Source organism: Eptesicus fuscus, chromosome 10 (genome assembly GCF_027574615.1).
Source record: "Eptesicus fuscus isolate TK198812 chromosome 10, DD_ASM_mEF_20220401, whole genome shotgun sequence".
NCBI classification, from domain to species: domain Eukaryota; kingdom Metazoa; phylum Chordata; class Mammalia; order Chiroptera; family Vespertilionidae; genus Eptesicus; species Eptesicus fuscus.
In genome coordinates, this window is record NC_072482.1 from 61,814,775 (window position 1) to 61,937,745 (window position 122,971).

At 41.9% G+C, this 122,971-nt stretch overlaps 2 protein-coding genes and 1 non-coding gene across 3 annotated transcripts; 2 read left to right on the plus strand and 1 right to left on the minus strand.

Moving 5' to 3' along the window:
- Positions 1 to 19,180: 19,180 nt before the first annotated feature.
- On the minus strand, positions 19,181 to 19,517 carry LOC129150512 (small integral membrane protein 12-like). Its single transcript, XM_054722281.1, has one exon. The coding sequence runs from the start codon at positions 19,509 to 19,511 to the stop codon at positions 19,233 to 19,235; it is 279 nt and encodes a 92-aa protein (XP_054578256.1). The 5' UTR covers positions 19,512 to 19,517; the 3' UTR covers positions 19,181 to 19,232.
- Positions 19,518 to 27,405: 7,888 nt separating this feature from the next.
- Positions 27,406 to 120,619, plus strand: SLC16A10 (solute carrier family 16 member 10). Its single transcript, XM_008158924.3, has 6 exons — positions 27,406 to 27,970; positions 82,702 to 82,846; positions 87,316 to 87,778; positions 112,758 to 112,901; positions 116,726 to 116,954; positions 119,679 to 120,619. Exons 1-6 carry the CDS (start codon positions 27,631 to 27,633, stop codon positions 119,909 to 119,911), a joined length of 1,554 nt encoding a protein of 517 aa, XP_008157146.1. The 5' UTR covers positions 27,406 to 27,630; the 3' UTR covers positions 119,912 to 120,619.
- LOC114231156 (small nucleolar RNA SNORA36 family) lies at positions 62,012 to 62,139 on the plus strand. The gene has a single exon (XR_003617134.2). It is a non-coding gene; the product is annotated as a small nucleolar RNA SNORA36 family (small nucleolar RNA).
- Positions 120,620 to 122,971: the final 2,352 nt, after the last annotated feature.

Below are 122,971 nucleotides of genomic sequence, written 5' to 3' on the forward strand. Positions count from 1 at the left end.
CAACCCTTCTCATCCCCACCCCACCCTTCACCCACACCCTGGTGTGTTCCAAACACTGGGAGAAAGGTCTGGCATTGTGCAGACCTCTGCTACTAAGCAGAGCTGGGGCAGTATGAAAGAAGACAGATAAAGAGGAAATGGCAAAGCTTCTGGTCGTTAGCAGTTAGGGCTTCTGCCAAGCAACGATCAAAGCCCCTGAGTTTTTAAGTACACTCACTGGATTGAGATGGGTATCTCCAGCTCAGAGCTCTATTTCTGAGGGCTCAGCTGGAAGCAGAGGAGCAGATGTTGGCTCTGTGAGGCATGCTCTCCCGCTCAGCTGGAACCACGGGCTGCAGAAGCACTACCGCTGGACACCAGATCAGGGGAGGGGACCTGCAACCAGAGTTAAGAGTTGAGACTGTGCTCAGCTAACTCCTCTGACTTCTCAAACACTGCAGGTGAGCTCAGAGAGGTGCCTGGAGGGCAAAGCACAACCTATTGAACGGGTGCATTTCAAATGGACTTGGAACAGTTTATTTTCCAATCCCTTAGTTCCCAGTCATGTGACAAGTAGATGGGAAGGTGACCTGACTGGGACATTGTTTTTAAAAATATATATATTTTTTTAATTGATTTCAGAGAGGAAGGGAGAGGGAGAGAGATAGAAACATCAATGATGAGAGAAATCATTGATCAGCTGCCTCTTTCAAGCCCCACACTGGGAATCGATCCCGGGACCCTTCAGTCCATAGGCCGATGCTCTAGCCACTGAGCCAAACCAGCTAGGGCAGATACTTTTTTTTTTTTACATAAGCTCTTTTATATGTTTACTTTTTAGAGGGAGAGAGAGCTAAAATATCAATTTGTAGTTCCACTTATTTACACCTTCATTGGTTGATTCTTCAATGTGCCCTGATTGGGTATCAAACCCACAACTTTGGTGTATTGAGACAGCACTCTAACCAACTGAGCTACCCGGCCAGGGCCTGAGTGAGACATGAATTTAAATGACAGCCTGCAATCTCCCTCTGGCTCAGCCTCTCGGAGGCAGCTTGGGGTTTATGGCGCTAAGGAAAGAGTATGAGAACTCATGACTGTCCCATTACTCCCTGTTTTCATTCATTGGGCTCATCCCTTAAAGCTAGCCTTATGTCATCAGTGTGTCTGAGCTTTATCCCCAGCACCTTCCTCCATACAGGGAGACCTTGGAGAAGGATTGGATTAGACAGAACCTTGAAAAGTCAATAAGCAAATAAAATTCAAGTGGCATGGGAGCTCCTCAAAGTGGCATATGAGGGAGGAAGGGACAGCAGGCAGTGCAGTGCTGGGTGTGCAAGTTGTGGCATTAAGAGAAACTGACATCTCTGATGCTCTCTTGAGAGCTCAGCTAAAATTTAAAAGGACAAGGACCCAATTAAAGACCGCAGAAAATTATGGGCAAGACCAATTAGTGGTATGTGTTACAGGTGATAATTCCCAGCATTTTCCTAGAAATTCAAAGGCAAAAAAATGAGGCTTTGTTTTGTTTTGTGCTGGTTGTAGCAGTAGTATGACAAAGAATTGTGTGTTAAAGCGTCCTGATAAGGCAGGTGGTATAACACCAGCTGGCAGATTTCTTTTTTTTTAATCCTCACTCAAGGATTGAGAATATTTTTTTCCATCAATTTTTAGAGAGAGTGGGAGGGAGAAAGGGGGAGAGGGAGGCGAGAGAAACATTGACATGACAAAGATACATTAATTGGTTGCTTTAAAATTATATGTGTGTGTGTGTGTGTGTGTGTGTGTGTGTTTTAATTCTCACCCAAGGATATTTTTTCCATTGATTTTCTTTTTGATAGTTTTGTAAACTGAATTCTTTTCTATTTCATTTTTGGGAGCTCATTGTAACTTGTGTAGAAATACAATTTATATTTTGTATATTGCTCTTGTATTTTGCAACCTTGCTGAACTTGTTTATTAGTTCTAATAGTTTTTAGTTGATTCCTTAAAATTTTCTGTATGTAAGATCAAATTATCAGCTTATAGGATAGTTTTACTTCTTCTTTTACAATCTAGATGCCTTCTATTTCTTATTCTTGCCTAGTTGTCCTGTCTAGAATGTCCTGCATAATGTTGAATAGAAATGGGAGAAAGGCCATCCTGGTCTTGTTCCTCATAAAATACCCAGTCTTTCACCATTAAGTATGATGTTTACTATGAGTTTTTTTGTAAATGCCCTGTATCAAGTTGAGGAAATTTCTTTCTATTCCTAGTTTGTTAAGTGTTCGTTTGTTTGTTTGTTTGTTTATCAAAAAGGAGTCTTGAATTTTGTCAAATGAATTTTCTGCATCTACTGAGATGATCCTGTGGAGTTGACCTTTATTCTATTGGTGTGATGTATTACATTAACTGACTTTTCTATGTTAAGCCAATCTTGCATTCCTGAGATAAATCCTACTTGATCATGGTGTTTAATCCTTTTTAAACTTGGTAAGACAAACAAATATGAGCCTCAAAAATCTGTTTTTATAAATATGGAAGAATTAGAAAGTGAACATTTTCATTAAAACATATTTATTAATATTGCAAACAAAGTTCAGTATAAGGATCCCTAAAATAGTTGGCATCTTTAGATATTAGATGATTCCATTTCCAAAAATGTTGTTTTCCCACAACCTTGCAGAAATACAATGGTCTTTTAAAATAAGGCACACCTATGGTTATAAAATGAGAAAAATGGGAATGTTAGTATTTGGGTTTCTTTTAGAGGTAAAGCCCTGAGCTGATTATTGAGGTGATTAGCCAACTCTGTTCATATTAGATTCATTTAGCAGAAACATGCAAACATAATATTTTTGCTCCCCTTAAACATGTTCAGAAGCTCCTAAACCTTTGGAACAGAAAGTATAAATACCTTTTGAAGTAGATTTTATTAATGAAACTTCAGTAACTCATTATATCCTTATTTTTCATTAACTGGTCTCTCTGTTTTTGCATAAACATAGATGTTTTGAAATAATATTGCATTGTTCAAGCAATCTGGCAGGCATAAATTTCTCAGACTAGGAGATGTTTAGGGCCAGCTGAGGCAGGGCAATCACTGCTTTGAATCTTGGTTTCATGTTAGATGTGGAGATCATAACAGATTCCTTTCACTGCTGGCTCACTTGGAGCAGATTCTAATTTCCACTTCTTAGTCTTTTGTGGAACAGTTCAGCTTTTGTGGTATGTGGTGGTTGGAATAGTCTTCCTGTCTACAAAACTTATAAAATAGTTTGGGTTTTAGGTTGTTGGGTCATTACAAAGGAAACAAATAAGTGTTTGAATACATATTTTGTTTAACAAACGAGGTAGAGTTGGAGCAGAGTTAGAAGAGAATGCACCGCAGTTGACATTCTGACCAATTTTAAGTCACACGATTCTTTCCAACCTCTACTCTTACCAAGCTGTTACTAGAACCACTAACCAACTGCTTGGAAGACCATCTTTACTCCAAGCCAATGAGGTCAGTAAAAGGCATTAAGTGGTTTAACGGAAGCTGGAGCGTGTCACTCCCTGGGCTACCCATCTCACATCCAGAAAGGCCAGGCTTGCACTTCCTCCTCTCATTCAACACGTAGTTAAATATAAATTTAACCAACAGGAAATACCAGACAGCATACATTCCATGAACTCCTCCAGAAATTATTAATTGAAAGTATAGGATGTCCTAGGCATAGAGACACAACTATGAACTAGATATGTTCCCACCCTCATGGAGGTTGATGTCTCCTACTGGAAAAGACAACATGGTGACAAAAGTAAACAAAATGATTATACCTCATAATCTTTCATAAAATCTCTAAAAGAAATACACCAAGGCCTGGGACAGAGAATATCAGTGGGCCACTTCATTCTATGGGGTGGTCAGGGAGGCATCTCTGAGGAAGTGATAGGAGTGGTGGGACAAGGAGTTGGGTATTTCAAAAGCAAGGGGGGTACAGAACTCTAGGGAGAAGGAACGATGCAGGCAAAGGCCCAGAGCCTGAAACAGGGATCACCTGTTCTGGTTACTAGAGAAGGCCAGCCTGTCTAGAAGGCAGTGAGCAAAGGAGAACGGCACCAGAGGGAGCCCACATTTAGTGGGCATCCAGATAATGCTGAGCTGTTTTAAGCAACTGTACCAGCTTGGTAGGGCTTTAGAATACGTGTTTCCCCCACACACACCACCAAACAAGTGACTCAATTCTGTCACTGTCCATCTAGAGATAGCATCAAATTCCACAGGTTATGTACTCAGCTCTGTAAGATTGCTGCCCTCACCTTCAGACGCCAATTGCTAGTCCATGTTGTCACCTGTGCTTTGACCAACCCGGCTACTTGGGTTTGATTAATTTGCTACAGTGGCTTACAGAACTCAGAGAAACATTTTACTTACTAGATCACTGGTTTAATAGAAAGGATATAACTCGGAATAGCCAGGTGGAAGAGATGCATAGGGCAATGTTGGAAGGGGCACCAAGCTTCCATGCTCTCTAGGCTCACCACGTTCCTCGGATCTCTGGGTGTTCACAATCTGGAAGCTCTCTGAACTCTGTCCTTTCGGGTTTTTATGGAGGCTTTATTCCATAGGTGTGATTGATTAAATCATAGACCATCAATGAATGAACTCAATCTCCAGCCCCTCTTCTCTGCCCAGAGATGAAGGTTGTGGGAGAAGGATTGAAATTTCCAGAGCTCTTATCATATGGTTGGTTTCCCTGACAACCATAGGTTACCTAGAGGTTTTCCAAAAGCCTTCTAAGTAACATAACAAAAGACACCTTCCTCTGTTCTCAGCATCCAAGGGTTTTAGGAGCTTTGTGCCAGGAAGGGGAAGAAGACCAAATATATATATTACTTATTATAAATCACAATATCACAAGCTATTATAACAAAATAGCACAGAATAGGTGGCTGAAATAACAGAACTTTATTTTTCCACAGTGGAGAAATGGAGGCTGGAAGACCAAAACTGAGATGTCAGCAGGTTTGCTTTCTCCTGAGGCCTCTCTTCTTGGTTTGCAGATGGCCACCTTTTCACTGATGGTTATTTCCTCTGTGTCCCTGCATCCCTGGTGTCCCTCTGTAGGTCCTCTTTACTCTTTTATTTTTAAATATATTTTATTAATTTTTTACAGAGAGGAAGGGAAAGAAGGATAGAGAGTTAGAAACATTGATGAGAGAGAAACATCAACCAGCTGCCTCCTGCACACCCCTACTGGGGATGTGCCTGCAACCAAGGTACATGCCCTTGACCGGAATCGAACCTGGGACCTTTCAGTCCACAGGCCGACGCTCTGTCCACTGAGCCAAACCGGTTATGGCGGTCCTCTTGACTCTTCTTGTAAGGGCACTAGTCAGATATGAGTAGGCATCCTTTTAACTCGATTACCTTTTCAAAGGCCCTATCTCCAAATGTAGTTATATTCTGAAGTACTGGGATGTTGAGAAACAAGACCCTAAGTGGGGTCACCAAGCCAGCACTTAGTTTCAACTCTCCCAGAAATGGAATTTTAAACCAATTAGGAATTACCTGATCAACACTAGTTAGGTAATCTGCCCTGCACTGCCTTAAAGTAAACTTCCAATAACCAACATGCATTTTTGTATAGAATAGTTTCCTTGTTCCTCCTCTCTTCTGTCCATAAAAAGTCTTTCCTGTTGTACAGCTTTTTGGAGCTTCTTTCTATCTGCTTGATTGGATGCTGCCCAGTTCAAATAAATTTTTGCCTCAGGTTATCTTCTAATGGGGTTAGGGCTCCAATATATGAATTGGATGTGGGGATGGCACAATTCAGTCCATAACAGCAACTCTAAGGATTGTAGATTTGCTTTTAGAGCAGTAGAAAACCATTGAAGGGTTTGAAGCAGGGCCTATGTTGAAGAGGATGCAGCAGTTCTTTACTAATAAAACACTGTTTTCCATTCAAGGCATCAATGTGTTGAGCCAAAAATGCAAAGTGATTGGTGCCCTTTGCACAAGGTACCGGTAGCATGTGACAATATAAGTGGCTAATGAGGTATAATTTGGAAGTCTACTGAGTGGGCTGCCAATAGTCTCAGGGAAAGCTATTGTTTAACTGATAAGAAGGTAAGTCACTTTGCCTTACACTCTTTCTTCTTTTTCCTATCTGAAAGGAGGATACAATACCTGGAGGTGCAACCATGAGGAGGAAGATTTCATGTCAAGAATATAGAATGGCAGATAGAATGAGCTTGGTTTTTAGATGACACCTTTGAGTAGTAATATAAACTCCGATCAGCCCACACCCAGATTTTTTTTTCTTTATTTCATGAGAACAGTAAATTCCTATGTTAAACTATTGAGGTAGGGATTCCTGTTAACACACTCCTGATCAATATAGAGGGCTAAAACAGAAGAAGGAATACCAGTTAGAAAGCCTTTATCAGAGTCCAGATGGGAAATGACAAGGACATGTATTAGAATGGCAGCAATGGACTTGGAGCAAAGACACACGATCCATTGCCCCCGTATGGATATTTCCCTTTACTTATCAGGGCCATTGAACCCATCTGCATTTGAGAGACTGAAGGCTGGAGAGGTTTGGGAAGGTTTCTGGGAGTATGTGGATTTGCAAGTCAGTGAATGAGAGATAGAAAGCAACCTTATTTCTGGAGCAAAGTTTACTCTTGCTCTTGTTTTCTCTGTACTTGCTGCCTCCATTTATTAACAAGAGACACTCCTACCTCCTGGGCCGCTGTGTGTACCTATTCTGTGAGCAAGAGATGGAAATCTCAGACTTCACATTCTTGGTTCACATGGGCAGACCTGGCAGGCAGGCCACTTACTTCCTATCACTTCGGCTCAAGGGAGGGCCCAGCTGCTCCTGGGAGAACCACCAAAGAAATTGCTTTACCAATAATAGAACAAGGGAGCTTTAATTTGGCAATCTGCAACAGGCTCCGAGATACACTGATAAATGAGAAAAAGAAAGTACAGTCCCTGTGTATAATATGCCACCATTAGGTGGAGAAAAAGGAACATTTATTTGCAAATGCATATTTGCATTTATGTAGACTATCTCTGGAAGAACACACAACAGATTGGAACCAGTTTCATGTTTGAGATGAATTGGGTGACTAGGAGAGACTTATTTTTCATGTACAACCTATTCAAATAAATTGATTATTTCCAATCTAAGCAATTTATTCAGCCCTTAAAAGTGATACTTATTAAATATGTATAATAGCATAGCTTGTAATATAATTTTATTTGTTTATTATTTTTTAAAAAAGAGAGCAACACCAGTATTTTTTTAAAAATATTTTTATTGATTTCAGAGAGGAAGGGAGAAGTAGAGAGAGATAGAAACATAAGTGATGAGAGAGAAACAATGATCAGCTGCCTCCTGCTTGCCCCGCACTGGGGATCGAGCCCACAACCCTGCCATGTGCCCTTGACCAGAATTGAACTGGGACCCTTCAGTCCTCAGGCCAACGCTCTATCCACTGAGCCAAACCACCTAGGGCATAATATCATTTTAAATGAACCATTATATGTAGGTATTTATAAAATAAAAGTAACAATGAGCAAAACCCCAATGTATGTAGAAAAAGACTAGAAGGAAATATACCACAAGGTGTTTTTTGAAACTATAGTTATTCTTTCTTTTTTTATTCTTTTCAAATTTACTTTTATTATATCTTTTTCATAATGGTGACAAAATAAACCTTATAACAAGGAAAATAAATCGCTTTTCCTTCCCAGGTTGCAGCAACTGAGCTGTCTAGAAAGGACTAACTTGTCCACCTGGTGTTGACTCCCCTGTGGCTTGCAGGTTTCAGTTTGGACTATAGATGAGGCTGGGAGGCAGTGGACAAGAGTCAAACACAGAAAAAGACAGGAAGGATTTCAACTGCCTTCCACCTGAGAGATTTCCTTCACCTTCCCCACAGGTGTTGGTCCAGTGTGGAAGAGTCTTGTGTTCTTGGATGGATATACCTACGCCTGACAGCTCTCTCCATCTATTATACTCCCACCTGTTGGGTCACCGACTCTTCCAAGTACTTTCTAGTGACTAAGTACTAAGTAGCTCACACTTGCATACTTAACTCCTAAACTGTCTGGTAGCGTCCATTTGATTCTCCCCCTGGGGGTGCATCTCCACCGGTAGGTTTGTATCTGTCTCTGCTGAAAGTCCCTACTCTGGCTCTACGGTGTCTATTGTCGACTGCTGCCTGGGCGTCTTTTACTGGAGAGCACCCACGTGCATTAAACAGATTTGAGATGAATGTGCGATTCCCCTGTCTAACCTGCTGCCTATGTTGTACTCCTCACCTCTGTTAATAGCACTACCACCATCGGGTTGCCCAGCCAGGGATCTCCAAGTTCACCTGGAGTCTTTCCTCTCTCTCTCTCTTCTGCCAGTTCTCTTCTCTCCATACCCTTGCCTGTCATTGTTCATCCTTAACCTCCCAGCTTTTAGTCCAATCTATCATTTAAAATTAAGAACTCATGCCCAGCCAGCGTGGCTCAGTGGTAGAGTGTTGATCTATAAATCAGGAGGTCATAGTTCGATCCCGATCAGGGCACATGTCCAAGTTGTGGGCTCAATCCCCAGTGTGGGGCATGCAGGAGGCAGCCGATCAATTATTCACTCTCCTCATTGGTGTTTCTATCTCTATCTCCCTCTCCCTTCATCTCTGAAACCAATATAAAAAAAAAAATCTCACCAAGCAGCTTTCCTACCTAAAGATTCCCAGCAGAGCCCTGGCTGGTGTTGCGCAGTGGTTAGAGTGTCGCTCACGACCCGAAGGGTTGCAGGTTCAATTCCTGGTCAAGGGTATGTACTTGGGTTGCAGGTTCAATCCCTGGATCCAGCTGGGCTCATGTCAGAGGCAACCAATCAATGTGTCTCTCTCACATCCATGTTTCTCTCTTTCTCTTCCCCATTCCCTCTCTTCCTCTCTCATTAAAATCAATGGAAAAAATATCCTCGGGTGAGGGTTAACAACAAAAGAGTGGCAGATTCGATTTCTCGTCAGGGCACATACCCAGATGAGGGTTTGATCCCAAGATGGGGCACATAGGGAGGCAACTGATTGATGTTTCTCACATCAATGTCTTTCTCTCTCTCTCTCTCCCTTCCTCTCTCTAAAATCAATTAAATAATTTTAAAAATACAAAATAAAAATTGTTTTTATAAAAGACTCCCAGCAGAGCTCCATCACATGATAAAATCCAGATGTCTAATGTGGTAGAAAAGGTTCTTCATCATATATCCCCAGCCTACCTCTCTGGCTGCATCGCCTGCCATTGCCTAAATTACACAAACCTTTGGTTTCTTAATGTGCCTTGAACAAAATACGTTCTTTACCACTCTGTACTTTAGTACATGCTGTTTCTAATACTTACCTATCTCCTACTCTCCTTGTAGAATTACCTGAAGTATCACCTCCTCCCTGAAGCCTTCCCAACTTCCCCAGGTGGTAGCTGCAGTTCCCTCCTCTGTGTGCTTGGTACCAGGCCTTAAGCCCTAACCCTTACCATTACACAAGCACAGGGAATGTATATTCTTCTTATGTACTCAAAACATGGAATAAATTAATGAGAAGCTTGCATTTCTCCTGTACTCCTATGCTGTAGTGGCCCATAAATGTGGTCAAATCACTGGGTAACAGAGCTGTGGACCTGAAGAGTCTTCAGTGAAGAAAACTTTCCTGTCACTTGTTTCTCTGGTTATTTCGCCTCCAGCTCTTTCCCTTTACCATGTCTCAATCAGCAGACCTGGGCGATGTGGGTGGTAGTATGCATAATAGAACAATTAAGTCTTTATTTGATTCTATTCTTAATTTTCATCCTACTCAACTCTGTTCTTTCCCAAGGTTTAATGAATAAGCATGAATTCTCTCTTGGCATCAAGCTGCAGATGGAGCAAGAGGATTCTATTACAGCCATCTGAGCAAACAGAGGAAAGAGGAGCATCAAAATGGAGCTGGAGGGAAGGAAAAGGGCTTGCAGGCTCTTAGAGAGCTGCCCACCCTGATCCTTGGGCTTTAATCTCCAGGGCTCCATTACAACAAGGTATTATCTTTAACCAGCTCTTTGTTTCTATGCCAAGAATGTAGACCAAGGGTTGTACTTTTATTTTTATTTATTTATTTATTTTTAAAATTTCTTTATTGATTAAAGTATCACATACTTGTCCTCATACCCCCATTAAGGGTTGTACTTTTAAACAAAAAAAGAATAACAACAACATACTATTGTCAGAGTCCGATATAATACAACATTGGGAGATGGGTCCTTTTGGATATAAAAACAGTCAGAAGGCTTTGTCTAGAAATAAATGACAAAGCTTTATTAAAGGGTCTTGTGGTCCTGCATTCTTAGCCTCTGAAGATAGCAATCTTCAGATGTCTGGTGGTCTAAACAATGGAACAGTTTCTTCTCGAGGTCATTCTGATAGTCATCTGAGGATCTGATGTATATCCAGGCATTGACTTGGACTAGAAAGTTCAGAAGATTAAGTTCCCAGGCTAGTAAGGCAAGAATAGAATAGTTTCCTCATGCCCCCACCTACTTTATTTTAATAATTCATCAGCTGACCATCGTGACTCCATTTTATTCCTTCACTCTATTCCTTGACACAGGAAGCAGGAGCAGCATTGACTGTGATCTGGAAGTAGGGGAGAAGGTAATACCTGACTGCAGTTACCCAGCGTTCCCTGGAGCCACAGTCCGTGGGGACCAGAGGAGGCCCAGGCCCAGGACTCCTGAAGGCGGCTGCTATTGCCACACAGCTAGAGGGAGGTCATCACGTGGGCAGCGTGGGAACAGAGAAGACACCAAACCTGCTGAATCTTCTCAGATGGCTGCTGCTTCTTCTCTGGGAGAATGGTAGTGCCATTCATAGAATGAGGATGTCAGGGGTAGGTGGTCTCTCATTTACTGACTGTGAAACCTTGGAGTCATTTTTGCCCCTTTTGTGCACTTTCCCTCCCTCACCAGCCCATCATCTAATGAGCTTCCAAGTCCACTTCACAGCATCTCTCCAGTATCTACCAACCCTCTTCATCCTCACTGCTGTGCCACTGCCAACTCTCCAACCATAACCTTCTTCCTGTCTATATTACTTTCCTAGGATTGTGGTGACAAATACCATAAATTGAGTGCCTTGAAGCAACAGAAATTTATTCTCTCACAGTTCTGGAGACTAGAAGTGCAAAATCACAGTGTTGGTAGGGTTGCTTCCTTTAATGGCACCTTTAGGAGAATCATTTCCATGCCTCACTCTTAGCTTCTTGTAGTTGCCAGCAATCCATGGTATTGCTTGGTTCCTAGAGGTGTCACTTCCGTCTCTGTCCCTCTCTGTTTTTCCTCTTTCTGTGTGCATTCTCTCTCTGTGTGTATCCCTTTGTCTCCATTTTCTTAAAAGGAAACCAGTCATTGGATTTAGGGCCTACCTTAATTCAGTAGGACTTCTTAACTAATTACATATGCAAAGAGCCTATTACCAAATAAGGTCACATTCTGAGGTTCTGGGTGGACTTGGGCTTTTGGAAGGCACTACTCAACCCTAGGACATAGTTTTTCCAGCTATAACAATCTCATGCCCATACTTCCTCTTTCCCCTCCAATCTCACTGGTCTCCCTACTTGTCCAAGTTTGTCTGAGTGTGTCGGTCCTCTGTTGACCTCTGACGTTTCTATCTAGTCTTTTTTTTTTTTTAATATATTTTATTGATTTTTTACAGAGAGGAAGAGAGAGGGATAGAGAGCCAGAAACATCGATGAGAGAGAAACATCGATCAGCTGCCTCTTGCACACCCCCTACTGGGGATGTGCCCGCAACCAAGGTACATGCCTTGGCCGGAATCGAACCCTGGAGTCCGCAGGCCGACGCTCTATCCACTGAGCCAAACCGGTTTCGGCTCTATCTAGTCTTGACTATACAATGGATAACATGAACCTTACCATCCCTTGCTCTGACATTGTGTTGCTCACTCCACAGTCTGCCTCCCTCCAACTAACACACAGGCTTCTGTCCATTGCTAAAGGAAACTGTACACCCGTGAGGACTACAGCCACAACAAGATCTCTGTCTCCACTAGCTCCCGGGCCCTCCATGCCAATCAGCAGTCTTCAATGAGTCTTGCAAAGTTTTTTCTCTCTTTCTGAGCCCCAACTGACCATCTTCCTTTGGTCTGAGGAATTGACTCATTACTTCATTGAAAAAATTGGGCCATAAAGCGTCAAGGACATGAACAACCTGCTCCCCCTCCATTTTACCTCCATTTACAACTAACCTCACCTGCTCTCCCTGTGACACAGGGTGAGCTGCCCACTCTGCTCAGGCCAGGCCAATCCCCTCACAGCCCCTCTGAGAGCTTGCTCTTTCAGCCCCCTCTGCTCTGTCTCTCAACCTACACCCATGCTCTAGTTCTCTGGTGTTAAAGCATGCCCTGCTCTGATCCTCTGTTTCCTTCTAGCTAATGCTCCTCCTCTATCTCTATCTCTATCTCTATCTCTATCTCTATCTCTATCTCTATCTCTATCTCTATCTCTATCTCTGTCTCTGTCTCTATCTCTATCTCTATCTCTATCTCTATCTCTATCTCTATCTCTATCTCTTCTCTCTCCCCCACTCTTCCATTTCTCCCTCTTTCTCGCTCTCATTAGCTAAACTGATTGAAAAGTGGTCTCTTTGGTGTACATATCCTCTCTTATCATGCACTCAGAGTTCACCTGTTTCATGGAGCACCCCCGGACCCCTCATTGAGATGCTGTTACTCCTCCCTCCCTCTTCCTCTAAACCCTAACCAGTATCTGTCCTGTTGGTGTCCTTGGATCTTCCAGATTCGGAGCAGGGTGACCTTGCACCTGTTTCTGGCCACAGTATTTTCCTAAGCCCAGTTAAGGTGCCCATTTTCCTTGGTGTGGCTGGATGAATGGAGTGGCCCACATGGGCTGAGAGAGACAGCAACGTAACAAAACAAAGAAACAGACCCCAGGGTCTCCTCCCTGTGGATGCTGCTGCTGCTGCTGCTTCCTTCAATGAGTAGCAGGTAGTGGCAACTGGGCAGGGAAAGGGAGGAAGGGAACTGTGTTTCACGTACTCACACCTGTAAGCCTACTTTTTCCCCGTTGATTCCATCCTACTTGACTCGGGGACAAGGGTTGGGGTTGTGTTCTATCTGTTTTCATATATCTACTGCCTTAAAATATGTGCTGAGTGAAGGAAGTCCCTTTTACTCCTGATCAAAATCTACAGCACATTTATTTGCCTTGGTGTGATAAATGTTGTAGAGGCAGACTCACTTCCTGCCTCGTTATCAGAATGTCATGTCAGCAACGCTGTTGCAATGCCCTGGCACAGGGGGGCCTCTGCAGTCTGCTGGCAAAGACTTACGGATGGTGTGGATGTAAAGTTTGCATGAAGATTTAATGTAAATACTTGGGTAAAACCTGGCACAATCTTTATTAAAAGGGAAGTGTTTAGTAAAGGATAAAACATACATAGCCATAGTTAATCTTCCCAAGCAGTATCCAAATGAATGCAGCAAAGGGGGTGGTCACTTTTGTGCCATGGAGGTGGCCATTTCACCTTAATGTGGCTCTTGGCACTGTGTGTGGCACAGATGAAAACATATCGGAGCCTGCCAACCCGCTTCTCTTAGGGCTCCCCGCTGGACTCAGAATAAAACCCACCCGCCTCCTCTACCTTCAGGCCCTTCTTCATCTGGCTCCTGCTCTATTTCGGATCTCATCTTACACCTTCTCCCTCCCTGTTCTTTTGGCCGAGGGAGCAGCCCAGAGCTTTTTGCTTTAGGAGCTCTGCATTTGCTGTGGTCCTTCAGGGCCGAGTTGCAGTGTCATCTCCTTCTCTGACCACCACCCAGCAGTGCCCTTGTCTGTCTTTTGTTTTGGTTGTCAAATGATCTTTAATTAAAGTATTTCCCTTTGTGGTTCTTAACTAGCTGAGCATTCCACTGCATATTACCATATAATGATTCCTTCACCAACACCAATTACTGTGCTAGGTGCTAGATGCCACACAGTGTCTGCCTTCAGTGAATTTAGAGAGGGAGACGGACAAGTTAAGTAATTATAGCAGTGTGAATTAACTACCTGGGCATTCATGAGGGTGGCGGCCATCAACATTGCAGTACCCAGAAAATTTGGTTCACAGCAACAAGGAATGAAAACTTTTAGGAAAGTTTATCACAAGGAAGAAAAAATAGGCTAATAATTCTGGTTTAACAATTCCTCATCAGGAAATTATATAGGTTATTTGAAAGGCAGGAAGAGTTCCAAAGAAGAGGGAATGACTTGCTCAAGGTCATACAGCTAGCTAATGGCAGTGATAGTACTAGAACCAAGGTCCCCAGAATCCTGATTCATTGCTTTTCTATCACTGTGCTCAGTAATAGCATATGTCCTACAAATGCTGGGTCAGTGGCCTCCCTCAATTTTGAATGCTTTCACATCATATTTCTAATGATGAAAAGCAAATGCTTACTGTCTTATTGTAGACAGAATAATGGCCCCCAAAGAAGTCCACATCCTAATAATCCTCAGAACATGTGAATGTGTCACCTTACATAATAACAGGGATTGAGGTGAGCACGATGAGATGAGATTATCCTGGATTACCTGGATGGACCCCAAGTAACCAGTGTCCTTATCGGAGAAGTCAGGAGTGTCAGAGTCAGAAAAGAGCCAAAGATTGGAGTGATGGAGCCAGTTCACAAAGAATGTTGGCAGCCTTTAGGAGTTGTAAGAGGCAGACAGATATTCCCTTGGAGCCTCCAGAAGGAACCAGCCCTGATTGCACATGGATTTTAGCCCAATAACTCATTTTAGACCTCTGTCCTCCAAAACGGTAAGAGAATCAGTCTGTGTTGTTTTAAGCCACTAAATTTGTGGTAATTTTTTATAGCAGTATTAGAGGCTCGGTGCATGAATTTGTGCATGGGTGGGGTCCCTTGGCCTGGCCCACGATCCCGGCCGATCGATGCCGGCCAGCCAGGGGGAGGGACCACGGGAGGTTGGCCAGCCACGGGAGGTTGGCCGTGGGAGCACACTGACCACCAGGGGGCAGCTCCTGCATCTGCCCCCTGGTGGTGAGTGTGCGTCATAGTGACTGGTCAACTGATCATTTGGTCATTTGGTCATAAGGGTCACTTAGGCTTTTATATATATAGATTAGGAAGCTAATACAATCTTCATTTTAATGTAGTTCTAATCTATTATTTTTTATTAGACTATTGAAGGTCTGGAGGGTGAATAGGTGGTAGAAGAAATCCTTTTTGTTCTGTGGATGGTCATACATTTTCCACTTTGTATTTCAAAAGCTTTGTAATGTTTTGTTTATCATATTCATCTGTTTGTTTTAAAAATATTTTTATTAATTTCAGAGTAAGTGAGAGGAGGAGAGAGAGATAGAAACATCAGTGATGAGAGAGAATCATCAACCACCGAACCATGCCAGTCAGGCAGTATTCATCTGTTTTTATCTCTCCTTTGATGAAGCTCTGTTTGCATATTCCACTCATATTTTTTCTACTCCTATTTAAGCAAACTGTTTTATAAAGAGCTTAGTAGGTCCCTACTAAGTCAGAGACAGTCAAAACTGAAGCTTCTATTTGTGCCTTTTATCACAGACCTGCCACACAGGTCTCATTCTTTCTCCCTACCTAATTCTTTTCTCTCATTCTTTCTTTTTGTCTTTCTTTTTCTCAAGATCCCCCTTTCTTCCTGCACCTTCTTTTCTGTCCCTCTGCTTCATTTAATTCCAGTTAAATTGCTTAATTATCCACTTTCTTCTTCTCTTTTTCTCTGGTGCTCTCTCTTATCCTATTATATTCTTGAGTTTCCATCTGATCTTGTTCAAAATAGTCCAGACACTTTCCTACTTCATTCACTTTCCAGAATTTCTCACCCAGTGACTGAAAACCAATTAGAGTTTGAGGATCAAAGATCCTTAATTTGAAGAATTTTCAAATATCGTCTAGTGTGGAGAGTGGCTACAGCGTTTGGACAGGTTCAAGCCTCGGACTAATGAGAGGGCACAGTCCTCTCATGGCAAAGCCATGTGCAGGTCCCATTTGGAGAGCAAAGCCCTCCCAGCACAATTATAGCCAAAGGCCATGGTTGTAAACTTGACCTTATGGTCTGAACCTGTGGTCCCAGGTGGCTGAGTGATGTGGGCTGTGGGAGGTGCAGCAAGTGCTGCCAAAACAAAGCTTGATAGAATTCTCAGGTGCACGTAATTAAGTAGATTTGAAACTTGCATGAACATTGTAAAAATCTTGACCACACCCTTGCTTTGCCTCATGGGATCTGACTATAAAATAAAGACTCAGCTTGCAGGCTATGGCACTGTCTTTCCATCTGAGAACAGTGTCCCACATTGCCTTAACTGTATTCTCTTGTCTGTCTTCTTTAATCCTTCACCGCCCCCTCTCAGGTCACCACTGACTGTGCTGGACACAGTTCAATCTAGTCCAACTGCCCACCCATTCATGTTTGAGTTCATACTTCATCCCTGATATATTTGACAAATAAGTTCCTTCCACAAGTTTTTGTTTCTTTTTAAAAAATATATTTTTATTAATTTTTAGAGAGAGAGGAAGGGTGAGGGAGAAAGAGAGATAGAAACATCAATGGGCTGCTTCCTGCACACCCCCTCCTGGGAATCAAGCCCACAAATCAGGCATGTGCCTTGACCGGGAATCAAAACTTGAACGTCCTGGTTCACTGGTTGACGCTCTACCAGTGAGCCACACCAGCCAGGCTATTTTCTTTTGTTTTAAAACCTGTGTGGCCTGACTGGTGTGGTTCAGTGGTTGAGAATCGACCTATGAATCAGGAGGTCACAGTTTGATTCCTGTCAGATCCCCAGTGTAGGGTATGCAGGAGGCAGCCAATCAATGATTCTCTCTCATCATTGATGTTTCTATCTATTTCTCCCTCTTCCTTCCTCTCTAAAATCAATAAAAATATATTTAAAATAAGTCTATATATATAAAAGCCCAGCAACCGGAACAGGGAACGACCAGAACGACCGGTGGCTATGACATGCACTGCGGCATCCAACCAGCCTGATCTGCCCCCTGCTCCCCATCAACGCCCCCCCTCACCTGGGGCAGAGCCAGACAGCCAACCACCCGTGGCCCTTCCCCCTGACCAGCTAACTGCCCTCGGCCCCTAGTCCCGGCTGGCCCCACCCCTGATTGGGGCCAGGGCTGGCCAGCCAACCACCCATGGCCCCTACCCCCTGCTGGCCTAGCCTGATGGGCCCCACCTGTGCATGAATTTGTGCACTGGGCCTCTAGTAAACAAACAAACAAACAAACAAACAAATAAAATTCCACTCCTGGGAGAGTTTAAAACTGCAATTAGGTCAGGTATTAGGTTTTGTTTGGTCACTTAATCAGGAAAAGTGACTCCATTTTGGTAGCAGCCATTTAGATTGGACACAAGTGGGAGTTGTCACGTGGGCTGGGGCAGGTGAGCAGGTGGAGGGGTGAGCAGATGGAGGGGTGAGCAGACAGCCCGCTGGGAATAAGGCTAACCTCACAGTCTCCCACTTACACATCTAGCCACCAAACAAGCTAACCCAAGCCCCTCCACCAGCAACTCGTCCTGGCAGCCCCGAGCACTGGCGTCCATTTCCGTCAGTAAGTTTCCGTGGTGAGAAGGAAAGTTTGGAGGAGCTGACGGTGTTGGGATGTGGACACAAGGCGCTGGAGTGTGGAAGCCCCACGGAGAGAGTGGGGTGGGCCTGCATCAGAAACTGGTGGTCGGGTTGCTGTGAAAGTTGGGATGAATAAAAGTAACAGCCCAGCCGGTTTGGCTCAGTGGTAGAGCATTGACTTAGGAAGCAAGAAGTCACTGGTAAAAGTACCTCAATTTTGCCCTGGCTGGTTTGGCTCAGTGGATAGGGTATTGGCCTGCGGACTGAAGGGTCCCAGGTTCGATTCCAGTCAAGGGCACATGCCTGGGTTGTGTGCTCGATCCCCAGTAGGCGCCATGCAGGAGACAGCCAATCAATGATTCTCTTTCATCATTGATGTTTCTCTCTCTCTCTCTCTCTCTCCCTTCCTTTCTGAAATCAATACAAAAATATTTTTAAAAAACGTAACTCAATTTTAAGTCTTGTTTATTTTTTACAGTGCTTTATTATTGTTGTTGTTTTTATTCACTTTTCTTACAGTGCTTTGTTTTGTGTATGACTTTGCTAGGGCTACCATAACCAAATGTCACAGACTGGGTGGCTCAAATGATAGCAACTTGTTTTCTCACATTTCCGGGGGCTAGAAATCCAAGATAAAGGTGTCAGCAGGTTTGGTATCTTCCAAGGTCCCTCTCCTTGGTTCGCAGATGGGCAGCCTTCCTCCTGTGTCCTCACATGGCATTTCCCAGGTCTCTGTCTCTTTGTATGTCCTCATCTCTTCCTATAAAGTCCACTCTAATGATCTCATCATAACTTAACTACCTTTTTATAGGCCTTATCTCCAAATACAGTCACATTGTAAAGTACTTGGGATTAAAGCAGTGGTTCCCAACATGGGGCACATGCCCTACAGGGGGGCAATTTGATTTTTATTTTTTTTGTTCTCAGATGCCATTTAATCGAGTTTTGCACTAAACAGTGATGGGGGATGAAAGATGGTGGCTATTTTCAAGCAAATTCACCTACCCCAAGTGAACAGCCTGGGCTGCCAAGAACAGCCCGTCCCCAGCGAGTCCCCCCTTTCCTGAGCTGGTAGGACAGGATGTCAGCAAGAGTGAGCACAAAAGGACTGGGGAAACGAGGGAAGGAACCAGGTAGATGTCTGAATTCTTCCCATGTAAACGGGAGTTAGACATGTGGTATCTCTCTTAAGGCAACACCCCAATTCCATGCGCTTCAGCTTGAGGTCAAACTGCCTCCCTGAAGGGACTGACAGCCAAGGTTCATTTCATAGCGCTACTCCCAGAAGTGCGCCCAGAAGCCGGGGCACTGTGGCCACCATACAGCAGATGCAGCTGTGGCCACCATACAGCAGGTGCAGCCTGCAGGCCGGAACCCTCCAGGGCCTTCCTCTTCACTGGCCCCTCAGCTTCTGGTGTGTCCGTGTGCCTGACTGTAGGAGAGCACCCAGTATGTGTGTGGCTGGGTGGTGCCCGAGGGGCCAGAATAAGCAACAATGCAAATCAGATGTGGATTCTGGAGCTGGGTCAACAGGGTGGCAGGACTAGTCACAGCCTATGGAAGGACCCATACGGCCCTGTGTCCTCTATTAATTCTTCTCCGGGCGGTTTCTGTTCAGGACAGCTTTAGGGGCAAATTCCAGCTTGTCCTTAAGGCTTACCACCTGGGTGTGGTCCTTGCCTAGCAGCTCATCCAACTTTCGATCTTCCCGACGCTCTGAGATGCTGTTCTCCTCCTCCACAGGCTGGGGATCTTTTCCCCGGATGAACCATTCCAGGTGGTAGCCCACAGCCCCGACCACAAAGGCCACAGGAAATGTGACATAGGGAGCATAGGTACGCACCACGGTCCAAAACACAGGCCACATGACATCTGAGCCACAGCATCCGGCCCCCGCCCTCTGCCTGCTCGCCCTGACTGCCGCTGCCGCCTCGACCAGCGGCCCGCGGGATGGCAATTTGATTTTTAAGGGGGGCAATTTGAGAATGAGTTATTAACAGTGATTTTTTTACATTTCTTATGGTTCTAGGGGTCTCATATACAGTATATAAATATATAGTGACATATTTATGCATTTTAGTTCCCTATGTTTTGAAACTTTATTTGCTATTTTTCATATCACTTCATATTATTATTATATTATTGTTTTAATAATTTCTTCTTCAGTACCTCAACTGTCCTTTTGTTCTTTTATTTTGCTCTTTTATGGATGCTATGTTCTTTGGAAGCTTGTTTAGACCAAGTTAATGGCCTTTTAGGCTTTCTCCATGTGAATAGGAGTTCACTTTTTGAATAATAAGAATTATATGTCACAGCGGAGGCATTAGGATTTTAGAGATGCTTAGGTGGGGCATGTTCAAGGAAAGGTTAAGGGCCACTGGATTAAAGCTTTAATGTATGACTTTTTGTGTGTGTGTGTGGGAAACACAATTCAGTCCACAACACTATGATTTGGATTTTATTTTAAAATCTACATTTTTATAAAAGACTGAAAGGAAATACAGTAGACCTGTGGCTTTGTGAGCAATCCTGAAGATTCATAACATGTGTAATTAGTAAATAACTTTGCTGTTGTATAATCTGAGTCTAAAGATGGCCTGTGGCAGTAGCCATTGGGCATCCTCATCTCATCAAGTTTCTTTATATTTCAGCTGCAATTTTTCATTAAGGATTAAAAGAGTCACATAATTTTTCTGATGATACCATTCCATATTTTATGGGGGAAATATGCTGCACAAGTATTTACAAATAACGATGCACTATCTCTCATAAATACATCTATATATATAAAAGCCAAGCGACCAGAACGACTGGTCACTATGACGAGCACTGCAGCAGCCAACCGGCCTGATTGGCCCCAATCAGCCCTCTCAATCTCTCATGGCCCCTCCCCTCAGCTGGCCCCGCCCCTGACCCTCCCCCCCATCAGGGGCGGGCCGGGTGGCCAACTGCCTGCACCCCCCCACCCCTACTGGCCCGGCCCCGATCGGCCCCCCCCACATCTCTTCACCCCTGCCCCCGCTGGCCCGGCCCAATCAGCCCCCATTGGGGCGGCCGGCCGGACCCCACCCATGCATGAATTCGTGCACTGGGCCTCTAGTAAATAATAAAAAATATTGAAGATTAAGTGAGGTTATTTGAGTAGTGTGATAAGTTATTTTAATTTTATTGTTTTTTATGATTAAGAGTATACATTACTTTTGTAACTGGGAAACAAAGTTCTGAGGTTTAAAAAATAGTGAAAATTTTCTACCTGAAAATATGGGACCAAAATTAATGTGTTCAATTTCATGGTTTGTGATTCTTTACATTTAAAAAAAATCCTCTTTCATTTGGTTCAACAGATATTTGTTGAACACCTACACTGTGCTTGGTGTTATGGTTCAAAGCTTCATGAAACATCTCACCTGCCTGAAAATTCTTACTCTAATAAAGGAGATAGAAAACCACTCTGCTGATTATGAAAACTGCTATAAATAAAATATGGAAACCTCGAGGAAGAATCAATAAAGAATTCACAGAGGCCACTTCCATTTTGGAGTTAAACCCTGAAGATAGAGTAGGATTTATCATTCAGAAAGGGGGAAAGATGTCATTTCAAAAGCGGGTCTGCAGGGAGGGAGGCATGGAGGTGTTTATACCTGTTCCTGACATGAGAAACAGGTATTAACCCTGGAGAATAGTGTTTGGGCAGAGGTACGGTGGAGGATGAATTGGTGGAGGCAGAGTTTTTGGCAGTGAGGCAGTTAGGAAATCATGACAATGGTCCATGAGAAATGATAAGGAATTATTGGGGAACTAGCAGCTAGATGGAGAGTAGCGGGCCTGTCAGGAAACCATCTGGAGCTAGAGTTGGTAGCACTGTATCTGAGGGAACTAACAAAGAGGTATATCAAGGAGCTTATTAACCTGGACTTGGGGAGATTAGGGGCAATACTAGGAAAGGAGCAGGCTGATGGGGTTTCTGAAATAGGTGAGGAAGTGAAGGTCAGAGATTTAATTCAGTCTCATTTCTAAAGAGCAGATTGTTGCAAGAAATTCTTCATCTATCATTTGTTACAAGTTAATGTTGAACAATTTCTGTGCATATAATTTTTTAAAAAGTATTTTTATTTATTTCAGAGAGGAAGGGAGAGGGAGAGAGATAGAAACATCAATGATGAGAAAGAATCATTGACTGGCTGCCTCCTGCACAGACATATGCCCTGACTGGGAATCAAACTGGGACCTTCTGGTTCATAGGTGGATGCTCAACCACTGAGCCATACCGGCTGTGCATGTATTTTTAACCAAAGCATTCACAGTAAGGTTTCTATTGTGTGTGTATGAATATGTGTATTTAAATTTTATTTCTGGAGGAGAATCACAGTAGTGGCATAAGGTAAACACAATACTCACGGCATTCCACAACCACATCAAAATTACAACTCAAGTACAGAACAACATCATTCAGAACCACCTGAAATCTGGCTGAATGGAAGTCCTGCAACTAGAGAAGTAAAGAAGAAAGCACACAGAGACTGGTAGAAGGGGCGGAGGCCCAGAATGGGCTGGTCCGACACCCATGTGTGGCATGTTTTTAATTGGGAGGGATATCTTGGCTGTGGAGGCCTCCTGTGAGGAGCAAGGAGCCCCAGCCCTACACCAGACCCCTCAGCCCAGAGTTCCAGTGCTGTGAAGAGAGGACCCTGTACCTTCGGGCTGTAAAAGTCAGCTGGAATTGTGGCTGAGTGGCATAGAGGCTGCTGGAGACCCAGGCAGTTCTTCTTGAAGGGCACATACCTCAGTTGCAGGCTCAATCCCTGGCCCCTATCAGGGTGTGTGTGGGAGGCAACCATTTGATGTGTCTCTCATATCAATGTTTTTTTTTCCTCTCTGTCTCTCCCCCTCCCTTCCAGTCTCTCTAAAAAATCAATGGAAAAAATGTCCTGGGGTGAAGATTAACAAAACAAAACAAGCGAGCTCAAAATGTATTAAAGACTTAAATGTAAGATATGAAACCATAAAAATTCTAGAAGAAAACATAGGTAATAAGCTCTTTCACACTGGTCTTAGCAATATCTTTCTGGATATGTCTCCTTAGGCAAGGGAAACAAAAGCTAAAATAATCAAATGGGGCTTCATCAAACTAAAAAGTTTCTGCATAACAAAGGAAACCAACAAAATGAAAAAACAACCAACTGAATGGAAGAAGATATTCACAAATGACATATGTGATAAGGGGTTAATATAAAAAATATCTAAGAAGCTCATGCAGGTCAACATAAGATAAACAAACAGTCTGATTAAAAAATGGACAGAGAACATAGACATTTCTCCAAAGAAGACATACAGGGGGCCAATAGACATATGAAAAGATGCTAAACATCACTAATCATCAAGGAAATGCAAATCAAAACTACAATGAGATACCCCCTCACACCTGTCAGAATAGCTAGTACCAAAAAAATAAACAAATAGCAATTGTTGGTGAGGATGTGCACTGGTGGGATTTTAAGTTGGTACATCCACTATGGAAAACAGTATGGAGAGTCCTCAAAGAAAAAAATAGTACTATCATATGATCTAGCAATTCCACTTCTGGATATTTATCCAAAGAGAATGAAAGCAAACACTAACTTGAAAAGATATGTGCACTCCCATGTTTATTGCAACATTATTTACAACAACCAAGTTATGGGATCAACCTAGGTTTCCATCAATAGATGAATGGATAAAGAAGATGTGGCACATACATAAAATGAAATTTTACTCAGTCATAAAAAACAATGAAATCTTGCCATTTGTGACAACATGAATGGATTTAGAGGGTATAATGTTAAGTGAAATAAATCAGACAGAGAAAGACAAATACTGTGTGGTTTCATCTGTGTGTGAAATCGAAAAAACAAAACAAAACACACCCACACCCACAAATGAACAAAAAATAAATGAACTAAAAACAAAACAAAAACATTCATAGAAAGAACAAACTGGCCTGGTCGGTGTGACTCAGTGATTGAGCATCGACCCATGAATCAGGAGGTCACTATTTGATTCCTGGTCAGTGCAAATGACTGGCTTTCAGGCTCAATCCCCAGCAGGGGGTGTGCAGGAGGCAGCTGATCAATGATTTTCATCATCGATGTTTCTATCTCTCCCTTCCTTCCTCTCTCTGAAATAAATAAAAACATATTAAAAAAGAAAGAAAGAAAGAGAACACACTGATGGTTGCCAGGGGGAGGGATAAAATGGTGAAGGGCGAAAAGAGGCACAAACTTCCAGTTATAAAATAAATAAGCCACAGAGATGTAGTGTACAGCATGGGGAATAATATAGTCAACAATATTGTAATTATGTTGCATGGTGAGGATAATTACTAGACTTAGTGTAGTGATCATATTGTGAGGTATATAAATGTAAAATTTCTATGTTGTACAGCCCGAAACTACTATAATGTATGCTCATTTTATTATAAATTAAAAATAAGTGCTAAACACAAACTTGTCTGATTTAATAAAAGTTCAGTCCAGAATCTAATTTGGGATCCAGAATATCTTTTTCTTGGAGCATAGAAGCTTAAAGTAACACTTTAATTTTACTGTTTAAGGCACTTTATAATCTTCAAAGTGCTTTCGTTTTATTTCATTTCACATCATAAAATCTCTTCTTTCATTAACTTAGAAATTTGAGAAAAACAGTGTAGATGGAAGCACAGCCAATTCTGAGTGTAAATGAACTGGAACTTAGTTTTTATTGGTAAACTTCAGCATACATCCCTCCTTCCCACCACAGTCTGGAAGAATACTTAGCCCTGGAGTAATTGAGCCAAATAGATCAAGTTAGTAGTAAGAGAGATTTTGTATCAGATTTTGTAAGTGATGCCTTTTGTGAGTTGGGGAAAGAGTAACTGGTAGAAAATAAAAATTTATCTTTAAGGAATAGATAACATAATAGTTGAGGACAAGGGTATCTAAATTTCTAATTTAAATATTTTTATTTTTAAATTTCCTGACCTGATATATTTGTGTGTAAAATCTAAAAAATAAAACAAATGTAAACATCCACTTGAATTACTTTGATCCCAATAAAAGAGTGGTTGTGAGAGATCACTAGAACGAAACATTAAGATCAATACTAATGATGATAATCACTGATAACATTCCAGAGTGCTGGCTGTGTGCTAAGTGCTTTGTAGATGTTAACTCTTTAATCGTTTAAGTCAGAGCTGCTGCTATATCAACTTCTCTGAAAAGTGTCAAACTTTAATCTGAAATTAGGGTATATTATATACTGTTTAGAAATAATATTGGCACACGCAGAGAAAAACATGTTGACAATGAGTTATATATTAAAAAATAACATTTCATAGCCTCTGTACAAATATATACAAGCACTTAAATGTAAAATGAAAATTTAAAAACAAACTATCATGTTTAATGTACTGATATGCACACATATACACATATATACATTTTTACAAGATGAAATAAGCTTACTTTTAAAAGTTTTAGATTTATAGAAAAATTGCAAAGATAGTACAGAGTTCCCATACCCCTGTATCCAGTTTCTTCAATCATTAACATCTTAATTAGTATGCCACATTTGTTGTAATTAATGAGCCAAAATGAATAATGAACTAACTTCCATATTTTACTCAGATTTATTTAGTTTTTATCTAATGTCCTTATTCTGTTCTAGGATCCCATCTCAACATTATACTTAGTCTTCCTGTCTCCGGTTCCTCTTGGCTGTGACAGTTTCTCAGACTTTGCTTATTTGTATGTCCTTGAGTTTTGAGGAGTACTGGTCGGTTACTTTGAGGAATGTTTTATTCTTTTCCTCTCACCACCATGATTAGACTGGGTTATGGGTTTTGGGGAGGAAGATCAGAGAGATAAACTGCCATTTTCATCACATCATGTGAGGGATACATCCTTGATCACCTGGCTGAAGCAGTGTTTGTCAGTTTTGAAACTCTAAAAGCCACTCTGCATTCCCCCCTTTCCCATACTTTTCTTTTTGAAGAAACTTACTATGCACTGCCCACACTTAAGGAGTGAGATATCATACTTCACTTCCTGGAGGTTGGCATATTATTGGTAATTTTCTGTAGGAGAGATCTGTCAATCCCCCCTCCCTCATTTATGTACTTAATCATTTACTTATATTAGTATTGACTCATGGATATTTATTTGATGTGCTTCTTTTGCCCAATAAAATCTTGTGGACAACTTTTTAAAAAAATGTATTTTTATTGATTTCAGAGAGGAAAAGAGAGGAAGAAAGAGACAGAAACATCAATGATGAGAATCATTGATTGGCTGCCTCCTGCAGGTCCCCTACTGGGGATCAAGCCTGCAACTAGGGCATGTGCCTTGACTGGAAACGGATCCATGACCTCCTGGTTCATAGGTCCAGGCTCAACCACTGAGTCTTGCTGATGGGGCTGTGGACAACTTTTAAAGTCAACAGAGGTGAATATGATAACTTTTAGAGGTTATATAATATGTCTTTAATTAATCCTCTACTGATATACATTTTTGCTTCCCCTTTTTCCTTACTTCCAACAATGATGGAATAAGATTCTGTACATTCAATTTTTGTGTGCCCTTGTGTGGCTATTCTTCGTTTATCATTCTAACTCCATCCCTAGGACACATTATACTTGAGCTGTGTTCCCTGCTCCTCAAGCACATCTTGCTTTCCTCAGCTTACAATATATTTTCTCTACCTAGAATTCTCTTCCCCTATCTTTGCCTGCTGAAGTTCCCTGTTTGATTCAGGGCTCAGCTCAAAAGGCTACTTGCTGTAAAAGGTCTTCTCTAGTGTTTCAAATGTAATTCAATGGTTCCATGTCACTTCTCTTTGTTGAACATGTTTATAAAACATCATCTGAGCCTCCTATTCTATCCCAGAACCCTTTCTACGAGTTTATGAAGGGCAGAGGCGGAAAAGTGATCCATCACACACATCTGTGTATTCCATCACAATGGTGGGCGTGCAAAGTAGCATATTTTGACTTTGAAATTATATGAGTAATTGAGAAACTAATAAGTGTGCTCAATGTTACAGAGCGAATTACTCTTCCTTTCTTTTTCCTACGTTGTTCCACGCTTCAGAGAGTCAGAGGAGTTGCATATAGGTGTTAGCTTTTAAGTGCAAACTCTGCTGTAGTTTAAAAAGTATTTGAAGACTTGGGTATTAAAGTCTGTCTTCCAAAATGAGCATCTTCAAGGTGCCAGGTATTCACAGGAATTTGTACATAAACGCAGGAGACATGAAGTAATTAAACAAGGTCTCTGATCTCTCCGACTCTCTTTTTTAAGTAGGCAGGTGGCATAATGAATCTTACATGTTATAATTAGTAATTAGAGGTGAACGCCAAAATAAACAAAACAAAACAGAGAGACAATGTTTGGTTGTGAGGCTGTCAGTGAGCGGACGCTAAAGGTCCAGCGGACCCACCAGCCCGCACCCAGGAGACGCGCTCCTCCCGCGAACACTCGGGCGGGGTGACCTACACTGTTGTGACCCCGCACTGGGTAGGAGGAGGCGCGCGCACTGCAGCGGCTCGCGGCACCTGGTCCGCTCTCGGCCGCGTGAAGAAGTGGGCCCGCCCCCGCCCTCCCGCAGCCCAATCATCTGGGGACCCTGGGCACGTCCCACTGCCAGCCACGCCCCCAGCCGGCGGGACGGGGCGGGGGCGTCTTTAAGAGCCGGCCGCCGGGCCCCGGCTCCGCGGGGGTGCGGGGCTGTGGACTGGGAGGCCGAGCCCTGAACCTGAACCCGAACCTGAACCCGAACCCGAACCCAGAGGCTCCAACGCGCAGCCGCTTTCCTCGCGGCAGCCTCCGCGCCTACGCCGCCCGCCCACCCGGGCTCCGCAGCCCTCGCCTGGGTCTCTCCGGCCCGCCCGCCGGGCTGTGGGCAGCTGCCCCGGAGCCTGCCAGCCGCGAACTCACGCCCCTCGTGCTCCCGCGGCACCCGCCGGGCCGGCCGGGGCCATGGTGCCCTCTCCCGCGGAGCCCGTCGCCGCAGAGGGGTCGGGCAAGACCGAGACGCTCAGCCCCGCGTCCTTGGGGGCCGCCCCGCTCTCGGGCCTGGGACCCTCCGACGGTCCCGAGGCGGCCGCCGAGAAGGAGCAGGTCGAGGTGGAGCTGGCGGGGCCGGCGGGCGCCGAGCCCCCTCCGCCTCCCGAGGGCGGCTGGGGCTGGCTGGTGATGCTGGCGGCCATGTGGTGCAACGGGTCGGTGTTTGGCATCCAGAACGCCTGCGGGGTGCTCTTCGTGGCCATGCTGAAGACCTTCGGGTCCAAGGACGATGACCAGATGGTCTTCAAGACAGGTGAGGCGCAGCCCCGCCGCGGTCAGCAGGGGCACAGGCGCGGGCCGGGCCGCGTTCTGCGTGCCCAGGGTGGGTCCACGCCCGCGTGTGCGCCCCAGGGAGTCCCCTTGTGCCTGGGTGTTTTTTTTTTGGGGTGGGGGGCTGGGGGGGGACACTGTGCTAAATACTGAAAGGATAGGAGGCAGCTGGATGGGGGTGGCGAAGAGGAGCGTGAGGGGTTGCCTTCTCCTGTTGTGTTCTTTGTCGAGCTGAACGATTTACCAAACTAGATGAAGAAGGTGCAGACTCAACATTTCCCCCCCTTTAGAGCGCTGTTACGCGATCTCTTGACTGAGCAGGCAAAAAAGCAAGTGGAAGATCTTCTGTGTAACTCTTCTGCATACCTTTCCCACTTTATCCTGCCAGTAGGCGTCGTCCACCCCGTTTAGGTGAGCAAACCGAAGCCTGGCGAAATAAAGCGTCTTGGTGAGTAGCAGAATGGAGATAGAGCACACGTCTTCAGACTTCAACGGCTAAGTGATTTCCATGACTAAATCAGACTCCCTCACGGCCATTTGGGGAACTTTAGTTAATCATCTTAAATTTTATTTATTTATTTATTTATTTTTTTTTATTGAAGGGAAAGGAGAGAGAGGGAGAAACATCCATGATGAGAGAATCATGGATGGACTGCCTCCTGCACGCCCCCCACTGGAGATAGAGCCTGCAACCAGGGCATGTGCCCTTGACAGGAATCGAACCCGGTACGCTTCAGTCTGCAGGCTGATGCTCTATCCACTGAGCCAAACCAGCGAGGGCGATTCATCATCTTTTTTAAACCTAACTTTTCTGTTATTTTTAGTGAACATTTCTTGGGTCTTTAGTGTGCACAAAATGAGTATACAACGGTCCCAATTCCCTGATCTTACTTTGCTGTCATAACAAATTCTAAGGCAGAGGTAATGTTGAGAGTTTTAAAATCGTATGTAAATAGTATGTTCTTATGTGTATCCTTCTGCAACTTGCTTTTCTTTTACCCTGTGTTGTGTCTGCGATTTATCCATATAATACCTTAATTTGAGCTGTTAGCTTGAATTTTTTGTTTCAACTCATAGTTTTCCATTGTATTACTATATTATACTTTGTTTATGCATTGTCCCTTTATTAGACATTTATATTATTTTCAAACTTACTGTAAACGACTCTGCAATGAATATGCTTGTACATTGCCTCGACATGTATTAAATAAGGTGCCATATTTACTCTGGAATTTCTGTTCCATAAATAGCTCTTGAAGTTGCTGTGTTATTCAGGTCACAGGGCTAGGTACAAAAAGCGTTAAAAATGTAATACCATCTACTTTGTAAGGAAGACTATCATTAAAAAGTTTAGGAGGATAGATGTGCATATGTGATGGCAAACAAAAGTAATTTTGTGTCTTTTCTGTATGAGTATCAGGTATCTGGGAAGGAAGCGCTCCAGGAGGCTGAACTGCCAGTTACCATTTTTAGACTGTTTCCTTCAGCATGTAGCACATTTTTGCCTGGGTTTACACATTTTTAATGCAGTCAAAACAACAAGACAACAGCCTTTAATACTGTGTTTGCAAGCCCAGATGAGTTGATCCATTGGAATCTGAGGGTTGTTTTTCTGTTTTTGCTTCTTCCTGCCTTTGTTCTTTTGAGATAGTGAGCAACTGCTGGAGAAAGACCATGGCTTCGCCAGCAATCCTTTTTGCCGTGTTGAAGCCTCTACCTACAAGTTCCTGTTGGCGACAGGATCCCAGTACTGGGTAGCAAAAGATGAGGGAGGGGACAGGACCTGCAATCTTGAAATTTTTGAAACTCCGTATTTTCCGTTTTCATGAATATCTTTCTCCATTTACTCAGTTCTTGACAACTTTCAGCCGTGTGTGTGTGTGTGTGTGTGTGTGTGTGTGTGTGATATAAACAGTCATATGGGTATGCCAGTTAAATACTGAAGATCTCTGTGCTTATCTGCATGATTACCATGTTTGGTCATGCCCTTGCACAGATGTGCCCAACTCAGGATAAGTGGAGATGGAAAACCAGGCTGTGTTCTGGGTGCCCTTTATCTAATTCCTACAAAGGGGCCTTATGCACTTATAATGGCCCTGCGTAACACAGCAGCTTGATTGAACGTTGGCCTTTATTTGGACACGGTGTAATACATGTATAACAGCTATTTTTTAAGGTATGAGAAAGAAAACGGATTTAACCTCATCTGTGAAAAAAGGGTGACAAGATAGTTATTGGGTCAGTTAAATATTGAGATACCCCCCAGCCCCTTCCCCAACAGGTGTTTCATGGAGTCCATCATCTACAAAAGGCACTGAAGTATTTGAGAATACCTGCTTTGAAGTTTGGCTTTTCCACTAATGCTGAGTCATCTGTGATCAAACATATGCAAGCTTCAAGTACAACGCCCCAAATATCTAGAATTGCTTAAGACTTTTATTTTTCAAAGTTTTGGTCCGTTTTCTATTACTCTATTCATGATGGATAATCCCAGCATTAGAGGGCAGTTAATTGTCTCCATGTTTTCATTAGCTTCTTCAGACTGATTAGTCCAAGGATACACAGGGAGGTTGTGGTAAAATGGGAACTGAGGGTTTCAAATGATGGTTCACATTTCTTGAGAATTTCTCATGTGCCAGCCCAGTGCTAAGCACTTTACATGCATTCTTATTTAAACCTTACTGCAACCCCAGGGGCTAGGCTGCATTTGATATCTTTCTTACAGATGTGGAAACTCAGGTTTGCAGAGTTTTGAGTAAGCATTGGGGCCAGAATTCAAATTCAGGTTTATCTGATTCCAGAAGCTGGTTTTTAACAAGTGAGCATATTGCATTGGCTAGATAATATTTTGCTAATCCAATGTTCTTTATGTTGTATAATTCAAGCATTAGCAATTGATTGAATACTACACCAGGAATTCTGGGGTTAGAAAAGACATCTGAAAGATCAGGGTCCCAGTTTCTTGATCTTACTTTGCTGTCAGTAAACAAAGGCCAATTGTTAATGTCTCCTGGAAGTAGATTTTGAAGAGTAGAGAGACTTCCAAGAAGAAACACCATCAGCCCGGCTGGTGTAGCTCAGTGGTTGAGCATCAACCTATGAACCAGGAGGTCACGTTTGGATTCCCAATCAGGTCACATGCACAGGTTGCGGACCGATCCCCAGTGTGGGGCGTGCAAGAGGCAGCCGATGAATGATTCTCTCTCATCATTGATGTTTATCTCTCTCTCCTTTCCCTTCCTCTCTGAAATCAATAAAAATATATTGAAAAAAAATGAGATCATTTCATATGGCATTCAAACAAAAGTCTGGGGTTTCCTTTGAGGAACCATGCTCTTTAGTCTGATCCATAGCAGGACGATGTTTCCAGGAAGAACGGGAGAGCCTCTTTCTCAGGATCACGTTCTCCTCTTCAGAGTTCTCTTAACTCGGATGTAACTGATGATATACCCACAATTTCTTAGGAAAGGGCCTGAAGAGATCCATTCGCACTAAGATGTAAGTGAGTTTACACATCCTAATGTTACGCCTCATTCATTCTACAAGTATCATTCATTACTAAGTATCTGACACCTTCTGTGCAGAGCACTGGAGATGGGAACTGAGAGAGACAGCTGTTCCCAAGGAGCTTTATTTTTTATTTATTTACTTTTTTAATTTCTTTTTATTGATATATATATATATATATATTTTTATATTTTATTTTTTTTTTACAGAGGAAGGGAAAGGGATAGAGTTAGAAACATCTATGAGAGAGAAACATCTATCAGCTGCCTCCTGCACACCCCCTATTGGGGATGTGCCTGCAACCAAGGTACATGCCCTTGACTGGAATCGAACCCGGGACCTCTCAGTCTGCAGGCCGATGCTCTATCCACTGAGCCAAACCGGTCAGGGCCCCAAGGAGCTTTAGATGGGCTGTGAGACACAAACAAGTAAAAGTACATCAAATACTACCCTCAGGCATTTGCAGTATACTAGGACCTAATCTTATTTTAAAAGGTGGAAATTCCAGGGAATGGTGGGTCCTGGGGAAGGCATTTGATGGCCTGTCTAGATGCTAATAAATCTCACTTTGTGAAATTAAGACTTTGGAAGAGAAGCAAGCTGAACTATAAGTCGGGCAGTAGAACCAACGAGTACATCCCAGCCCCATTATGTTATTGCAGCTGCCAGTGACCTCATGCTCAGAGATATCTCTTGCACGTATTGCTGCATCAGTTATGTCTGTCACAGGGAGCAAGCTGAGCTTGAGTTGTCTCTTTCCAGTTAAGTTTTTACTTGTTCATATGTGCATGTTTCTTGCCTGTGTGGAGAGGAATCAGACACTTCTGGGATACCACAGATACTGCAATGAACTAGAATGTTGTTTGCCCTTAGAAGTTACAACTTTGCTTGGATATTGGAAAGCCCATTTTTAGTTCCTTCATGGGACTGAGAGAGAGTGTAGGGTCCTTTCATTTTCCTGATGCAGTGCCCTGGACAGTCTCTGGGATCTTACGAGGATATTAATCTAGTTTACTTGTCTGCTTTCTTCCTGCAGAAAGAAAAATATTTTAATGTTATATGGACTTTAAAAGTATCTGTTTAAAACAAGTATGTTTTTAGAGTCAGTATTTAGGGTAGTTAATGATATCCTTCTGAAAAAATTATGTCTTTGTGGTCTAGAGGCATGGTCAAGAAGACCCCTACTTCTTTTAGTAATTCCAAAAATGTGTTCTTTAGTAGCCTTTCTTTAAAGTAGTGGTCTGTGGTTAAATAAGTTTGGGAAACAGCACATTATTCTCCTCTCTTGGATATTTAAAGTAAAAATCAAGATATTAAAAATTCAACAGTTTTAACGAGAAGTGGACTATCAAAAGGGAGACTTTGGCAACAACCTTCCCTGTATGGAGGTAGATTGCTCTTTAAGATGGTTATGATCACAAAATAGGATTTTCAGTTATACTTAGGGATTAATGCATCTTTCAACACCTCTCAATATAGTTTTACAAATAACTCTGAAATTTCAAGTCAGTCAGTACTTCTTGAAGGTTAAAAAAAAAAGTTTTCACGCCCAGCTGGCGTGGCTCAGTGGTTGAGCGTCAGCCTATGAACCAGGAGGTCATAGATGGATTCCTGGTCAGGGCACATGCTTGGGTTGCAGGTTTGATCCCGAGTCGGGGGTGGATAGAAGGCAGCCAATCAGCGATTCTCTCTCATCATTGATGTTTCTGTCTCTCCCTCTCTGAAATCAATAAAAATATATTTTTAAAAAATTTCCACATTTGCCATTATGCTGATATCTATGTACGGCAGCTGTATGCTACGCCTAAACTTAAAGGAGGTTTTGGCTATAGTTCAGAACTGAACTGCTCTGTCTAGCCTTATGCTAAGGACTGTGTGTGTAAAGCTGCCTATATAACTATTTCTATATCTGAGGAAGGTTTTTTAGTAATGGTGCTTTGTACAATGGACGGATGATCTGATTCTTGGTTCTATACATCTTATACTATAAATACCGGACTGTTATATGCACTGAAAGAGGTTGGAAAACTAAGTTAACTCACTTATGGCAACTGTTAAACTTGAATTTTCTTTATTCTCCATCTTAAAGCATCTGACTTTTTATTCCATGTAAATTCATCTAAACTGCCTGCTAAAATAAGTCATTAGACCATAAAAATGGTTCCAGTATTTTGGAATAATAAATGAGTATGGTGTGAGCATCTCATACTCTTCTTTCCTGAATGCTTCTGAATTCAGGGCAAGACTGAATAGTGTAAATAGTGTGTAGTGAATTCTAATTAAATACAACCATGTGAGTATTCCTGGGATTTTTATCAATCAAATTAACTGTCAAAAGAACCAAATCAAGCAAAAAGTAAAAGCATAAGAGGATAATTTCTAAAGAGCTTTTGAGTGTCTTTTAGAATAAATCATACTCAGTGCTCTTAATGTGATATGCCCTTTATGGTCCTTGCTGAGCCCATGTTGTAGTTCCTTGAGGCTTATCCCAGGCCATGTACTTACTTCCTTTTTCCTGCCTTCTTTGGGGTCTTCTATGCCCCAAGTGTGTCCTGCTGTCTTTTGTCTCTGCCTTGGTCTGTGTCACTCCTCTCTTCAGTGTGGTTTTTAGTCCTTGTATGATTCTGATGAAGCAGCCATTTTACTTCTTTTGTGACAGCCCTGGGCCCTAACGATTTTATGCCACTTGGGATGTTTTGTTACATTTTGATGCACTTGGAATGTTTTGGGGATAGCATGAATTCAAATGAGTTGTGAATTAAGCTTAAAGTGGAAGATGGAGACCCAAATTTCAATCTATTCTAATCTAGCATTCTGTGAAAGGCATTTTTAAGATAATACATATTTATAAGTGATAATTTGCATATCCTTTTCCATAAAGAAAGGGCTTTCATATACATTACTTAACTTAAGTTTTTAAAGTCACCTCGTAGGGTGTCATTACCTCTATCTATATAAAAGCCTAAGTGACCGGATGACCGGATAACCGGCTGGTAGCTATGATGCACACTGACCACCAGGGGGCAGACACTCAATGCAGGAGCTGCACCCCTGGTGGTCAATGTGCTCCCATAGTGGGAGCGCCGCTCAGCTGACAGACGGGCACCAGATGAGGGGCTGATGGCTGGCAAGCACAGCTGTGGCTAAGTGAGCCTCTCCCACTCTGTGGCAGCGCTACTGAGCGCAGCGGCAGCAGGCACACGGGCCAGGATCAGGCTCCTCCCTGGCTGCCTGCCGCTTTGTGCACTACTGTATCCCTCGAGGGGTCCTGGATTGCAAGAGGGCGCAGACCAGGCTGAAGGACCCCACTGGTGCACGAATCCATGCACCGGGCCTCTAGTTTATAGATAAGAAAGTTTTGACTTGCAGTTTAGGTTCAGGCCACATGATACTAGTTTTTACATACACTAAGTTGAGTTTAAGAACATCTTTTTAGGTGGGTAAAAATTTGTACTTGTGTTAAAGTTGTCCTGAAATGTAGAACCCTGCCCTTTCCCCCCTTGCAACTATTTTCTGCATATTTACCTATGCGTTCTCTAGAACCTTACTAGTGCCTCCTACCCCAGTTATCAGAAATCCTGTGCAGTTGTTCTTTGCAATAGAATACCACTTGGAGTTTTCACAACCTGACTAAAGATCTGCCCTCACATTCAAATTAAACAAACAAGCCTCAACAGGAACAAACTAAACCCCAAATAGTACTGAACAGTCAGGTCACCACAGCGCTGAGCACACAGGAACCGGGGGTGTTTTTAATGGCAGCGGTTCAGAAGGAGCGACTCCCATGTTCCGGGAACCGCTAGCCCTTCTGAGACCAGAGTGATGGAGGAAAACAGTGCATTCAGGCATATGGGCAGCAAATGTGCATCCACCATACCTTCTTTGATGAAATATCTTCATTAATAACAAAAATAATTCCCCACCTTGCATATACCTAGATATTAGAACTTGCAAGCTGAGGGGATGACCTACCTTATTCTCAGGTCGGAAGTCTTTTCATTTCACCAGTGTTTAATTGTGAGGCTGTATATGAGATACAGGTTTGAAATAATGTATGGGGACCAAAGCAGTGTTTCTAACCTCCTCTGCTCCCTCTGGATACACATTAAAGTCTCCTGGTCCCTGAAATGGGGACATAAAGCCGGGTATTTATCCACCAGCCAAGATCTTGTCACTTCATTTTTAGTTGTATTTTGCAGGTAATTAGGGTTCTATTTTTGTTTTTTAAATGTAAAATTATAATATTGACTATGTTTTAAACTAAATGTGCCTCTCTGGAACTTCTGATATGTCCCTCTTCGGGGAAACTGCTGCCTTCCTCCTCCAGTTCCCTCACTTGAGAATCGCTAACTAGAGCTTTACATTTAATTTGGGGTAGGTTTTTTCTATAATTAGATAGTTAAAGCTCAGTGAAAGGTCGGTCAGTGGTTAAATTACTGCATAAAGTCAGGGAAAGGTGCATTTCAGCTCTTACCCATTTTTTTCTTTTTTTGCTAAAAAGTAAATTGTATCAACAGTGTTCTGCATGTGTTCAGAAAGCCAAAATTTATTCTTGTGACAAACTCAGACTGGATCCAAAACCAAATTCTGAGATACATTTTATAAAAATGGAAAACTCCACTATTCATTAAGTGGAGATATTTATTGACTTTTCTGGGTAGATAGGTATTAAGGCCAAGTTGAATGGGTTTGTCTGGTGACTGTTTTTAGTAGTAAAAACTTTTTCATCTTGCTTAATTATCCTTTTGATTAGTTTTTACTTCATGTTCCAGTTTAAATAGCAGCATCTCAAAGGATTCACATTTGTCAGTGGTTGTTTTCAGTAAGTGTAGTATTCTACCTTACTGGTTGGTTACCCCAGGTTATCCTTTGCTGAGTGTGGTGTGGTGTGGTGTAAGTAGTGTGGTGTAAGTAGTGTGATGTGGTGTAAGTAGAGTGATGTGTAAGTAGTGTGATGTGGTGTAAGTAGCATATGTGTATACATTTATTGATTTTTTTTTGATTTTTTTTTTTTTTTTTACAGAGAGGAAGAGAGAGGGATAGAAAGTTAGAAACATCGATGAGAGAGAAACATCGATCAGCTGCCTCCTGCACACCCCCTACTGGGGATGTGCCCGCAACCAAGGTACATGCCCTTTACCGGAATCGAACCCGGGACCTTTGAGTCAGCAGGCCGACACTCTATATATATATATTTATAAGAGAACACATACCAGTGAATATATATATATATATATATATATAGAGAGAGAAACATGTATATATATATATAAATATATATATTTATAAGAGAACACATACCAGTGAATATATATATATATATATATATATATATATATATATATATCAGAGAGGAAGGGAGAGGGAGAGAGAGCTAGAAACATCAGTGCACATCCCCCACTGAGGATTGAGCCCACAACTGGGCATGTGCCCTGACCGGGAATCAAGCCATGACCTCCTGATTCATAGGTCGATGCTCAACCACTGAGCCACTCTGGCCAGGCTATGTGTATACATTTTTAAACAAATTGTTTTTTCCTGTTTTGGATTGCTTTTTTCAGGTATATGTGAGATTACTGCTTCAAAGAGGATGAAAACTTACACATTGCCAACTTGTTCTTTAGAGGACTTGAATTGCTTTACTATGCCCCAGCAATGTACTGCTTCCTAAAAACCCTACCAGTGTGAGGTTTATTTATTTATTTTTTTAAGAGGGAGAGGGAGAGGGAAAGGGAGGGATGGAGAGAGAGAGAGAGAGAGAGAGAGAGAGAGAGAGAGAGAGAGATCTACTGGCTGCTGCCCCCTGCACGCCCCCCATTGGGGATTGAGCCTGCACCCTGGCATGTGCCCTGACCTGGAAGCGAACTGGTGACCTCCTGGTGCATGGGATGATGCTCAACCAACTGAGCCACATTAGCTAGGGCACCAATGGTATTTTTAAAAATTAGTTTTAAATCATATTTTATTGATTTTAGGGCTGAGTGTTTTCCCAGCTTTTGAAGCCCTTAGAAGCAGCAAATGCTTCGGCAATTATTTATAACATCTGGAAATATAAGAGAACACATACCAGTGAATATATTAGAGTAAAACTTCGTTTCCACAGGTGGAATACTAGGAAGGCCTGAGATTATCTTAGTCCTGAGATTCTCTTTTGACACACCTTGGCAGGTGGGACACACCCTTGTTCCCTTTCCTCTGTTCTCTCAGCGCAGGTGTTGATCAAGGCCTTTCTTGGGCTTGGGGTGGTATTGGAAATTAACCATTTGGAGACTGAGCCATGAATTCTTCATGACTTCCAGGTGGCATCTCATCCTCTAGACGCAAGCATGTCAAACAGCATACCTCAAGGCATGTAGCCCGCTGGCTGCGAGTTTGACATGCTTGCAAGAGGCTCAGTCTGCAAAAGTAGTCCGTCTCATTCTCGCCCTGTGCTATTACCTTGCCTCACCTCCTCTGGACCTAAGTCTGTTGAAAACAACTTTAATTAATTCATCTGGGTCTAAGTGTGTGTAAAATTATTTTTTGCTTCAATTGATTTTTAAGGGAGATATAGAAATCACTTAATTTATTGAGCACAAACTCAATGTATTAGGGGCCATGTAATAAACAAATGAATTTGACTTATTCCATATTCTTGAGAGGTTATGAGGGGAGACAAAATGCTATGCACACAACAACTCTAAAGCAGTATGCTGCCTATGTTAAATGCAGTGTAAACAAGAGGACTTTAGAGGAAGGCAATGGCTTCTGAGGGAGCTGACCAGGGAAGCTTCGTGGAGGTAGCTTTTGGGTGAGGCTTTAAAGGATTGGTAGACTGTCCTCAGCAGATTCAGCAGAAAAAGGTATTCCATGGGAGGGTGCAGGGCTGGGCAAGGGCTAGTGGAGTCTAATGATTAATGTTTCACTGTGCTTTACTATGTGGTTTATGTGAACGTGTTTGTTATTTTGGTTAATAATCACCCAAGGATATTTTTTCCATTGATTTTTAGAGAGAGTGGAAGGAAGGGACGGGGAGAGAGAGAAACATTGATGTAAGAGAGAGATATCGATTGGTTCCCTCCCTCACGCATGCTGACTGGGGCCAGACATGCCCTTGACCGGGAATCAAACTTGGGACCCTTCGGTGCGTGGGGCAACGCTCTAACCACTGAGAACACTGGCCAGGGCTATGTTATCTTGGTTGATCTATTCAATGATCCTATGATATAACTGATATACGATACTCATGTTTTAGATGGGCAACTGAGCCTAGTAAGTAGCGGGGCTCTCTTTGAACTTACTAGTAAGTCTCTGGCATCAGGACCCAGGTTCTTTATATTGGAGTACACACTAGGTTCATTAGGTGAACGACAAGGAGTTTGGAGAATATGTAGGGGAAAGTCACAGGAGGTAAGTCTGGAAGAGGATGGTGGAGCTGAGGAATGGAAGGTTTGAATGCCGAGTTAAGCAGCTTGGACATTATTTAACAAACAGGCAATGGGGAGATAATGAGGGTTTCAGAAGTGTGCCTTAAAGAGATGTGAGTGCTTTGCACTGGCTGGTGTGATCAGTGGTCAGAGCACCAGCTGTGCGTGGAAGGGTCATGGGTTTGATTCCCAGGTAAGGGCATGTATCTGGGTTGCAGGTTTAATCCCCAGCCCCAGTTGGGGCTTATGTGGGAGGCAACCAATTGATGTGTCTCTCTTACATTAATATTTTTCTCTCTTTCCTTTCCACTCTCTCTAAGAATCAATGAAAAAAATTCCCTCGGGTGAGAATTAACCAGAGAGAGAGAGAGAGAGAAAGAGAGAGAGAGAGAGGGAGAGGGAGGTGAATGGTTTGCAAAAGGCAAGAAATAGGAAGAACAGCAGTTACGAAGTCCTTGGCTGAAAGCCAAGTGAGATTTGAGAAGTAGGAAAGAAGGGACAGATGTGAGACGTTTCAAAGATGGACTGAAGGAATTTTGGCAAATGATGGTGTGGACAGTGACACAGAAACAGATGAGGCCTGTGTCTGGAGATTGCATCTAAATAATTTTTGAACTGGGAGGCCCCACGTTTTCATTTTGTGCTGTGCCCTGCAGATTATGTAGACAGTGACAGGTGGTGTCATTGTTAGGCTCCTGGGCCCTGAAGAGGAGGAGCTGACAGGGAAAGGCTGGCTCCGATGTTAGATATGTGACTGTTAAATGCCTGCAGAACATCAGAGGTTGATGTCAAACAGGTAACTGGAAATGTGAACCTGGAGCCTCAGAGTGAAGCTGAGGCCAGAGGTAGAGCTTTGGAAAGAGTGTATGTCTCTAAGAGGAACAAGATGTCATAGCAGAAAACAGAAATTCTGTCTCAAGCAGACTTGGTGGCTGGTTCTGGTAGTTTAGTTAGTTTCCACTGAAATAATCTTATTTGTAAGTAACAAAACTTCATTCCTTAAGAAGTCTTTCCAACATTTAGATTTTTCTAATTCAGATTTACAGTTTTCCAAAGGAAGGATTGTATTTTTACTATCATGGTCTTAAGTATTTCCAAAACTTAGTACTAAAACTTAGTCATTTTTCCCCCCTTTAATTTAACAGGACCTCTGAGACCATTGGCATTTATGGTTTCTTTCATTCATGATGTAATTAAGCCAGTCTGTAAGTCTTTTTTTTTAAAGAGAGACTATAATTTTATTTTTTATATTTTTATTGATTTCAGAGCAGAAAAGAGAGGGAGAGAGAGATAGAAACATCAATGCTGAGAGAGAATCATTGATTGGCTGCTCCTGCACACCCCACATTGGGGACTGAGTCCATAACCCAGGCGTGCCCTGACCGGGGATCAAACTGTGACCTCCTGATTCATAGGTCGATGCTCACCCACTGAGCCATGCCAGCCTGGCCAGTCTGTAAGTCTTATTTTCATGATGTTCTAGGCCAGTGGTTGGCAAACTCATTAGTCATCAGAGCCAAATATCAACAGTACAACGACTGAAATTTCTTTTGAGAGCCAAATTTTTTAAACTTAAACTTCTTCTAACGCCGCTTCTTCAAAATAGACTCGCCCAGGCCGTGGTATTTTGTGGAAGAGCCACACTCAAGGGGCCAAAGAGCCGCGTGTGGCTCGTGAGCCGCAGTTTGCCTACCACGGTTCTAGGCCAAGAGATTATGAGAATAGCTTAGAATAGTTTCAGTTAATTTATGCATTTCTAATATAAATGTATTGCCAGTGGAAAACTCGTTCAACAGGCAGATGATGTTATCTTGCAGATCAGACTTCACAGCATTTAGTAACTGAGTCAGCTACTTCATTCACAAGTCATAATGAAAACAGCTAACGTCTAAGTGTAGGCTCACTTAAAAAATTGTCTAGAAAGAACAAACTAAAAAAGTTGTGTAGGAAAATTATTAGAAAATGAAAATAAATGAAATTAAGTTCTTTTTTGACTAGGATGGAAAGTTGTACTCTTTGTTAAGAAGCATGACTTGCTGTTGCATATTCACACTGCACATCTGAAGTTTTGACAGGTGGCGGAGGAAGTGCTGTCTGTTTTTGTGGTGCTGGCTGGCTGGGAATGGAGTCAGTTCTAATTCAGAGAATAACTAGTTACCTGGCTACACACAGTTGTATTTTGCCTTAGTTTCCTGTCACAGCGTTATTATCGATGAGACTCAAGATAATAGGATGTTTAAGTGCTTTGGATGTACAAAGCACACAGATGTATCAAACACTGCTGTTACTGAGCAGGTTGGCACTGTGTCTCTATGTGGGCGTGTGTGTTGACTCACGTGCCATGCTGTAAACTCTCAGCACTCAGGTCCTGAATTGCTCTCTGGTGATTGAAGCCCAGCCGAAGGGGCTGGAAGTGCAGTGACCCTGGAGGAAGAACCAGTAAAAGCAGGGGGTGGATGAAAAGGGAATTGATGGTTGTGCAAGAAGAGGGTGTCTGCCTTATGTTGTAAGCCAAGACACCCTGACCCTTCCAGTAACTGTTTGGTCTTTCAGTCCCATTTGGCTTCATTTACGAGGTCTGTAGTTAAAGCCAATGTCGGGGTTTAAGGCGGTATTTTGTCCATGCTGTCTGCTGTTGTGCTGGTTTGCTGACAAGTACATTTGATATCTAATAATTATGGGGAGAAGAGAAAAGGGGAAGTTTAACGAAACCATTTTCCCCCTCAGAATTTGAGTAATAGAAGCCATAGAGTCTTTTAAGTTCCATGCCAACGCACCAGGCAGAAAGAGACTTGCTAATACCAAAGGACTGGAATCACAGAAGAGCTATGCATGTTTTTTTGGTATTCACTTCAAAACACACTGTTTTCTGTAACTTCATTTGTTATGTTTATGCTATGATAATTAGGTTTGTATATGTGGTAGTTGTTTTTTGTAACTTAAATTAGGAAACAAATATTAATCCACTTAAATGAAAAGGCATTTATTCTTTTTGAAAAAAGATTGGGTAAAAGTAATGCTTAATCCAATTAATCTGTCTTCTTCCTCTAATTCATCATGATGACTTTGGGTGTCTGGTGGCAACTGAGAATGGGTTATGGAAAAATGTCAAGGCAATGTAATCCCTATTATTTATGGTTACTTAAGAGGATAAATTAATCAGTGGTCAGTAATCTTGGGATAATTACTTTATGTCGTTGGAAATACCTTGAGTGTTTTGGAAAGCAAGTCAGTTAGACCTGTCAAACTAGATCAGCTTTTCTAAGTCTAATAATAAGTGAATGGAAACTAGTTGCCTTCAGCTTTTTCTCTCTGTGTTGTAGTATGATCATTCTTTAAGTCTGGGAACTGTAAATGGAACAACAGGGAAAACACATTAATACACTATCTTGTGGTTTTCAGGTAATCATTTAATTTGTTAAAGATGGGAGTAGTTTCAGGCAAAGGCGCCTGTGGAGAGGGAGAAGGCCAAGTTACCAAGTGGCTAATTGATGGAGTAAGGTTCAGGAGCAGATCTGGGACCAGGAAACCCCGAGCACAGCAGGTGGAGGTGGGTTTGCCAGAGGTGCCACCTGTTTAGGGCCTGGAGAGAAGAAAGTAAGGACCGGAGCAAATGGAGGTGGGGTTGGAGAGGATCAGGAGGTGGCCTTGGTTTTCTCTTTGGTAAGTGTGGCCTGTGGGGTTGAGTAACAGATTTGAAGAGAGTGGCAAAGGTTTGGGGTCTGATTAGTGATAAGGAAAAGGATTGCTAGAACTCAAACAAGATTGGAAACCATGAATTTGTAATGAAACCAGTTTCTAAGATTGTGCCCCCCCCCCCCCCACCTGTTTTGAGCCCGATATGTGAGCAGGGAACCGTGAACTGAACAGTTGATATAAGGCTAGAGGAGAACTGAAGCCAAGTCATTTCATGTATTCTGTCGGTTTTCAGCTGTGCTTTCTGTTCTCTCCACCTTTTAATACACCATTCTGAGACTTAGAAGTACATATATGTTTTAAGTCTTTGCTGAAGTTGATGAAACATTTAACAACTGAATGCAATTTTTTGGTGCTATGTTAAATATTGTGGTATAATATATGTAACATAAAATCTACCATTTTAACCATTTTAAGTGTACATTTCAGTGCATTAAGTACATTTGCAATGTTTCATGCCCATCGTCACTATACTAAATTTTATTTTTATAATACATTTTTAAAAATTGATTTCAGAGAGGAAGGGAGAGGGAGAAATAGAAACATCAATGATGAGAGAGAATCAGTGATCGTCTGCTTCCTGTACACTCCGCACCGGGGATTGAACCCAAACCCAGGCATGTGCCTTGACCGGGAATCGAACCATGAGCTCCTGTTTCATAGGTTGACGCTCAACCACTGAGCCATACTGGCCGGGCTATACTACAATTTTAATTTGAACATGACTTTGCCATCGCTTTTCCTCCCTTCGTATCACTCCTGATTAATAAATTCAACACAGGCCTTTACTGGATTCAGTATTTGTATTTTTGAAACGGAAGTATTGATAACAGTATGTACTGAGCTTAACTTTGGCAGGTGCTGTGCAAGGCACAGGTGTGGCATTAGTTGTAATCCTTTGTTAGTGTCTCTTTTCCTTACTAGACATATAAGGTCCATGTGCAGGGGCTGTCTATGTCTGTCATATTTACAATGATATCTGTACAGTCCAGTACAGTGCTTGGCACATAGTAGGCATTCAATGAACTTTTTGAACAATGGATGTCCTTCATTGAAGAAATTTATTTGTTGAATAAGTTCTTTCTGTATGTTTTATATGAAGTAGGCAAAACTTGTATTTACACATTAATACAGATTATAGGGCATGGCACATTCCAATGTCTAGTTAATTAGTAGAAATAAAAAAGGGTTTATATTTGCAGTTTCATCTTGGAGGTTATTAGAGCAGATTATGCATTAAACAAATGGTTGTGCAGAATTGGCCGCAGTAACCCTGACACTTGAAGACTGTAGGTTAATTAGGATAACTTGACAGAAAGTGAGTTAATCAAATTTGAGAGTTGAAAGAATGTTCCAATAATTTATGTTCAAACCACTTCAAAGATATCAGCAGGTAACAGGAAATTTAGTTGCAAAATGCTCCAAACACCAGTACACCAGTGGATTTTATGGTTTACAGTAATGTTTTGGAGAAAGCAAAACAATGAAATGGCTTGGGGCTGTTTTGTTCTGTTACCCTATATTAAATATAATACACCAGAGTTTAAAATATTACCTTTGTTAAAGATAAAGTTTATTAATAAATTAATTTAGGAATTCTATTTTTCTTTTATAGTTACATTTGTGAATTAATTTGGTAATACTTTTATTTCTTTAAAAAATATGCTTAAGCCCTGGCTAGGTGGCTCAGTTGGTTGGAGCGTCGTGGGTTTGATTCCAGGTCAGGGCACATATCTAGGTTGTGGATTCGATCCCCAGTCGAGGTGTGTATGGGAGGCAACCAATTAATGTTTCTCTCTCACATCGATGTTTCTCTCTCTCTCTCTCTCCTCCCTCCCTCACCCCCCTCCTCTCTCTAAAAGCAATAAAAAATATGCTTGATATGGGCATTTCTCTGTTAACTGGTATTAGGTAAGTAAAGCAGTATCATTTTTTCCCCAATTGGCTTATGGTTAAATGGAGGTAAAGAGGCAAAATCCTATCTAATAAAAGAGTAATATGCAAATTGACCATCACTCCAACACAAGATGGCTGCCCCAAGAACATAGTATTGAGTGAAAATATGAAGCTGTAGAATGTCTAATATGTGTAAAACAGTATACCACATTTCATAGACTCTAAAACATTATGGTATGAGATGCACCATTATTCTAAGTACCCCAAGTAAAAGGGAAAACCTGCAGATAAAATTGTGATGTAATGCTTTATTATGGATTGTAAGATGCATCTCAATTTTAGAGATATTACAGTGTGAACAAAATGTGATCTTAGAATTGAAAACATAAGGTAAATATCTTTTATTGGAACATACTTATGTAATAAAAATATAAAAACGTGCCTGGAAATGATACAGAGCCAATTCAGGATGTAGTTTATTTCTATGAAGAGAGGGAGGGGAATAGAGAATGGGGCCACACAAGGGGCTTCCACTCTATAATTTACTTTTAAAAATTTAAAGCAAATATTGCAACAGGTTAAGATTAGACAAAGCTGGTTGGTGACTTCCTATAATGTTCTGTATGCTGTATTTCATAATGAAAAGTATATATTTAAAAGCTACATAAAATACAAGTTGCAAAAGCCTATATGTAGTGGATCCTATTTGATTTTGTGGGTTTTTTTCAGGTTTTTTTCTTATGTCTATCATACCATAGCCATGGGTTTTGTTGTTGTTGGAAGGTGGGAGGCTTTCTATGTCTCCATTTTTGTGTATGAATTAAAAGATGTATCATATATTAGTAATGATAAAAAGAGGGGAAAGTAGTTCATGATCAAGATGTCACAGAATGAATAGGATTGGCTGGCATTATTTCCTGCTGTTAATAGTAAGAAATAAGTAAGTAAATAGTAAGAATATTTTTTATGAACCTTTGAAGTCATTGTCTGGTTGCTCCCTTGTTCTTTTAAAAATTTATTTATTAAAACATTTTTAAATTGATATTTATAGAGAGGAATGGGGAGAGGGGTGGAGAGAGAGAAACATCGATGTGAGAAAGAAACATTGATCTGTTGCCTCTTGTATGTGCCCTACTGGGAATCGAACTCACAACCTGGGTATGTGCCCTGACCAGGAATCGAACCTGCCACCTTCTTGGTATAAGGGACGATGCTCCAACCGACAGCCACAGCAGCCAGGGCCCTTATTCATTCTTGATGTCATTAATTTATTCACTCATTTATGACTATGAGTCATATGATGTCTAGAGAGGAGTCAGGTCTTGAGAAAAAGAATTATTGTACAATTGAACAAAAATAAGTACCATCATGCCTAGAAGTCTGAGAGACACTTTTAAAGTAGGGTCATGAAACTTACAAACTTTTTTTTCACTGTTTTACTGAAACCTAAAAAGAGTGTTTTAGTTTTGCCCTCCTACCACCAGATGAAAGGACCGTAGTAGAATGTTTGCTTATTGTGCCCTAAGCAGTAAGGATTCAAGGGGCTGAAAAGGCTATTTGATTTGTCATACTACCTTAAAGACCTTTTACCTTCTACATCCATGAAAAAGGAATGCTTTTCATATCCTATAATATCATTTTAGTATCACACTTAGGTGTTTTATAGTACTTACTGTGAAGTATAGTCACACCTCTTGACCTAGAATCTCACTCCTTAGGAGGTTGCTTAATGACTCATAAGAAGAAAAAGCTATATATGCACGATGATCCTCACTATACCTTTGCTGTAAGAAAGTAAAACTTTGGAGGCAACTTAAATGCCTCCCACCCCAATATAATCAAATAAGTAATGGTCTCATAGTGAATATCTACTTTATGAATTATGTTTCAACTATAAATGATAACGATTAATATGTAGCCGCATGGAAAATGTTTGATGATGAAAAGAATAGGAAATACCACATGACTATGACTAAAAATGTGCATGAATGTGAATAAGGATGAAGAGAATAGAGAAAAAAAATGAGTTGCATTAGGATGGTAGAATTTTGAGTGAATATCTTACCTCACCATTTGTAAAATACCATATTTTCCAGCGTATAAGACGACTGGGCGTATAAGATTTTCCTGGGTTAAAAAGTCGTTTTATACGCCGGAAAATACAGTAGTCCGATATATCTAATCCATTATATCTAATCCCATCAATATAATCCAATATACCATATTTTCCGGCATATAAAATGACTTTTAACCCAGGAAAATATTATACGCCCAGTCGTCTTATACGCCGGAAAGTACGGTAAGTTTATACTTATTTTTTGGGGAGTGGGCAGATCTTTTAAAGAAAAATTTGAGTCTCTCTAAGAAAATTGCAGATGGAGGATGGGGAATACTAGAAAACTGAAAGTAAGTGGGCCTGCCCTGGCCAGTTTGGCTCAGTGGATAGAGCGTCAGCCTTTCTGAAGGGTCCTGGGTTCAATTCCTGTCAATGGCATATACCTTGGTTCCAGGCTCAATCCTCAGCTCTGGTCGCGTCTATGTAGGAGGCAACCAATTGATGTGTCTCTCACATCGATGTTTCTCTTTCTGTCTCTCCCCCTCCCCTATACTCTACCTAAAAATCAAAGGGAAAATATCCTCAGGTAAGGATTAACAACAACAAAAAGTAAGTGGACCTTTGAAGATAAAACTAAAACATTTTAAGCCAGATTACTTTAGCAATGCGCATATTGATTATTTAATTTTATCTTTTGGAAGAATGTTGGCCTAGTGCAATTGTGTGGAAATCAGAATATTGAAGAGGATTGGTAAAAAAAAGTGGGAGGATCAAAGCCATTGTGACTGGCTTATTCTTTTGCACTACCAAATAAACCAAATTTTTGGACTGCCTACTTTAGTCAATATTTGGTTATTTGCTTTGAAGCTATTTATTTGCAATAATGTCACTAACATCCTCAAAAGAGCCAAAGTCTGACCCTGAGATTGTAGAATCTTAACTAAGATTCTTCATGACATGAAGGATTATTTGTTTTCTCTATACTTCTTCTTTGGATTTTTTTTTTTTTAATAGGGAGACGTGAAAGGGAGAAAGAGAGAAACATTGATGTGATAGTGAAGCATCGATCTGCTGCCTCCTGGATGCTCCCTGCTGGGGATCGAGCCCACAACCTGGACATGTGCCCTGACCAGAAATCGAATTGGCAACCTTTCCATGCACAGGATGATGCCCAACTGAACTGTACTGGCCAGGGCCTTTTTAAAAAATTTTAACATGACCACTGATTTATGGCTACCAAATAAAATGTCCCATAATTAATTCACAATGCAATCATCTTGCCATCATAGGTAGAATGGGGCTGGTCATGATTGAGAGAATAGAAAAAGATGAATAGACGGAAAAAAATTTAGACTTTTAGAGCCTTGCTAACCAATTAATCCAGCCCCTTCAACTTTATAGGTAAGTAAATAAGTCCCAGAGACTCAGCAATGACCCTATGTCTCAGGACTCCAAATCTAATGCCCTTCCTATTGTTCGCCAAGAAGAGAAGGAAGGAAAGGGAGAGCTGAGCCAAATTATTGACATTTGAGGGGCTACTTTTTCAGAAAGGACAGATATTGGATTTGATGTCATTATCATCTTAAGTTACAGTTTTTATAAAGACTGTCATCACAAAACAAAAATAAGTAAAAGACATGAACAGATAATTCACCAAAAAATGATAAACACAAAAATATGTAAAGTAATTGACGATATGTAAATAATAAAATTAATGCATATTGCTACTTGAAGGTAAAACATTTATATACAAACTTTGTTATGCAGACCATTGGCCTAATAGGGCTTCTTGTTAACAATCTACTCTAATTTTAGAAGTGTAATTATAATGGAAAATAAAACTAATGCAAATGGTAAAGACAAAGTACAACCTGGTCAATAAATTTTATAAAAGTTGTGGTAGCTTTAAACCTCTCTTATTCATTCACTCTGTCATGTCTGGCACCCATCGATGAATGACCTCAGGTGATGTTTGCTGACAAGGAAACACTAAGGAGGAAGTTGTGAAGGGCTCGAAACAGTTGAGCATAGGTATCAGCACCTAATTTTACTTTCCTTTCCTTACCAACACAACCAGAGAATCTGGTTTAGATCTGACTGAGGAAACAGAGCCCCAGGAAGACAAAGCCAAAAATGAGAATAATCCAAACAGTTCCTGGAGGGCGGCATGCTGAAAAAGACAGGGGTGGGACTTCTGTGACACTGGAGCCAAGTGTGGTTCAGTGAAGCCAAGACTAAGGGGATGGAGAAGGTTATCTGTCCTTGGCAAACATCTTTTGCTGTTACAAGCAATGTTATAAAGAATTTTTAGAGAGAAACCAAGATGGCAGCATAGGTTAAACACCTAACCTGCAGCCTCGCACAACAATTTCAAAAGTACAACTAAAAGTCAAAACGGATATCATCCAGAACCACAGGAAAGCTGGCTGACTGAAACTCCCACAACTAGAAGGAAAGAGAAAACCACAAGGAAAATCAGAGGAGCCGTAAAAGCCTGAGGTACGGAGACACGGGCGGAGACATGGGCGCGCGCGCGTGCGGGGAGGACAGAGCCAGAGAGGATGGGGCGGCTGACTGCCTGGCCAGCGTTCTCTAGTGGGAAGGAGATAAAAGCTCCAGATTGCGCTGAACCCCAGCTCCGACTGCACTGAACCCCAGTTCTGGGCGAGACCCTGGGAAGCCAGGCTAATACTGGGGGAATCTGGCCTGTAAGGTGGAAACTCGGGAGCAGCGAAAGGCAGAGCTCCGGAGGCGCGCACGTGAATGCGCGCAGAGAACAGACTGTTGACTGTGCCGCTGAATTGCCTTAGCAGGAAGGAGACAAAAGCTCTGGACTACACTGAGCCCCAGTTCCGACTGCACTGAAACCCAGTTCCGGGCGAGAATCTGGGAATCCAGATTCATTGGGGGAGAGACTAGACTGTTTGGCAGCGGGTGAAACTCCAGGGCGCCTTTCTCTCAGAGGTACTTGCAGGGAGTACAGAGGGACACTGAGGGACACTGAGACCCAGGAACCTCATAGGGCGGGGCTGATGGGAAGCCAAGGCTGTAGGCTCCACCCTGAAACTCCGCCTCATCCAAGCTGAGTACAGAGGCTTTTACAATTTTGCAAGTCTAGTTGAATAAGGCTGTCTCCCAACGTAGACACAGCTGATCCTCACAGCCAATTGGCCTGGAGGTCAAATCCTCCCAGTGTACCAACAGCAATCAAGGCTTAACAACACCAAGACTTTGCACTCAGCCCACAAAGGGGGGTACCAAGAGTGACCACCTAGGGAGATTGGGGAAGCTGAGCTATGGCCCCTATAGGTCACTGACCACACAAAGCCACTCCATCAACACAGGGAGGCAGCCAAAATGTGGAGACACCGAAGCAGGTCACGAATAGAAGAGATGGAGGAAAGTAAACTAATGGACGACACAGTGTTCAGAACCACATTTATAAGGTTACTCAAGAATCTTCTAAAAACTGCTGATAAACTTGAAGAGACCTTCAAGGACTTTAATGAGAATACCAAAAAAATGGAAAAGGACCAGTCAGAAATTATGCATACACTGTCTGAAATAAAGAATATACAGAAACTCAACTGTAGATCACCGTACCCCAAGAGTCAAACCAAAGATCTGGAACATGAGGAAGCAAAAAACACCCAACCAGAGAGGCGGAAAGTAAGAAGAATCCAAAAGTGTGAGGATAAACAACTCCGAGACCATGTGGATTCCTGCAACAGAGAGGAATTGACAGGAGTGCTCCAGCCATGAAATCAGAAGAGAAACAGTCCAGAGATGGAAGATGCTGACCATGCCTTGCCATACTAGCAGTCAGCAGATGTGCGTCACTGCAGATTGCCCAGGACCAAACCAGAGAGGGTCGGACCTGCATTACCACCATTTGTCCACCATCCAGAACTGAAATATCATTGCTGTTATGAACACATAAACCACTGTTGGACATAGAAACTGGGACTCAAAAGAACTGTTGGCCCAGAAAGAAACTCACTATAGACTGATTCATTTGCATCTCAGCATAACTATTATTGCTTGTCTCATTTTCGGTTCCTATAAGTGTATTCCTAGTATCACATGAGCTCACTCATCTAGGGGAAAAGATGAACAACATAGACTGAAGAACAAGAACAGCATTGATCAGACTGTCAGACCTCAGAGGGAAGGTAGGGGAGGGTGGGGACAAGGGAGATAGATCAACCAAAGGACTTGTGTGCTTGCATATGAGCCTAACCAGTGATCACGGACAACAAGGGGAGGGGGGCATGCATGTGGGGGGGTTTGGGAAGGGAATGGGGGGGTTAATGACAAATATGTGATACCTTAATAATAAAGTAATTAAAAAAAAAAAGTGTGAGGATAGCGTAAGGAGCCTCTGGGACAGCTTTAAGCGTACCAACATCCGAATTTTTGGGGTGCCAGAAGAGAGAGAGAGCAAGATACTGAAAACCTATTTGAAGAAATAATGACTGAAAACTTCCCCCACCTGGTGAAAGAAATAGACTTACAAGTCCAGGAAGCACACAGAACCCAAACAAGAGGAGTCCAAAGAGGACCACACCAAAACACATCATAATTAAAATGCCAAGGGCAAAAGACAAAAGAGAGAATCTTGAAAGCAGCAATAGAAAAACAGTTAGTTACCTACAAGGGAGTACCCATACGACTGTCAGCTGATTTCTCAACAGAAACTATGCAGGCCAGACGGGAGTGGCAAGAAATATTCGAAGTGATGAACAGCAAGAACCTACAACCAAGATTACTCTACCCAGCAAAGCTATCATTCAGAAATGAAGGTCAGACGAAGAGCACAGACAAGAAAAAGCTAAAGGAGTTCATCTCCACCAAACCAGGATTACATGAAATGCTGAAGGGTATTCTTTAAGAAGAGGAAGAAGAAAAAAAAGGTAAAGGTAAAAATTATGAACAACAAAAAGACATCAAATACATATCTACCAACAAGTGAATCTAAAAATCAAGTGAATAAAAAAATTTGAAGAACAGAATAGACTGGTGAATATAATAGAATCAGGGACATAAAAAGGGAGGCGACAGACAATTCTCAGGGGAAAGGGGGTCTGAGGGGTGCAGGAAGAGATTGGACAAAAATCTTACACCTATGGATGAAGACAGTGGCGGGGAGGTAAGGGTATGGGGTAGGGTGGGGAATCAGGTGGAGGGGAGCTATGGGGGGGTGGGGAAGAGGAACACCTGTAATAATCTGAACAATAAAGATTTATTAAAAAAAAAGAATTTTTATACTTATAAATTATTAACATACTGGAGGCCCGGTGCACGAAATTCGTGCACGGGGTGGGGGGTGGTGTCCCTCAGCCCAGCCTGCACCCTCTCCAATCTGGGACCCCTCGAGGGATGTCCGACCACCCATTTAGGCCCGATCCCGGTGGGATTGGGCTTAAACGGGCAGTTGGACATACCTCTCTCAATCCAGGACTGCTGGCTCCCAAAAGCTCACCTGCCTCTGCCTGATTTCCCTTAACCGCTTCTGCCTGCCAGCCTGATCACCCCCTAACCACTCCCCTGCCAGCCTGATCGACACCTACTGCTCCCCGGCCGGCCCGATTGCCTCTAACGGCCCTCCCCTGCCATCCTGGTCACCCCTAACTTCCCTCCTCTGCCAGTCTAGTCACCCGTAACTGTCCTCCCCTGCAGGCCTTGTCGGCCCCAACTGCCCTCCCCTGCAGGCCTGGGTCCCCCCCAACTGTCTGCCCCTGAAGGCATGGTCCCCCCCAGCACCCTCCCCTGCAGGCCTGGGTCCCCCCCAACGGCCCTCCCCTGCAGGCCTGGTGCCCCGCTACTGTTCCCCACTGCAGGCCTGCCCCCCCCCAACTTCCCTCCCCTGCAGCCCTGGCCCCCCCCAACTGCCCACCCCTGCAGGCCTGGTCCCCCCCAACTGTGTTCCCCTGCAGGCCTGGTCCTCCCCAACTGCCTTCCCCTGCTGGCCTGGTCCCCCGCCCCCAACTGTCCTCCCCTGCAGGCCTGGCTGCCCCCAACTGCCCGCCCCTGCTGGCCTGGTCCCCCTGAACTGCCCTCCCCTGCTGGCCTGGTCCCCCCCATTGCCCTCCCCTGCAGGCCTGGTCTACCCAAAATGGCCCTCCCCTGCAGGCCTCGTCCCCCCCAACTGTCCTTCACAGCAGGCCTGGTCCCCCTCCAACTGCCCTCCATTGCAGGTCTGGTCTCCCCCCAACTGCCCTCCCCTGCAGGCCTAGGTCCCCCCCCAACTGTCCTCCACAGCAGGCCTGGTCACCCTCCAACTACCCCCCACTGCAGGTCTGGTCTCCCCCTAACTGCCCTCCCCTGCAGGCCTGGTACCCCCAACTGCTCTCCCCTGCAGGCCTGTCCCCCCCCCAACTGCCTCCCCTGCATTCCTGGTCCTCTCCAATTGCCCTCCTCTGCTGATCTGGTCTCCCCCAACTGCCCTCCTCTGCTGGCCCAGTCACCCCTAACTGCCTTCCCTGCTTACCTGATCGCCCACAACTGCTCTCCCCTGCAGGCCTGTTCCCCCCGCCAACTGCCCTCCACTGCAGGTCTGGTTCCCCCCCAACTGCCTTCCCTTGCTGACCTGGTCTCCCCCAACTGGCATTCTCTGCTGGGCTGGTCACCCCTAACTGCCCACAACTGCCCTCTGCTGCAGGCCATCTTGTGGTGGCCATCTTGTGTCCACATGGGGGTGGCCATCTTGTATCTTGGAGTGATGGTCAATTTGCATATTACTCTTTTATTAGATAGGATGTTGGTAAATTTGTTAGGTACATTCCCTAAAAGTGAAAATTCTGAGTCAGAGGATATATGTTTTCTTCATACTCTGAGAAACTTTTTATTAGAAATAAAGTTGCACTCAGAAAACTACAGGACGTTGAAAAAATAGAGGAAGATATAAACAAGTGGAAGAATATTCCGTTCATAGATTGGTAGAATTAACATCATTAAAATGCCCATACTACCCAAAGTAATCTATAGATTCAATGCAATCCCTATTAAATTACCAATGGCATATTTCACAGATCTAAAACAAGTACTCCAAAAATTTATATGGAACCAAAAATGACCCTGAATAGCCAGAGCAATCTTGAGAAAGAAGAACAAAGTTGGAGGGATCACAATACCAGATATCAAGTTATACTATAAAGCCACTGTAATCAAAACAGTCTGGTACTGGTACAGGAAGAGAGATATAGATCAATGGAACAGAAAAGAGACCCCAGAAACCGACCCAAGCCATTACGCTCTATTAATATTTGACAAAGGAGGCAAGAGCAAGCAATAGTCAAGACAGAATCTTTAATAAATGGTGTTAGGAAAATTGGACAGATACATGCAAAAAAATTAAACGAGATCACCAACTTACATCATACACAAGAATAAACTCAAATGGATAAAAGACTTAAAATAAGTCTTGAAACCATAAAAATCCTAGAAGAAACCTCAGGCAGCAAAATTTCAGACATCTCTTGTAGCAATATGTTTGCGAATACGTCTCCTAGAGCAGTGGTTCTCAACCTTTCTAATGCCGTGACCCTTTAATACAGTTCCTCATGTTGTGGTGACCCCCAACCATAAAATTATTTTCGTTGCTACTTCATAACTGTAATTTCGCTACTGTTATGAATTGTAATGTAAATATCTGTTTTCCGATGGTCTTAGGTGACCCACAGGTTGAGAACCGCGGCTGTAGAGACCAGATGTCTTCCAGACATCTGCTAATTAGACTAGATGTCTTCCAGACGTCCTTCTGGACAAAGCCGCAGTGGCTGTGAGGGCCAGAGAGGGCTTGGCAGCCGCAGCACGCCCTAAGTCCCGCCTTTGCACATGAGCTGCACAGGAAACACCTTTTCTGACCATTCATTGGCTAAGCTTGCAGTACACCACTCACGGCGTTCTTTGTAATCTACGCTAATAAAAGAGTAAGATACAAATTGATCGTACCTTTGCGGCACCCACCAGCCAATCAGGAGTGAGTATGCAAATTAACCCAACAAAGATGGCGGGTTAATTTGCATACACAGGTGCCGAGCGGCTGGGGGTGGGACGCTTGTGTTGTCGCCATGGCGACGACGCAGGCTTTCCACACCACCCCAGCTGCTCTGGGCCTCTGGGCAGCATGGGAAGAAAGAAAGGCGTCTCCGGGCCAGAGCAAAAAGGCAGCTCTGGCCAGAGCGAAGGCGGTGCCGGCAGCCAGGGGAAGGAAGGCGCATTCTTGCACAAATTTCATGCATCAGGCTTCTAGTTTGGGTAATAAGAATCCAGGAAGGTGATCTACAGTTTTTCCACCTCACTCCTGGAGGGAAAAATGGAGGTCTGCTGCTGGAGGGACTAAGAAATGTCATATCCTGCCCTAGCCGATTTGGCTCAGTGGATAGAGCCTCAGCCTGCCGACCACAGGGTCCCAGTTCAATTGCAGTCAAGGGCACGTACCTAGGTTGCAGGCTCCTCTCTGGCCCAGGCCCAGGTCAGGGCTCATGCAGGAGGCAACCAATCGATGTGTCCCTCTCACATTGATGTTTCTCTCTGTCTTTCCCTCTCTCTTCCACGCTCTCTAAAACATCAATGGAAACATATCCTCAGGTGAGGATAAAAAAAAAGAGAGAAATGTCATATCCTATGAAAGAGACATCTTGAAAATGCCTAAAGAAAGTTGTCATTTCTTTGTGGTGAAGGGACTGGAGTCCGTGTTGATGAAAACACCTTGGCAGCTGCAAGGGCTGAGGGCCAGCAGCCACAGCGGCCAGCAGTGGCAGCAGCAGCAGGGTGATGGGGGCGGCACCTTCCCCTGATTTGCCTGGTCACCTCCCACAGAGGGAGGCCAGACTGCGGCTTAGGAGCGGGCCTAAGCCATCAAGTAGGACATCCCCTGAGGGCTCCCAGACTGTGAGAGGGGACAGGCCTGGCTGAGGGATCCCCCCCCCCCCAAGTGCATGAATTTTCGTGCACCGGGCCTCTAGTATCAAAATAAAAAGCTTCCACACAGCAAAAGAAATCATGAACAAAATGAAAAGGGAGTCCACTGTATGAGAGAACGTATTTGGCAATGATACATCCGATAAAGGGTTAATATTCAAAATATATAGGGAACTCATACAACTTAACAAAAGGAAGACAAACAACCCAATTAAAAAATGAGCAAAGGACCTAAATAGATATTTCTCCAAAGTGGACATGCAGATGGCCAAGTGACATGAAAAAATGCTCAAAGTCACTGATCATCAGAGAGTTACAAATTAAAACAACAATGAGGTCTGACCTCACACCTGTCAGAATGGCTACCACCAACAAATCAACAAATGACAAGTGCTGGCAAGGATGTGGAAAAAGGGAACCCAAGTACACTTCTGGTGGGAATGCAGACTGATGCAGCCATTATGGAAAACAGTATGGCGTTTCCTCAAAAAATTAAATATGGGACTGCCATTTGGCCCAGTGATCCAACTTCTAGGAATATATCCTAAGAGACTGAAACACCAATCAGAAAGAATGTATTCACCCTTCTGGTCATAGTAGCACAATTTGCAATAACTAAGATCTGGAAACAGCTCAACTGCTCATCTATAGCAATACTAATAAAAGGGTAATATGCTAATTAGACTGGATAGACCAGACATCTTCCAGACGTCATTCTGGACGTCCTTCCTGACAAAGCCGGGGCCTGGCCCGGGGGAAGCCGCCCACAGTCCAAGGTGCCTGCGGCCAGCCTGGGGGAAGCTGCCCATGGTCCTGGGTGCCTGCAGCCCACTGGAGAGAGGAAAGCCCGGGTCCCGGGTGCCTGTGGCTGGCCAGAGGGAGGGAAGCCCGGGTCCCAGGTGCCAGAGGGAAGCCGGTGCCAGCAGCGAGGGGAAGGAAGGCCTACTCTTGCATGAATTTTCGTGCATCGGGCCTCTAGTATACATATAAAAGCCTAATATGCAAATTGTCCCCTTGGGAGTTTGGCCAGGAGACCGGGAGTTTGATCAATCACTATGACGTGCGCGGACCACCACGTGGCAGCGTGGAATGAAGGAAGGCCTCGGCCTGCAGCCAGGGAAGGGAGGCCCCCGCCTGCAGCCAGAAGGAAGACCCCAGCCAACAGCTGGAAGGAAGGCCCCGGCCGGCAGCCAGAAGGCCCCAATCAGCCCTGATTGCTGGCCAGGCCTAGGAACCCTACCTGTGCAAGAATTTCATGCATCGGGCCTCTAGTCAGTAGATTAAAAAACTGGTCCATTTACATCATGGAATAGTATGCTGCAGTAAAAAAGAAGACTCTTTCACCCTTTGAGACAGCATGGAGGGACCTGGAGAGTATTATGCTAAGTGAAATAAGCCAGTCAGAGAAAGACAAGTATTACATGATCTCACTCATATGTGGAATCTAATGAACAAAATAAACTGATGAACAAAATAGACCCAGAGACAGAGAAGCATGGAACAGACTGTGGAGTCTCAGAGGGAAGGTGGGGGTGGGGGGGGGGGGAAGAGTCCAGCCAAAGAACTTGTATGCATATATATGCATAACCCATGGACACAGACAATAGGGTGGTGAAGGCCGGGGGCAGGGGCCTAGGGAGTGGGCTATATGGGGTCAATCAGAGAAAAAAGGAGACATAGGGCATACTTTCAACAATAAAGATTATAAAAACAAACAACAAAAACAAAAAAGAAAGTGGCAAGAGTAGGAATAGCCCTAGCTGGTTTTGCTGAGTGGATACAGGGTCAGCCTGAGTATTGAAGCATTCCTGGTTCGATTTTGGTCAAGGGCACGAGCCTTGGAGGCAAGCAATAAATGTGTCTCTCTCACATCGATCTTTCTCTGTCTCTCCCCTTCCCTTCCACTCTTTAAAAACCAATGGAAAAATATCCTTGGGTAAGAATTAACAACAACAACAAAAAATGTAACAATTGTATAAAGAATACCTGTAAATCCTATAAATAAGTTGAATATATCATGGCCCTTTCTCCTAAATGCATGTGTATTTCCTGAAAATAAGGGCATTCTTTTTTATAACCATTGTAAGTTAGGAATTTTAATAAATTTAATATGGGTACAATGTATTTCTCTACAATATACTATCCATATTCCAAATTTGTCATTTGACCTAATAATGTCCTTTTTGGTCTGTATTTTTAATTTTAATAAAAATGACCAGATTTTCTCCGTAGAGTTGGTGCCACTTTACATTCCCAAGAGTAGTACATGAGAATGCTCGATTTACCCTCAACTTTCCCAATACGACTTTTCCCAAGTTTTCTATTTTCATAAAAGCTGATTTGCACATATCTTCACATTGCTAACACTTTCTGACAATCTGTTAGAGAAAGAATGATTTCACTATGAGTTGTATTTCTCTCTTATTATGAGTAAGGTTGGAGATGTTCTCTTGTATGAAGAGTTACTTATTTTACTTACTTTTTGTGAACTGTCTGGTTTATCCTTTGTCTATTTTTGTACTGAAATGTTAGCTTTTTAAGAACTGATTTGTAGGAATTACTACTTTATTGTGAAACTCAGCCATTTATTAATAATATGAGTTGCAAATATTTTTCCCAATTTGACATTTGCTTTTTGTCCTTGTTTATGATGTTTATTGTTATTGTTTGTTTGAATTTGGGGCATTTTGAAATCATGATGTACTGGCAGAATGAATTATGAATATCTTTTGTTATATTTAGATTTCACAATCAAATCCACAAATGTGCTTAGGGTAGTAGTAGAGCAACATAAGAAAGGAAGAAGCAGGTTTTTACCTCTTGGTATAAAGAGGTGAATAAAACAAATAAAACTTAATGCATTTACTTGGAACTTAAATAATTGCTACTATCCCCACTGTGTCAGGGCTGTTATCTTTGGCTCTCAAAGAAAGAAAGAAAAAACAACAACAACAGAACAGTTACGGTGAAAAAACTTATATATAGTCTGAAACTTGATCACCTCCAGGCCTTACCTAGGACTTGGAATTTTGGAAACTGAACAACACCACAGGAGAACACTATAATCTTATTGGTTTGGAAACCATGGTATTGGTAGGATTTCTGGTCTTTATTTTTTATTATTTTGGATGTCTTTCTTTTAATATTTTATATATCCACACTCATAATTTTTATGATAAAGGAATTTCCTTTAAAGTTGATTAGGTATGGTTTTTTAAATATCAAGTTACTTTAAACCATTAAGTAATGTCAATGGGGATATTCATCATAGAAATTAACTTAAAATATTTAGAAATATAAAAATGTGCTCATAATGCTAATGCCTGTATCTATTTTCATAAAAGCTGATTTGCACATGTCTTCACATTGCAGAGCTGCACTGGCATTCAGAGAAACATGCTGACGCTGTTCTTCCTACATCCCTAGTTTGGGTTTTATGAAGCATTTTCCCCGCTTCTCATTTTTCTGTGTGTAATACTTTCTCAGTTTCTTGGAAAAATAACCAAGATATTTCCTCTGGGTCTACTTATAATCATAGGCATATACTAAGTGTGAAAAGTGCTCGTCAGCATTGTTTAAAAATATATATATATAAACACACAAAAATGGGCCCCTAAATCAGAGGTTAGAGTTGATAGATGGCAATTTGCCTACATGTCACTGTGTTAGAGATTTAACTTATTTTGTAGACTAATTTAGGGCTAGGTAACTTTGGCAGCTTTACATTTTCAAAATATGCTTTTCTATAGTTAAGTATAGAAAAAAACAAACAAAAAATCAAAATATGCTTTTATATAGTTAACTATATAAGTATAGAGTATCTACACAGTATAAATTTTATACCTTAAATGGAAGTGAAGTAGAAGTCCAATCAGAATCTTTTATTATGTGCATATCTCCAGTCCAGAATGACTGAAAAGAAAAAAGGAGGCAAATATAATGATTTTGGATTTATTTGTATTATACATTATTAGATTTATCAGACATAAAATTACCCTTTCAAATTGCTATAAACATTTGGAAACACTCTTAGTTTCTTTAGTTATCTTGTTATGAACTGGCCATAAATAGGTCACAGACTGGCCCCCCTCCATGAACCGCTTTAGGCACTGGTTTCAATGACTTTAATTTATGCTGAGCCAGTAGGTGCTGTACATTATTTGACCACCTTTTTTATTTTTTTTAGTTTTAGTTATTTTCTCTCTCAGTGTTTTCCCAATGAATCTCTCAATCAATACTCTCAAGCATAGGTAATTGCAGATATCATACAGAATATATAGTTTTATGCACTAAGTATTTTTTAACTTTACAGTCTGTCATAAGCATTTTATCACTTCATTAAAGATTATTCATAATTTATAATCATAATTGATAATGGCTCTATGACAGTCTATTATGCAGATGTACAAAACCCCATTTAAACATTTTCCTAATGTTTGCTACTTATTTGCTAATATTAACAATGCTGTTGTGACAATCTTTGTATGTAAATATTTGCCACTTTCCAAATGTTTTCTTTAAGGTCAGTGAAACAAAGGAATGAACATTTTAGGCCTCATAAAACCTACTCCCAAATTGTTTTTCAAAAGAGTCGGTAGTAATTTTCATTCCCATCAGTAGTGGTTGACAGGATCTGCCTTACCAGCACCGAGTACCACTAAAAAATACACACACATACAACTTGGTGTACTAGTTTTCTTTTTGTAAAAATTGTCTTTATTATTGAAATTATTATAATCCCCCCCCCCCCCATTGACCTCCTCCTCCCCACTCCTGTCCCCTTATTTAAAAAAAATATTTTTATGGATTTTATAGAGAGGAAAGGAGAGGGATTGAGCGATAGAAACATCAATGAGAGAGAACCATCAATCGGCTGCCTCCTGCACGCCCCGCACTGGGAATGGAGCCCAGGCATGTGCCCATGCTCAACCACTGAGTCATATGGGCCGGGCTTCCACCCCCTTACTTGACAGCCTTTTTGAAAAGGGGAAGAACAGCGTGTCATAATGCCGATTATTAGTATTTGAACAAGATTCTAGGATTGTCTCAATCACTGTTGAGTGGTCAATGTGAGATTTTTAAAAAAGAATTGATGTTATAGTGTTTAATCACTATCAAATGTGGTTGAGGGTGTCAGGGTGTTTTTTTTTTATTCTTTAGAACTTCTGGTATAAAGTGCACTGCTCTGAAAGAAAGCTTATTTCATGGGGAATTCTTTTTAAAATGTGTGCATGTGGAAATGAGGCAAATAGGAATTTTATTTCTCTGATGGAAAAATACAGTGTTTTGTCAAATATTTCTGTTAATTATTTGTTCATTTATTCCAAGTATATTTGGAATGTGTATTGTCACGTGATCTTAAAACTCCAGTTTAAGTGAGCCACGTGTCAAATAACGTCACCTGTAAAAATAATGACCTACATGCTTCCTACCCCCGCTGGAGCTACACCCGGTTCCCCTGGAGGCCTGGATGAGTTTAGTTCTGTGGCACCGGCGTTATCAAGATTTCACTGTATTTGGAGGAACATAGTTTTCAGAGAAACTATGTTATTTTTCTATTCCCACTTAGAACAACTCTGTGGAAAGCTACAGACTCACCCCCTTTTCTTTGATTTTCATATTTAGCCAGAACCAGGTAGGGCCAGCTTCCTGTGCACCCACCAGGGTTCTGTGCTCAGAAGGGTCTCATCCTTGGTTTAATTCTTTCCTGTCAGAATCTTAAAATTCTTAATAATTTTATATTTGATCTTGTTTTGTAAATGAAGTCCAGTGGGACAGTGGAGCCTGTGCTCAGGGTTTGGGGCCTTGCCTCATGTGCCTCCCTGCCTCCCTGCCTCCCGGGGCTCTGCCCCATGCCCACTGCTGCCCTTCAGCTCAGGTGGTAATGGGTGATGTTGGGGAGGAGGAAGCCCATGTTGCTGTCGCCCTTTACCTCCTACGGGGAGACAGGTAGCTTAGGGAGGGTTGGGGTCAGGTGCTTGTGTCTTGTAGTGTTGTGGGCAGTGGCGGTGGTGGCCACCTCCATTCTGGTAGCATGCTGGCATATTTGGTAAGCCAGCCTCTAACTCACCCCCAGTCTGAGTACCTGGTATGCCCATGTGTGGAATTTTACAGACCCTTGGGCTTCCCTCCTATACCGTGGATTGCTATGGCTGGCCAACGGGCAGGGGAGATCCTTGGCTCTACGCCCCCCACGGCCTTGGTCTAGTGGGTGGTTTCAAGGCAAAACTCAGCAGCTGTCAGGCCTGAGTGTTTACTTGCAGCAGACCTCCTCCCCTTCCCCCACTCCCCCCTTCCCTGTTAGCATCTGCACTTTTCCCACGAGTATCCTTGTGTCCAAAGGAGCTCTCTGTTGAGTTGGATGCATGCAGGGGGCACCCTCTGTTCCTCATTCCAACCTTCTTGAGTCTGGCCTGAATTTGTCTCTTCTGGCTGGCTTGAGGTACCTCTGCGGATGAGCTATGAAATACAAATTGCATAATTTAGGTGATTTTACATATGAGTTAAATTTATATTTGCACTTAAAACTGGCATTGCATTTCAAAGTGTTGTGTTCAGGACATCTTCCCTGTTCTGTTCATTAAACTTTGGGACTTTGAAACATGGGCTTGGGAGACAATTGGGTAGAAAGCATTGCTCTATTCACTTACCTCCCAGCCTACAAAAATGGAAAATAAAATAAAATAAAACTGGCATTGCAGAGCATAAAGGAAATGGTAAAGTTCATGCTAATAATTAAACTTTTTTTTTTTTTTTTTTTTTTTACTGTGATTGCACAGAGTCAGTGGCCTCTGTGTTGATTTATTTCAAATAGAAAGATAAGCTCTCTTTATAGTTGGATCAAACAGACATGCAGAAATCTGACGTGTGATAAAGTGGGCCTGTGAAGCTTTTTGGTCAGAAGAATAATCCCACTGAATATAGCATTCCCACTATATATGGTACATTCTGCAAGAACACATCTTTACTGTACCACGCATGTCGTTTTTATGTGAACATGTCATGACATGAATAATTCCTTCTCCAAACTGAGTTTCTTACCTGTGTCAGCTTCCTGGTGTCTGACTTTCTTTTTTTAAAAAATATATTTTTATTGATTTCAGAGAGGAAGGGAGAGGGAGAGAGAGATAGAAACATCAATGATGAGAGAGAATCATTGATCAGCTGCCGCCTGCACACCTCCTACTGGGGATTGAGACTGCAACCCAGGTATGTGCACTTGACCAGAATTGAACCCAGGACCCTTCTAGTCTGCAGGCCCACGCTCTATCCACTGAGCCAAAGCGGCTAGGGCCGTGGTCGGCAAACTGCGGCTCGCGAGCCACATGCGGCTCTTTGGCCCCTTGAGTGTGACTCTTCCACAAAATACCACGGCCTGGGCGAGTCTTTTTTGAAGAAGTTTAAAAAATTTGGCTCTCAAAAGAAATTTCAATCGTTGTCCTGTTGATATTTGGCTCTGTTGACGAATGAGTTTGCCGACCACTGGGCTAGGGCATGTCTGACTTTTTGACTGTGACTTGCCCTTACTGTTGCTTGGGGGTCCCCCAGCTTTGAGAGCTATGATTCATTCATTCATTCATTCATTCATTCCCCTCATTGACAGCCTCTTATCTTACTATTGGGTGTCCTGAACCTGGAACCTGCCCCTTGGCTTCAGGCTGGTCCAGTGGTCGCCAACCTGTGGTCCGTGAGGTCCAAAAGGTTGGTGACTGCTGGACTAGTCCACATCTCGGCATTCCCTAGAAACCCACCTCAGCTGTGTGGACAGTGAAGGCAATGTTTTGGGTTGTAAAGTTGGAAGCTGATTTGCTGACTGTCAGAAAGGAGTGCAGATTCTGGCTGGTCTCTGGTCACTGATTTTCCAGGCAAGAGAAACTTGAATACTTGTTGGCCTGCCCACCAGGGAGAACTTTCTCCACAGTGGGCTGGCTGGGGAGGAACCGGGGCCTTGTATCTCACTGTGCTCTTTAAAGTTTCCAGGGCACAGCTGAGATCCCTTCAGCTGCAGCTCTTCCATGCGGACTTACTAGTAGCACCTGGTTTAAGTAAGGGCTCTTGTTACCTGGTCCTTATCAAGTTCTTATCACACTCAGCACAGCGCCTGCTTCCTGCTTCCCCAGAGAGGACTGGTGGGTTCTGTTTTAAGCTGTTCTGCATGGTTGGAGTTCACCCTCAGTTGCTGTCACCCATGTCCTGGGAGAGGAGTGCTGGGCATAATCGCTAGGCCCTGCTGTTATTATTTTATTTACTACCAGTTCATCATTACTGAGAATCATCCCATCTGGAAAATAAATATTGCCTCACCTGTTCATGGCATAATATTTTTGCACTTGGCTTTCACTCACATGTTGCATATTAACTTTCCTTCTGAAAAGATCACTGTGCTCTGGGAGCCTGCTGTGATTTGGATCTTATACTCTCCATGTATGTTTTTTTTTAGTTTTTTTAAAAAATGTTTTTGTTGATTTCAGAGAGGGAAGGAGAGGGAGAGAGAGATAGAAACATCAGTGATGAGAGAGAATCATCTATCAGCCGCCTCCTGCATGCCACCCACTGGGGATGAAGCCCACAACCCAGGCATGTGCCCTGACCAGGAATCAAACCGTGACCTCCTGGTTCATAGGTTGACGCTCAACCACTGAGCCACACCGGCTGGGCACCCCATGTATGTTTTAATCATCAGAGGCTTCCTTCAGACTCTAGCCCATTCCTCCCACCTGTCATCATCCTATCAGGCTGATCTCTGCCTGGTTCCACTGTAACTCTGTTTTTGTACTTTTATTTCTTCTTCCCCTGTCCAATATAATTCTCTCATGAGCAACTGATAATTACAATGTAAAGGCCCAGGATGTTTTAATGCTTGTAAGGAAGTCTCTTCAGATTAAAGCAGCGTAAAAGAATCTTCCCTGTTAGCCTCTCATTGCTGACTGGATCAATTATTTATTCACTTGTGTAATTCACGCCCATGCTCAGGTACGTGGTAGGATAGCTCTGAGACTGTGGCTCCCTCTGGAGAAGGACCTGTGTCTGATATTAGCTTTCTTCCTCAGTGTCTAATTTAGTGAGGACGAAATCCGGGAGACACCTCCTGGCTGGAGACCTGCTGCTCCCTCAGTTATTTGGTTCACTGTTTGAGCCCCAGAGCCAGGAGGTGACAGCGACCTTGTCTGATTCTGTTGTGTTCCAATAGACAAATCACCAGGAAAAGTTCCTAAATGTTCTGATGTTCGGTCTAAGGGGCAAGTAGGAGTCAGAGTCGGAGTGGAGTCCCTTGTCACCGCTGGTTTCCCTGGGGTGCTGGGTCTGAGGCTTTGTCCCCCTCCATACTGACTTCTGTGACACTCGGCTCAAGGGGTCCTTTCTCACCTAAATGCCCTCTGGAAGGTGGTGTCAATGCAAAGGAGACTGTGCATTATGTTACCATCAGGGTGACACTGGCCTAAGTCCCACCCCTCCCCACTTTTCCCCCTTTTAAAATCTCCAAGAAGTGCCAGAGGGGGTCAGTGCTGGGTCAGCAGCAGCCGGGAAGTTCACCAGGTGGAGGTGGGAGCGGGCCCTGGGCTCCAGTGCCCAGCCCAGGCAGTTGTGAGAGGCCCCACTGACAGCCAAGCACACACTCTGGGTCCTCAGAGAAAGTCGCTCTAAATCCAGGATGACTTCATCCTAAGAGAAGATGCAGGGATTCTTGATTAGCAGTGGGCTGGCTTTGAAGATGCCACGAAGTAAGTAAACTTTGGGTGATGGGATTGGCCACAGTAATACAGAGGATCCTGTGCTTTCAGCTCTTCTTTAAATTAGGGCCTTTTATCTGCTTATTCTGAGCCTGATTATTTGGAGTTGGTTGATGGCTGAGAAATGGACTTTTGTACATACAGTTTGAAAAAAACATACACCGTTAAAAGTTTTTTATTTTCTCCAATAGAGTGCTTTTCTTTCATCGAGTCCCTAAAACTTTATTCCGGCTTACATTATTGAGTAGTAATAATTTTAGTGTGATCTTTAGTATGTTGTAAAAATAAATCTCTGAAAACATGAAGTAGAAAGTATTCTTTATAGACTTTCTATAGGAAAAACAAATGTTTATAAATTGTTTATCAGCTGTTTGTTTTTCCTACCTCTGCTTTTTCATCAGAGTTCAAGTTCAGTTCACAGCACAGTATCTGGAAATTGTCCTCATTGTTAATTAGTCTGACTTTGAATCTTAAGTGCTGATGGCTAAATGGCACAGTTCATTAAAGATAGTCATACTTTGCCCGGGCTGGTGTGGCTCAGTTGGTTGAGTGTCGTCCCATGCACCCAAAGGTCAGTGGTTTGAGCAGGCACATGCCCAGGTTTCAGGTTTGATTCCCAAATGATGTATCTCTCTCACATCTCCCTCTTTCTAAAAAAATCAATTAAAAAAATTTTTTTAAAGGATAGTCATACTTTAACCTTAGTACTGCTATATTGGGAAGATGAAATAAAATTAGAAAAACATTTTATTAAAATATCTTAAATTGTATTACATAAGATTAATTTAAACCCTGAATTAGTCTTTATTTTTGTTTCAAAATTCATCAGCTAGATCTAAATAGATTGTGAAATCTGCAGACTTATTTTAATTCAAAGATCTTCCTGCTTCTCTAACTAGCCACACTAAAACTCATATTATCAACCTTAAAAGCAGTGTTATTAAATTACAGAGAATTTGTCAGTTCATCTCTAGGGCTTATGGGAGTAGTTTGGGGTCAGCCTTTGTAGAAATGGTAGTATGTTTTGTTAAATGATATATATGGTCATGGAGTGGTTATCGCTTACCTCCCGTGAAATTTCTGGAAAGTAATGTTTTTGAAAACCAGGACACACTTATAGTAAAATGTTAAAATTAAGATGCATTAAAATAACTATGTGACTTGATGAATTTACCAAAAAACCACTCTCTCTAATTGCCCTTGAAATCCTTTTGCCTCTGGTAAGTTTTTCTAGATGGTCTGAATAAAGGAGTGTAATTTCTTGGATAGTTCTGTGGTTAAGTAATTTTTTACCACTCTCTTCAATCCATATAGCAATAAAAGTTTATATTTATACTGTATATTTGCTGTTAGAATTGCTTTCAATTGCTATATAAGAAATGTAAAGTCTGTTTACTGCTTTACACTCCTGATGTATTTTTACATAAATAGCATCCTTCATCCTAACTTGGCCAACATGTAGGATGGTGGTATTATTCTCCTCCTCATTGTACAGATGAGGAAACTGAGGCGCAGATTCACTAGATAAAACAGGGGGTACCTGCAGAACCTAGGACACAGACCTGATCTTTGGACTTCACACTCCATGTTCCTTGTACTGTTCTATACTGAATACTGTTGTATACTGATTTCCATGATAAATTCTTAGCAAAGACAGGCATGGCAATTAGCAGCTTGAATCCTTAGTGGCTTTATTCAGACACCTGCATGTACATATTTTGTTGTATGTGTTTACATGTAATATTTGTCATAAGTATCAGAATTATAATCCATAGTGCCTTATTTTTAGATTTATAGTTGAGAACCAGTTATTATTATAGTGGGAATTATCTTAAAATCCTAGAATAAGAGATTTTGAAGACTCTTCAAAACAGTGTTGCAGATTGGGTATTATCGCTCTCTTTTTTCTTTCCATGATGAATGAGGACCCAGTGTGCTGGTGTTTAGCTATAAAGGTGAAGCTGACTTCACTAGGAGTATTTTCTTAGTATTTAGAGGTCCTCTTTGACGCGAACCCTTTAGTTAGCTTGTTCCTGTAATTCATTTATACTTACACTAGTGGCCCGGTGCACAAAATTCGTGCATGGGGGGGGAGGGTTGTCCCTCAGCCCGGCCTGCACCCTCTCCAATTTGGGACCCTCGGGGGATGTCCGACACTAAACCGGCAGTGGGATATCCCTCTTGCAATCTGGGACCACTGGCTTCTAACCGCTCACCTGCCTGCCGGCCTGCTCACCCCCAACAGTGCCCCCCTGCGGCCTGATTGCCCCCAACTGCCCCCCCCCTTGCTGGCCTGATAGCCCCCAATTGCTCCCCCCTGCTGGCCTGCTTGCCCCAACTGCCCCCCCCTGCTGGCCTGCTTGCCCCAACTGCTCCCCCCTGCTGACCTGCTTGCCCCCAACTGCCCCCCCGCCCCCGCCAGCCTGATCGCCCCTAACCACCTCTGCCTCGGCCCCACCACCATGGCTTTGTCCGGAAGGATGTCTGGAAGGTCTCCCGGTCTAATTAGTATATTACTCTTTTATTAGTATAGATAGTGGCTCCTGAAGGATAGTTGGTAAAACATGCATTCATTTATATTGAAATATATGTAGGAGTGCCGTATTCATACTACTAAGGACAACTGTGCCAGCGATGAAGTGTGCAATTAAAGAAGTTTGCTTACTATATTTCTTTTTGACCTAGATTCACATTAGGCAATCTGTGACTATTTAGGATATTGTAATACATCTGCATAGCACTTTATGCTTTTCAGTGTTTTTATATATTTGCTCCTAACAATAAACCTTTTTAGTGAAATGACATGACTATTATTATATTATAAATGAAGAAATCTGACTTGGAGATAGTATAGCTCTGTGGTTAACAATATGAATTTTTATATTATTATATAATCTTTTATGAATGAGACCAGAATCCTGGCTTTACAGCAAGTTAATCTCTCTAAGCCTTGGTATCCTAATCTGTAAAATGGGGGACCTTGTGAGGTTGTGGGAGAGTTTAAATGAGATAAAGAGTAGAAAGTAGGTAATCAGTATAGTGGGCAATCAATAAATACTGGGTAGCATTATCATCTTCAGAGGTTATATTACTCATGTATTTAACTCAACAAAAACTGAGAGCCCCTTCTATGTGCTAGTCACTGCGCTAGGCATCAGGGACATGATGGTGAACTAGACAGATAGGGTCCTTACTCTAATGTAATTTACATTTTAGTGGTAAAATGGTAAAGGAGTCAGTAAGAATTTCATGGAGTGATAAGGGCTTTGAAGGAAGTCAAAGGGGACAGTATTTGAAAAGGGCATTCTTAGGTTGGGAAATTCTGTTGGAGAAAGTGGCATTTGATCTCAGACTTAAGTGGCCACAGCCATAAGAAGGTCGGTGAGCCTTGGCTGGGTAGCCCAATTGGTTAGAGCAGTGGACGGCAAACTGCGGCTCGAGAGCCACATGCGGCTCTTTGGCCCCTTGAGTTTTTAGCAAAGGCCAGCTTAGGAGTACCCTAATTAAGTTAATAACAATGTACCTACCTATATAGTTTAAGTTTAAAAAATTTAGCTCTCAAAAGAAATTTCAATCTTTGTACTGTTGATATTTGGCTCTGTTGACAAATGAGTTTGCCGACCACTGGGTTAGAGCGTCGTCCAATACTCTTAGGTTGCGGGTTTAATCCCAGTCAGGGCACATAAACCAATGAATACATAAATAAGTGGAACAACAAATTGATGTGCCTGCCTCTCTCTCTCTCTCTCTCTCTCTCTCTCTCTCTCTCTCTCTCTCTCTGCCTCTCCCTCCCTTCCTCCCTTCTCCCTCCCTTTCTCCACCCCCCCCTCCGTCTCTCCCTCCCTCAAATAAATTTTTTTAAACAGGTCTGGCAGAATAGCCTTCCAGGAGGAGGAAAATGGCAGTGCAAAGTCTGAGAGGCAGGATGAGAGTGGCACAGAATAGGAAGACATTGTCCTGGGTGGAGAGAGGCAGGGGAGGGGGTGGGGGAGCGGCGGGAAGAGGGTGGATTGTGTAGGATTTGTAGGCCAGGGTAAAGAGCTTGGATTTCTTTCAAGTGTGAGATTTTGAGCAGGGGAGGGATACGTCCAACTTTGGGCAAGCACTAGGCAAGGTGTTATGAAGAAAACAAAGGTATAGGCAAAACATTTCTTCCTTCCTGTAGTTTATAGTCTTTGGTGTCATAAAGCTAGTGCCTGGCAGATTAGCAGTTAGAGCACTGCAGTGTTTCTGCTGGTGTGCTCCCAACCTGATAATGGATGCTATTTGTCATGTATGCTCCCAGCAGTCATCTCTGAAGTGACATTATGGTTCTTGTTATCTATCAATGAATCTCTCTAACAGTCTAAAGGGCATGGAGGATGGAGGCGGAGTTGGGGGGCAGGGAGGAAAAAGAGGCTATTTCTGAACACTGGATACAAAACAGGGATTAGGAAGTAGGGGAGTGAAGGGGAAATGCAAGATCCTGTTGTGCACAGAGATGTGGCTCCTTAAGGTGGCATGGGCTGGGTCATGTCTCTCCCATGTCTCTGAATCTAGGCTGTCCAACCCCAGATGCCACCTCGGCTTTGTAGCTTGAGACTGTTTATTGGCAACTTTTCTCATATCCACTAAGGGCAAAAGGGGCAGCGATACCCTTGTGTTTTCTTCTCCAAATAGGGTTCCAGTCCCTTGGCAGTCTGTTTCTTTGAATCATCCCATCAGTTTAATCAGTTAACATTCTAATAATGATATGTAATTATTATCATAGCTAACATTTATTTAATGCTTACTGAGAGCTAGTTACAAGCTCCTTTATCTACTTATTCTACTAATCCTAAACCCTCTGAGGTAGACACTACTATCCTTTCCGTTTTACTGTGGGGAAAACGAGGCCCAGAGAGGTTAATTAATCTGCTTGTGGTCCCAGAGCAGGTCCGTGAAGCCAATGCTCAAACCATGCTTAACGCTAGACTGAAGAATATGTCCTGACTTGGTTATTTATGGGCTGATAAGAAAGGGTTGGAGTGTTGGTCTTTTATTGAAGCAAGTAGACTAGCTGATCAAGACAATACCAGTTAGTTTTAAGAAGAAATATAGAAGTTCTATAGCACCATGCTATAAACCTTTCTGTCCTGAAGTGTTCCACTGTACACCAGTAAGTGAAATGCATTAAGGGAGGCTATTTATTGTGTTGTCCCTTATAGAAAGTGGCTTATTGCCCAGCTGTCATGGCTCAGTGGTTGAGCTTCGACCTATGAACCAGAAGGCCACGGTTCAAGTCCCGGTCAGGGCATAGGCCTGGGCTGCAGGCTCCATCCCCAGTGGGGGCGTGCAGGAGGCAGCCAATCAATGAGTCCCTTTCATCTTTGGTGTTTCTCTCTCTCTCTATCTCTCCCTTCCCCTCTGAACTCAATAAAAATATACTAAAAAAAAAAAAAAGAAAGAAAAGAAAGTGGCTTATCAGTTACAGATTGTGGTTATTACCTCTTTAGTGGTTTTCTATTGTAAAAAAATATATTATTAATAACAAAATTAATAAGTCAAGAAAAATTTTATCCCCAAATTAACTGTTTTTATTTTTTCACATTCACTTCCAGTTCTTGTGTTTATTTGTGTATAATTTGTACACATTTACAGAATGTCCATTAATTTTTCATTTAACATGATGTGATATGTAATGAGCTTTAAAGTTAAGCAGTAAGTCTATCCAGTGAAAAGGAAAAGATTGCAATATGAAAAGGCTGCAAGGCATTGGTAATCGATTGGGGTGATGTCTACCAGGCAGCCACGTCAGATTGGGAGCTGGCCTTGGAAGGAGCAGCTGTGTTTTTGGACCTTGGAAACTCTTCATCTTTCCATGTAGTCTGTCAGACTTCCAAGGAAGTCAGGGGGAAATGGAAAAATACAGTGATTTGGAACCGATGTGAAACTAACAAGCTGCTGGAGTTCAGTGTTGCAAAAGAGGAAAAACAGTCCCTACCTGATATGGTACTTTAAGAGGGTAAAGCTTTAGGGAATGGGCTGTGCATCATTGTCAGAATTATCAATAGTGGCTATATAAGCAGTTTTATCAGACTGGAAGAACAAAGTGCTTGACAAATACTATTTTAATGATAACGCTGTTATCCTGTATTTAAGTTGAGTTTAATTCAAAGTGGCTTTTAAGTTCCAAATTTGTGTAACTATAGACTAGCCACGTGGTATTCAAAGGCCTCCTTGATCTAACTCCAAACACCCTAAGGAAGCGATGGCACATTCAAGATCTTTACTGATAGCTCCCCCATCCAAATTACCCTTTTCTCTTGTGCAGCCAGATGTGACAAGAGGTAAGCTGAGTGAAAGGCAACGGGGACAAAGTAGAAATCCTGTTAAATCAGTTTGGAAAAGGCCCAAGACAATTGATAGAGACACTTGTTTCCTCTTTTCTCCTTTATAAAATAAGTAAAATTCAATGTAATTTTTTTTTTTTTTGGCTTTGACACATAGATGATCTGATCGAGTTCATCTTACACAGCAAATCTCTGAGAACATAGTTTACACAAACTAGAATTCCAAAATCAGGTTTTATGTTAAGTTCAGGCCATTACACTTTAAATTAAGGATACCTACATTTGAGGTGTGAGCTGGAATATTTAATTACGAGACACATCATTATATCAGAACATTTGTTTGCTTTAAGACGCTTCTTTGTGTGTGCTCTAAGACTTTCCCCCCTTACCTTCGTCATAACAAAATGTGAGACAGATGTTGGTACTGGAACGTATATATAGGTCAGGGGAGACGTGCTCTAAATGAAATGCCACCACAGTGGAGTCAGCACGGTGACAGTGATATTTCCAGGGGGGGGGGGGGGGCGGATCTCCTGTTAAGTTCATGTAAAGGCTTTCTTCTCTGCCACGGAAACTTGTTTTTGTGACAGTCTTCGGTGAACTCGTTTGGTCTCACTTGTGGCTTCCTTTGTGTTCACACATAAATAGTACCTGGAAAGAAGCATCTTTCCCTAAGATGGTATTTTTTGGAGGGGCCTCTACCATTTTGGGGGAGCGCTTCAGTTGAGTAACCACTGTGTCTCAGCTCCGGGCATCCTGTTGTGTGTGTGGAGTTGCCTGTGGCCTGGTACACATTACATCTGCCCTCAAAGGAGGCTGCAGCCTTGCCAGGCAGAGAGGCCACTCGTGTTTGCTCCTGCTGTTTGCTGGGTGCCTCTGTTTCTGAGAACGCACATCCTCCCCGGGCCCCAGACCCAAGTTCCACATGGCCTGTGTCCATGCTCCCACTTGCCCATCCCTGTTCTGATGGAATGCACTAGGATAGAGTAGCTTTTTCCCACAAGGATAATCTGTTGTGTCTTTCTTTCTTTCTTTCTTCCTTTCTTTCTTTCTTTCTTTCTTTCTTTCTTTCTTTCTTTCTTTCTTTCTTTCTTTCTTTCTTTCTTTCTTTCTTTCTCTCTTCCTTCCTTCCTTCCTTCCTTCCTTCCTTCCTTCCTTCCTTCCTTCCTTTTCTTTTGTTAATCCTCACCCAAGGGTATATTTTCCATTGATTTTTAGAGAATGGAAGGGAGGGGGAGAGACAGAGAGAGAGAGAAATATCCATGTGAGAGAGACATATCGATTGGTTGCCTCCTGCACACGCTCTGACTGGCGCCGGGGATTGAGCCCACAACCAAGGTACATGCCCTTGACTGGAATCAAACCCAAGACCCTTCAGTTCATGGGCCAATGCTCTACCTACTGAGCCAAATCGGCTAGGGCATAATCTGTTTTTTAAATAGGCAGTAATGTATAGTAGATAAGAGCACAATTTAAACTTCCTGTGTTTGAATCCTGGCTGGGTTACTGACTAGCTGGTCAAGTTACTTAATCTTTCTGTGGTTTGCTTTCCTTAGGTAAAAAGGGGATATTAATAACTCCCTCCTTCTAGGGTTGTTATGATGATTAAATGAATATTTACATTAATTAATTAGTATAAACACTTAGAACTATATCTAGCATATGGTAAACATTATATAAGCATAAAGTAAACAAATCTTTCTAATTATAAAAGTAATACACTAACATTGTAGAAAACTTGGAGAATTCAGAAAAATATTGCTTAGCAAGAGTCGGAAGGAATAAAAAGATGGGCAGTCAAGATAGTTGGTTGACAACCCCTGGCCCGGTTGTCTTAGTTATCATGATGTTCACTTATTTTTCCAGTTCCTAGATCTTATTCCCACCCTGGATACATCCATGAATTTGGTATATTTGAGGAATCTTCAGTGAGCTGGCCTTGAACCAGCATTCTACCAACTTGCTCTGTGGCCTTTTAGAGAATTAATCCTTGTGAGCCTCAGGTTTCCTACCGTTAAAATAGAGTCAGTATTCCCTGTCTGGCAGGGGCGCTGCCAGGATTAAATGACCATGGAAAGCCCTTGGTCCTGTGCCTGGCCGTGCTGGTTGGATGTTCTGCTCCTTGGTTCCTTCCCAGCTCTCCTAGCAGTGCTGCAGCTGATGTAAAGAGAAGGTCTCTGGTTGCCTCAGGAAGGAGGATTCGGCAGAGTTGTATGGTTTGACTTAAATCCGCAAAAGCTGTTTTCATATATAAACAAAGTGAGCATACTTTCTCCATCTCACCCATGCTTTTAACCAAGTTTAGCTGGAAGATTTATAGTATCCATCAGGGTCACAGATATGACCTCTGAGATGCTTTTTCCTTTTTCCTTTCCTCTTTCTTTTACTGTGAAATATAACCTATGTACAGAAAATGCAAAAACACATCTGTATAGTGTGAAGAAACAGCACATTGCCAGCCCAGCCTGCTTTAAAAGTACGCATGGAGTTCTACATATCTTACATCTAACAAGTGTTAGAATATGCTCTCAACTTGACAAATAAACCTTCGCAACAACAAAATTAGGAAATATGTAAAGTTATGTGTTGGTTTTTTTTTTTTAAAGAAATTTTAAATGATTTCAGAGAAGAAGGGAGAGGGAGAGAGAGCGAGTCCCCAACCTGGGCATGATTTGATTCCCACCATGACTTCCCTGTTCATAGGTTGATGCTCAACCATTGAGCCATGCTGGCCAGGCTAAAGTTATGTTGTAAAGAAATTGAGAATTAGCCCTGGCCAGGTGGCTCCGTTGGTTGGAGTGTCATTCCTGTGTGGGTACAGGAGGCAACCAATCCATGTTTCTCCGCCTCACAAAATCTCTCTCTCTCTCTCTCTCTCTCTCTCTCTCTCTCTCTCTCTCTCTCCCCCCGCCCCCCCCCCACTCTCCCTTTCTCTCTCGCTAAAATCAATTCAAGCATATCCTCGGGTGAGGATTAAAAAATAGAAAGAGTAATGTGAATTTTCTAATGCTGCCAAATGTTTCTCTCCATGTGCAATGGCTGCGATTATCATGCTAATTGGTGAGTGCCATCAGAACCATGAAGTGGAACAGGAAGAAAAGCAAGAAAAGGAATGAATACTCACCTCTACTTGGAAGTGAAACTTCATTATGCAGGCATCCACGGCAGTCATGCTGTGTTACAGAAAGACTTGCTAAGTTAGTTTTTCTCTTACCTGAGTGCTTCTGCTGCTCAAGTCCTCTGCACGCACTCGAGTCCTCTGTGGTGCTCTGTGGTGCCAGTTGGGAGTTTGGCAGTGGCACAGCCACAACTTCACGGCCTTTAGATGAGATCCATTTGTTTTTAGGATATAAGACAGCAGATGTGTAAATGGACTTCTTTGAGCTCCGTGAGTCTCACAGTGTCGGTGCTGGAATAAGATTTGTTGTGATTGTGCACCTGTGCCCTGAGGGGCTCCCTCGGTGGGTCTCTAAGGGAGAGCTGCTGGTCACCTCACCCCCATCTTTAGGCCTTGGCTGATCATCCATCTAGCTTTTCACTGTTACACTTTCAATAGATACCTGTTATTTGAATTTGATTTTGAGATTGAATAGAATGGCAGAGATAAATATGATTTGGCTAAGACAAATCTTTTTTTTTTTCCCCTTTCGTGGCATGGCAAGAAGGTCAAGATTTCTAGAACATAGAACAGAGTAAAAGATGACTGGTTTTGGTATCTTTTCTTTTAAGCTATTTTTTCCTGTTATTCATCAACTCAGCTTGTCTTAATAAACTCTTTTATGTAAAAGCTGGTCCAGGCCCAATATCCTCTGTTGGGGAGGAATGCAAGTGAGAGCCTTGGCTTGCAACCCAGCCTGAAAATGCAGTTGATGGCTTATGCTGGCAGTTTAAATGTTATCTCGTAATTTTCTGCTATTCAGTAGTAAGTAACTCCCTGGCAGAATTACTTGTTGCCAGGAATGCTGATCTGAGAGTCTTTGTTTTGTTAGCCCTAAGGATGGAGATAGAAATCTACCTGCTAGGTTGAAACTTATTTGTGCAGGTTGATGCTTTCCTGAAATATCAGGGCTTGTTTGAACAGAGCAGTTTTAGGAGGAGGTGCTCCATGGTGTCTCCAGAGTTGTGCGATAGTTGTCCACAGACATCGGCTGCTCCTGGTGGGTGGTGTGTAGTGGTGGAAACTCGGTCTCCAGACTGCCTGGCTTCCCTTCCTCCACTTTGTATCTTTGTGGCCTTGGGCAAGTTGTTGAACCATTCTTTGCCTCAGTTTCCTCCTCTATAAGGATAATAAGAGTACTTCAATCAGGGTTGTTTAAGGATTAAAGTAGTAATGCATACAAAGCATACTTAAACAGTGCCTGGTACATAGGAAGCACCTAATAAATGTTACTTAGCACAAAACTCTGTAGGAAACGTATACAAAGTTCTGTGCTGGGCTACAGAAGAGGCTCTGGTTTGAGATTAACCAGAAATTTTACCTTGGAATTTTCCTAGACTAAGTTACTTGTACTCAGATAAACCCCTTTGAATGGCGTAGACCAAGTATGTCACACTCGTGGCCTGTGGGCCACATGCAGCCCACAACAAATATTTTTGCAGCCCAGCCAATATAACGGTATGTAAGAAGCATTTTAATAAAAATTTAATAACTTAATTTTTACAATATCCTATTATACGTAATCTTCTATATATATAAAAGGCTAATATGCTGTGTCCTACCATCCGACTGATCACTATGACATGCACTGACCACCAGGGGGCAGACCCTCAACACAGGAGCTGCTGTGATGCGCATTGGCCATTTATAGAGAAACGGTGCCTTGGACCTGGTGCCCAAAAAGCAACACTCGGCTTCCCCCAAGTGGGACACAGGCCCTGCCACCATCCCGGAGCCACAGCCCACCAAATCGCAGCCACTGCCGAGACCCCATGGTGCAAAATGCGGCCCACAGCCCAGCCCAGCCTGGAAACAGTGGCTATGGGCACTGGGTAATGACATCATGTAGCAACGCCCGGCTTCCTCTCCCTAGCGACTAGCCTCCTTGGAGTTTCTTCAGCCTAGGATCACAACTTGCTTTAGAGCCAGGTACAAACATTTCACACTTTAACCAAATGTCTATGAAGCATTTTCCGTGCTTCATCTCATTTGATCCTCACAGAAGTCCTAGAGTAGGTAGATAGGATACTTGGTGGAATCCTATTTTCTTTTCATTAGCTGGAAAACGGAGATTTAGAAAGTTTAGAAACTTGACCCGACTGAAAAGAAGTAAGAAATGGTGGACCCTGAATATGACTTCAGGTTTTCTCACTGCATAGAATATAGTCAAACACTGCTGATGTTAAATATTTTACCCTTTGTTCTCCCTGTGTGATCTACAATAATAATCTGCTTTATTATGTTGATATTTACTGCTGTGTTGCTGACAATTACCTGAAGGAGAAGTTGGGGTGCTTCACTGGGTTGGAAAAAGTTTAGCTACATCAGAAAGCAGGTCTAATTAAGCAGGCTTATTCTATATCTATAAAAGGCTAAATTGACTCACGCATGCGTGATACATATTAAGCTCTCGCTGGTGCCAGTCGCACACGTGTGTTTCGATCTGTCATTGTCGATCTTGAATTTGGTTGATGCTTCTATTATAGAGAAAGGGAGAATAGTGATATTAAAATATTTCTTCCAATTAATTTACTTTCAATGTGCACAAATCCGTCCACCGGGCCACTAGTTATTAATAATGAACTACAATGTTTGCTAATGACTGATTACTATAATCGTGTTGCATTCATTTCCCTTACACACAGGTGCACCATTTCTCTCCACTAATACTAGCAGCGAATATTTTAGCAGCCAATTGCCACATCATTAGTCTTGTACTGACTTGTTTAGTGTGAGCATCAGGAAATATTTTCCTTTTGGAGAACAAGAAAAATAGGTTTATTTGTGTTACACTTATTAATTTGTGCAGTTATTCAGTGTCTGGTAAGTTAATGTTCAAGAAAAAATATTAATTTTTATTAAAATGTTCTATTATTTTATGTTAATAACTAGAGGTCCGGTGCACGAAATTTGTGCATGGGGGTGGGAGTGTCCCTCAGCCCAGCCTGCACCCTCTCCAATCTGGGACCCCTTGAGGGATGTCTAACTGCCCATTTAGGCACAATCTTACCGGGATCAGGCCTAAATGGGCAGTCGGACATCCCTCTCACAATCCAGGACTGCTGGCTCCCAACTGCTCACCTGCCTGCCTTCCTGATTGCCCTTAACCGCTTCTGCCTGCCAGCCTGATCATCCCCTAACCACTCCCCTGCAAGCCTGATTGATGCCTAACTGCTCCCCTGCCAGCCTGATTGCCCCTAACTGCCCTCCCCTGCAGGCCTGGTCCCCCACAACTGCCCTTCCCTGCAGGCCCAGTCGCCCCCAACTTCCCTCCTCTGCCAGCCTGATCACCCCTAACTGCCCTTCCCTGCAGGCTTGATCGCTCCCATTTGCCCTCCTTTGCAGGCCTGGTCCCTCCCAACTATCCCTCCCCTGCTGGCCATCTTGTGGCGGCCATCTTGTGTCCACATGGGAGCAGCCATCTTGTGTGTTCCAGTGACGGTCAATTTGCATATTACTCTTTTATTAGATAGGATTACTCATTTATTTCAGCCCTTTGTATTCAGCATGTCTCTTTAGAAATAAACCTACGTTTCTATGAAAATTGAAGCTTTTGTTTTTTTTGTAGCCCACATAAACTTACACCTTGTTTATTTGGCCAGTGTTAGCCTTTGAGTTTGAAATGCTTGGAGTAGACAGTGCTTTCTCTCCTCTTGCAGGGGATGGGATAGTATAAGCCGTCCAGAATGATGTTTAGCACTCTAAGCTCTGTGAGGTATTAATATTCCTTTTTACTTTTTAAATAACGCATGCTGCTATTAAGTATTAAATGGCAACATAAAGCTTTATGATTTAAATAACTTTTAAATTCTTCAAGATCTTACAAAGGACTTTTTTGAAATACATGTCTTTCTCCACTTAGGCTGGCTTGATATTTACCTTCATTGGCAGAACTGATACTGCTTGGCGAAGCCGCCTGTTCAGAGTTAGGACCCTTTTTCTCTAGTTTACTCTGTAGCAATTACTTTAACCCTCCATTTCCTGTTCACATTGCAGATATTCTCATTGTTAAAGGAAGGTTAGTTGTCTTTATGTTTTTAAGGACTGGATGTTCTGGTTGGGTTCATTGAAATAGATTTCTAGCTCAGACAAAACTACCGTATTTTCCAGCGTATAAGATGACCCCCAACTTTCCAGTTAAAATATAGAGTTTGGGATATACCCGCCCTATAAGATGACACCCAGTGTATAAGACGACCCCCGACTTTTGAGAAGATTTTCCTGGGTTAAAAAGTCGTCTTATATGCCGGAAAATATGGTAGTTACAAGCATAGGATTTTTTTTTCTTTGTTTTAAAAAAATATTTTTATTGACTTCAGAGAGAAAAGGAGAGGGAGAGAGAGATAGAAGCATCAATGATGATAGAGAATCATTGATCCGCTGCCTCCTGCACGCCCCCTACTGGGGATTGAGCTCACAAAGCAGGCATGTGCCCTGAAGAGGAATCAAACCGTGACCTCTTGGTTCATAGTTGACGCTCAACCACTGAGCCGTGCAGCTGAGCTGTTTCCAGTTTTTTACTGTTACAAACAGTGCTTCAGTGAACATTCTTATTCATGTCTCCTTATGTACATGTGTGAAGTTTCTCTGGAGTACATACCTGGAAGTGGAAGTGGTAGAATGTGAGGTTTGCACATCTTTGGCTTTTCCTAGATGTTACCAAATTGCTGTATGCATGAGAGTTTCCATTTCCCCATAGCCTCACTAAAATTTGTTAAGGTCAGATTTCTTAATTTTTGCCAAATTATGGTGATTAATTCTATTAATTTGCATTTTTCTGATTACTAATGAGCACCTTTGTAAACGTCAGTTGGCCACTGGGTTTTCTCTTCTGTCTCTTTCCTCCCAACTCTTTTGCCTATGCTCTGTTGGGTTGTCTTTTCCTTCTTGATTTACTAGTAGCCCATTTGCAGAAAAAATCCTGCAAGTGGCCACTGCGGCCGCATGCGCTGCCGCTGCTGCCGCTGTTGCGGCCGCCGCGCCTGCACCCGCGCGCCGCTGCCACCCGCCCCGCTCCGCCCCACTCCGCCCCGCCCCGCCCGGGCTTTCCCTCTGGCAGCCACCTTGCTTTCCGCTTTTCCTCCGTCTTCCTTCTAAGTTGTGTAACCGCCATCTTTGTTGGGTAATTTGCATACTCGCCCTGATTGGCTGGTGGGCGTGGCTTTGGATGGTGGGCATGGCTTGGGCGTAGCAGAGGTGCGGTCAATTTGCTTATTACTATTTTATTAGGTAGGATAGGCTCTCTTTATAAATACAAGATGGTAATAATTTGCTAGTTATATGCACTGCAATGATCTCCTTTTCTTTGGATCATCTCTTTTTGCTTTGGTCCTAGGGTCTTCTGAGGCATAGAAGTTGTAAATTTTAATGAGATTAGATCTCATCCATATTTTCCTTCATGGTTTGTACATATGTCTTGAAAAACCTTTTCTATCACGGGGTCAAGGTCAAGATATTCTTTATTTTAAGATCCATTTTTTCACATTTAGCTTTGTAATCTGTAATCTGGAGTAAAAAATTTTCTTCATCGGCCCAGCTGGCATGACTCAGGTAATTGAGCATTGACCTATGAACCAGGAGGTCATGGTTCGATTTTCGGTCAGAGCATATGCCTGGGTTGTGGGTTCCATCCCCAGTCTGGGGCATGCAGGAGGCAGCAGATCAATGATTCTCTCTCATCATTGATTTTTATATCTCTTTCTCCCTCTCCTTCCTCCTGAAATCAATAAAAAATTTTTTTCATCATCTATTGAATGTTTTATTTCAATGACTATTTTTTCATATCTAGGATTTCTAATGAATACTCTTTTTTATGCACTTGCACTTTATTTTTTTTTCTTATTTGTTTCACAATTTCTTGTTCTATTTTTAAATAAAAATTTATTTCTCTGAACATTCTAGACATACTCATTTTGGTGTGGTAGTCAGGCTAGTCTATAGAATTAATTTCATATGGAGTGACTGCATTTGCTAATTGGTGATTTTGTTGGTTGTCTTTTTTAGCATTGGATTTGCTTCAGTTTTTGGAATTTGAGTTTACAGGGTCATTCTGAGTGGCAGGTATATTTTGTTTGTTTGATTCTCTCCTTCCTCACCCTCCCTACCTAATGGTTTGCACTTTCTTCTACTTGACTCCTTGAATTCCAAGTTTGGAACCAGGCCTGTTAAGTTTCATGCTTCATATTAACACTGAAAATCTCAGATTCAGCAAGGGAGCTAGTGGGTACCTTGTTTTCAGGACCAGGTCATGAGGCTGAGTCTGTTTCCCCCACCTGCCCCGAGAAGCTCGCAGTGTTTTAAATCTGAAGTTGGTGAGTAGTAATTGAGTTTCCGTGCAACCCTCTCTCACCTCCAGCCTCCTTTCACAAGGTGTTGGGGAGTTTTAGCTCTGGCCCCAGTTCATCAGCTTGGCTCTCTTCTGGTTCACAGGAAACACTTTTAGTCCTCTTTCAATTGCCAGTGCCTGCTTCCAGACCTGGACCCCAGAACTCAGGCCCCACCTAGCCCATCCCACTTTGCAGCTAGTCTGTAGCTCATGACTAGGTCTTTATTGTGTTTTTAAAAATACTCTTAACTGTATTGCTACTTTGTGTTTGGAACAGCAGACGATGCATGGAAGTGTGAATTCACTGTGTCATCTTGAGTGATATCAACATCAGCCCGGCTGGTATGGCTCAGTGGTTGAGCATTGACCTATGAGCCAGGAGGTCACCGGTTCGATTCCCAGTCAGGGCACATGCCTGGATTGCGGGTTCCATCCCCAGTTGGGGGCAGGCAAGAGGCAGCCGATTCATCAATGATTCTCTGTCATCATTGATGTTTCCATCCCTCTCTCCCTCTCCCTTCTTCTCTCTGAAATAAAAAAATATATATATATGGCATGGTGCTTGCCTGTGGGTACTCATGGTGGATGTTTTTAAATGAAGGACTCTTGGGTATATCTTCTTATTCCTGTTTACACCTTGAATGTTTAGTTTGAATCCCACTAAAGTTGCATAACCTTGGCAAGTTGCTTAACATCTCTAATCCTTTCCTTGCAGGGTTGCCTAAAGATCTAAGACAGTTCTGTGCAGGTCCTTCCCATGGATTAGAAGGCATTCCAGAAAGATTAGTTCTCTCCTGCATCTGTCCCCACCCCACCCTCATCAGTGATTAATGATTTCCCTGGCAGAGCAAACAAGTTTTCTGCAATTGTTGGATATTGAGTTCTATATATGTCAATAGGTTAAGATGGTTGATAGTGTCATCCAGACTTGTATATTTTATTGATTTTTTTTTCGGGGGGGGGGGTCTTGTTCTATTAATTACTGAGAGAGCTGTGCTAAAATATACAACTACAGGTGTGGATTTGTCTAGTTTTCCCTGTAGTTCTCTGTTTTATTTCGTGTGTTTGTTTTTTATGACATTATTTTTTGTTGCTGTTGAAATCTTCCACATAGATTCATTTCTTGTTTTATCAGCATTATTGAGGTATAGTTGATGTAATAAACTGTTTAGCATTTTTAAGGTATGTAATTTGGTGAGTTTTGTCATATGTGTATAAGCCAGTGAAACCACTACTACAGTGAAGATAACGAACATACCATTACCCTTAAAAGTTTCTTTGTGCCCCTTGGTAATCCCCTCCTCCAGCTCTCTCCTCCCTCCTCCCTCCCCCCTGCTCCCAACCAGGTAAACACTGATATACTTCCTGGCACTATAGATTAATTTGTATTTTTTAGAATTTTATATAAATGGAATCATACTTTATAGACTCCTTTTTGGTCTGACTTCTTTCACCTAGCATGATTATTTTGGTTTTCATCCATGTTGCTGTATTTATCAGTAGTTCACTCTTACTTATTGCTGAGTAGTATTCTATTATATGAATACAGCATAATTTGTTTATCCAGTCACTTATTTCTGGACATTTGGATTCTTTCCAGTTTTTGACTATTACTATTTTCCTAATATGTATTATAACTTGTGGAATAAGTGCAAATGTAATTTACCATGTCGTAATATCCCTTTTTTTTTTCTCTCTTTACAGCATGGGTAAGTTCTCTCTCCATGGGGATGATTTTCTTTTGCTGCCCAATAGTCAGCATCTTCACAGACATATTTGGTTGTCGGAAAACAGCTGTTGTGGGTGCTGCTATTGGATTCATTGGACTCATGTCCAGTTCTTTTGTAAGGTAAGGACTTGGTTTCTTCATGTTGGTTTTTGAGAACTGTTAGGTACCTTAAAGTTTTCCTTTCAGAAACTTTGCTGTTTACAAGAAAACATCTTCCTTTTTGTTGCTTAAACTGTAAGCAATATGACTTTCTCATTGTTATCCATAGCAGCAAATCAGAGCTTGAGAAATTGAATGTTTTGCTTACAGTGCCTAACAGATGTTATTCAGGATTTACCGTATATGTCCCCTGGAGCAAGAAAAATGTTTCTCCTTTTATTTTTTTCTAATCACATAACAATCCTAAAAGGACTCATACAATGAGTTGTCTAAAGCAATAGCATTAATTGTAGGTCAGCTCAGTCTGATGCCTGAAGGATATAATAAGTGGTGTGTTGAAGCAGTTGTTCATAGGCTTGATATGAAATATTTTTACCAATGAAAAAAAAAAAAACTTGGTTATTTATTTCAACCCAGGTAGAGAATTCCTGTGTGCATTTTTTTTTTTAAAAAAAGAACATGCAAAAATTTAAAAAGATTATGGCAAAATGAAGTGGTCAAATGCAGCTTAAAAGAAAAAGAAAATCAGTATACTTTGCCTGTGTCTGTTAAAGATGTAGTTCATGCAGATGAAGAGGAACTAACAGCAAAGAGCTAATGGGCATATTACTGTATGAAGCACTTCTCCCTGCAGTTCCAACTCTACTAGTAAATCCCTTTGCATTGTCAGAATAATCCCCAGTTAGAGAAACACTGGTTTAATATATTGCTCTAGCTAACAGGTGATTAACAAGAAAACCTCTTAAAATGATTTCCATCTTATGTCTACTTTAGTGGTTTAATCCTAATTTTTTGCCTTTTTCCCTTACGTAGCTATCTATCTTCATGCACTAGTTGAAAAGCATTATTTAATCATTAGAAAAAAACCACACACTTATATTTGTTGCCTAATTGTTTTTAAATATTCTGGATTTAATCAACAGAACCCTTGGTTTACTAATTTTACTCCCACCCACCCTACCTATACCTCTTCCTCATCTCTAAAATGAACATCTTTCTTTCACCTAACTTAGAAAAAAAATTTTTTTGAGAGAATGGGAGGGGGAGAGATAGATAGCAAAATATTGATGTGAGAGAGACACATCAATTGGTTGCCTCCTGTATGCTCCCCGACCAGGTGTGGTGATCGAGCTTCCAGAATCAAACCCGGGACCCTTTAGTCCTCAGGCTGACACTCGATTCACTGAGCCCAACCAGCTAGGGCTAGAAATTTTATTTGGATTCTAAACAATTATTTTTATGTCTTGATAGAAAATATATATTCCATCTTTATAGTGCCTTTGACTTTTTTCCCTTCTAAAGTTGACTTTTAAAGAAACAAAACAATTTTGTTTGAAATAAGATTCTGCTTAGGTAATTACTTTCACTTTTTTTGTTTTTAAAGGAAGTTCTAACCTTTTTTTTTTTTTTTTTACAGAGAGAGAAAGGGAGAGAGGGAGAGAAACATAGATGTGAGAGAGATATATCGATCTGTTGCCTCCCTAACTCAGGCTCAAACCCACAAGCTAGGCATGTGCCCTCACAAGGAATTGAACCCATGACCTTCTGGTGCATGGGATGACATTCCAACCAACTGCGCTACACCAGCCAGGGCTAATTTGAGTTTTTGTTTTTAGCAATAATACAATATTGTGCTATTACCAACTTGTCAGATACCTGTTTTGATATGCAAGCTTCCAGGTACCCATTGCCAGTACCTATGGCCCTAGCACTTGCTGAATATATTAACAATCAGGCTTTGGTAGAGAGATGACCAACAGGTAGCAAACCCATGTAATTGATTACCTTATTTGGTAGACAAAAAACATATATACAAACCTACTTACAGCAAACAATGTTTTTCAAACCTTTTTGATGATTGAGAAATAAAAATTATGAAATGTGTTTTACATTGTGACTCAACAGAATATCTTGAAACCATATTTACTACATTGTAATGTTCTCATATTTTCCACTCAGTTCCACTGATCAAAAGATACCAAACTTTTATTTATTTATTTTAAAAATATGTGGTTTTTTATTTTTGTTTTTTGTTTTTCACTTCAGAGAGAGACGAAGGGAGAGGGAGAGAGAGATAGAAACATCAATGATGAGAGAGAGTCATTGGTCAGCTGCCTCCTGCATGCTCCCTCCTGGGGAGCAAGTCTACAAACTAGGCCTGTGCCCTGACCTGGAATCAAACCATGATCCCCTGGTTCATGGGTCAACGCTCAACCACTGAGCCACACTGGCCTGGAGAAAGATACCGCGCTTTTAGAGCAATATGCAGGAGCAAGGGGAAATGTGGTATAAGTTCCAAGTGTTGAACAGTGGACCCACTTTTCCTGTAGTTTAAGTTCTACCTTCTTAGGAAAACCTTCTCCAGCAATCCCAGGGCACGTCAGTGTCCCTTCTCTGAATCCTTTTTACACACATGACTGGTATCTTACTGACTTACACTGCACTTACTCAGTTGTCAAACTTTCAACAATTTGATCCATTTGTTACTGAGGTGAAAATTTAGAAGTAAATGAAAAGGACTCAGTGGCAGTGAAAATGCCATCACAAAGCTTATGTACTTGACTTTTTGGGAGAGATAGGAAGTATTTAGTTTTTAAAATGGTATCCAAAACAATATTTTCAATTTATATTCATGGCTCCGTGGTCTTCCAGCTGACAGCTCTACAGTACTGTGGTGTAATTATATAGCAATTGATGTTCATGATGATACTGTTGTCAATACCATTTTTTAAAAATTTAAATTCTTTATTTTTGTTTGTTTTGTTAAAGAATTATGAATTTATTAGGTCATCTGGAAAACTAGATGGCTAAGCATCAAAATGGTGCCAGCCAATTCATTATTGTTGAAAGTATTACATAATTCTCCTTTTTCCCCATTGTCCTCTCCCACCCCCCAGCACATGCCCTCACCCCACTACTGTCTGTGTCCATTGATTATGCTTATATGCATGCATACAAGTCCTTTGGTTGATCTCTTACCACCACCCCACTCAACCTCCCCTGGTGAATACCATTTTTAATATACACCTTGAAGAAAGCAGAGAAATGTATAATAGATTTAGATTCTTCCTTTAAAATTAAATAAAAATTTATAAATAAAAAAATAAATAGTGCCTTAAGAAGTAAGTTGCAGTTATCTGGAAAACTATTTCTGTGGAAAAATTGATGCAGAATAAATGAAATGTTATTTATATTTTGTTCTGTAGTATATGGGATAGATATCTTGTTTTACTAAGCAGACTATGAGTAGGGCATAACCACATTTTAAATGCTTTTTTCACCAAGTACCTGGAACGAAGTAGCTGCTGAATATATATTTATTGAATAAAGAGTGGAGATACATTAATGGATGATCAGGGTGAGGTCAAGTTAATCTGGGAGTGACTCTGGAACCTGATTAAAAGATGATGCTAGTTGTGGATTAATAGAGGGGAAAGGGCATCTGAAAGGTTTGCAAACATGCTTAATTTTTATCAGATTCTAGAGTTCCTGTGCCTATCTCAGCATATTGCTAGACCAGTATTACTGTCCAAAATTTAATCATTAACCAACTTTATCTTAATTTCTATTAGATAGTTTGCCTTTATTATTTGATAAATAGCCTTCTGAATTAGACATTTCAAAGGAAAAAATATTGTTTTCTTTTTCTCCTTAATTGTTTCAACGAATGTAATGATATGCTCCTTTGTTTTTATAAGAGATGTATAATTAAGTTACTTGGTTAAACTATAAAATTCTTAATCCTTTATTATTTCTTTGAGACGTATGTGGCCTTATAGCTTGCAAACTGGGAACATGCTTCATTTGATCTTTCTGCAGTGAGAGTATGACTTCTTGCTATCTTGCATAACGCCGAGAGCAGTGCGGTACAGGGCGAAGGTTGGTCTGCAGCCCTTAGGCCAGCAAAAATGAGACGCAGCTGCTCTTCTGTGCAGATGATCCTGACATAACCTGGGGAGGAAATATAAGACACAGCCTTTTCCTTTGTGCCCGGGAAAACGCCATAAAATAACGAGTTTTCATAGTTAAAACATTTATTGAGACGAGACTGAGTTGTTTTGTGTTCGTTTCAACACTGTGGGTTTCACTGAGGCCCGTCCTGTGTGAGTGTGGAGAGCACACAGCTTCTACCCAGAGCTGCAGGGTTCACCGGAAATCCACGGGAAGAGGAGGAGGAACAAAAGCACCGATGACCTTAGCGGTCATTTTTCACATACTTGAGGCATTTCTATTACCCATTCAGATTAAGTTAAAATATTTTTAGTGCTACATTCTTGGTTCACTAAGTTTTCCACCTGTCTTTAAGTTATATTTTATTTGTAGAAAATACACTGATTAACTAAAACCCACTTGCATGCTAAGGTTTTATTCTACCGAGCGCGTGATAAAAATAATGAAAGCTGCTTTCCATCTTTTTCATCTTTACACAGTTCCATCGAACCGCTGTACCTCACCTACGGAATCATATTCGCCAGTGGCTGCTCCTTTGCATACCAGCCTTCCTTGGTCATTTTGGGACACTATTTCAAGAAGCGCCTTGGACTGGTGAATGGCATTGTCACCGCTGGCAGCAGTCTCTTCACAATTTTGCTGCCTCTCCTGTTAAGGGTTCTGACCGACAATTTGGACCTCTTTTACACACTGAGAATCCTCTGCATCTTCATGTTTGTTCTCTTTCTGGCTGGCTTTACTTACCGACCTCTTGTTCCCAGTGTCAGAGATAAAGAGAGTGGAATCAAAGGAGGCAACAGATCCTCCTTCTTTTCCAGGAGGAAGTTCAGTCCTCCCAAAAAAATTTTCAATTTTGCCATCTTCAAGGTGAAGGCTTATGCAGTGTGGGCAGTTGGAATACCGCTTGCACTTTTTGGATACTTTGTGCCTTACGTTCACTTGGTGAGTATGCTTCCTGGGCTTTGCTGGTAACATGTTATTTCATACAGGAAAACCTAGAAGAGCAAATAGATCAGGTTGAAGTTGGCCTTAAAATCTCTGGTGATCCCAATTCAGGGACTCCTGAAGTTCAAGGTCTTTTAAGACAACAGAGCTATCAGATCATGAAAGAGAGGGAATGTTTAATGGTGTGCTTTGATATTTTAAACATCACTAAACCTAAACAAACAAAAACAACTTCAGGCATCAGTCTGAAAAACTTGATGGGTCACTGTTGCTTCAAGTGGCTTGCAGATTATAACCATGGGCAAAGATGGCACAGTGATTTTTGTCAACTTCAATAAATTCTTTTTGAAACGGTGCGAAATTAGGTAAATAGGAAAAGCCAGTGGCCTTGACACAAAGAAGCCTGACATTCACTTGTGGGATACTTCTGGAATTGATTATTTAAGAAATGTTAGCAAGTTCCCAATGAGAGGAGAGGGAAGGGTTTCATAGGAAATTAGGATCTCAAGTGCTCAAGCAATTTATATTACTTATCTCTATTTCTACTGAACCAAGAAGAAGCAGTGTCTAAATTATTTGCCCCTGGCAGGTATTTGCTCTAAGATGCTTATTATGTGTTTTTCCTTTTTTTCTTACTGTTGTGGCTGAAAGTGTATTTACAGGTCAACATACTTGATAAACAAAAATGATACTAAGATGAATTTTTCTTTTGTATGCATACTATGTGTGTGAACCGGAATCCTATTTAGCTTTTAGTCTACTTTTGGACATTCGTGTGATTTTTCTTTAAAGTTTTAGTGAAAGTTTGTAACATAGGTCAAAAAATTACTGGGCACAAGGGGTCAGCTGGTAAACTACATATTCAACACTGTGGGTTCCTATGCCCAGTTCATAGGGATTAGGTTAAGGAAACATGAAGAGAGATGCCAGGCACGTCCTGGATCCAAGAATACTTTTATTTCTCAATTCTCCTTATTTTTTTTTTTTTTTTGCCAGAGGTGTTGGGGAAGCATCTGGGATGACCACAGGGGAGACAAGAAGAACTAGTTTTTAGTACTGTGAGTCACTTGGCGTTTTTTAGTGACTGAGGTACTAGGTAAAATGAGTTAGTATGTGACCCCTGTCACATATGCAGTAAGTGGCTACATCCTACCTAATAATAGACAAATATGCAAATTGACCATACCTCCGACACACCCAGAAGCCACACCCACCATCCAATCAGAGCGAGTATGCAAATTAACCCAAACCAAGATGGCTACAGCCACAGAGAGCAAGGTTTCCTAGGTAACAGAGGAAGCCAAGCTTTCTGCCTGCCCTTGCCAGGCCTAAGCCTCCACTCAAGCTACAAAGTTTCAATTATAGAAGGTAAACAAATTCAAACAGAAATGGTGGCAGAACAGAGCTTGAGAGAGCAGGCCAGGGTTGCCGGCGGCAACAGGGGAAGCAAAGTTTTCTGCACACCCTGGCCGGGCCCACCCGCTTAAGCTACAAAGTTTCTTTTTTTTCTTTTTTTAAACAGGATTTGGGGAACTTTTGTAAGTGTGCATCTTTTATTTTATTTTTTTTAATATATTTTATTGATTTTTTTACAGAGAGGAAGAGAGAGGGATAGAGAGTTAGAAACATCGATGAGAGAGAAACATCGATCAGCTGCCTCTTGCACATCCCCTACTGGGGATGTGCCCGCAACCAAGGTACATGCCCTTGACCGGAATCGAACCTGGGACCCTTGAGTCTGCAGGCTGACGCTCTATCCACTGAGCGAAACCGGTTTTGGCAACAAAGTTTCAATTATAACCCCAACAGAAATGGCTGCCGGCCGCAGAGGGAGCCCCAGGCTTGGCTCCGCTCCAGGCTACAAAGTTTCAATTGTAGAAGGAAAGTAAATTCCAGATACCAGGGCCTCCGCTTGCGTTGCCAGGGGGCGTGGCCAGCCTGCAAACCACCACAGGCCCCTCGCTCAGGCCACCCCATGCCCCAAGGGAATCCCACCCTGATCAGGGACACCCTTCAGGGCAAACCAGCTGGCCCCCACCTCTGTACCAGACCTCTATCCTATCTAATAAAAGAGTAATATGCAGATTGATCATCACTGCAACACACAATATAGCTGCCCCCATGTGGTCAAAGATCCTGCCCCCATGTGGACACAAGATGGCCACCACAAGATGGCCAGCAGGAGAGGGCAGTTGGGAGGCACCCGGCCTGCAAGGGAGGGCAGTTGAGAAGGACCAGGCCTGCAAGTGAGGGTAGTTGAGAGGGACCAGGCCTGCAAGGGAGGGCAGTTGGAGGTGATCAACCCTGCAGGAGAGGGCAGTTAGGGGTGACCAGGCCAGCAGAGGAGGGAAGTTGGGGGCAAACAGGCTGGCAGCAGAGTGGTTAGGGGGTGATCACACTGGCAGGCAGAAGCGGTTAGGGGCAATCAGGAAGGCAGGCAGGCAAGCCATTGGGAGCCAGCAGTCCTGGATTGTGAGAGGGATGTCCAACTGCCCGTTTAGGCCTGGTGGGATCAGGCCTAAATGGGCAGTTGAACATCCCTCGAGGGGTCCCAGATTGGAGAGGGTACAGGCTGGGCTGAGGGACAACCCCCCTCCATGCACGAATTTCATGCACCAGGCCTCTAGTCTTGATATAATGATCCATTGCACGCTTTTTAGGAAGGCATATCTGAACCATTGGAAACTATATTTTTGTTGTTGGACTACAGATTCATTGTGCAAGGATCAGCTTTACCAACTCCCTCTTCCATGGCTTCTCTTATTAAGATAACATTTGTTATGTTCTTTTCAAAGATGAGTAGAGTTTTTTTAAAAAAAAATTCTCTTTGGTACTATAAGGTGTACACACCCAGAGAAATCAGTCTCTCAGCTTTGCTATACCAAACATTTATCAAAGCACAAGTATCAGGCGATTGTCTAGTTATTTCTGGTAATATTTTTATAATTTGTAAATTAACTTAACATATACTATTTCATTTGATCACAAGAAATCTGAGGCAAAATAAATAATATTAGCCTATGTTTTGCGACTGGAAAACAGATCCATTGTTAACAAAGATGTTGCCGTTCTCTCCCTCCCTGGAGCACTCCTGCATCTTTCCTGTTCCCCTCCTCTTCTCCCTCAGGCACAGATCTCGTAAACTCTAAGGACCCCAGGAGACTTGCAACCAGGGGAACGGTGGGCAGAGACAGCTCCTCCCAGGCTCACCCCCTGAACCTGTCCCTAAGGCCCCCTTTTTTTCTGACTTCTCAGTGAGCCAAAGCAGCTCCACCTACCCTTTCTCCTGTTGCTTCTTCTATCCTACGTCCTTCCTTGTTTCATTATCCCCAGCTTTAATAAACATAGCCTCAAAATAAATAAAAAAAAGAAAAGAAATGATGTTAAGTGACTTCCTAAGGATCATATAACAGCAAAGCATGGTTTGGTTCCCTCCCACTGTGCTTACCTGGTGGCAAATCTAGTATAGCCTCACTTTGGAGCACAATGGGCCACTTCCCTGGATATACCACCAGATATGCCCATCTTATTTTGTTGTTGTTAATCCTCACCCAAGGATATTTTTTCCATTGATTTTTAGAGAGAGGGAAGGGAAGGAGGAGGGAGAGAGGGAGAGAGAGAGAAAGAGAGAGACATTGATGTGAGAGAGACACATTGATTGTCTCCTGCACGCACCCTGACTGGGGTGGGGATTGAACCTGCAACCCAGGTATGTGCCCTTGACCAGGAATCGAACCCAAGACCCTTCAGTGCACAGGCCAATGCTCTATCCACTGAGAAACATGGGCCAGGGCAGATATGCTCATCTTATTGGGGAGAAATGAGTATGCCTAATAAAACTTAATAAATACGTTATGGTCACTTCCTTAAACAAATTTCTTAGTGGTGAGTGATGAGTGAGACGGTGTTACAGACACTGTGGTCACCAGGAGGCTATAAATCAGGTAGTGCAGGAGCAGTGAGGATTTCTCCGACTCTGATAACAAGCCAGGCCTCTTTCCTGCTTTTCCTCCTTTAGGCATGTTTTCTTAGAAAAGGTGTTGATATTTGGGATTTTCTCTTTGTCAGACTGTGATGGCACTGAAAGCCATGTTGGAGAGCAAACACCAGACAGTTAAATGCCATGTAGGTGTTTGAAACTTGTGTCTGATGGGTGCACTGAGTTGTCTGTTATAATCTAGGGTTTGAATTAAGGACATTTAATCCAGACTTCCTGGAATGTGACACCTCTTTCCTCCTCAGAGTGGGAAAAGGTGTCTCAAATCTTTCCAAAGACCAGTAGATGATGTTCAGTTCATATTAAACCCTTTTTGGGTGTTGAAGGGCATAGATATCTAAGGATAAGAACCTGTCCTGAAGGAACATAAAATCTAGTAATGTAATAAAGACCGTTATAGCTTAAAAAGGACGTTTACATACATTATCTTATTTAATCTTCAAAATAATGCACTTGCTGTGATGTATCATCCTTATTTCATGGATGAGAAGACTGAGGCACTGAGATTTGCAAACTTGCCTGGGGGTCCACAGAGAGAGTGACCGATAATTAGTTTAGTACTTAGATGCAGTATTGTAGGATGGGTAAAGGTAAAGGCTCTGAAGTAAGACACATCTGGGTTTGAATCCTGGTTTTGTTCTTTATTAGTTGGACAACCTTGGGTAACCTCTCCAAGCATTAGTTTCTTCACCTATAAAATAGGGATAAACCCAACTTTTCAAAGTTGTTGTAAGGATGAGAGAAAACATATGTAAAGCATCTATCCAGTTCTGGCATAAATATGAGAGTTATTTTAAGACAATGTGATTGCCGATTGAGTAGTTTTAGGGGCCATAGCGTCAAAGGAGAAAGATGGTATCCATTTGGAACAGTGGTTAGTTAAAAACTTCACAGGATTGGAATTGGGCCTTGAGCATGAGATTTGGGTTAAAACCGGATCCTTAATCAACTAGGGACTAATTTACCTCTCTAGGTCTTTTTAAAGATTCAGAATGAAGTGCTCTTGTGGTTATGTTAAAATCCTAAGATCTTGTTTGTTAGACTATTCATGATGATTTGAGAGGGGACTCGGTATGCTTTATGGCAATCTTGCTCTCAAAGCAAGGTTGGAGGTCTTATCTTTTAGTGTCACTTTTAAAAATAAAGCGTCATATTGCTCCTTGGAAGCTCCAAATGATCTCTCTTAGGCCTACCCACTTACAGTCTCCATTGTGAGGGTACAAATGTCACAGATCAGCTTAGCTGAGACCTGACTTTCTAAATAACCATTGCTAATAGCAGCTGCTTCACTTTTTATGCGGTGCCCCTTCTGCCTAAGAGTTTGTTTAGTTTTCTGGGTTAAGTTGCTGTGGCTCCTCCTTCTCCAGTTTTTCTTCATTAACTTCCCGAAGCTCAGCATTCTCTTAGTTTTCCTCCTACCTCTCCACTGGAAATGAGATGATACCTCATTCCTTCTTAGCTTCTTGGCTGGCTCCTTTTCACCCGATCCCTGAATATCAGCTTGCCCCTCAATCTTTAAAAAAAAATAAATTTTTTTTTTATTGGCCTAGCTGGATTGGCTCAGTGGTTGAGTGTCGACCCAAGAATCAAGAGGTTACCAGTTCGATTCCCAATCAGGGCATGTGCCTGGGTTGCGGGCTCAATCCCTAGTAGGGAGGATGCAAGAGGCATCCAATCTGTTTCTCTCTCATCGATGTTTCTCTTCTCTCTCTCCCTTCCTCTTGCTCTAAAATCAATTAAAAGCATATTTTAAAAAAATATTTTTTATTGATTTTTAGAGAAAGAGGAAGGGAGAGGGAGAAAGTGAAACAATGTGAGAGTGGAACATCAGTCGGCTGCCTCCTGCACTGGGAATCAAACTGGTAACCAACTGAGCCACACTGGCCAGGACACCCTAGATCTTTTTATTCTACTGGTGGTTTCATATAAGCAATTTATTTTCTCACCATTTTAATCTTTAAAATTCTCTGCTTTGATGCCACAATTACTCTTCACATTTCGTACTTGGAAGACATTCTGGTATTCATAGTCATTAAACTTTTAACAAATAAGCACAAACTCAGCAAACCTCAGAATAATTGAATAACACTAATGCCATCTGTTGATGGAGGAAAGAGTTGATGTGTTTTGCTTTGAACCACAGCTTTATATGCATATGTTGAAGTTATAACCTAATAAACCGAAGAAAGTTCTGTGTCTCTGTCGTAATTGTAAGTGTATGGAAGGAGGGAAAAGGAATTCTTGGTGGCCATCCTCATTAACAAGGAAAGCTAGACAATTGGTGTCTGCCCTACTGTGTAGCAACTGAAAACTCACAGAGCCTTGGTGGTGTGTCTAAGACTAGGATGAGGATGCGGGAGCCGGAGGCCGACTACAAGTCCACATAGCTTTGGTAGAGCACTGACCACAGAGCAGCGACTATGGTGACGCCACGTTTCTCAGTGGTTTCTCAATATGAGGAGGATGATTTAATTTTAATTGCTTCACATCTCCACACCACTACTCACTCACCTTTGAAAACAGATATTTAGTACCTGTGTTCTTCGACTCTGTAACATAGGATAGTTGGGTAGCTTTAGTTTTTAGGTTTTAAACCCACATAGTTCTCTTTCAAAGAGAAGATGACTGACTCGTGTTGAAATCTTCAGCATAGGTGTATTAGCCTGTTTTCAAAAAAATTCATGATTAGATACATGTGTCAGTTTTACGGCAGATAGTAATCGACTGTTCTCAAAAGAAACTTCAACCTAATAGAAGGACTCATTTGCCTGATGCTATGATTAATGACAAATCATTTGCTTGCTGACAGGGTATTAAGTGGACACCACGACCAGTTGTAATTGGGAGCAAACAAGTTGTACTTTTTAATTAGAAATGAAAATTTGAGGCAAACAAGTCAGTAAGTTGAACATGTAGTGCCTCAAGAGATATTTTATAGCTTTGATTAATGCCAAATGCTATCATGGGTCAAAAATGGAATGTGGCCGTTAAACCTCACTAGCTAGAGCACCTCTGTTCATGTTGTGGTCCCAGCAGGAATACTGCACTAAGCCTGGAGCTCAGGGCAACTAGGAATAGCTTGTAACTCTGTGTGGCTTCCTCAGAGGGAGTTCAGGTTCACTTGTCAAGACTCTATCATGTGTCAAGCATGTTCACAAAAATCTCACATAACCATCACAAGGCTGAGTGTAATAAGTGTAATAAATAACTATATACTTAGACCTAAGGAAATGACTCTGCTAAGCTGCACTTGTTCAAGGTCACTCACTGAGTTATGCTCAGCTGGGGTTTGAGCACTCTAAGCCAGGCGTCCTCAAACTGCGGCCCGCGGGCCACATGCGGGTGTTTTTGCCGTTTTGTTTTTTTACTTCAAAATAAGATATGTGCAGTGTGCATAGGAATTTGTTCATAGTTTTTTTTAAACTATAGTCCGGCCCTCCAACGGTCTGAGGGACAGTGAACTGGCCCCCTGTTTAAAAAGTTTGAGGACCCCTGCTCTAAGCCTTATGTTCTTTTTGAAAGAGTCTGCTGGCCCTTCATTGGGTCAGAGGTGGAATGCTGCCCGTTATCAGGCACTCTGGACCTAGACCAAAGTTTTCTTCATCTTGCAAGTTTCCCTGCTGTCTCTTAGGGGCTCTCTGGGAAATCTCCAAGTTAGTTTGAAGTCCAAAAAGACTTCATTTAGAATTTGATTTTTGGAGTTTTGTCAAAAATATCAAAAGGTTTGAACACTTGACTAAATAATAAGGATCACAGATTATTATGAAACAGTATTTCATTATATATTTTACCAAAGTGACAATAAAAGATTACAAAGACAAATACAGAAAGTTAGCTCTTACTATTGAGAAGATTCAGTTTTCTTAAGTAATCAAAGACCTGGTTAAGATAATATAAAACACAGAAATTTGCTTTCAACAGATTACTCAAAAAACCTTTAGCGGATGAAAAAAATAAGTTTTGATTTTACATAAATACACCATTGATATTAAGTTAATTAAAAAATCCTTAATAATAATATAATTTTTAGCCACAAGGTAAAATTCTCTCTCTCTCTTCAGCTTTTTGTATACATTTAGTTTATCCTTCATAACCAGAAATTCTAATTTAGACAAATTTATTCTCACTTCCCTTAACAAAAATGCAGCTTCATTTCTCATACCTTTTTGTAGTAAAAAATACACCCTACTTTCCTTGTGGTCTGAAAGGCTAGGTGCTTGGCTCTGGGTGAAGGAGTCTGCTAACTCAATTGGCTCCAGGCAGAATCCTTTAACCCAGTGACTTTCAATTGGTGTGCTGGAAGAATTTTTAAACATGCAATACTTGACTATTTAGTCAGGGGCACTGATCTCTTTTTCCTTAGATTGTCAAATAAAAATTTGACAACAGCCAATACAACAAGTGTGAATGCCCTGTCTTGAACCATAAGTATATAGGTCATATGATAGAGTTGCATCTTATTGTCACATCACATAATAAGGTTGTGTGTGATTAGTTAATTGTTGGTACCAGAAATCCTGTAGAATTGTCTCCCATCTCAAACTGACCTGACCTGGAAAGGAAAGATGTTCAGATCTGGAGCTGAACTCAGAGAGCAGAGTGAAAAACCGGGAGGGACTTACCAATGTCCTGAGGATACTTGGAGAAAGACTATGAACTCAAAATTGTGTTTGTGGCGCTGTGCCTGTTTCTCATTGTCCTAGAATGCCATCCGAAGTTCACTTGGTTCTGAAGCTGTCACCAGATGTGTTAAAAAATTCAACTGAGTAAATTTGAAGATCTAGTTGGCTTTATTAAGCGATTCATAAATCAGGCAGCATCCCATCTAGCACCTAGAAGGACACTCTGATGAGTTGTACAAAATGGAAGGTTTTTATAGGTAGAAAGAGGGTGGGACTAAGAAGTTAAAAGAGTGGATTATTTCAGGCCAGGAGACCTTCCCTTGGGAGATAGCAGGGAGTCTTAACAGGCAGATTACCTCACTAGTGTTCAGGAAATCTCAAACTGATTCATTTAAAATTCCACTCCCAGGAGAGGCTGAAACTGCAATTAGGATATTAAGTTTTGGTTTGGTGATATGGCTTAGCAAAAGTGACTCCATTTTGGCCTGTTTCATCCTTTTTTTTTTTTTTTTTTTTTTTAACCAGGGTGGTAAGACTACTTGCTCAGGGTTGCAAGGTTGGTACCAGGTGCAGCCTGGGCTTGAGCCTCAGTCTTAAGAGTATAGCTTGTAAATAAAATATGTAGATGCCTGAAAAAAGGTATTACAGTAATTTAGGAGTTGAAAGGGATTGTACAGGACATTTAAATGCACTTTTTTTTTTTAGCCTGGTTAGGAACTAAGGCACAGAAAGTTTACGTTGCTTGCTAGAACTCACAGTTATACAAGTGGCAGAACCAGGTGTAACATCCAAGAGTTTCCATGCACCATAAATGGAAGCTTATCATAGCCTAAAATGTATATGTGTACATAGTAGAAACAGAATTATGTAATTGAGGAAAGAAATTGTTTTTCACTATACATAAGCCTAAGTAAACTCATAGGGTTCCTTTTCCAATCAAGAGATTGATTGCTTTACCATTTTGACAGTCCAGTTCTTCAAACTTGCCAGTAGCAGTTAAACTGGCTTTATTGTCTTGGGATAGCTGTCCATCTCTGATGCCAGCAGCTTCTCATCCTAGAGGAGTCTTTGATGTTTGTTGTAGGTGGAGGCGAGTGTCAGAGACAAGGGTAGATGTCCATTTGAAGTTAGCCACGTGAGAAGGTCCCTTCTAACGAGGTTGGAGAGCTCCTTTTATTTGATGTCCTTTCCAAAAAACAAAATCTTAAGTCTTTGTCTCCTGGGAGCTCACTGTGAAAGGAAGTGGTTACCTATTTGTCATTTTCTTGGAGTGACTTTATCACAAATTGGCAATAGTGTAAGATGTCTCCTTTCAATAATGTCAGCTCTGTCAAGTTCCTTCTCCCAATTTAACTCCAGCTTAAACACACTATGATGCATGAAGGATTGCAAAAACCAAAAAATGGGGTTGTTTAAGGAGCTTTGAAGAACCAAGTAAGTGGCTGTCTTGGGTTTCCCATAGCCCTATTTGTGTGATTTCCAACTATTGTTTGCCCATGCAACACACCCTAGAAGTTTCTTTCATCACTTATTTTACAGTGCTTCCCATGCAATCTGTATAATAAAAGCCTAAGCAACCTTTACAGTGGAACGAGCAGAATGACTGATTGCTATGATGCACACTGACCACCAGGGGCTGATGGTCATTGCGCTCCCACAGGGGGAGAACTGCTCAGCCAGAAATGAGCGGGGTTCACGGCTGGGGAGCACATCGACAGTGGCAGGAGCCTCTCCTGCCTCCCTGGCAGTGCTAAGGAGCAGCAAGCAGGTGGGCGGTAAGGAGCGAGGGGTCCCGGACTGGGAGAGGGTGCAGGCCAGGCTGAGAGACAACCCCCCCCCCCGCCCTGTGCACGAATTTCGTTCACCAGGCCTCTAATATAACATAAAAACAAATCTTTTGAGGTGATCCAGGGGCCCTTCTGGAACACTGCAAAGTTATTCCTACATATATTGAGATTTTAAACCTCAATTTGCATTGAAAACTAAGAAGTAAGCAATTAGCATTATTTAGCTTGGCAAATTTATGAAGAAATTTTATAACCTCTAGAAACATATTTCATTGATGTCAGAGTCAATTATTAACATTACCTTATTTTTGTAAACCCAGGTAAAGTAGAAATAGTGTATTTGAGTTCAGTAACTCAAAAGACATGTCTGTTCTACTTAAACCAACAAACGTAACCTTAGATCATGTGCACTTGAAAAGCATTTGAGGTAGTTTCTATATTTCTGATAATTTTAGAATACACAATCCTTACCACTGCTTGCCTTTAAGTTAATTTTAATAATATCATCTGGAGGTAGAAAATTTTCTCACATTTACAGCACACATATACTAGTATAGACACAGACCTAAACAGAGACCTGTTGTCATGAGAAAAACTCACAGTTTATAAAAGAACAGTTGGATATAAGTGTTGTTTTCAAAGCATTCACAATTTATATCTGTCCTTGACAAGTCAAGTTCCAAATGACTTTTCCCCATTGAAAAATAAGGGCATCCATTTTTAAAGAATTGGTTTGACACCTAAAAGACATAGGTTGTTGATCTATTTATGGTAAATCCTCTTTTCAAAACTTTGAGAGACCAGTGAAAATATAGCTGGCTCTTTCTAATTGTGCACACAAAATACTAATTTATAAATATTAAAGGAGACTCATCTTGGCCATCTTAGTATTAATGGGAGGTGGGCTGTCCGGGGCTTGTCGGCCTGGGAGGCCCCAGTTCTCGGGGATTGGTTGCATTACCACCTGGATGCCTGGTACTGCCCATCTCTGCCACTTTGGATTTGGGGATCTGAAACAACTATCTTCACCCCACTGACTTTGGAAGCCAGTATCATTTCTCTTTCCGAGCTAGGGAGAGTTCAGTCTCTCATTTAACCAGCAAAGATTTTGTTCGGACTACCAGTCAGCAATCCAATTAAAAGCCGCCACTCCTCTTCTTCCCTGTCCCTGGATTATTTCCACCCTGCCCACCTTGAGGATTTTCTAAGAACAACTCAAATAAAGTCAGGATCCTAAAGCAGGACCGGGATTCTGAGAGACTAGTAACCCAAGTTCACCCAATGCAAAGTGGGAGCTGGTGGGGCACCAGCGGGCCTTGCTGGGGGTCCTGTGTGGGCTTCTTTGGAATCCTGCCTGTTATGCCAAGTGAATGTCAATGTAAGAAATGTCCAAACCTTAAACGTATACAGAGTGTGGCCAAGTAGGTTTACAGTTGTGAGTATGCAAAACAGTTTATTCTTGTGTTATTATTTATTATTGTTTATCATAGGAACAATTGTGAACCTACTTTTGCCCCACCCTGTATTAAAATCTGCATGTTGAAAATTAATTCTTACAGAGTACCCAAGCATTGCTTTTTCTTCAGAGACTTTATTCACTACTTATATCTTCTAATAATACACTACTGTCGCTCAGTTCTCATGTGGTTATGACATGAATGATTGGACATCTTTTCTCCTTCATTTTATCCCCACTTCTTTTAGATTTTTTTCAATGGTGTCTATGCTTTTCTTGCTTTTCTAACCTTGCATTTATTTCCCTGCAGATCTCAACATCTGCTGCAATTTGACTACTCAGGTTAGTGCAAATTTGCCCATTTATCCATTTTATACCTTGGGCGGTATTCACCAGCATTCTCCTACTTTAGATAAATAAGGGTCTTTACTTCTCTGGTCACTTGTGACTCATTAATGGTGAAGTTAAATATCTTCAGGACACTCTCATTAAAACAAGTTAGGTGTTTTTTTCTTTTGAGTTTTTAAAAGAAACTATTATAGGAACTTGATAGGCGAACAGGACATGATACGTAAGAAATCTAGAAAACTATTCACTTTCCAATAATTAAACTAAAACAGAGCTGCTGCTTTTAGTAAGGCAGAAGTTTGTCACACGTTCCAAATTATATTTAGTCAGTAAAAAGTAAGTATTTGTAGATAATTCAGTAATTTTTTAGAACTGATGCATGATTTATTCAGGCATGAAAATTATCCCTAGGATGTAGACCCAAATCACCAAAGGATTTAAAATTTGCTAGGGAGAAAGAAATCCACAAATATTTAAAAATATCTAATTTTAACTTAAGTTGAAATGTAGCAGTAGTATATTTTTGTTAGACCCTTATATTGTATAATGTGTTCAATGAAAGTATGGGAAAGGCTGGTGAAAACTGTGGATTTATCTACAAAAGACATTGAGTTTTATGTTGGAAGTGTCCTGACACCTCAGGAAATGATACAGAAGAAACAGGTAAGGTAGACTGAACACTTGCAAGGGCAGGGACAGAGCCCTCTTCAATGCTCCATCCCCAGCGCTTAGCATGTGCCCGGCATGCAAAGATTTTTTGACCATTTTCAGGCTGAGCTGTAGGTTGTTTGAATTGCTGAAATACGAAGTCTACTAATTTCTCTGCTGATGTCTACTTTTCATTCTAATAACACCATATGTTCTTCACGTTCTTTCTTTGATCTTCAATATATAACCCCCGAAGGTGGGAACAGTTTTATTTCTATCTTACAAGGAAAGGAGTTAACTGGTTTAGAGTATTTCTCTGGTCACATAGTGACAGGGTGTGGTTTAAAGCTTACATAATAGAAGTAAAAGTATGCTTATCTACTCTGATTTCAATGTAGAATAATTTAAAGATGTGGAAATGGGTGACAAGAGGTACAGAGTCAGCCCTGCTGATGTAAAATAATACCTCCTATGCTTTGGACCTTCTTCTAGCTGCCTCTGGAGAATGGGATGCATGCGGGTGACCGCACTAGCAAGTAGACTAACACAGGCCCCTCTAGACCCATGTACACGTCTCTGGGATTAAAAATGCCACATATTGATTATGGAATTTAAAAAGAATTATAATAGCGACAGCATAAATCAAGCACCCCTGTCCCTACTTAACTCTCTTCGTTTATGTGATCACATGGTTTCCTTTTTATGTTCCTGACTTTTCATAATTCTCTGCCAGGCATCTCCTTGCTCCTGCTCTTCAGCTCTTAGGGCCACTCTGAATCCAGGGGTTGGGATGGCTCAGATCTAGTGTCCCATCCCACCTCTTTCTTTTTAAGCTCTACAACCCTGTCACATGTCTAGAGCAGTGTGTCAGATCCAGTGCCTCCTTTTTTTTTCTGAAATAAAATTCCTGGATCATAAACCTACCTGTACACATACTTTTATAAAAAGTCAATGCCTACCTACAACATAAAGGAGAAGTAAAAGAAGTAATTTATGAATAAAATAATATGTATTTTAGCCCAGCGGTGTGCTTCAGTGGTTGAGTGTCCACCTATGCACCAGGAGGTCACCAGTTCAATTCCCGGTTAGGGGTACATGCCCAGGTTTCAGGCTCGATCCCCAGCAGGGGTGTGCAGGAGGCAGGCAATCTATGTTGATGTTTCCATCTCTCTCTCCTCCTTTCCTCTCTCTCTAAAAATCAAAAATCAATAAAAACATTTAAAATATATATATTTTATTGATTTTTTACAGAGAGGAAGAGAGAGAGAGGGATAGAGAGTTAGAAACATCGATGAGAGAGAAACATCGATCAGCTGCCTCTTGCACACCCCCTACTGGGGATGTGCCCGCAACCAAGAAGGTACATGCCCTTGACCGGAATCGAACCTGGGACCCTTGAGTCCTCAAGCCGATGCTCTATCCACTGAGCCAAACCGGTTTTGGCTAAAAACATTTTTAAAATTATATAAATATATTAGGTAATGCTTGGGACACATACTACAATGTGGATGGACGTTGAAGACATATTAAGTGAAATAAGCCAGACACAAAAGATCAAATACTATATGATTCCACATAGATGAGGTGCCTAAAGTAGTCAAATTCATAGATATGGAAAGTAGAATGGGGGTTGCTAAGGGCTTGGGGAAGGGGGCAGATGAGGAGTTATTGTTTGATAGTCCAGAGTTTTGGTCTGGTAAAATGAAGAAGTTCTGTAAATCAGTGATGGTGATGATTGACAGGAAGTTGAGTGTACTTCATTGCCATTGAGCTGTACAATTAAAAATGGTTCGAGTGGGCCCTGGCCAGGCAGCTCAGTTGGTTAGCACGTCAACCTGATACATCAAGGTGGTGGGTTTGATCCCTGGTCAGGGCACATATGAGAATCAACCAATGAATACATAAATAAGTGGGACAACAGTGTGGAACAACAAATCGATGTTTCTCTCTCTCTCTCTCTTTCTCCCCCCTCTCCTTTCCTCTATCTAAAAAATCAATTAAAAATAGTTAAAGTGGTAAATGTAAGGTGATGTGAATTTTATTAAAATAAAAAATTAAAATGGGAACTTCTGTAATAGTTTAAAATATTTATTTTAAAATATGTCTTTCTTGGGTACAACTGGAAAAGATACACAATTTTAATCTTCATCCAGATTTTAAAAATTTTAATTTGAAGTGATACTAGGGAGAAAGTCAGCAATGAGATAATTCTTAGAATAGAAAAGACTCAATATTCTATGCCTTACAAAGACTAGAGGAGAAAGGAGGATAGAGGCTTTGGTAAAGGTATTCTCTAGCCAACATCACTGGTCTGATGGAATTTTAGTGAGGTGAGGTTAGAAGATAGAATTTTTATGGAAGGATAAATCTTTGTTCAAACTTTAGAATTAAGGGTAAAATAAGAAGCTGAGTAAGAACTAATGCTCCAATTTCTCTGCTTCTCTCAAAAAAGTAAAAAAAAAAAAATTTTCAATAAACCACCAGTCTACACATCTTTCATTGTTCAAGAAGAAATAGTGTGGTTATTGCTAGGGGGAGGGGTGGAAGAGGTGGAGGAGGGTATAGAGGGCATAAATGGTGATGGAAGGAGACTTGACTTGGGTAGTGAACACAATACAATGTACAGATGATGTATTGTGGAATTGTGCACCTGAAACATATATAATTTTGTTAACCAGTGTCACAATAAATTCAATAAAAAGGAAAAAAAATCACACACAAAAACAAAAAGAAGAAATGGAACCAATTTTGATAATTTATAAAATATCTGGCTTACTGACATTCTTGCCGGGTCATTAAATAAGTAAAGTTCTAGTGATTTAAATAATACTTTCTGAAATTATTTCTTCCTATTTTAACATGAAATTTATTTTAAAATTCTAAAATTTAGGTTTACTTGAACTAGCCTTTCGTTGGGTGCATTTGTTCATTTTGGACTACTTTTCCAAATTCATGCAATTCATCTACTGATTACTGACTTCATAACCCACACATCGGTTTATTTGCATGCACATTTAGGCAATGGGTGACTTTATCATCAGGTAAATCCAGGAGTAAGTTTAAAAGAGCATATCCTTAAAAAATAAAAACAAATGGAAAACACATGATGCCATGTAAGAGCATTCATCACATCTGCGAGAGCCTTTGCAACCACTGTGCTTCTTCAAAGTGCTGTAGACTATGGCTGAGCTCTCTGCAGCCAATTTGATGGCCAGAGTAGAGGCCCTGTAACTCCTGCTCAGAAAGACACTGTCTGAACAATTCACATTCCATTGTGTTCATCCATGGAATGAACTAGCCAGGAATCAAGGGTCAGAGAGTGGTGAATCTGGTGTGCCAAAAATGAGATTCCAAGAAAGACACTGTCCAGAATCACATCTGGATTTAGGTGTAATGAATAAAAATGTAAATAAGCCAACAGATTGCGGCTCTCTCCCTGGAGCATGCCTGAGCCTTCCCCCACTCCTTTTCTCAAGAAGCATATCTCAGAAATACGGAGATGACGACAGTGGAAGGATTCTTTTTTCCTGAGCTCCAGGAAGGGGTTTCCTGGGCCCACTTCTTCTGTGGCTTACTTCTTAATACCTCTGTGACTTTCTAAATAAATGTTTTCTTATAATTTGGAAAAAAACATCCCAACAAATTAAACAAATTTCATTGTTCCAGGAAAGACTAGTACAGTTTGTTTTTAATGTTTTAATTTATTAATTGATTTTAAAGAGAGAGGAAGGGGGAGAGAGAAATACCAACTTGTTGTTCCACTTATTTATGACTTTATTGGTTGCTTCTTGTATGTTCCCTGACTCAAGATCGAGCCCACAACCTTGGCATATAGGGACGATGCTGTAACCAACTGAGCTAACCAACCGGCCAGGGCCAAGGCTAGTACAGTTTTTGATGATTTGTGAAGTTTATAACACAGAAATTATTATCAGGGTCACTAAATAATTTCAAGTTACCTAACAATCCTAGTGGCTTATTTTCTATTTTAAGATGAAGTCCATTTTAATTTCACAAATTCAGTACTGCCTTGGCTGGGTAGCTCAGTTGGTTAGAGAGTTGTCTTCAAACGCCAAGGTTGTGGGTTCGATCCCTGGTCAGGGCACATACAAGGATCAACTCATGAAGGCATAAATAAGTGGAACAACAAATCGATCTCTCTCTCTCTCTCTCTCCTCTCTCTCTCTCCCTCTCCCACTCTCCTTCCCTCTCTCTAAAATCAATTTTTAAAAATTAGGATTATTTGAACTGGCATCTAAATCCACATTGTGTTTTTTTAAATATGTTTTTATTGATTTCAGAGAGAGGAAGTGAGAGGGAGAGAAACATTAATGATAGGATCATTAATTGGCTGCCTCCTGCACGCCCTCTACTGGGGATCGAGCTCACAACCCAGGCATGTGTCCTGAGCGGGAATTGAATCCTGACCTCCTGGTTCATGGGTCAATGCTCAACCACTGAGCAACACCAGCTGGGCTCCAAAATGGTTTGGATTGATAATTGCTGTAGGACATTTTGTCAAATCTCGATCTGATCTAAATAATGCTATATCGAGGATGGATTGTTTTGTTTTAATCTAAGGAAAATTGTGTGTGTGTGTGTGTGTTTTTAAAGGGAAAATAAGGTTTTAAAGAATGTTTACAGTTTTCAAAATTAGACCACTATCAGCCATCTTTCTTCCTTCTGAACTCTTCTTTTTCAACCCCTTTGGTTGTTAAATAATCTTCACTCTGGAAACTCTTCCCTCTTTTTTCTCTGTCCCAGTTTTTACGTGTCTTAATGGTGCCATGTGTGATTACGGACACCATGGAAACCCAGCGTAATGAAATGGAAAGACTGGCTGTTTAAAACAAACAGAACCAACTACCCATGCCTTCTAGAGTTTCTGTTGGGCCAAAGGTCTGCTCTCCATTTGGTCAGCTGCTGAGGAGGCAGTAGATACCTGTGCCACAAGTGTAGTCATGACAGAAAATCTTATTAATAATAGACACTGGGGTGCCTAAAAGTGATAGTCCTTAAAAGTGTTGGCAGGCAAAGACATTTTATATTTTTACTTCAATCATTTCTTAGAGCTGTTTATTCTCAAAGCACAGTTGATCAGATTTAATAAGCTAAAACGACACTTTACGGCTGACCTAATCAATACCTATCTAATGGCCATAAAGTCATATTTCAATATTATATGATGTAAAGGGCTTAATTTTATGTACCCAAATCTGTGGAGTTAGTTTTCTTCTACCTTTACTCACCTCACTGGGGTGCAGTGCTCATGTAAAACTTCTAAGAGAATGCCCCACTTGTTTTAATTTACTCCCTTTTCTTAGCAAACACAGAGATAGAGAAAACAGAGTTGTTTAAAAAAGAAAGAAGAAACAAACCAAACCCTCATTCCAATTAGGAGACTTGTTCATCTTACTTTGAAGTCAAAGGGTAGTGTAAAGTTTTGATTTGCAACAAATTCTGAGATTACCCATTAACCATCTAGCAGGCTGTCTACTCCTTTTCAAATGTACATCAAATTTTTAAAGGGGCCAGGCTCCTTTCTTTGAGTTTACCTTTTAAAAAGTGTATTTAATATACCTGAAGCCTACATAGTAATTTTGTTAACCAGTGTCACTCCAACAAATTAAATAAAAACGTATATTTATGCAGAATGCTCTTTTAGAGTTATGGAATGGCATTTAAATGTTGAATGGATATAGTCTTAGAGATTAAACTGCAAGCAAATGAGAGGCCCCAAGCTGAGGCTGCTAATCTCTGGGGTGAAAAGCAGGAGAGTGGAAGTGTCCTGAACTCAGTATCCCTGTTGAAAAGTAGGAACCTGCAGGAATCATTCCGCATTCCCAAACCACTGAAAACATTGTCTAGCATTTTCCGCCATGTTTTTGGATGAACCATGTAAACGTCAAAGATAAGGTCCCCTGCTCCAGCCAAAAGACTTTATTCTCCTAGAGACAAAGTGAGTGCACATGCCTACCTGTTGTCTACCCCTCTTATGAGGTTGACAAATACCTGAAGAGGAAGGGCAAGAGGATCGGGGAATCAAAATCATCACAGAAAAGGGCAGGTGACTGCATGCCAGGAATCTGTTTATCCCCCGAAGTGCATAGTAACTGCAACAACAATGGATGTAAATATTGTTGACGTTTCCCCTTCATTTCTGCAAAGGCCGTTGTAGTCTTTTAGTTCCATATCCTGCAGGGCTCGATGGGGCCTCTGTTGGCCCTGCTTTCCTGGCGTCCCAAAAGTACTGCCTCTGTAAGCACTGGGCACTTTCAGTCAGTCAGCTGTTACTTCAAGTCCACCGTCAGGAATAAAGCTGTCTTTGCCCTGGCTGGTTGCTCAGTGGTTGGAGTGTTGGCCCTCAGATCGAAAGGTCTCAGGTTTGATTCCCATCAAGGGCATGTACCTAGGTTGCAGGCTTGATTCCTGGCCTGGGTCAGGGCGAGTGTGGGAGGCAATCAATCAATGTGTCTCACATCAATGTTTCTCTCTCTCTCTTTCCCCCTCCTCTCTTCCTTCCACTCTCTCTAAAAATCAATGGAAAAATATCCTCAGGTGAGGAGAAGAAAGGAAGGAAGGAAGGGAGGGAGGGAGGGAGGGAGGGAGGAGGAGGAGGAGGAGGAAGGAGGAGGAGGGAGGGAGGGAGGGAGGGAGGGAGGAAGGAGAAAGAAAAGAAAGAAAGCTATCTTGGTTTTAAGTCTCTCGCAGTTCCCCCCTTTTTGGAACTACTATTAACCAAAGATATATACAGGCATACCTTGCTTTATTATGATACTCGCTGCTTTTATAGTTACTGTGTTGTTGTTTTTTTACAAATTGAAGACAAAGAAGATTTCTACTCACTCACTTTATTGGGATGCTTGCTTTATTGTGGTGACCTGGAACTGAACCTACAATACCTCAGCGTATGCCTGTAGTTTAACTTGTATGCTCCAATGTTTTTATCATATTTGCAATGTAATAAATTACATAAACATTATATACAAGACATTAAGCAAAAACCACCCATCCCCTTGAAAATGTGGAGGGAGCCTGGCCAGTGTGGCTCAGTAGTTGAGTGTCGACCTATGAACCAGGAGGTCATGGTTCGATTTCTGGTCAGGGCACATGTCTGCGTTGCAGCTCGATCCCTAGTAAGGGGTGTGCAGGAGGCAGCCAATCAGTGATTCTTTCTCATCATTGATGGTTCTCTCTCTCCCTCTGCTGGGGTTCTTTTTCCCCAGCCTTACAAAGGGGTTCAGCATTCTGGAGAAAGGGCTGCGCGTAGATGATTAAGAAGGAGTCCGTGGACGAAAGATATTTTTTGATAGGCACTGGGGGTCAGAGGAGCTTCCTGCTGAAGGAGCTAGAAGACTCTCCTCCTTGACCAAGGACCCCTGCTTTTATTAAACACAATCTGTCCCAAGGCAAGGTGGAAATATACACTTCAAAGGGTTTGGTATCAAAGGGTTGACAGAGATTGTCAGTTTGGGGAATAGCCTACAGCTGTTCAGGTGTTTGGCCAACAGGAGGCAGTAAAATGCCCTGAGCTGTCTGGCAGTTAACAATACCATTCAGGTTTGGGAGAGATGCTTTGTAGCCATTTCCAACAGGTAAACTACATGTGACTCAACCCTGTGGAGCTCCCCAAGCTTCACCAACCTTTTGGTAAAACTCTTGTGATTATTACATGCTGGAATTGGTTCTCGGCATCCCTCTTTTTCCTTCTCTCTGAAATCAATAAAAATAATTTTTAAAAGTTAGAATAGATCCTTTGGGTGCTTCCTGAAGTGGGTTAATAACAGTAGAGTCTGGATTCAAATTCCAAATAAAACCAATGAACACACTTAATTATATCCCACCTGCTTTAGATCAGGTGATTCTTTTTCTTCAGAATTGAGATGGAATCCATCTCTTTCTACTTTATCTAATATCTCACCTATGGGACGTAATAAGGGCTCAGAGGAATAAGCCAGTTTGGGGCCTTTTATTGACAGCTGTCTTATCTTTGCAGCTACAAGTGGATTTCTTACTTAGACCAACATTGTTCAATAGAAATATAATGCAAGCCACATATGGAATTTAAAAATTTCTAGTAGCCATATTTTATTTTTTCCTTTTATTGACTTTATTGGTTGGCACTGGTTAACAAAATTGTACAGGTTTCAAGCGCACAATTTTACCACACATCATCTGTACACTGTTTTCTGTGTTCACCACCCTAAGTCTCCTTCCATCACCATTTATCACCCCTGTACCCTTCTCTACCTCCCCCACCCTCTCCCCCATATTTTAAAAAGTAAAAAACAAAATGAAATTAGTTTCATATTTCATTTAATCAATATAGCCAAAAATACTATTTCAACATGGAATCAATATTTTTAAATTATTGAGATAGTTTGCGTGTCCCTCCTCCCCCCCCCGCCCAAGTTTTCTATATTTGCTGTGTGTTTTACACTTACAATACATCTCAGTTTGACTAGCCACATTTAAAGTACTTAATAGCTCAGGCCATATTGGACAACACAGTGTTAATTAACATCTTACCTTATAATAGACAAATATGCAAATTGACCGCACCTTAGCTACGCCCAAGCCACACCCACCAACCAAAGCCACGCCCATCAACCACGCCCACCAGGAAACCGTTGCAGGGACGCTGGGTGTGGCAGAGCCCAAGGCTGGGAAAGCTGCCCGAGGCTTTCCCGGCCTTGGGCGCCAGCGGGGAGCCTGCACCAATCGCAGGAGACCACTGGGGGTCGGCTCCTGCGATCAGTAGCAGGGACGCTGGGTGCAGCCGAGCCCAAGGCCACCGCCCAGGGCCAAGCCGGGACCCTGAAAGAAGGCAGAAGGTGGTGGCCACAGCCAAAGCCTGAGTCCTCGGTGCCGGCAGAAAACTGGTGCAGGCAGCCAGGTGAATGAAGGTCTATTGCACGAATCTTCGTGCAAACGGGCTACTAGTGGAGAATATGAGGAGTCAGCCGAAGGTGAGGCTGCAGTAGCAAAGGAGGAAAGTTTTATCTGTCAAGCCAAGAGTTTGAACTCTACCCTGAAGATTATGGGCGCTGTAAAAGGATCTTGGGCGGAGAACTTAACTTGATGGTTTCAGAGAATATAGGCTAGAGATTTAGGAGTGAGGTTCAAGCAAGAAGCATTGTTAGGAGGCTGTTGCAGTGGTCTAGGTGAGGAGTGATAAGAACCTGGTTTGCCCCTAGCTGGTTTGGCTCAGTGGATAGAGCGTCAGCGAGTGGACTGAAGGGTCCTGGGTTCAATTCTGGTCAAGGGCACATGCCCGGTTGCAGGCTCGATCCCTAGTAGGGGGCGTGCAGGAGGCAGCGGATCAATGATTCTCTCTCATCATTGATGTTTCTGTTTCTCTATCCCTCTCCCTTACTCTCTGAAATCAGTAAAAATAAAATAAAATAAGAAACACTGTGGGGAACGTGGGCTGACAGAGATTTAGGAGGTCAAATCACCAGAATTCGGTGGTCACTGTTGGATTTGAAGAGAGGGAGGGAGTAATCTAGGATAGTTACCAGGTTCCTACCTCGGGTAGTTGGGCCAACGGCAGTAGTGTTAGCTGACATGGAAGGAGAACAGGTTGTAAGGGGAGATGAGTTCAGCGTGGGGCATGTTGACCCTGAGGTACTTTTGTCACAGGCAGGTGGATATGTCCAGTTTGACAGGGAAGAGTTTACTCAAGAGTATATTTAGAGTTAGAAGCTAGAACAGCTGTGAAGGAACCCAGTACTTAAGGTGCCAGTGAAAACTTTAGGCAGTTAACAAGAAGGGGCTGTGAAGCGGAGGTAGTCAAGGGCAGCTTTATAGAAAAGGGGGGGTTCAGCAGACTCTTAAAGAATGGATAGAATTTGGAAAGTCAAAGAAGGTAGAAGAGGCAGCAGAAATGTAGAGAGGTAAGAATGTTTCAGACACTGAATATACCCATCCTGCTGGGCCAGATGGGTTAGGGCTGAGATCAAAGCTGGCCTAATGCAGTTTGCAGACATGTTTTGTTTGGCTTGCCTGGGTGGGGTTGGATCATGCAGTGTTCTAACTTTAGTTAGGTGCCAGCACTTGCACACAGAAGTCCAGATTTCTGCTGTCTTTTTAAAATAAAAGGGGGCTGGGAGGGGCTTGGCAACACTGGTGGTCCTCTGTGGGAATACTCCCCTCTCCAGCGGTCCGTTTCATGCACTGTGCCTGAGTCCTGCAGGTATTTGGGTATTTACTCCACTTCTGAGTTAAGGGTTGGTAGGTAATAAAGGTACAAAGATGGATTGGTGACAGATCAAGGAGAGCTTTTTTTATAATATATTTTATTGATTTTTTACAGAGAGGAAGAGAGAGTTAGAAACATCAATGAGAGAAACATCGATCAGCTGCCTCCTGCACACCCCCCACCTGGGGATGTGCCCGCAACCAAGGCACATGCCCCCGACCGGAACCGAACCTGGGACCCCTCAGTCCGCAGGCCAACACTCTATCCACTGAGCCAAACCGGTTTTGGCATCAAGGAGAGCTTTTAATGCTAAACTAACGAGTATAAATGTAGGCATCAGGGAACTGGTGAATAAGGGATTGATGAGATCAAACCATATATAGGAGGATTATTCTGGACCAGTGTGAAAATACAGGAGAACAGTTACCAGTTTTGAAAGGGAAAAGACAGATGTGATGGGTTGGCATAACCACGTAGGCTAAAAAATGCGAAATGGATGTCTCTTAAGGAGATGTCATCCAGGAAGGCTGCTAGTGCCACATGGGAGCCATCTGGGCCTTTGAACTTGCTGGGAAATCTGCTTTGCAGGCTCCCAGAATTCAGGCCAGTGTTTGGTGTAGGGGCGCAGGGAGTCTGGTTGTTTGAAACAGCTGTTTGTGTTTGTTGTAACATCTCAGTAGGAGTGCAGTGTGCTTTTTCTCCTTGTTGTGAGCACAGAGAGATGATCATGAAGAAAATGGAAATGCTAAGAGAGGTGGGGCGAAATGTGAAACTGTAAAACTCTGGCTGTGGGAGCAAAGCTTACGGTGGGTGCTGAGCTGTGTGTTGTCACCCAGTATAACACCTGCCTGGTCACACTGCCTTCTTAAACATTGTCGGGCTGTTGGCTTACAGTCATTGTTCTAAGCAGACTGTAAATGAAAGGAAAGGCCCCTTTAAAATAATTAGGCTAAAATTAATATCTGATCATTATTAGCTGTGTGTCAGGTACTCTTCTAAGTTCTTCCTACAGATATTTAATAATTACAGCTACCCTCTTGAAGTACTATTGCTATCTCCATTTACCAGCAAGGAAACTGAGGCCCTGGTGGTTAAGAACTTTCCCAGGGTCACAAGGCTGATAAGGCAGGCGTCCTCAAACTACAGCCCGCGGGCCACATGCGGGTGTTTTTGCCGTTTTGTTTTTTTACTTCAAAATAAGATATGTGCTGTGTGCACAGGAATTTGTTCATAGTTTTTTTTTTAAACTATAGTCCGGCCCTCCAATGGTCTGAGGGACAGTGAACTGGCCCCCTGTTTAAAAAGTTTGAGGACCCCTGCTGATAAGGGATGGAACCAGGACTTGAACCCAAGCAGTCTCTCTGGAGTCTTTTCTTTTCAACACTGTTAAACTGCCTCCGTATCGTAAGGTCACAGAAATAGGCAAATTCACAGGTAGAGAACCTTATGCTTTTATCCTGGAAGCTCCAGTACAGCTTAATCCAGAGCTGTTAGTTTGGTTCAGGCCCTCTTGGAGGAGCTGAAACTCCAGCATTGGTCCCTAAACTGCCTTTCAGGGGAGGAGATAATGTGCTGGGTCCTTGGGTGACCTTGAGAGAGCAAGGTTGTGTGGGGTGTTCACAAGGCTGTTCTCTTCCTTTAGCTAACGGATCAGTGTTAACTTATAAAGTGTGTGTTGGAAACCCTTCATTAAAAATTTAAAAAGACCTTTTAAAAATTCTCATTTCTTTCATGCACACTAAATCATGTCAGCTTTTCTTCATATGTTCTCACAGAGCACTTTTTATAAATATTTGAAGTTACAAGGGGCTGAGATTCCATTACATTGTAGAGACCCAAAGGCATTTGTACAATGCTTCCAGACCTGTCCCGTTTTCCTACCGTATTTAGTGTGGCTTCCGTCTCTTTGGTCTCCAGGTGAAATATGTGAACGAAAGGTTTAAAGATGAAACCAACAAGGAGGTGGTTCTCATGTGCATTGGCATCACTTCGGGAGTTGGACGGCTGCTCTTCGGCCGGATTGCGGACTATGTGCCTGGTGTGAAGAAGGTTTACCTACAGGTACTCTCTTTAGTCCTGTCCCCCAGCAAGATTATTCCATTGCCTAGTGTCTCATTATATGTGTTTATTTGCTCAAATTCTTCTGTAAAAATGAGGAATATTTTCTAGAACCTAACTTCTTCTAGCAGTTTTTCAAGGGCAAAATCAGTTATGAGTTTTGGGTTTTCAATATGAAAAACTGGTGATCAAACAGCAACCTTCTTTGTTTTGCCATAGAATTCCACCGAATCAAAATGTTTTTTGCCCATTCCTTTTTCTTAGAATTGTGGTTTTGGCATAGTTTTTATAGTCATGTGCCTTTTGCAATATCTTGTGAAATTCAGGGGTGTGCATGTTTGTCTTTTGAGCTTCCTTATTGCAAATTGCCTTCTGGGTATTGTGGAGTACACACTAAACAAATGCTAATTCTAAGAGCATATGGACCTCATCTGACAAGTATTTAAGTGACTCCTCCATACCAGACACTGTTATATGCTACAGATGAAACATGGTCTGTACCCTCAATTAGTAGCTAATGGTTTCATGGGAAGACAGATAAGTGTTATAGCACAGTGGAATATACGTATGCTAGATGGGTGCCATAGCAACATGGGCGCCAAGCATCTGAATCACTCGTGGGGGTGTGAGCAGGCCTCCCAGGCTGGCAGAGTGTTAAGTGAATAGTAGACAGATAAGGACGGGCAGGAAAAACCATATGTGCAAAGAGGTGCAGGTGTGATGGAGTATATTATGTCTGGGAAACAATGTTTGAAGCCTGATCATGATCAGTTGAATAAATGGAAATGTAGACAACGTTGCCCAAAAGCTTGGCTGTGGAAGGAAGGTAAAGGAGAGCCACAAAGGGGCTCTGGGGTTGGGGACTGAGCATGTCTGCTCACTCTACAGAGGAGAGGCAGTATTTGAGGAGGAGGGCCTTGAAGGAGAGCTGGAATTTGGGCACAGGAAAATGATTGGAAAAGGCATAGGAGAGTAATTTACTATGTGTGGATACAAAGTTGGACAGTGAAGAAGGTTGATAGGAAAAAACTGATTCATTTGAAATATGGTGTTGGAGAGCTCTACTGATACCCTGGACCACCAGAAAGACAAATGGGTCCTAGAGCAAATTAGCCTGAAACACAAGCTAGAGGCAAAAATGGCGAAACTGAAGCTCTCCTACTTTGGGCACATCATGGGAAGGCAGGGTTCTTTGGAAAAGACAGTAATGCTGGGAAAAACAGAAGGCAGCATAAAGAGGAAGACCAAATATGAGATGGATTGACTCCCTAAAGGAAGCCATAGGCAGGCGTCTACAGGAGCTGAGCAGGCTGCTGAGGACAGGACACTGTGGACGTCACTCATTCATAGGGGCGCCCGGAGGCAGAGCTCGCTCGGTGGTATGTAACACACACAGAAGAACTTCCGTTAATTGACGTGAAGTAATACCAACCACCACACATTGAGCACTTCCACGATGCATTGCCTCCTTTACTCTTCGCCCCTGGCCTTGGAGGAAGGTAATGTCATTTCCACGGAGAGAGGTGAACAGAGACAGAGAGGCTACCTCGCTGTGGGTGTCTGTGTAGGTCCAGGCAGACCGCCACAGGACGGAGTCTGCGCATACAGCTAGAAGGAAGTGTGGGACAGTGCCACTTTTAAAAGTATTTATTGTACTCTGACTATTCCCCCTTTTATTATTACCTAATTGTGGATATCCTGGTCAAACATTTAGCAGAACATTTGGTCTTGTTTTCTCAAGTGTCAAGGGAGCCCTCTAACGGACATTTGTTGCATGACAAAACTTTCAGCTTTTTCTTTTTTTAAAAAAATTTTAAAATTGATTTTAGAGAGAGAGGAGAGGCGAGAGAGAAGAGAGGGAGAGAGGGAGAAAGAAATATCAACCTGTTATTCCATCCATTCACGAATTCATTGGTTGCCCCTGCATGTCCCTGTTATTAAATAACAATACTTTATTTTTATTTAATAACAATAAAGTATATATAATTTCAAAGATAAAATTAAAAATAAATTATTTTACCAATTTTGAGAAAGAGAGAGAGAGAGAGAGAGAGAGAGAGAGAGAGAGAGACATCAGTTTGTTGTTCCACTTATGTATGCATTCATTGGTTGATTCTTGTATGTGCCATGACTGAGGAATTGAACCTGCAGTCTTGGCACACTCTAACTGACTGGGCTACCTGGCCAGGGCTAAGAATCAAATGTTTGATGAATGAATTTGAGCTGATATTCAAATAACTAGTAATTTATTTATTTTTAATGTATTATTTTTAAAAATATATTTTTATTGATTTTAGAGAGGAAGGAAGAAGGAGAGAGAGAAACATCAATGATAAGAGAGAATCACTGATTGGCTGCCTCCCTGCATGCCCCCTACTGGGGATGGATCCCATTGACTGGAATCAAACCGGGACCCTTCAATCCATAGGCTGACACTCTATCCACTGAGCCAAACCAGCCAGGGCATAAAGAAATAGTATTTATTGAGCAATGACCAGGTGCAAGATCCTTAAACCTTGTAAATATCTAGTTCAAAGGTGGCTTGTACTGATTCTGACTTCAAAGAGCTTACAGGCTGGGAAGGAAAAATAGTTACTTTCTTCTGGTTTCTTCATTACAGTAATTTTCAAGAATTTTTAAAACATGCAATACCTGTCCTACCAGTGTGGCTCAGTTGGTGGAGCATGAGGCCATGCACGCGAGGTTGCCTGTTGGCTTCCTAGTCAGGGCACATGCCTGGGTTGCTGGCTCAGTCTCCAGTAGAGGGCGTGCAGGAGACAGCCGAATGATGTTTCTCTCTCACCTCTCTCTCTCTCTCTCTCTCTCTCTCTCTCTCTCTCTCTCTCTCTCTCTCTCTCTCTCTCTCTCCATCTCCCTTCCTCTCTCTTTCAAGTCAATAAAAACATATTTTAAAAAATAATAATAAATAAAACATGTAATACCTGACTACTTAGGGCACTGACCTCTTTTCACTTAGACTGTCAAATAAAAAAAATGACAACAGCCCTAGCCAGTTTGAATAGAGTGTTGGCCCGAGGACTGAAGGGTTTCAGGTTTAATTCCAGTAAAGGGCACATACCTTAGTTGCAGGCTCAATTCCCAGTGCCAATTGGGACCGGTGTGGGAGGCAACCAATTGATGTGTCTCTCTCACAATGATGTTTCTCTCTGTCTCTCCCCATTCCTTTCACTCTCTCTAAAAAAATCTGGGAAAATATCCTCAGGTGAGGATTAACAACAACAACAACAAAAATGACAACAGCCAACACAACAATAGGCATCCGTGTGAATGAACCCAAATTATACCTATTTTTTGTCAAAAAAATTTTTGTTTTGGCCCTAGCTGGTTTGGCTCAGTGGATAGAGCGTCAGCCTGTGGACTGAAGGGTCCCAGGTTTGATCCCAGTCAAGGGCACATGCCCAGGTTATGGGCTCGATCCCAGTAGGGGGCGTGCAGGAGGCAGCCAATCAATGATTCTCTCTCATCATTGATGTTTTTATCTATCTCTCTAACTCCCTTCCTCTCTGAAATCAATAAAAATATATTTAAAAAAATTTGTCTTGGAGTGCCACTGAATTTTAGTAATTAGTTTATGTGTGCCATGAGATGAAAAATGTTGAAAATTACTGCCTTAACAGAGACACTGAGAAAGTGCTAGGGGAACTCAGGGAGTTGATTAAGGGAGTTGATTATGTATATAAAATCAAGGTGAATGGGGCAGGGGAGGCGACTAAGCAGTACCTTCTTAAAAGTTCTAAACATATTGCTCAGTGATTGTAAAATTCACTTTTCCTGACAGCAGAGTTGACATGTGGTGTCTGTCCTAGGTGCTCTCCTTTGTCTTCATTGGTCTGATGTCCATGATGATTCCCTTGTGTAGTGTCTTTGGGGCCCTCATCGCTGTCTGTCTCATCATGGGCCTCTTCGATGGATGCTTCATTTCAATTATGGCCCCCATTGCCTTTGAGTTAGTTGGTGCGCAGGATGTTTCCCAAGCAATTGGATTTCTGCTTGGATTCATGTCTATACCCATGACCGTGGGCCCACCCATTGCAGGTAAATGTAATCATTCTCCAATAATTATATTAATTCATAGCATTTTTACTACAGGTCCTAAGTCTCACTTGTATGTAAATGTATAATTTATTAGTTACTAGTCTTTTGTTTTTTGTGTGCAACAAAAAGCCAAATACAAAATGCCACGTATTGCATGATTCCATTTATGTAAACATCCAAAATAGGTAAGTCCATGGAGGCAGAGAGTAGATGTGTGGTTGCCAGGGGCCAGAGGGAAGGGGATAAAGGAGTAACTGCTTAATGGGCTTGGAGTTTTGTTCTGGTGTGATTAAAACATTTCGGAACTAGATAGAGGTGGTGGTTGCATAACATTGTGAATGTCCTAAATGCCATTAAAATGGTTAATTTTATGTTACGTGAATTTCACCTTTAGAAATCTTCTGAATGATAGTATAAAGATTTCTTATTTCAGTATTACTTGGGTGCTAATGTGAATTTTTATGATAAGAAAATTTGATAAAATTATGATAAAATTTAAATGTATGTACTGTCCTCTATTTCTGGCATGTGAAGGGCTCGTTAAAGTTCAGCTCAATTCATTGCAGTCAATCAGTGATTCTCATCATTGATGTTTCTCTCTCTCTCTCTCCCTCTCCCTTCCTCTCTGAAATTAATAAAAACATTTTTAAAAAGTTTAAAAACACAAAGATAACTAATTAAATTGGATTGTTAGATAAATTAGATACAAGGAGTATGCTAAATAACAGGTTCAGAAGCACAACCCTAGGATCTGTTAGAGTGCCATACATAGATTCTCATGTTTTCCTCTCATGTGGTGACAAACCTTAGTTATCTTTCCAAAATGTATTTAACAACCTTTTCCTTCCTAACTTATATTTATCATTTTTCATGATTTTAAATTATAATTTTTAATTGTTTCATGTTATTTCATAAACAAACTAGAGACCCGGTGCATAAAATTTGTGCACTGGAGGGGGTGTTCCTCAGCCCACCCTGCACCCTCTCCAATCTGGGACACCTCAGGGAATGTCCGACTGGCAGTTGGACACCCCTCTCACAATCTGGGACTGCTGGCTCCCAACCACTCACCTGCCTGATTGCCCCTAACCACTCTCCTGCCAGCCTGATCAACGCCTAACTGCTCCCCTACCAGTCCGATTAAGCCCAACTGCCCTCCCCTGCTGGTCTAATTGCCCCCAACTACCCTCCACTGCCAGCCTGGTCGCTCCTATCTGCCTTCCCCTGCAGGCCTGGTTGCCCCCAACTGCCCTCCCCTTCCAGCCCGGTCACCCAAAACTGCTGTCCCCTGCCAGCCATCTTGTGGCGGCCATCTTGTGGCCACATGGGGACAGCCATCTTGTGTGAGAGCATGATGGTCAATTTGCATATTACCTTTTTATTATATAGGATAGGCCCAGAAAAGGTTTGAAACGGTAGACATTTTGCAGTGTCTATGAGAAGTTTGAGCTTGGTGGTCTATCCACCTTTACACCATGTGTCAGAATGCCCCAAATGGCCTCTGAAGGGTTTTGAAAAAAACCAAAGCTTAGTTGCAAATATGTTTTTCCATGTAATATTTTGGTATAAAAACCCAGAGTCCTGTAGTCTGTGATGAGATTAAAGATATGAGCTCTTTTCCTTCTTGATATCAGAAAAGTTTATATTTCAGACACACTTCCTAAAAACGCTATCTAATAAAAGAGTGATATGCAAATTAACCATCACTCTGCTACACCCGCAAGCCATGCCCACAAGCCAATCAGGAGCAAGTATGCAAACTAACCCAACCAAGATGGCTGCAGCCACGGAGAGAGCAGGAGCCTTGGGTTTCCCAGCAATGGAGGAAGCCAAGCTTTCCGCCTGCCCTGGTCTGCCTCGGCCTCCACTTAAGGCTACAAAGTTTCAATTATAGAAGATAAATAAATACCAGATACCAGGGCCTCCGCTTAGGTCGCCAGGGGCGTGGTAAGCCTGCAAACCACCACAGGCCCCTCCCCCAGGCTGCCCCATGCCCCAAGGGAACCCTCACCCTGATCCAGGACACCCTTCAGTGCAAACCAGCGGCCCCCACCCATGCACCAGGCCTCTATCCTATCTAATAAAAGAATAATATCAAATTGACCATCACTCCAACACAAGATGGCTGCCCCCATGTGGACACAAGATGGCCGCCACAAAATGGCCAGCAGGGGAGGGCAGTTGGGAAGGACCAGGCCTGCAAGGGAGGGCAGTTGGGGCAATCAAGCCTGCAGGAGAGAGCAGTTAGGGGTGACCAGGCCGGCAGAGGAGGGAAGTTGGGGGCAACCGGGCCTGCAGGGAAGGGCAGTTGGGGGTGACCAGGCCTGCAGTGGAGGACAGTTAGGGGCAAACAGGCTGGCAGGGGAGCAGTTAGGCATCAATCAGGCTGTCAGGGGAGTGGTTAAGGGGTGATCAGGCTGGCAGGCAGAAGTGGTTAGGGCAATGAGGAAGGCAGGCAGGTGAGCAGTTGGGAGCCAGCAGTCCTGGATGGTGAGAGGGATCCCAGATTGGAGAGGATGCAGGTTGGGCTGAGGGACACCCCCTCCCCCCCCATGCACCAATTTTGTGCACCGGGCCTCTAGTGTTTGATAATCTGAGATGTTTGAACTAGTTCTGCTGAGATGAAGTCATTAGGTTGGAACTACGCAGGCCACCACTGTGACTGATCTGAGACCCTGAGAGCCCCACCTGTTTTCTTTTGGTGACAGTTTTCTCCCTTCCCAGGGTTACTTCGTGAGAAGCTGGGTTCCTATGACGTGGCATTCTATCTCGCTGGAGTCCCTCCCCTTATTGGAGGCGCTGTCCTTTGCTTTATCCCATGGATCCATAGTAAGAAGCAAAGAGAGATCAATAAAACCATTGGAGGAGAAAAGATGGAGAAAATGCTGGGTAACCAGAACTCTCTGCTGTCAAGTTCATCTGGAATCGTGAAGAAAGAATCTGACTCTGTTATTTAATGCCTTCTATACCTCCACCAGACTGGATTTGCTTTCCGAAGTTTAAGCAAGTTTCCTTTTATATAAATTGCAAATTATTTTTTTAATCACATCCTAAGGATAGCACAATAATGAGAAATAGAACATTTATTACTACAAGAACCATTTTTTGCCACCGAATAGCTAACATTTCCATGAGTCTGAGGACAGACTCTGGTCCATGGAAACATCTCTGAAAGTTAAATATTATGAGAATTAGACCTATCTCAGTAGAAAGCAACTTTGGAAACTGTGAATGCTGTTTAGCTCCTACAAATATTTAAGAATACCTCAAGCTATACTGAAAAGGTTGCAATTTGGTTTGACTGGAAATATTGTTTGTTGTCTCACATGCTGTTTTTAGTTCTGGTATCTATTTAGATTTTAATTTCTTTTGCTACTTGGAGACTTTTTACAAAATTTAAGCCTGGCTTCTAGATAATGTGCTATCTACCTAAACCTCAAGTGTGTGTGAAAGCTGCTTTTCCTGCTGTTAAATAGGCTCTGACAGGAAGGGGTTCTGACTTGCTCTAGTGTCAGAGATCTTTTTGGAGCAAATACTAGCAATGTATTCAGACCCAGTATGTGAGATTCCTGGTCATAAGGGCAGAGCAGTTAAAAAATCAGGCATTTCTTCCATTTACGTTTATTCCCTTTGGCTTTGCAGTATGTTTTACTGGAGTAGCCAGAAACGCATCAAATTTCTGAATTTGTTTAAATTATAACAATAAAGAAAAATAGAATGAATGAAAGATACTCTGGCAGTTTTAACATAAAATATTTCTGGCTTCTGAATTTGTTAGCACTGGGACCCGATATCTAAACAAAGCCATATTGAACATGTTGTCAAGTTGCAGTTTCAGGCACAGTGGGGGGAAAAATCTTTGTGTTTGTAAAGAAAATATCTATTTCTGATAGATACAGTTGCTCAAATTGGTTTATGAAATTAATGGTTCGTGAAAGGTTAGAAGCATTTATAAAGAGAAACAACTCCTACATTTCCAAAACTTTCTGGCAGAAATTTGCATTTGTATGTATTTCTCCTAGTGTGTTCCCCAAAACATTCTTAGTACTTTTTTCTATTTATACACAGACAATTGAAAGCAAGCTATTAGAGTTTAAGTATCTAAAATTACAACCAAATCATGTCATGACCCAAGCGCATCTACAAAAAGCAGGAACACTTTCCTCATCCCTGAAGTTATACATTTTTGTTTCTTATTTAGTGGTTAAAAGTTAATAATATGCAAAGTATATTTAAATCTTAAATATGGATGTTTATTAGATCTTCTTCAAATGTAGCTTGTTCATCTGGGAAGAACGTTGTCTTTTTTTTTTTTTTTTGAAAGAGACATCAATTTGTTGTTTGACTTATTTATATACACTCATTAGTTAATTCTTGTGTGTGCCCTGACTTGGGATTGAACCCACAACCTTGGCATATAGGGATGGCACTCTAACCAACTGTGCTACCTGGCCAGGACAAATGCTGTCCTTTTCTAAAGCACCTCTAGGATCCACCTGTTTCTAAGTTCTTTGTAAGGAAAGAAAGTTAGTCTGTTATGTCCTTACTTTACTTTTCAGCTACTATTGTTTCTGAAAGGCAAAGCACTTCCATTCCTTGTCTCTAGCTGAGGATGGAGATGCCTGGAAAGCATATGGACTTAGAGTGGATGGGGAGCAGGGAGGTGTGGCACACAGGAGGTGGGATAAAGTGAGGCTGTTCATTAAACAGCGAGAAAACACAATAATTTTCCTTTCAGAATCAACTTTCTTATCTTCAGCCTTGAAAGTTCAAAGTATATAAACACTAAATGTAGAATCTATTTTTAATAGGATTTTAAATAATTTTGATTGTGAAGACATTCAACAACTTACTGTGGCCATATACACAGTTGCAACTTACTCCTTCAAATATGTCCATATTTCATATTCAGGGACTTAGGTAATTTGTTTTTTGGAAAGTTCTGTTACAAAGAAAAGGAAAAACCCTATATTTGAACACACTGCCCATTTATGTTCTTATTTTAAACTTTTAGAAAATGACTTAGAAATGATAATGTAATAAGTTATCTGGTTTTTCATTTATTCATGCCCAGTTATAAAAACATAATTTCCTCATTATCAGTGCTTTTGAGATCAGCAAAAACATAAAACTAAGACCAATCATCATGCCTGCCATTATAAAAATTTTTACAGTTTTTATAAGACTCCTAGTACTCCCACCTACAATTTTACAGAAAGAATAATTCTAAAATAGAATATTTACTCTGTAAAGATCTCCAAAGTGCTTTTCCTTTCAAAATTTGGCTGATTTTAGGGGGAAATAAAATGTAATAATCTGAAACTCAAAGACTTGATCTTGCTTTGTTAGTTCTCATAATAAAAGAGCAAAGTGACTTAATATTTATAATAAAACTTAGATCTCAGAATACTGCACACATATTACACTTATGTAGTTTTCAGTCTAATGCAATGAGTCAAACAGAATCTATAACACCAAGAAATCCCCACCACAATAGAGCACTGTGCTGTAATATAAGTCAAAAAGAAAAAATATAAAAGGTAAGATGCTAAATTCCATAAAATGCATATTTAGTATTATGTTGTTTGGTACAAAAAATTTTAAAAGTTCTACAAACTAAAAAAATGAAAAATACTAATATCCATAAAGATTCGTGTTTCAGACAAAGAAATATTACTTTAATCTTTTAGTTAAAGTAAATCCTTTTCAATTTCTGAAGTGTTAGTATTGTAATAAAGTGACCAGACAGGCTTAAATTCTTTTTTGATTCAATTCAGACACTTCTTTGAGAGAAAAAGAATAGAGTCAGAACTCTACTTTCTAGCACATCATCCTAATTCTGATAGGACTCAGCAAATTCTCACATTCAAAAGGTCCTTGCATTTGAGGCCAGCACTTACAGAAGAAGGGGAGCAATTAGTATTCCTCTTTACAGAAACTCTGGGTCAGATACACAGGTAACAGATACCCAAAGATCTTCCAGAAACGTTTTGGTTAAATTTTATTGCAGTGGATAT

Excerpts from the sequence above, each read along its gene's own strand:
- SLC16A10 (XM_008158924.3), top strand. The coding sequence starts at position 27,631 with ATGGTGCCCTCTCCCGCGGAGCCCGTCGCCGCAGAGGGGTCGGGCAAG. Across the intron at positions 27,971-82,701 it reads CCAGATGGTCTTCAAGACAG|CATGGGTAAGTTCTCTCTCC; the intron begins GTGAGGCGCAGC and ends CTCTCTTTACAG. Across the intron at positions 87,779-112,757 it reads TTGTGCCTTACGTTCACTTG|GTGAAATATGTGAACGAAAG; the intron begins GTGAGTATGCTT and ends TTTGGTCTCCAG.
- LOC129150512 (XM_054722281.1), bottom strand. The coding sequence starts at position 19,511 with ATGTGGCCTGTGTTTTGGACCGTGGTGCGTACCTATGCTCCCTATGTC.